This window comes from Pinus tabuliformis, chromosome Q (assembly GCF_031772625.1).
Source record: "Pinus tabuliformis cultivar Carrire ecotype Pingquan chromosome Q, CPIR1, whole genome shotgun sequence".
NCBI classification, from domain to species: domain Eukaryota; kingdom Viridiplantae; phylum Streptophyta; class Pinopsida; order Pinales; family Pinaceae; genus Pinus; species Pinus tabuliformis.
Window position 1 is genome coordinate 955,464,469 of NC_142296.1, and position 144,179 is coordinate 955,608,647.

The window sequence follows — 144,179 nt, forward strand, 5'->3', positions numbered from 1 at the left end:
CCTCAACAATAATTTGTTAATGGCTCAAAACTGATGAAGCAACAAGTTAATCAGCATCATTCTAGATGCCATTTTGAAGAAGGAGAACATGTGTTCCTTCATTTGTAACCTTATAAGCAAACCTCCCTCAAAGACAACCACCACCAAAAACTTGTTACCAAGTTTTATGACACCTATAAGACCTTCAATGCATTGGGAAAATCACTGACAAATTGAAATTTCTTAAGTCACTCTAAAATGCATCCAATCTTTCATGTATCATGTTTAAATAAAGTGGTTAAATCTAATTGTTGTATTCAAACTAACCTACCAAAACTTAATGAAGAAAACTCCATGTGGATGTATTTTGAAGTCATTATCAACAAAACAAAGCATTGTTTTGGACAACACACTATCCAAAAGGTCAGGATAGATAGGTTGCTAAATATGGAAGCCATCTCTAGTAAATAAGGCTCATGTAATATTGTGAAAGCAATAATTGTAAAGAACTTATTAGATTCTTTAAAATATTCCTATGAGGTAGATAAAACTCATAAAGAAGTAGAAGCAATGTAATAGGTGTCCAATGAAGCATATTGTAATCAAAGCTCTACTCATTAAAAGTTTCCACTTCATAGAGACAAATGAGCATTGCTCTCATTAGTAAGGGTATTAACATTTTTTAGTATCTTAATTCCTTTATTTCCTATTGTGATTATAATCAAGCATGTGTAGAATAGACCTATATAAACTATTTGTATTCTACATCTTCCAATTTACCAATAAAAAACACCACAAACATGAACTTCTAGAAATTAATATATAATAATTACAATCTCTTTGAGAAAACACATAATTTCTCCATCTAAAGTCAATCACTAGTTATGAATATATCTAGTTACTAGCGTTGTAGGTCTCTCCAAACAAACTTAGTCAACACAATACAACAACGTTTAATGCACCTTTGGTAACAACTCTTATGCACAAGACTCTTGGGATTCCATGCTTACCATAGCAATCCAACTTTATAGTGATCTTTTCACTAATTTAGGAGGGGGGAGAGGGGAGAGGGGAGTGGCCAAATAAACGATTTCCTAAATTATTGGACTAATTTTGAAAGTTGTTTCAAGTAAATTAACTAAACTCTAAGTAACTAGTTATCTTCCTTTTTGAATTTTAAATCCTTGTGATTTCTTTTTAATAATAGGAAGTTATGTACTAAACTAAGATAAATCCATCTTAATACTAAGTCTACCAAGCATTGAGAGGGATCAACACTCCTGAAATGAAAACCATCTTTTGAATGCAAAGCTTGAGGAAAAGATTGCACCTCTAGAAATTTGAACCCTCCAATGCTTATAGATCCAAAATAAAGATGAATCTATTCTGGTTCTTTATAATATTTTATATTATATGTAAATTTCACATTTTTGTATATAGAAATATTCTTATTGCACCAAGAGGCACTTTATCATCTAGTGTGGGGGAGATGTTGCAGTGTTTTTAAATGAATGTAAAAATTTTAATGTTGACTCAATATGGGAGAAATGTTATACTGTCCATAAAATAAAGCATTAAATCAAAAATGATGTTGATTCAATTAAAAAAGTAATAAATAATAAAACAATTCACTTCAATTTGTTATATTGTGATTTTGTTTGTATTATTATTATTGTAAAGCCATACACCAAATTGCTGTATGAGACCCCCTTGTTTGTGGGACAAAGGACCCACAAACAAGTCTACGTAGGCATGCATACTCTACCCCCCTCTAGTTTTGAACTTATAACATCTCGGGAGGAAACAAGTGTTCTTAACTCTATTAATAAAGTTACAAATGAATCATCATAGTATGCATCACATTAAAATAAATTTAAATAATAATAATAATCCATATTCACAACGATTAGTAAATATAAAAAATTTTGATACACTTTATTAATAAATGTGTGTGTATAAATTAAATTCTTAAAGTCGTAAAACATGTCAAAGTAAAATGCTATATATATTCAAAATTGTAATAAATGAAGTATTATGTAAAATAGTGAAATGAAGGTTCAAATCCCTAATGTGTCTATATATATATATATATATAGAGAGAGAGAGAGAGAGAGAGAGAGAGAGAGAGAGAGAGTCATGTTATGAAGTATTATGTAAAACCGTGAAATAAAGTTTCAAATCCATAGTGGGTCGTGTTGGAAAATGTAACTATGTTCAGTCTTCAATAATGTACTTGGGTTATTATGTAATGTACTTGTCAAAAGAATAAAGAAAAGAATTTTTATTATTATTATTGTGACTTATTAAAGCATGGGTTTCATACTTGGGTCACCGTCTTTTAGGTCAAAGTCCACATTGAGGACTTCTAGGATTTATTTCAAGTCTATAGAATTATTGTACATTTAAAGAGACTCTTCTTGGGCTTTTGAATCATGTAAAAATGTTAAGTATTCAGTCAAATATGAATTATGTAACCTCCACAACATGTCGGCCTAGAAAAAGATCAAGTAGGCCTAAGGACCCTATTCGACCCCACAAGAATCCTATAAAATGAATCACATCGAATTCATTTGAAGTTTCACTCTATCATCAAGTTCGAATTCACTTGTAGCTGGGAAGAAGTGCGAAAATCTCTTGTTGATAGGCGGAAGCGTGAAGTTCTCTTGTAGCTGGGAAAGTCTGTTGTCGGGAAGCCTAAGTGAGTGCGAGTTTTGGGAAGTCTAAGGAGACAAGGAAAATCAAAATTTTGGTGTCTCTCTCTCTCTCCGTTTCCTGTCTTGGGTTGTGAGATCAAAGTCTTCCAAGTTTCATTGTTGTCGGAAGCTGCCAGTTGTCGTAAGTTGTTGCATAGTCAAAATTGTTGGGAACAGGACGAAATTTTGGGAGGTTGACTTGGTGTGGAGGGAAGGTTTGGTCTCGGTCTAGGGTGAAGAGTCTCAAAGCATACTATTGAAAGGAATAATTATCTTGATTGGGTTTTTCCCTAGCATGTGCCTACATCTGGTGTCTATTGTTTTATGTGTTGCTTCTTTTCATAATTGTTTGATGAACTAAAGAAAGAAGATATCAAGAATTGTAATAATAAGAAACATCACAATTAATTATCAAGATCGAGTAAATATTTGCTGCCTTTCTAGTTTTCCAACATTGTATCAGCGCTTTGGTGAAGAAGGAAGAAAAAGGCAGTGTCAAGCACTTGATCCATTCATAGGTACTATCTCAAGGAAGGAGTCTATTATATTCAAGGAGGATGTCTAACTCAATCAAGGGTGAGAACAAAGATGAAGGAGCGTCTAACTTCAGATCCTGGAAGAAGAGGATTGACCTAATCCTCGAGAAGAACAAGGTGTTGGATTTGGTAAAAGGAAATGTAAAAAAGCCTACATAAGAATCCAGTGATGTCGACAAATCGAAATTCATGGATTTAGAATTGGTGGCTATGACTCTGATGGTAGAAGGGATAAAAGACAATCTTGTCCCATTCATAGCTAACATCAATCATGCTCAGGAGATGTATGAAGCCTTGTCGAAGTTGTTCACTATTAAGAACATTGGTCAAGTAGCAAGTTTGAAGAATGAGCTGAGGACTACGAAGATGACTAAAGAAGATATTGTGGCAACCTTCTTTGTGAAGATAGCTAGACTCGAGGATGATCTCTTGGCCATCGATGAGATTTTTTTGGACAAAGAACTAGTGATCACTACTCTATTAGGATTTCCACCCTCTTGGGGTGCATTTGTTGCAGTTCTCAACATTAGAAGGTATCTCACACCTTTGAAGAATTATGGACCGCTTGTAGTCAAGAAGAATTAAGGATCTCAATGATTGCCAATCCTAAAGGAGTATCAAATGCTTATGTTGTTCATCATAAAGGAAAGAGATCGAAGGGACCGAGGAATAAAGTTAACATGTCTAACATAGAGTGCTATCAATGTCATAAGAAAGGTCACTAGAAAAGTGATTGTCCCGAGAATCCAAAGAATAAGAAGAGAGGAAGGGATCAAGCCAACCTTGTTGTAGAAGGAGACTCAAAGAAAGTCAAGCCCGAAGAACCCGACATTAGGGACTTACATTATTAAGTCATTTACTTGTAGCTTTAGATACTTTGTTTTTATATGGTTTAGAATTTATAGGTTTTTAACATATTTTGGAAAAGACGTTTTTGTATTGTTCTAAGTTTGTAGGTTTCCCTCACTCTTTGGAGGGAGCCCTTAAAAACTTCCAAAGATAAGTACTTCATGTATTTTCAGTTTTGGGTTCATGTATTTGTTTAGTTTTGATTATATTAAATACTAATCACCTTTCTCCCTTTGTTGTCTTGACTAGGGAAAACATCTAAAAGAAGGAGGATCTCTCAAGACAAGGTTAGTCAAGAAACAAAGGTATGCTTTGAATACATTGATTGAAAGGATTATTCATTTGATGATCTATTACTAACTCTGTTATGACTAACTGTATTGAATCTTAGTGATTCTTGTTTGGGTGATTCATCTCTTGATAAATCTACCCGCCCTCTCTCATATTTTGCACTGATTTTGTAGAACCCTAGACAAGTTCTGGAAAACCCTAACCGAAGGGTACGCTAATGTGAATGCCTGAAATCCTAAGTTACTTAGGAATATTGTGAAATGCTAGTTGAAGCTTTTATTGATAATGTCTTGTTTGGGATTTTGGTGTGATCGGGAAATCCTAACATGTTAGGGTTGAATGATAAGGTCTAAAATCCTGGAACCTTTGAAGTATTGGTAATATAGGGTTTGCTATGATTCTACATTGGAACCTTAGCTCATTAAGGTTTGGTGGAATGTGTGAGTGAGACCCTTATATTGTCTTATGAATGTTCCCTTTGGTATGTGTATGTTTGTCTTATCAAACCTTAAGTGTAATCAAGATGGTTGTGTCTAACTCTTAATGATATTTATGAAGTTGGGTTTAACTAACACATGATACGAAATGTACTTGCATGATGATGAAATCTTGGCATATATAGATATGTCTCTTGGTTGAAATCCTAGGTTGGTCTAGGTCAAATGTTTTAATGTTGTCAGACATATGATATGTTTATGAATAATTATGAATTCCTACATATATGTGTTGACCTAGTTATTGATGGTCATAAGTCTTAGGACTTATGGAAGTCCTTGTTTTAAGATTTAATGGAAGTCCTTGTCTGAAATTCTGGGATGATCATATTTGGGAATCTGGGGTTTTGTAGATGAGCCCTAGTGAAGTTAAAATTGTCTAGTATGTGTGATATAACAATCTGAAATCTATTTAAATGATTGTTGTAAAAGGAAAATCCAGGGTTTTTGCAGTGAAAACCTAATAGTAACATTGTCTGGTGTAACATGTAACAATCTAATATCTATGTATTCAATGATTGTTGAGATTATGGAATTCTAGGGTTTTGGAGTTAAAACTTAGTCAAAGTAAAATCTTTGAAATATGATAATTTGATATCTGTGTAAGATTATTGAATTTGTGAAAAATGGAATTCTAAGGTTTTTGAGTTGAACCTTAGTTGAAGTAGAAATCTCTTATGTATATTGACTAAATGATAATTTGATATTTGTGAAGGGATTGTTGAAATTTTGGTTATTGCTTGGAAATCTAGGGTTTGCAACTAACCCTAATGATAGTTGGTCATGTTAGTGATTATTTGATGATTGAATGAAAATCTAGGGGTTCGAACTAACCCTAGTGGAAGTTGGTCGAGTTAATGACTAAGCAGTGATTGACTTTGATTAATTTGTTTGTATGAAATCTGGGATTCATATGAAATCTAGGATTTGTATGAATCCCTAGTGAGAAGTCTATCATATGTATTTTAAAAGGATGTTAAATACTTTGCATATCTATATTTATGTGAATTGTTTCTAGGGTTTGCTATATATTGTAATAAGGTATGTCATACCTTTGGAAGACACATTGAAACCCTAGATGGAATGAATGTTGTTATGAAGTAGCCTAGGGTGTATAACAAAGTCCCTAACAAGATGTTAAAGAGTATTTCTCCTGTTTGAAATTGAGTTTGGGTATCTAATATGTATAAAATTGAAATGTTTTCGTGTTTTTGATATGCCTAACATCATGCTTCTGTAGATTTGGTTTTACTTGCTATTTAAGTTGTGCAGATACACAATCTTCAACTTGGTGAAGATGTTCATTGATGTGATAAGCATGATGGGGATAATGATAACTCTGATGAAATGGTTGGAAGACACGAAATATTCTTCGATATCGAAAAGAAAGAGGTTGATCTCTTGAATGAAGCATGAATAGAAAAATCTCCCTAAGATTAAGAGGGAGTTTGGATAAAGAGGTGCTTCCTAGTTGAGAGGGAGGGCATAGCTTGGTATTAATTGAAGAATGAATTTCAGAGGATATGTTGTTGAATGAGTAGGAAGGAAAACATACGATTGAATAATCTTTTGTCAAAGATTTGATTGATAGTCCTACTATGGAAAGTTGAAAAGCAACATCAAAGATTGTTTGTAAGACCCCAGAGGTTTGTATTTGATTATGTACATGTGAAAGTGTATTATTGATTAGGGTTGTGCTTGTACAAGTGAATCTCTCGAAGGATTTGATAACATGTTGGTTACCAATCAGTGTGATTGGGAGAGATTGGGCATTCTTGATCTGCGAGATGAAGGGGTGTTGAGGCTTTGTGAGTGCAACAATGCCTGGGAGGACATCTGGCCAGCACTTTGTGTTTATGTCTAGAAATTTTAAAGGTGGTGTTAATCACTGAGCTCTGTTTTGGATACACACCTAGATTTTTGGGTTGATGGTTAGCAAGTAAAAGCCTGAGGGTACCTAAAGGGGTTGAAAGCTTGAGTCCATCTTAGTCTCACCTAGACAGATTTCCTTGGTCAGGAATCTAGTCCATGGCATTATGGTGCCTAAATTTCTTCATGGTTCATATTGTTTGAGATCTTCCATTGTATATGTACATTATGAATACCACCCTAATTAAGAGGGAGTGTTGGAATAAGTAACTATGTTCAGTCTTCAATAATGTACTTGAGTCATTATGTAATGTAATTGTCAAAAGAATAAAAAAAAGAATTTTTATTATTATTATTGTGACTTGTTAAAGCATGGGTTTCATGCTTGGGTCACCATGTTTTAGGTCAAAGTCCCCATTGAAGACTTCTAGGATTTATTCCGAGTCTATAAAGCAATTGTACATTCAAAGAGACCCTTCTTCAGCTTTTGAATCATGTAAAAAGTTTAAATATTGAGTCAAATATGAATTTTGTAACCTCCACACCATGTCGACCTAGAAGAAGATCAAGTCGGCCTAAGGACCCTATTCGACCCCACAAGAATCCTATAAAAGGAAGCACATCAAATTCATTTGAAGCTTCACTCTCTCATCAAGTTCGAATTCACTTGTCGTTGGGAAGAAGTGCAAAAATCTCTTGTTATTAGGAAGAAGTGTGAAATTCTCTTATCGCTGGGAAAGCCTATTGTCGAGAAGCCTAAGTGAGTGCGAGTTTGGGAAAGTCTAAGTAGACTAAGGAAAATCGAAATTTTGTTGTCTCTCTCTCTCTGTTTCATGTCCTGGATTGGGAGATCAAAGTCTTCCAAGTTTCATTGTTGTCGGACGCTGCAAGCTGTCATAAGTTGCTGCATAGTCGAAGTTGCTGGGAAGAGGCTGAAATTCTAGGACGTTGATTTGGTGTGGAGGGAAGGTCTGGTCTTCGTCTTCGTCTAGGGTGAAGAGTCTCAAAGCATACTATTAAAAGGAAAAATAATCTTGACTAGGTTTCCCCCTCGAGGGGAGTTTTGCCCGGGCATGTGCCTACGTCTGGTGTCTATTGTTTTATGTGATGCTTGCTACTTTTGGTAATTGCTTGATGAACTAAAGAAAGAAGATATTAAGAATTGTAATAATAAGAAACATCACAAGTAATTATCCAGATCGAGAAAATATTTACTGCCTTTTTGATTTTCCAACAGGTCAAACAATAACACTATATATATATATATATAGAGAGAGAGAGAGAGAGAGAGAGAGAGAGAGAGAGAGAGCATAGATCCATCATAAGTTCCATCTACCAAGCATTGAGAGGAATCAAATTTCTCTAGGTGTAAACTTTTCATTAAATTTTGCATTCAAAAAAAATTACATCTTAAGAGATTTGATTCATTTCAACACTTAATAATTCCAAAGTTAAAATAATCCCATATTGATTTTTATTTCTATTATTTTCATATAATAATAATAATATTATTACTATAAATATGTATAATATATAGAAAATTATATATATATATATATATATATATATATATATATATATATATATATATATACTTCCATACATAATATAGCAGTTATATACCAAATATATATAAATTACATATAGCTATATACTTTAAAATTATATAGCTATATACATAGGCACAAGACATTTTTCTTTTATAATGTTTTTTATTTTAATTTTATTGTAAGCATGTTGAAATATCATGCTTGCCGGTATAAATCATCATTACTTTAATTTTTTAATGAGGAGATATGCCTATATACCTATGCACAAGACATTTATTTTTCATTATATTTTATATGTTTTTATTTTAATTTTATTATAAGCATATTTTTGTATTTTAATTTTATTATAAGCATGAGGTTGAAATATCATAATTATAGATATAAATCATTATTATTCATTATTTTAATTTTTTTAATAAGGAGAAACCGGAAAAGTAAACACAGATGGATACATGGAACCTTATAACATGAAACCTATAATTGGTGCAACAAACCTAATTCATGTAACCACCACTTTTAAAACAAGGAATATAAATCCTCACCAAAAGAGGGTTCTGTCCCATGAAGATACAAATTATTCCAATGTAGACAACTTTTAACAAATTTATAACGCGATACATCGGATAAGTGAAAAAACTCTTCCTAAATGCAACTATTAAAATAAGGGTTATAAATGCTCACCACAAACCTCCTATGCGTATACAAATTATTGCAATCTAGACTTTGGGACTGCATTTTAAATACTGCAATTTCCAAGAAATTATTAATCTCGACTAATTATAAATTATTCGAATCTAGAACTATTAAATTAAGGGCTATAAGATTTTATTACTGTATTTTAAATGTTGCAGTCTCCAATAAATTATTGATCTTAATTAACAAAGTGTATTCATGGATCATCCATGGTTCTTAATTATGAAAGTGAGTTCACGTTGCCTGATATATAATTATAAGTTGGCGTTATCCGAAGGGGATGATTTGAATATAATTAAAAGTTGGCGTTATCCGAAGGGGATGATTTGGATATAATTAAAAGTTGGTGTTATCCGAAGGGGATGAATATTGTTATGCATCTGATGAATATTGTTAGGCATCTCGCTGGTTCAATAATGTCAGGTTTACTAGGGATGCCATCTATAAATGTGGGAAAGCATCCCTTGGATTTCCCCACAAGGTTTTACTTGAGAAGAAGAAACTCAAGGGGCTAGTTCAATCAATGGTTGCCAATGTTATTGAGCATTTGGCTAGTTCCATGACCACAGGTGCCAGTTTAAATCCCCCTAGTTACACACAAACAGATTTAGTAAGGATGCTATCCACAAATGTCAAGAAACATCCTTTGGGTTTCCCCAAGGCTTTCTTTGTGAAAATATAAAAGCCCAAGGGGCTAGCTCAACCACTTGTTAACGTCATTTGGCATCTGATTAATTCTGTGCCAACAAGTGTCCACTTCAAATCGCTTGGATGAGACACAATAGTGTGTGTTGACAAGTTTACAAGGAATATCATCCATAAATGTTGAAAAACGTCTCGAGTTTCTTCATGAAATTTTCCTTCGAAAAATAAAAACAAAGTTATTGTTCATGCAAACAAATTTCTTCGACAATTAAAAAATGGAACAAACATCGTTGAAAAAAAATGAAACAAACATCAGTGGCCATTGTCATCATCAACGTTAAAAACTTGATATTGCCTTTGATGTTTCTTCAAGATTTGTAGGCTTCCTACTCTATAGAACGAATAGTCCATATGTTTGTGGGCATTCCATGGCATGACGCAACATAGCTCTTTATTCAGGGGGGTTCATAAGCAAGGTGCCCATCAATTGTTATCGGTATTTTGGCCACTCACAAAAGGTCATTCTTAACTCCAAATTATCTAGTGCAATTTGTCAATAAATATCAACACTGACTACAAGGGTTGAAAATGTGCCACCCGTTCAAGTGTTAAGGTTCTTAATGAAGTATGGAGGTTGGATATTACTTAAATGATAGAAAAATATTTGAAAACATGCAAACTTTTTTGCATGAAAAATGATCCAAACTGTAAAAACGCACAAAGAAAATAGCATCCACTTCCACCAATGCTACAAAGATACTTCAACACATCCAGCCATAATATGGGCGTGAAACAAAGCTACAAAGCCACAAATTGAGTTTTCACTTGGGATTACCAAGCAGCTAATGTAATGGGAACCGTACGTACAGTTATCACTTGTGTAGACCATCCAAAGTATTTTACGAGATAAGCACCATTTTGTGCAGCCAGACATCGAGATATAAGGTGCACAATCTGTGAAACTTGCTATTGATTTTATAATTAGAACAATCTTCTAAATTTTGAAATACAACTTCTGCATGAAAGGAAAGGGCTCAATGAATGAGATGGAAGAAAGTAAAGGCCCTCCAGTTTACAGGTACGGGCACTCTTCAAAAAGATTCTGAACAGTACCTGAAATTTGCAAGTTGTCCTCATACAATATATATGGCTATGAAAAAAGCCAAAAGATGAGCGTCCTTTTTGTACAGCCAGACACGGGATATAAGGTGCACATTATGTAAAACTTGGTGTTGATCTAATAATTAAAACAATCTTCTAAATTTGTAATACAACTACTACATGGAAGGAAATTTGCGCAATGAGATGGAAGAAAGCAAAGGCCCTATAGTTGACAGGTACTGGCGCCCTTCAAAATGACTCTCAACAATACCTGACATTTGCAAGTGTGTTCTCATAGACTCATACAATATATATGGCTATGACAACAGCCAAAATCTGTGAATGACCAGAAAATCTTAAATTTTTTAGAGATCTTGATTTCCTCTAAATAAAACTAGTATAGCTAAGCAACCAATTCTCGATAAGACTTTTATTTGTGAAGGACATGGCACAGTGAATTGTTCCGAAATAAGACTCTCTCAAGAGGATTTCCCTGAGAAACTTGTATAGATATATAGTGAGGGAATCACTTACATGTAAGTACAAATGTAGAGTGAATGATTATCATTCACTTAACACCAAACATTTCTTTCATAGAGAAGTTGACGAAATTGCATTTGATCCTTCATTTTTCCTCAATGTCTATATCAATAATGTCAGGATTTGAACTGTCCTTCGAAAAGTCTTCACGCGGTTGCCAAACTATAGCCCTACAATTCACGCACTGTATAATCTGATTCCGATTTCCTATAAAACGTCTTTTACAAGCTGGACAAGCTCCCTGTCATCCAAGAAAGACCAATATTTATATTATACTAGTGAATCTTTTTTTTAAGGGCCAAAGGAAACAGAAAATGTAAAAAACTATTAGTAAATGTTAGTATACCCATGATGTAAAATAGAAAAACCTTCATTAGAATACTTCACTATTACCACCTACATTCTCACTAGAAGAGTAAATTCTTAAAGGAGATAGGAAAATCCACTAAGCTCGATGCTATTAATTTAATTCTTGTGTGTGTGTGTTTGTTCTACAGAGAAGGGTCACTCAGCAAGCTCCTAACTATTATCTTTCCATACAATGGCATATAGGTCGAACTCAATGGGTCACTGTGTTGGCAGAGCCTCCTCCATCCAGAGATTCTGGCATACCTTGGTCCCACCACCACACACACACCCATCTTCCGAAAAATTAAATAAACAATTAAAAAATAGGCAGGCAGAAGGAAAAGTGTAATACTCAAAGCAGATCTATTTAGTATTCACTACGAACATCTTGTTTTCTATGGTTTAATAAAAACCACAAAAAATAGAAGTATTTACCAGAATAAACAAAAAGTTGCAACCATGTGTACATCATATAAAACATAAGATGGTTGGAAGAAAATGATTTACAAATCAGCATACCTCTATTACTGTGTTTCGTGCAACTGCCCCAATTAGAAAAGGTGCTGCAAAGGGTAACACCCATGTTCCAAAGATTATTATCCTAAATAGCCACCCAGAGAGGGCAAACCAAAGGAACACCAACGTCTGAAACACATCAAAAATCATGTAAGAGTAGAATACAGCCTTTGTAGGCATTTACAAAGATTTCCCTCCAACTGGAATCTTTTCCAGAAAAACTTTACAAGTGATAGACATCAAACGAGAAAAATAGATCAGATGACTAGTCTGTGCATGTGTTTTTGTATATGATCTAAATTTCTGATTTTAACGTATTTACAAATTTTACCTTTGTTTTTTTGTGAAAACACTTCCTTTAGCTTTTAAGTTGGTAATAATATGTACATGAGCATTATATGAGAAAAGGGATAATTCCACCTTCAACAAACATGGCCTTAACTTTGACAAAATTGTCATGCAGAAATCTCATTAGCAAATATCAAAGTACATGTATTCATTATTTATATGTGCAGTAGTCTAATGAGGCAACTTTTTGGGCCCAATTCAAACGATGGAACATTGCAATCTCACGAATAATCATGTCACAGGATTCCAGCAAACAGGCCAAAAAGTCACCTCGTTAGACTACATCTTTCTACATACATATATATATACATAAATATATTGCATATGTTTGTTGTATATATAATACAGAGATATTCATGTGAATGCACACCAACATAAATTTATGGGACAATAATACAAATGGCAAAAGTGAAAGCAGAATTATGGTGATATAAAGGATGCTGTATATATATATGTTTGTTGTGTATATATTATATAATACAGATATATTCATGTGAATGCACACCAACAGAAATTTATGGGACAATAATACCAATGGCAAAAGTGAAAGCAGAATTGTGGTGATATGCAGGATGATGCACTGGAAACAATCAAATAATGCTAGGAGTTGGGACCTCTCTTTTCCTATATTTTATGTACTTTATCTAATAAAATACTGCCCAATCTCACAAAATCAAAAGGGGACTGCCATAGTATACTGATGGTTACAGAATCTGCCAAAGCAATTTGACAGTAAGCACAAGTCCCGCCTCAATACCGAAAGCTATGATTTGAATCAATGTTTAAGAACAGAACACGCAACCTAGTCAACATTCATAAATAGACAGACATGAAGATGACAAAAGGATGATGCAATACGTGGATTTGACAAAAAAGAATGACAAAATACAAGGATTTGTCACAATCATGCCCATGACATAGGGTCGTGCTATTTGTAACGTCCAAAGCAGTAGGCCTGAAAATTCCACTCTTATTGCCACATATTTAGTAACTTGACTAATCTTTGTAAATATTAAATTAACTAGCTTACAATAAATAATCCTTATATTGCAAACACAAAGCTGAGACACAAGACCAGTCACCATGTTAATTCAATTGCATGCACCTCTTCATAGCCCTTCTTTTTTTAACCAAAACCAAAATGAGACAGCAGTGAAAGAACACCAACAAGCATAATATGAGAGTAAAAGCAAAAGCAAAATCCTCTGCCATAGCACCTAAAAGGATGTAACATAAGGCAAGATAATTTATTCTAAGAAATTAACTCAAGCAGAAGCATTTGAATGTCTATTATTAGTTCAAATAAAGACATGGTACAAAGGTGTAGATTTGGCTTACAGCAACACTTCTGCCTAAAGGTGTCTTTAAAAATTGGTTCAGTTCCCTCCTGTACTGAAAAACAAAATGAACAAATGTCAACAATCCATCAGGAGTCAGGAGAAAATTGTACTAAAACCCAGTGATGTTTGTAAAATATTACAAGAAATAACACTGACATTATAAAAACATTTCCTAGAAATACAAATATTCAGTCCATTCTCAGAAAGAAACTATCTCTAATCATACGAGATCAAGTCAATTTTTATACAGCTTTTGGTTTTAGAATATTGAAAATTTAACTTTTCATGAATCCAAAATAATGGCAGTGTGTTGATGTCAATCAAATATTTGCTTTCCTAGGCTCTTCAGCTGACCACTGCATTAGTTGAAAGTTGAAACTATTAACTTCAGGACATGAATACAAGTACATAAACCATATTATCAACTATATCATAAAAAACAATATACTACAGCTTCAAATCCTCAATTGCTTAATGATCTGGTCTCTGATACTAACATGGTCTAACACTCCTGTTTCCTGGTTTCAAACAAGTTATTTGTTTTTTTTAATGTTTGCATGCCCTGTAAAGTACAAAGAAACATCCCTGGCAGAGTTTCAAGAATGTTCACAGAAAAGCAATGTTCCACCAAGTTTCCGGGACGAGGGGGCGAGGGAGCGAGCATACGCAGGAGTGGCCTATGCAAAAGCTCCTCACCAATTTTTAGGAAACGTGGGGAGATGTCGGGTCTTGAAAACTTATAAATATAAAATATATATCATTGAAGTTTTAATATTTATTATGTAATTGTCTTTATCATTATATAATATATAACACTTACATCACGAAGGATAAATGATAAATCAATGAATCATATAACTGAAACAAATTTAAAACAAAAAGCATGATATCGTATAATCATACATCATACATGTAAGTTTGTAACTGTACAGTGTAACTCCTAACAATGTACAATGAAAATAAATGTTTGACGTTTTAAAGTTTAAACCATATTGATGTTCCAAACTTCCAACTATGAACATTGAATACTGAATATTGAAATAAAATTATAAAAGTCAAGTCTTATACATCAAGAGTCAAAAATTTATAGAGTCAAGACTCAAGTCTAATATATCATGATTCATATATCAAGATTCAAAATAAACTGAAGTCTGAAACAGAAAAGCAAATAAGTTAATAACATAAGAACATATCAAATGATGAATGAGCATAATTGCTCAAAGTAATGTCCCGCTAGTCTCTGCATCCAGCTGCTGCATGAATAAATCAGGATCAACCATGTCACCATCTAGATCAGAATCACTTGCATTCTGTCAAACATGCTAAGTGGCACACCAACCAAACCCATTTGTGTCTCATCAAGTGTCTCTTCCGTATCCACATGTGCATCATCCTTTGGATCAACATCCCATTGTGTTGTTGGTCCCTTCAAATATTCAGGTGTCTTCCTATGCTCAAGACGTAGGGCACTGTGCACAGCAACTAACTTCTCAGCTCTTTTAGAGGTAAGCTTGTTCCTCTTGATAGAGTGGATGAAGCTATATATGGACCAATTCCTCTCTGCTGCAGAGGAAATAACAATCTGAAACAACAAACGCATAGCTAGCTGTTTGAGCTCTGGAGCACCATCCCCATGCATCCTCCACCAACCAATCGGGTCATCTTGGGCTAGATCTATGCAATCTGCGTGAGCACCACGTGTGTTGAAGGGGCCACTAAGAGATGCAAATTGAACAAACTGTCTTCGAAATTTTGCCCCCTCCTCGTTGTACATCTTTGCAATTGCATCTAGGAAACCATTCTTTACCTCAGGATCATCAATAGGAAGCACTCTCCTAGGCCTTTCAACATACCATTTTAAGTTTAATGCATATGCTGCCATGTGCAAAGGTGTGTTCATGCGATCCCACCTACATTGAATGATGGGTCGAATCTAGGATGTATAGAACTTTAATGAGGGATTCCCATGCTGAATGGTTGCCTTCACATGACCCAACATGCTATCAAAGGTCAGAGAGATTTCTCCAAGACTATGAGTATCTGAATCAGTGCAACGAATTATACAATAAAGCCCAAGAATGACACCAAATAAGAACAATTTTCCCACCAATCATTGTCCAACACCTGAAGCCTGACCTTCTTCCCTGTGTCTGTCTTTGATTCTGACCACCTTCCCCACTCTGAACTCGCAACCAAGGATTGTAGATGTGCTTGTACCTCTAGCATCCTCTCTAATAAGAGAAAATAGCTAGCATATCTAGCATCGGTGGGCTTGAGGAATTCCTTCCTCGTGTGAGCCTTGTACATGAGCAAGGAGGTGTAGCGGTTGCAGATAAACACCTGCACATCTCTAGCAACTGTCACCAAGTCTGATATCCACTAAATTTTTCCAATGTCCTTCAGTGCATTATTGAGTGCATGCAAACAACAGGGAGTCCAAAAAATATATTGATACCTGCTTTGAATCAATAACCAAACTAATCTACAAACTATTGTTGCATCTGTCACAACCTGCACCACACTATCAGCCCCAACATCCTCTATAGCTTCTCAAAGAAGCTCAAATTGGAAAGATGCATCATTGCGCTTTCCAAAACAGTCAACAGCTTTAAGAAAGAATGGACCTTCTGCAGATGTCACTATGATGTTGATTAGTGGTCATTTTCAGATGTCAGTCCATCCATCCATAACAATAGAGCAACCCAACCTCAACCATGTTTGTCTCATTCTCTCTTTTTGCACATTAATTTTGGACACTTGTCTATCCAAAATTATTGTTCTTACTTATGTTCTCTGGGAAGTACATATGAAGGCCCTATTCTTGCAATTTCTTGGACCATTTCCTTGTAATAAAGAGAACGAACAACATGGAAGGGAATTCCATTGGCAAAAAGAAATTTGCCAAATGCATCATTTGTGTCATCTCGATCTAGAACATTGTACATCCCAGACACTATAGCACCCATTACACAAGAACGAGATGCACCAGTAGAACCCTTTGTCTTTTTTTATGAATCACTGGATGGAGGCATATTTGTGCATGGATCAACATTTTTGCTAGAAAACAGTGATTTTCCATTGGCTGCCCCTTTCTAGCCTCCAAAGTTGCTCTCTTTGAGCTGGATTCAGGTTCTTTAAGGGAGACACATATTGACTCATTTATCTGTAATAGCCAAAATATATTGCTTCACCTTGGTATAACTGCCAACAAAGTGATGCCCACAAATATTGCAGACCCAATCACGTGAGCCACCACCAACTTTTGGAATTTTTTTTCAGAAGTAAGGTTACATAGATTAGAAGCGTTTTGGAAGATTAAATGTCTCCTTTGCAAATTTTTCCAGATCTCTTGGTGGCCCTTTAGAATCTACACCATGCAAAGGCCTATTCTGATTTCCCGCCCTCCTGTGATTGCTTTCAATTTCTTCTTATGCACCATGTGACTCACTACCATTGTAGTTGTTGTTGTCGTTCCCACTGTTCCCAGAATAACTTTGACTTAGAGTTGTAACTTGTAGGTTGCCACCTACAACAAGGGTTTACTGTTTTAACTATTCAATTTTGAAATTTGAGTTCAATGAATTGATTGAAAAAAAAAACTATAAAATTAAAAACTTATAAATATTAAATTTAAATTTTATTTTTAATAAAACCTTTAGGCTTTATGGCATATGCAAATTGATACACAATGTGAAAATAAATAAATAAATAAAAATAAGAATTAAAAAAAATTGCACATGCTTACTAACATTGTACACAGTGAACACAAAAAATTTAAAATTTTAAAAATTTTAAAAATAAAAAAAAATAAAAAAAAAAATAAAAAGAAAATTATACATGTGACAACATTACTTATTGTGGTCACGGCGACAGAGGTGCGATGGCGATGGCGTAGCAAGCGGCGATTCATGGCGGCGAGGCATAGTCGAACCTCGATGGACATCGAGCGAGGCAGTGAGGGCCGAGGCACAGTCAAATCTAAATCAATGTTGCGAAAATCGCAACCAGGATTAAATCGGCAAGGGGGGAAAATAGCAAATACAAAAATATTCTTTTTTTTTTCAATTTTTTAAATATCTAAAGCATCTACAAACATAAAATAAATACATTGATACATCAATATGATAAAAGAACTTATATATAAGATGTGTAATATCATTTCTAGTGCTACATCGCACATAACAGTGAATCATGTCCTGAATAGTAAGTCCTAACTCCCGAGTCCCAATTCAGCATCAAAATATCAACAAAAAAAATATAATAATGTATCTCATATCATGAGTCATAACGTCATATACAATGAAATGAACCAAATAACTAATACTATTGATTTCCTCTACCCCTCTTGCGAGAAAATGCAATAGCTTTCCCTCTAGATGTAGATATCGGTGGAGTTGATAGTGGACTTTGTTGTGCTCTAGAAGCTGAAGAACTAGGAGCTACAAGTGATAGACCACGTCCTCTATTGGTGACAGGGGTAGCTTGGGTAAGTAGTGTCACCTCCTCCTCCTGTTGCTCCTCCTCCTCCTCCTCTGCTGCCTCGTCTACCCCTTCCACTACCTCCTGCTCTAACCAATCACCAGCAGACTCCATGAGAGGCCTCTCGGCCTCAACCCTCCTTGCAACAGTGGTGTCAATCCCATCCAATGAGATGGCATCCATATCAGGTGTCCTCTCAAGTTGTCTCACCCACAATTGAAGATTGTAGTAGACGTAGACCATGTCATTAAGTCGTTGGGACTCCAACCTGTACAAAGGTCATAAAATAATAATTATAAAAAAAAATATTTAATGAATTCAAAAAATTAATTGGAAATTTGGAATATTTTAAGTTTTAAGTTTAACCTGTTGCGTTTCTTGGTGTGTATTTTTTCAAATACACTCCAGTTACGCTCGCATACTGAGGAGATACATGTTTCGCTGAGGATTCGAATGGCAAGATTTCGCAGATGGGGTACTCTAGCACCACAGCTTCTCCACCATACATCTACAACAAAATTACAAATAAGACAAACATAAGAAAAAAAATGAAATTTGAAAGTTGAAGCAAAGTATGAAGTTATGAACTTGGAGAGACGATGAAATTTGAAACAAACTAAAAAAAACCTAACATTTTAGTCTTCCTATCAACCACAACCATTTCAAAGCTAAATGTGCCACCTGCCATCCTGTATATCTCCATTTCTTTGGAGATTTCTACACGTTCTACTGGAGATGGCACTATCCTCTAAACACAGGTGAAGAATCCATCCATGACCTCAACATCAAATAAGAACCCATAGGAGTAAGAAAATGTGGGGTTCAGGTAGATCCTTGTAGCATGAATGGGACGATGGAGTGTGTTGTTCCATCATTCATCAATCACTTCCCATAGGAATTGTTTCTGAAACCCCTCATCTCCCTTATCATCATAGTAGGTCCAAATGGATTATTTGGCCTTGTCCATGGCCTCATACAAGTAGCCCGTTGCGGGCTTGTCACCATCAACTAATCGAAGAACCTTTACCAAAGATTCAATAATGCTGCACACCTCCTGCACTCCCGCCCAGAAGCTTTCCTGGTGTGAAACTAATCTACGTATGGCCTCTCCCTCTGGTTTGCAACTAAATGCCAAAGCACGTCACTCATCTGAAAGAAACATTCTCTTCACATCCCACATAGAATTCAAGAGGGATTGAAGAGATATGAAACTGATGGCAAACCGTGTAATGGCGAGGCGCACCAACTCCTTGTTGTTGGTGAATTTTCTCATCAAATGAAAGCACAGATGCATGATTATATATAAATTTTGTAATGTTTTTTTTATGAGTCAACAATACCTTTGACAAAAGGAATTTTTCCTATGTCCTCCAACATCAAATCAATGCAATGTGCAACACAAGGTGTCCAAAATAAAGTAGGATGCCTCTCCATAAGCATCTTGCCAGTAGCAACATAATTTGCAACATTGTCCATTATGACTTGGACAATATGTTTTGGACCCAACTCCAAAATAAACACATCTAGCAAATAAAATAATAATTTTGCATATTTGATATGTGCAGATACATCAACAGATTTCATAAACATTGTCCCCTTGGGACAATTAACCAAGAAATTTATAAGGTTTCTCCCCTTTTGATCGATCCAACCACCTGACATCACAGTGCATCATGTTTGTGCCCATGATGCCCTAAACTTTTCCAATCTTTTGGTGCAGTCAACCTTTTCATCTTAATGAATGAAGCCTCTGAAGTCATCATAAGAAGGGACTTTGTAACCTAGGCCAACAATTGCAATGGCATCAATAACAGGCTGGAAAAATGGATTATTCCTTGCAACGTTGAAAGAAATATCACTGCAAAGAAGAAACTTGTCCAACAACTTGCCAACTTCTTCTTTCTCCTTTTTTTTAAGCATTGAAGAGATAGATGGTGTGAACTAGTCGTGGTTCTAGGGACAAAATATGATGAGGTAGCTACAAGGTTGGTTGTAGATATTGATGTTGCAGTATAACCAGTGCCACTCTCATATTCACCTCTTAACACTCTATTCCCTACTAGTTGATTCCTCATATCTGACTTGGACGGCTTGGTTTGCTCTATTTCTTCCAATGATCTGAGGGCTCTTCAGATGATTTCCAGAGTTGTACTGGTGCAAGGCCCTACCTCATGTCCAGGGATTTGTGCAAGGTGATACTTCATATGATGCCCACACAACTTGCAAGACAAGTTTGCTCTATCAAACCCTCCATCAGGTTCATCAAATTCCCACAGAGGGTCCAATTTCTTTGGCATGTTTGTAACTTGGTTGAACTCTTGAGTTTTAATGTAATATGAATTTTGAAGTTGAACTTATGGAACAAGAAGAATTGCAAGTTAGAAAAAAAAAATTACATATAACACATTGAATTTTTGACAACAACAAAAAAAACCCTCAACTCAATGCAACAATAATAGAAAAAATGCACATTCAAACCCAAACAAAAATGATGCAAAAAAATATAGCACAAGAAAAAATTAAATTAATAAATTTAACAATCAAGTTTTTGCATTTTTGACCAAAATGAACCCTCTCTACCCTATACAACAAAAATGAAAAAAACCACAATCAAATCCACTCAAAAATAATTGATAATCAATGGGTTATAGAAACCCAAGCAAAAACAAGAAAAAAAAAACCAAAAAAATGGCCAAATTTGGTGCCCATACCTGGAAACCACGCTTCATCAAAGAAATTTGGTCCAAACTCGAATTTGTCTTGCTTTGGATGCTAAAATCTTTCATTTTTCTCCTCCTTTGCCTTTGTATTCGTCTTCCTCTCCTCCTCAACTCTCAAACAAGCCCACTGTCTGCAAAAAATGACAAATAAAAACCCAAAATTCGCTTTAAAAACGCATTGTTTCGGACCTCCACGATTTTTTTGCATCGAGCCTTGATATTTTCACGATTTTTTTGAAAATAAAAAAATTCGCTGAAAAAATCGTGATTTTCGCAACACTGGTCTCGATGGGCATCGGGCAAGGCAGTGAGGGTCGAGGCACAGTGGATGGGAGTCGGCCCTTGGCACATTGAGGCACCACAGTCGATGGGTGAGGCGTTGAGGGTCGTGGCACAATGGGGCAACACAGTCGATGGGCGTCTGGACTCGGGAGGCAGTGAGGCACAGTTGAAACTTGATGGGTGTCGAGTGGAGTTGAAGCTTGATGGGCGTCAAGAAAATGGCGGGGTACAGCAGTGGTTCAATTTAGCAGCGGTTCGATGGATAGGCCATGGCGGTTCAGTCCAACAGCAGTTCGATGGTGGATGGCGCGTTCAATTCAATGGGCGATGGCGCATTCAATTCGATGGGCGACATCCGGCAGCATTCTTCCAGCTTATTGCAACGATATGAATAATGCACAATGAAATAAACTTTAAACCCTCCCAGCGTGTAAAAATTATGATTTAAAAAAAAATTGTTTCAATAAAAAAATTTGATTTTTGTACAAGGAAACAACCCCAAACGACCCCTTTCGCCTAGGAAACAACCCCATTTTGAGTATTCAACCCCAAAATTAGAGAAAAGGACCCCTTCCGAGTTTCCGCGAGTACCCTGCTTTTTGGTAGCATGGGGAAACGACCCCCAGTCGACCCCAAGTCCACGGAGCGCGAAGGAGCTAGGAAACTCGACCCTCGAGTGGGGAGACGGGACCTCGTGGAAGACCATGGAAAAGAATAAAAACAACAGTTCCATGACATGATGAAATGTACATAGTACTGAATACAAAATTCATCAGTGAACCTTAGTGAGCTTGACCTCTTTGCTATCCGCAATCTACATGTCTACATAACAGCATACTACAGGACATTAAGCAGAGTTTCTTTCATCAATTACCTCTTCCCTAATAACCAAATCCTTCTCATATCACTCCAAGAGATCAGTCCAAAAAGTCCTTGTTACCCACCATTTTGTGAGTGATATCCCTAGGAGAAAATAAAAATCTCCAAGATGGTCCTCAGCCAGCAGCCCCTTGCAGCTACCAGCTAGCTCATTGTCCCATTTCTCCGCTACTTGAGTCAGCCATGCAGTCCCTCACCCATCTGCCGTGATCGTATGTTTGAAAGTGGGCCTCCCGAACCTAAAGGTATGCCTTGTCATTTGGTAATTGAATATTGTAATTTGCTTATCATGGATACTTTTGGGCATGGATTAATGGAGGGATTCAGCAAAAAGAATGAGCTAGGTTTGTGCTCTTGTCCCCTAGACCCCTTTTGGATATTAACCTTCGATTCTAGTCCCAAGGGATATCTTTTACTGACCATTTGGATTTAGGGATGGTATTTCACAAGAAACCCTAATTTTGGTTATGTGGTCCCTCTCCCTTATCCACATATATTACCCCCTTTTTGCTCGTTATTACCCCATTCATCATTTCTCCTACATGGGTCCACATTCCTCCACTGGGTCCACATAGGGCTGGCTCAACCCTTCCCCTTGCCCACACCTCAGGTCAGGGCTGAAATGATGCCCAGAGGTTGATGCAGCGAAAAAGAAAGATAAAATCATATTTGGCCACATTCAATGGGAAAATGTACCAAAAAATGCAAAAGATGGTCGGGCCAAACACAATTAGCACGTGGGCAAAAGCTAATACATGAGCTCTACCCCATCATCATGGCCATCACCTTAGTTCCTACAGGTTCTATGAACCCACTTCATCATATAGGAACCCATGATTGTCCCAACCCCCGGTGGGCAATATACTGCCCTGCCTTAAAAGGGCAGTATTCACTGCTATATCTTATACACTATGCTCTTACCCCTTGACCCCCAATCAATTAATTAAAGAAAATCATAAAAATAAAAAGGCATATAAAGAAAGGTGGAAAAATTAAGGTTGAGGCACCTCATGTACCACGATTGCTCCCTCTTACACATTATAAACCCAAGTGTCGGCTTCCTTTCTATTAGCTACCCTCGTACACCAGCATGTGCCCTAGCGATGCCCCTTCTCATCCCCTACTTCATTCACCTATCTGTCACATGCCACAACCTTTTGATGGATGTACCTTAAACACATTATCCCCTTTAGAAGTAGAAACCACCTAATAGGATACTTGGTTAACCCCATTTGGAGTTTAGAAGAAATTGGCACATCCCGAAGCCCATAAGGGAATGGCAAGCCATTATGAAGTCCCCGCCTGTGGTCCATGATTGGTAAGCTCATTTACTCGATTTCTCTAATGACTTATTGTACGGGAAGGCTAGGGGACGCATTAGATCTTATGCAGGATTGCATATGGTCTCCATCTTGGGTTTGGTCTTCCTATACGGGGTCTTAATCCTCCAGAGGGCTACGTTGGCACATGTAAGGTGTGTTGAGAGCCATGGGCCTCCACAACAGTAGACAGTACTCCATGGATCCCCAAGTATGTTCAAAGATGCTCGAGATTCACCCAATGGACGAGGAAGATGCACTTGGCTCACCTTTGCCCAGCCAACCCATAGATGTACCATACACTTGGCAACTGACCCAAGACTTGTAGGATGATGTGACATCACCTACACCATAATCTGAGCCCTTGCAAATGATCTACTGGCATCTTCGACTCACTATGCCCCCACACCCACTGGGAGCACCACAGGATTATTGTCTAGAAAACAAGGGGCCAACCCCTTTTCCATCACTTTTGAGGGTCCTATTCTTCATCATGGCACCTATTGACCTCAATAGGCCTCTTGGAGGGCCTTACGACATGTATTATTCATCATCTGACCTCTTAAGAGGCTTATTATTTCATTTGTGAGCTAGTTTGGGGAGCTTGTCACCAAAAGTTAGATTATTAGCACATTATTTTATTTTTGGGGCTTATGTAGGCCAAGGAGACAAATTCGAACTCCTCGTTAGTGTATAAATACAAGTGAGATAATTTCATTTGCTCATCATCACTTTGGATTGGATATCTTCTCTCTCTTGAGAATTTCGCACTTTTACTTGGAGGATGAATTGGAGCTTTATGGATGAATTTTGATGTTTGGATTTGGTTTATCTTATCTTGGAGCTTCTCTAATGTCAAATTGTGCATGGTTGGATATGTTCTATTACATGAAAGTACATGCTTTTAATGTTATTCTTGTTTTACTTTGTCATATACACTGGATTGGGATTTTTGCTATTTTTAGGGCTAATTGTTGCATGCATTTATTGCTTAAATTGTGGAATCTTGTCTCTATAATAATATAGCATCTCTCAATGCATGGGCCATGTAGTTTGAATGAAATTTCCTAGGGATAATTCTATCAACAAATTCATCTTGATAAGCCATCACCTTTTGCAAGTCGAAGTATAAAAGTTGTAAGGTTGCTTCCCTTTCCCCTAGAAGGTTAGCGAGGTAGTCTTAAGGCCTCCTTGACTAAGAAACAAGGTCCTCATTCATATTTATCATAGACTCCATTCTTCCAAGATTAAGGCACTGATCTACCAAAGGTGGTCACCCAAAATCAATTGTTTTCACCTTTTCCTAAGTCTAGCCAAGTTGGGTCACCTACGGCATCATTTTCCCAACAAAATAGCCCTCCAAAAAGTTTGATCTCCTAGTCTCCCCTGCATTGGTATCTCCTCAAGGCCTCCTCCAATTTTGAAGCCTCATAGGATTAATTCAACACCTTTAAGTGAAAATCCTTTCTCTGATCCTTCCCCCTCCTTATCTGGGTTAAGAACATTGTTGGTTGTTAAACTCTTATCTCCTAACCTAGGCTGGATCCACTTGGTCCCGTGTGGTCCCATTCCTTTGAAAAGACAGTTCTTCAAGAACCATTTGGGATACCAATTTCAATAATGATTTTAGGGATTGGGAGACTCTTTCACAAGTCATATTCCCTAAACCTAATCCTCAAATCTTCCCATCCTTCTCCTAGAAAACATTGTACCTTGCTTAGAAAGCAAGCAAGCTCTATTCTTCAACCTCTTCTGGAGAGGGATTATTTGGGTCACTCTATATCCACTTGTTGATTTATCCTTCATTTGTGACTCCATATATACCGAGTCTCTTCCCATTGGTGAAAGTCCGTAAATAGTAGGGAGCCTTAGCTAAGGTGACAATGGACTAGGTCTCCATTTGTTGCCTTTGGTCTAGCATTTGCCCCTTTGGGTATCCCCTTTAGGTCCCCTGCTAGTTTGGGCGGTAATAGTCCCATTATTTAAGATTAATTTTACTTGTTATAATCGTAGCATTTCAATTAACATTGTAATAGTTCGAAATTTTAAAGTTGTTGGTTGTCAGCTCCATGAGGTTCAAACATTTTGTGTCAGACATATAATTCTAGAAGACGCTTATGTTTGACAAGTATTGTTGTCTTCCTTTGACACGTACTTCTACGATGAATCAGACCTCTCCTATTTAACAACCGTGTTCCCCATTATGTTAACTCCTTTCAAACTTGTTAAGATGTATACCATCTAGATGTACTGTAACACCCCAAGGAAGAACCTTGTGTGTATTGTACATATGATGTTTAGGTTGGTGAGCCAGGGAATAATTTGGGGCTTGCATGCCCATGAATATGTGTTTAGGCTAGAGTGCTTGTCTAATTCTAGGTCAATGAAATGTCAAATGTGACATGTTTTTATCTTAAGTCCATAATGTGACATGTTTTTATCTTAAGTCCATAATGTGACTTCATGAAATGTCATTTGTCAAAAAGGGCACACGCATAAAAATGTGGGGAAGTTTAGTGTTGTCTGGGGATTCTGAACATGGATTCCAAGAGGGAACTTGGTGGATTACTAAACTTCCTAGTAAAGGAAGAAGGGTATGGCCCTAAGACTTTGTTACCCTCTTAATCCTAGGTGGATTTGGGCATGGGGATAGGTTTCCCCGATGTGAGGCCAGGTAAGGTACTTGGAGACTCTTGGGGGCAATTGGAACTCCTGGAAGCCATAGGGCACTAAGCCATGTTTTGTCGACTTGAGTTGGGAACCCTAGAAAGGTAGTGGCATAGCCCAATGGACTATGAGTGAAGAGAACGGGGTGCACTACCTCTGATTTTGTAAGCTAATAAAGGATGAGAAACTGTTGGTTGGAAGCTGTTGGAGTCAAGTATCTTGCCCTGTTATGGTGTTTGAGCAGTTTTGGACCATAGTGGCATGCATAGCATTTTCTCCCTGGTGGAATCATAGCCCCAACTCGAGGGTGACTTGCCACTAAGAGAATATGAATAGCATGATTGATGGCTGAGTGGAACATCTATGGTCTACAACCAGTCAATCCATCATTTATAAGATAAGTGTTTATAACTTTATTACTATGTTTACATGTTTTTCCACTCTTATTATTTTATGAATTTAAACATTGTGTATAAATAGTAATTCAAAAGGTGTCAATTATAAATTTGTGATCCTATACATGTCAGCATTGCACAGTGGAATGCATTAGACACACATGATGAATGTTACTGGAATAGAATTCAAGCACAATAATTTTAGAAATCAAGTTATAGAGGTAGTAATACGCTCTGATGGGTGATTGGGAGTGTTACAAAGTGGTATTAGAGCCTAGACCACAACTCTGGGCCTGCATGGAGAGCATGAGTGACAATTGTCGAGTATTTCTCCGAAGTGTTTGTCAAAATATATGAATGGTTATATTGATAAGGCCATGGAATTCTTTGGGTTCACAACTTAACAAGATAAGGTCTCGTGGAAATGTAAACAATTCTCAATATATGGAATTGGCCTTTAATAAAATGCCTAAACAACATATAGATTCTTGGATTACAGTGGTTTTGAGATAAACACCAAGGATGACCAGGGCATGTATTCTAGGCCTTAATACCTAATCATATGCCCTCAATAAAAATGGAAAGCATTCATTCTAGCCTTACCCCATTTTAAATTTATGATCACGTTATGTATTAGATCGACAACAGCTATTCATTCCATCTAAAAAAAGTGCATGATAGTTAATTAGGGTAGGGGTGAGGGTCTGAAATACAACCATGATTTTGACAAGTAGTGACATGGTACAATCACATTCATTTCGACCCCCCCTACGCGGTATTTAAAAACAATTTCATTGCCCCCCCACCAATGAATGTGAAACTAACAAGTAGCAAGGTATGTCAGTTGGGTCCATCATGAGTGGACAATGACATAATCAAGGACGTGGAAGGTTGAGATGGTGGATCTAATAGATCTACGGCCTTGTATCCATTTTGGTACTCATGAGCAGTATCGCAAAACAATTGTAGATCACCTCAAAAAAGAGCCAATGAATGACTTGTGGGCCATGGGGCCTATTCGAATCTAGCAACCTAGTGCAAAGCCCCACTATGCACTCTAGGTTTAGGGAAACAACGAGATTATCCACCACTATCACCTTAGGAATCTCCCCTATTGTTTGTGATTGGATATTATCTGCACAAGGGAGGCTTCCCCGATAAGACTTAGAGGATAGATGACTCTAGAATCCTAACTCAAATTGCTCTCCAAGTAATTTGCCAATTTATACACCCCAAAAAGTCTTCAATAAAAAAAGGCTCAAGCTGAGAGAGAGAAAGATAGTGGAATGAAGAGAACTATTGGCTAATTCTAGGCAACCAAGATAAGTCCTATAGATTTTCAAGTTATCTTTCCCACTAGCTGCCATCAATTTATGGATTGTTGTTATAAATTAGGGTTTTTGAAGAATGCACTTGTTACCGCATGCAAAACTTACAACAATAATTTGAAATTTTCTATTAAAGATATTATCAACAATAGGTCCAAGGCTATGGAAGGGGTAAACAAGAGGCAGATCAACACTAGGTTTTCAGAGGCTAAAAATGCACACAACAGGAAACTAACCTTAGACGTCAGCCCTAAAAATAGGGGTGAAAATGTATTAAATGATAGGTTTTTCTTTTTTAACATTAATAGATGCAATGCCAATATTAGGACAATAACGCATAGGTAAAGCTCAGGCTAGGCTCTTGTCCACATACTATTATTTGTCTCGGTCATCTTTTGCATACACAGTTTTTTTCATTGTGGCTATATATGCTTTTATATTTCCTTTAGTTGCATCAGCCTTTGAAGGGAAAAGTTTCCAAGCCCTTCCTCAAGGATGTGGGTGAAGGGTGCCAATACCGATGACAAATAACCATCAACCCAAAGAATGGAGGTGGATACAAGGGACTGATGGAAAGTCATAAGTATGGATTACCTTGCACATGCTATATCAATCAGTGTATCCTATTTGTGCAAGGCCACAGGGAAGGTGACACTAGACTATGGGTAATGGAATAACCTCTCAAGTGAAGTGTGGGAACAAGGATACAATCAAGAGCAGTCAATCATCTAGCTCATCCAATGATTCATATTAAAATGCCCTTAACATTAAATGAAAGCACATGATTATTGAAATGGTTAGTGTATCTTACAATAGATGACTAACCTTCCTTCAGGAAGTATGCTAGATGGAAGAGCAACACTAAGCGGAGCATATTTGGAAAACTCTAAGGCATAGGTATTTGTGGATCATCATAGAAATGTTGGTTGGCAAGTTAATCAAATAGAGAGCAAAAAATTTCCTAGGGGTTACCCACTTGGGTGGATTACAGGACCCACAAAACAAAAAAAGATGGCATAAGACTAAGTTGCATATTGTGAAGTGTCCATTGTATGGGTGCCAAACACCTAGGAAAGGGCATGCAAACTTAGTTCGTGTCCAATGAGAACTAAAGATATATAAGCCCATTCCTCTATTTGTCAGGGAGAGCACACAGAGACAGTTAAGATATTACAAAATAGGGTTGCAAAGCTAAGTTGCAGGAAACGTGGCCCTAGGGGTCGTTTCCTCCCGGGAAACGAAACGAAACGCGTTTCCGGCCGTACGGCCACGTTTCCTGAAACGGAAACGTGGCCGTACGGCCGGAAACGCGTTTCCAGGCCGTACAGCCCGCGTTTCCCAATTGAATTCTGTGTTTTTTTAATTTTTTGTTTTTTAATTTTCTAGATGTGTGTCTAAAGTTATAAAAGTGAATTTTTGCCCTAGTGTTGACATGCATTTCATGGTAATGTTAAATTCTTAAAGTAAAAGTGATATTCTTCTTTATTTTTCATTTTTATCCTTTTACTTAAATTTTTAACATTACCATGAAATGACTCAGGATGTTTGAGAGTGGTTTCGCCCTCATTGGATTTCATATGGAGAAAGTAGAATTTTAGATCTCACTCAAAATCCAGCAGACTTATTTGTTTTTCAGGATTTCAAGATTGAGGGGGTTGCAATGTTTCCATTGGATTTTATCATGTACTAGGGTATGGAACTTCTATTTAATCAAGAGAACCAAGCCCTCTATGCAAGGGAAACTCCCAATAATCAAAATCATGTAGGGTACTAGGGTATGAAACGTGTATTTAATCAAGAGCACTAAGGCCGTTCGACTATGTAGGAGGAGACTCCCAATACAACAGTGGTCCTTCTAAAGAATGGGATGTGGATGCAGAAAATCCTGATTTGGATCTCTCTCTTGCAGCCTTATAGTCTTTATTGTACTTGCAGCCTCATATATTAATATAAATAAAGGCTGATTTTGAGATTTGGATATCTAATAAAGGTTGCTTTTGGATATTCCGATATTTTTATTTTCATTATGTGATCATTCATGAGTAAATGTGATGTAAATTAAATCTTAATGTTTAAGTGTAATAAATTATAATGTATCATTTATGCTTTATGATTGCACACACACACACACACATATATATATATTTAAATATTTTCTATATATATATATATATATATATATAGATATTCGTGTTTCCCCGTTTCCAAAATTTGGGGAGGTCGCGTTTCGTATCGCTTCCCGTTTCGGAAACTCGTACCCGTTTCCCCGTTTCGTGCAACTTAGTTGCAAAGCATTCTGGACAAATTTGGGAGCTACAGCAGCAAAAAACTCAGTAGTTTCTTAGAATTTTTTACTTGTGGGGCATTTTTTAGGCTAAAAATGGCGTTTATGGGTAGCGAAATCCAACGACATTGTGTGCACCTTTAATACACAGAGTCTTGCAGCTTAAATAAATTATCTTGAAGAGAGATTTCCAACAAGATATTATATTTGTAAAACAAAGTCAGTATGAGAAAGTTATGCTTGAAATAGTGAAATGGAGAAAACAGGCATCAATTTACTTCCAAGAGCTTCTCTAAACAGAGCTCAAATTAGAGAACAGAAGTAATCAATAGAAAGCTCTTGGACAATTGAACACAACCATGGAGATATCTTTGATATCTAGATATATATTATATAAGGTCTCAAGAAATTAGCAAAATAGAGAAAATTGAGCAAATTGGCCAAATTTTTCCCAGGCCATAACTTTCAGCCCATAACTCAAATTTGGACAAACAATTACTCGATAGAAAGCTATTAAGGAGGAGAAAACATTTGTCAACATAGAATTCTATTTTGGGTAGCATTTTTTCTTAAGAAATTAAAAGAAGTTCATTGGTAGCATACAAGAGCAGAATTTGCATGAGGATCAAAGTATGGCAGATGCTCATGGGTTCTACAACCATGAAAAGGAGGCTGGAAGCATAAATGCTAGCATGGGTAATGTTGAGACAAAGCCAAATGGACATGGAAGGGGTAGGTCAGAGAATAGAGACTTCGAGAAGACCATGAGGAGTCTCAAAATGGCAATGGTAAGATATAAGGCGAATAATGGAAGGTTGATGGAGGAACAACAACAAATTAATACTCAGATTCCACAAAGCTTAAATCATTTACAAAGGCAAATGGATAAGAAATAAAATTCAAGGTACATAGAGGCAAATAATTCTTAATTTCAGATGGGGTATGTGGGAAGTTCAAGGCATTCTAGGAGTGTTGGTAGGCATCAACATCACTCGCCAAGACATTCAACCCATAGGTCTTAATGTTCCTCAAGATCTAGGAGTAGTCCAAGCAAATCACCAATTGAACAACAAAGGACAAAATCTGAATTGGATAATTTACAAGGATAGCTCAAAAAGGTTAAACCTCTAACTTTTGATGGTGAGAATAGGAAGGGTGACAAAGTTGAAGTTTGGTTACCAGAGATAAGGACGTATATCCAATTGTATAATTACTCATCCAACTTGGAGGTCTGAATTGGAATTTATCATTTAAAGGGAAAAGAAAACAAGTGGCCAAAGCAACTCAAAGAAGTTAAACACTTGGATGAGAAGAAGATTTTGTGGTGGTGGTTCAAGAGGTATTTCCAGAAGAAATATTTGTCAAAACACAACTATTAAAGGAAAATACAAGTGTTCTTCAAACTCAAGCTAGGAACCATGACAATGGAGGAGTATGAAAGGAAATTTTTTGAATCACAAATGTCTGTTAGCTTTATTAAGGATGAAAAGCTCAAAATACAAAGATTTTTAAGTGGGTTAGCATCATTGTATAGTGACAACTAAATTTGATGAGACCGTGAATTTGGATGAAGCAATGTGGAAGTCAAAGTACCTTTATGAACAAAATAAAAATTAGCCACCCTTCCAAAAAACTTGGGATGACAAGAAGAGGGCAAGATAAAGCAAAGGAAGAAGGGATATAAACCTTCATTTTTCATGAGCAATTCTCAAGAAAATCAGCAAACCCTGCCAGCTCAAAGTGAACCAAGAAGAGTTGATTCGTCGTAAACAAAGACCAAGATTTCAGCCCATTAGGTGCTGGCATTGTGAGGGAGAACACATGTACAAAGATTTTCCTTGGAAAGGAGACAAAATGAGAATTGTACACCATATCCAAGGAGATGATATAGTGATGGACATTGACAAAAGCATGCCCAGAATTTATGCAGTGATGGACAACAAGCAAGTTGTTCACCAAGCTCACATGATTGACGTTGAAGGTAAAATAAACAATCAATTCATTGCCATTTTAATTGGTTCTAGAGCTAGCCATAGTTATATTGATCCTATTGAGAAATTATATTTGAAGAAAACCAAGAATGGTAGGACTTGGTTGGTTTAACTAGCTACAGGGGGCTAGGAGAAGGATAATTGAATAGGTAAAGGAATGTCAAATAGACATGAATGTTTCGAGTCCAATTGCACATTTAAACATTATACTTTTAGGTTCATATGATTGCCTAATTGGTCTGAATAGGTTAAACAAGCACTATGTTTTACTACACTGCTAAAATAAGGCCTTCACTTTCCTTGATAAATATAGGCAGCAAAGACAAGTGCAAGGGATTCCAAGGCTTGTTTCTAACAGGGAAATATCAACCATGCAAATGAAGATGAATTTTACAAAAGGGTGCCAAATTTATGCATCTCATATGAAATAAGTAGCCAAAGAAAAGATATCAATAATTAATGATCAACTTGTACTTAAAAAATTTGAAGATGTATTCATTGAAATCCCAAGTTTACCACCTAAAAGGGATATTGACATTTCTATAGAATTGGTACATAGAACTGTCCTAGTGTACAAAACAACAAATAGGATGAGCACACCAGAAATTAAGAAATTGCAAATGCAATTGGAAGAACTTTTGAAGAAGGGCTACATACACCCAAGTGTGTCACCTTAGAGTTCCCCAATGCTCTTTGATAAAGAGAAAGATGGCACACTGAGGGTATGTATAATTTTCAAACAGCTAAACAAGGTGACAGTGAGGAACAAGAATCTTTTACCAAGAATAGATGACTTGTTTGATCAACTGAGGGAAGCTAAAGAGTTTTCCAAGATTGACCTAAGGCCAGGGCACCATCAGATGATAATTGAGAAAGACGTCAGAAAAATAACATTTAGAACTCGGTCTAGACATTATGAGTTTGTGGTGGTGCCAATTGGGCTGTCCAATGCACTAGGTGTTTTTTTATGTCTTATGAATGGCATTTTCTAGAATTATTTGGACTAGGTTGTTATTGTCTTTTAGATGATATCATAGTGTACTCAAAATCTAAAAAACAGCATGAGCAACATTTGAGGATGGTGTTGCAAGTAGAGAACATTAACTTGATGCTAAGTTGAGTAAATGTTCATTTTACCAAAATCAGATTCATTATTTGGGTCATATCATCTCAGAGGAAAGAGTGGTGATGGACCTACAAAAAATCAATACCATCAGAGAATGGCCAGCACCCAAAAATGTGATAGAAATCATATCCTTCATGGGATTGGCAGGCAGGATACTACAGGAGATTTATTGAGGGATTCTCAAAAATAGAAGATTGTTAATTTTCTCTTGAAACTCTGCAATTATTTAGATGAATTACTGAAACAAAGGCAATTGAAAACTGAAACCAAATCTACTTTCCCCAAGACACAGAGTTTCTAGACAATTTATAAGCAGCAGAAAAACACCAGAGATAAAAACACATGCACACAAATTGACATGCTTGATTTACCCAAGAAATCCAAACAGGAAAATCTGCTTTCGTTGTTGTGGTACTTTATTGATTGTTCTTTGAGCAATTGGATCTATTACAATTCACACTACTACTGCAGCTAGCAATCTGTCTATGAGAACACAATTGTTCTCCTGCTGAATAGCCTTGACTTGCCCTGAGAATCTCTGATCCCTGCTCCACAATCCATGCGTAGTTGAGCCCCTATTTCTTTGTGCACTTGCTCCTGTTTCCTAGCGCACAATTGGAATCCTATTTTCTAGCACACAAGCTCCTCAATTCTGCGCACTCCACACACAATGAATTGATCTCTCAAGAATGATCGATCTTGTGCCTTCATCCTTCTCTTTATAGATAGAATTCGAGCATGTAAGGAGGCCTAGTCTTTAGTTGTGATTGCAAGTTAACTGAGAGTTCCTCTTGTTCTCTCTCCAATCAACACTGAAGTCTTAACTCATTCTTTTTCCTATCAACACTAAAGACGTAACTCGTTCTAATTGAACTTGTAGCTACCACCTTGTCCTGTAGTCAAACTGAAGAAGACTCCGTGTAACTGAAGCTCCAACACTACACATGCAACCTTGATGACCATTCCACTAAACTGGAGATCAACTCATCATAATTGAAGTCTATCTCATGAACTCGCATTCATGCTAGAGAAAGACAAATCTGTGGTCTTCACTGGCTAAGGCACAAGCCAAAAGACCTTCCATCACTACATTTTCAACACTCCCTCTTAGCAAGGAAGGGATTTTGTACAACTCCCAACTTATCTCTGAAATAAACAAAATTGCCTCTTTCCAATGCCTCGATCAAGATATTTGTTGTCAGCTAATCTGTTGGAATATACAGTAGCTTCACTATCCCTTTCTGTACACAATCCTTGAGATGATGATACCTAATCTCAATATGCTTGGAGTGATCATGAAACACTGGATTCTCAGAGAGCTTAATGCAACTCTGATTGTCACAGTGGATCACAGTGGGCTCCATCCCCTGCCTGAAAAGTTCCACAAACAACTTCCTCATCCAGATAGCTTCACACACTGCCAAACTGGCAACCATGTACTTGGCCTCTGCTAAACTAATAGCAACTGATCTTTGCTTCCTATTGAACCAGGAAACAGTTGCTAACCCAATGCTAAAGACACACCCTGAAGTACTCATCTAATTTGTGGAGCTCCCTACCCAATCTACATTTGTCAAGCCCTCCAGACTCACTCCATCAACTTGTCTGTACCATAATCCACAATATGATGTGCCTCTAAGATACTTCAAAACATGCTTCGCAGCAACCCATTGAACTTTGGTCAGCGCCATCATGAATTGACTCGATTAGTTCATTGTGAAACAAATATCAAGCCATGTGTTCACAAAATACATCAACAACCCAATGAGTTTCTTGTACAATGTAGCATCTACTCGCTTTGCTCTATTAGCATCCACCTTCCTCCAGTTGCAACTAGAGGCGTGGTCATGGGCCTGCAATCCTACATATGAAACCTCTTGAGGATCTCTATAGTGTACTTCCCCTACCCAAAGAATATTTCCCCGTCACCCTACCATACTTCTAACCTAAGGAAATAGTGCATAAGCCCTATATCCTTCATCTCAAACTCCCTTGCAAGATCTGCCCTGCAAACCTTAATCAAGTTGTCTACTCCAGTCAATATAAGATCGTCAACATAGAGCACTAGAATGAGCGAAATCCCTCCAACCATGATGTCGCACAGGTTGGCATCTGCCTCACTCTTAGTGAAGCCCAATCCTTGAAGGTAGCTATCAATGTGAGTGTACCATGCTCTCGGTGCTTGTTTGAGCCCATAAAGAGCTCTCTTCAACAAACAAACATGAGTGTCTCAGTTGAAGGTCTCAAACCCCTCTAGCTGCTCCATCTAAATCTCTTCCTCAACCACTCCATTGAGAAATGTTGTCTTCACATCCATCTGGTGGATCTTCCACCTCATCTAGGCTACAAGTGCCGGAATAGTCCTAAATTCTAATGGATGAATATTGTGCCACTGGAGTGAATGTCTCCTCATAGTCGATGCCCTCAACCTACAAGAAGCCCTTGGCCACAACCCTGGCCTTGTACTTCTCCACACTCCCATCTACTCCATGCTTCACTTTGTACACCCATCGTGAGCCTACTACTAATTTGCCCTCTCGTCGTGGCACAATCTCCTAAACATCATTCTTCATGATGGAGGAATATTCCTCCACCATGGCATCCCACCAAACCTGTTGGGAGGCTACCTCCTCATAACAAGAAGGCTTTGTGTCCAACAACTCAGCCATCAATGACATATATCCTGTGTAGCTCTGTGGCTACTTGCTCTGCCTAAACATAGAGCTAGGAGTCTCAACTCGCTCCTGCGCCTCCTGAATCAACCTCTTGACCCACTTGGCTCTCTTCCTCCCTGTGCTGGGAATCATTGATTGAGTGGTTGCTTCCACTCGTCCTGGTCTCTCCTCATCTTGTTCTGACTCCTAGTCATCCTGTTGTGCAACCCTCTTGCCACTTGGCTGAGACTCAATATGTGATCTTCGCTAAGGATCCTACTTGGGAAGTTGGGAGCGAGTAGCGCCTCCTCAGGTACTCCAATTTTCTCTCGCTCCAAGTATTCCCTCGGAGCTTTGTCCTCCCCAAACCTCACGTCCCGCATGATAATTGTCTTCTTGAGTGATGGAATATACACCATGTATGCTTGAGATGTCTCACTGTAACCCACGAAAATTCCCTTTTCAATTGTGGGCTCTAGCTTCATCTTGCTCTCTTTGGCCACATGGCAATAAACTTTTGTGCCAAAGATGCAGAAGTGAGAAACATCAAGGTTGTTCCCTCTGAAAGCCTCCCTTGGTGTAACTCGTCCAAGCACTCTGTCTGGACTCTTGTTCTGCAAAAATACTGCAGCGTTGCGTGCCTTTGCCCACAAGAACATGGGTAGCCAGTGGTCATGCAACATGGCCTTGGCCACTCCAACTATGTTGCGGTTCTTCCTCTCAGCCACCCCATTCTACTGAGGGTTATGGGGTGTTGTGAGTTCTCTCATAATGCCCTCCTTGGCACACACATCCCTAAAAGCATTGGTGACATATTTCCCACCATTGTCCCTCCTCAATGCCTTGATCTTCTTCCCGATCTGGTTTTCTACCAAGGCCTTAAACTCCATGAACTTGGAGAAGACCTCCTCCTTCATAAAGACGATCCATAAAGAAGGTGGTTTGAAGGAGAAGGTTTGGAGATCACATTCGGTTGGCTTGCACCTTACAAATGAATTTTAGCCTGTACTTTATGACCTATTTCAGTAGCTCACTTGTCTCTACATGTGATAACTAACATTATCACTAAGTGTGAAAAAAAGACCTTGATATATAAACCATGATCTTGACAAGATAATGGAATCATTTTAAAGTGGCTTGCTCTTACATAAAGTTTGTAGTCTTCTCGCAATACCCTGTGATGACTACCTTCGAAATACACTAAGGATTGTTTGATTACAATGACTCGTTCTTTCTTCACATACAGTATAAAGGCTTGTGTAAAAGATCTTTGACTATATACAGTTTAAAGGCTAATTCTATGATGATCTTATACTATTCTATGGCACTGAAGATAAATTAACATTGCTTGCTCATGTGGCTCATATTGGGTTGTGGACAAAACAATGGTTTGTTTAATTAACTCATACAATTCGTTACCCATGGATCGAATTGAGTACAGTCTCAATCTATGATATCTTCAATGATCCTATATGATCTTAGTGGAAATGATAAAATGGCATTGAATTCACTAACATACAATGGCATAGTTTGATATGACAATGACAAACAGTATATAGTGGCTGACATAACTAGATCATATGTGTGGTTATGCCCTTGATGGAAAATTAGTGATATGGTCATGTTGAACAGTAGCCATGGTAACAGTTAAAGGGTTGCAAGTAACGCTCTACAGGATCTTGATTTGAAATTCTGCGGAACCTATTCGAAGCACTGTGATGACCTTTGACTTTGACTGTAAGTATGGTGTATTGACAAACAGTGAAGGACTGTGAGAACTGACAGTGTTATGAGCAATATGATATCCAAGCTGCTACAGTGTGAAAATATAGTAGGTCAAACAAATCACAACAATGATATGATGACATGCAATATTGGTGTTATGTTGCAAGTTGCAACAAGACAATGTGAGTTCGTTGTGAGTTACTATACGAAGATCAAATTATTCTCTTTGCCTTGCAAGTTTGAGAACCTATCTACAAAGCAAATTTCTTGGAGAAATGGATATGGGAACAACAAAAGTTGATTGGACTTGAAGAAAGAACCGGATCTTCATAGTAAGGTGGTAAAGATCCTGGAGACCTTAATTTAGGGTTTTGCAACTAACCTTCTTGTGTGTAGTTGTAGAACTTTACAATTGTAAGTGACAAGTCTTGGCATCTAGGGTTTGCAAACCCTTGCAAAGTATGGAAGAAAGAAGGAGAAACCCTAGAGATAGAAACCCTAATGGTTTGTTCTAACTGTGAAAGGAAAAAGTTAAAACGACCTAGTTCTTAAGCATGGTAGGTACTACGTCATGCTGATGTGAAGACTAGGTTTGATGAAAGTGGCAAAAAAAGGCTTGATAAGAGATTGCCTAGGGTTTGAACAAAACCCTAGCATGAGTTGTTGAAACAAAGAAACCTTGATGATGAGGATGTCGATCTACTTAATGGATGCGAGAAGTACAAGATCAAGAGGGAGCTATTGTTGTTCATAAAAGATAAGTGTTATATCTCTCTTCTTATACTATTATTGATTTCTTTAATCTAGTCTCTTGTTTTATATTCATTGCTTAATTGTAACTATTATTTTGTGATCTCCCCGAATAAGATTGCAGGTACATGTTGAACATTGTCTAGCCTAGAAGAAGTTATAATATCAAAACAAAAGTTTGTGACAAATCTCGGATTCAGAGAGAGCTTCAAAAGGAGCTTTGAATCTTGAAAGCGCTATGGATTCAGAGGGAGCTTTGGATCCAAAAAGAACTATGAATTTAAAGAAGCTTTGATTCAAAGGGAGTAGTTCAACTCTCAAGTTTTAAGCTATGTCTAAGTATTATCTTTAAATTATATTTAAAAGCTAAAGATGTGATAGGCTTTTGACAAGCCTCTGTCTTGGATGAAGTACATGTACTTCAGGAACAAGCTTGGACTTGTTAAGTTCTCTCACTAAGAGGGACCATTAATAAGATAACAATAAGAGCAGACATTCTCCTAGTTTAAGAAGCATGGTCCTTAAGGCCCAATTACTCAAAAGAGTATGTGCCTTTTTGTGTTGGCCCAGTCACTCTATAAGAGTGGGTGCCTTTGTCAGGATCAATTACTTGTTGAGTGAGCTTTCTGGCCTAGAGCGAGGCTTATGATGTTAGGGTTTGACCAATATCATGGCAACCCTATAATGTAAGGATCCTTTAGGGTTTTGACCCTGTGATGTGAGGAGTTGAATGTCATCTAGGGTTTGGCCAACCCTGCATAGTTGGAACACAAATGTTCCTAGAGGTTTGACCTTGGTGATGACAAACCTGTACTAGTTTGTATACCATGAGTTTGTGGTGTCGACCAAATCATGGTGACTAGTCGTTGTACTTTAGGCTGAGTAGCTTTTCTGATGGTACATATAATTGTTGTACCTTAGGTTGAGTAGTATGTATGATAGCACATGGGGTTAGTACCATGGCAGAAGCCTAGATGGTACCTAGATCCCTGAAAGATATAGGGTTGGTGCCTTGGCAAAAGCCTAGATGGTACCTACATCCCCGAAAGATATAGGGTTGGTACCTTGGCAGAAGCCTAGATGGTACCTAGATCCCTGAAAGATGTTGGGTTGGTACCTTGGCAAAGGCCTATAGATGGTACCTAGATCCCTAAAAGATGTTGGGTTGGTACCTTGGCAGTTGACTAGATGGTACCTAGATCCCTGTAAGATGTTGGATTGATACCTTGGCAATAACCTAAACGTATTTAGATCCTTGGAATCGTATATGTTGGTTATGATGTTGATGCTTGAAGATAGCTTATTTGTCTAACTCGTCTTATGAGAATACTTCAATTTGAGAATCCTTGTACCTATTTTAATTAAGAATACCTCCCTAGTTAAGAGGGAGTATTGGAAAATGTAACTAGGTTCAATGTTCATAATTTTTATTGTACTTACGTCATTATATAATTGAAAAAGAAGAAAAAGAATATTGATTTGAAAGCATGGGTTCCATGCTCAATTTATTTTTGTCATCTAGGTTAAGCATGTTCTTCATGCTTCCACGTTTTTGAGTCAAAAAGAGTCAAATAGTCCTCCATAAGACCTAGTCAACCCTCTAGACTGTCAAATTTACTTGCCCAAAGAGACACAACCCTTCATTAGACAGACTACTATAAATTGGCACCTGTTATCTCTAATTATGGAAGGATTTTCGTGGAAGTTCAGATATATATATATATATATATATGCGAGTCTTCTGAGGTAGGTTGAGCAAGCTTCTTTGTGTCAATAGGATGTGGGAAGATCCACATTTCTTTTAAGTTTTGACATATGATCAGGATAGAATGTGAATCCCTGAAGTGAAGATCTGAATTTCTGTTATGTAAAAATTATTTATTATTTAAATTTTAGGTTTATTATTTAATTTTAGGTTAATTAGACGAAAAGGCACGATCATAAGAGCATGCCCTTTCCCCACAGGGTGCCCATGGCGGTATATAAACCAAGAACCCCCACTGTAAACTATCATCATCAGTCAATTAATTATTATTAATATATATATATATATATATATATATATATATATATCTGGGTATCAAACAATTTTTCACTTCATCTGGTATTAGAGCCCAACAATCCTCGGTCACATCTACCGCTGCGTCGCTCACGTTCCTGTCACCATTCCGCTCGTTACCATTCCGCTTCGTTGTCCCTAGTCGCTTGAAGCTGTTTATCACCACCAATTCCCCACATCTTTCCATCCACCTCGTCCATCCACTGCTCACCACATCCATTCCCAACGCTGTTCTGCTGTCCATCGAACCACGCTAATTCCGTTGACTCTCTCTGACCACGGCTCTATCTGACCATTCTGTTCGCTGACCATCCAAGCCACCCGCATCTCCCTGCCACGTTGTTCACACATTGTTCGTCGTGTTATCTACCCACGTCTGCCCCAATCAACATAGCCATTGACTTTTGGGTTGTGCCATTTCATTTAAATTCGTCCATTCATTTCATATATATATATATATATATATTAAATAGTTATATATATTATAACATATATTATATATAATTTATTTTAATATGCATATATTATAGTTTGTAAACTATATGTTAAAAAAAATTATATATATATATTTTATGTCATATAATTAAATTAATTAATTAATTTAATTATTTAAAAAGAAGAACAAAAACATATTCAAGACGAAGAATACCCCAGTATGTGGACTCAAATAGTACAAGATATGTTCCACCACATCGTCGTGAAGATGAAAAATCTAATGTGGAAATGCAAAGGATAAAAGAAAGTAAATGCAAACGTTGCGGTGAGAATTGGGACCCCAAATATAGATGTGCTAAAGGAAAAGAACCAAAGAACCTATATAATTGTGAAGCAACTAATGATTCAAACACTGAAGATTCTGACATAGAAGAAACAGAAGATGCCCCAGAATTCTCACCAGAATTAGATGACAGAAGTATTTCGCAAGTGTCACTATCAGCTATGACAGGTATATCACAACCTTAGACGTTAAAGTTGAAAGGACATATAAAGAAAAACAATGTAGTGGTTCTCATTGACTCTGGCAACACCCACAATTTTTTAGATGCAACTGTGGCAAAGAGACTCAATATTTTTTCATTTCCCTTACCAAACATGAAGGTGATGGTAGCTGACGTAAGAAGATTGAAAAAGTGGGAAAATGACATAAGGTCAAATTGCAAATTCAAGACTTTAATTTAGAATCTTCATTCTTCACTGTACCATTAGGAGGAGTAGATGTGGTCTTAGGTATCCAATGGCTACGAACTTTAGGTACTTATGCCGCCAACCATCAAGTACAATTCATAAAATTCAAATGGGGGGTCAAAGGTACAAATTACATGGATTCCAAGCACCAAAAAATCAAGTTGTATCATCATCTCAGAAGATAAAGATGATTCAAAACGGTGCACCCGCTTATGTAGTACAATGTCACCAATTAGAAATGTTATTGCAAATATGATCAATGAAGAGTCACCAGAGATACAAGATCTAATTCAGAAACATTAAAAAGTATTTCAAGACCTACCTATGAAGATGCCACCTAATAGGGAAATTGAGCATACAATAGAAGTCAAGGGAGGGTTAGACCCCATCAACATCAAGCCATACCGATATCCACATCACCAAAAAACGGAAATTGAGAGATTAATCCAAGACCTTTTAAAGTGTGGGTTCATCTTGAAAAGTAAAAGTCCTTACGCTGCTCCAGTGGTATTGGTAAGGAAGAAGGATGGTTCATTCAGGCTATGCATTGATTATAGAGGATTAAACAAAATAACAATCAAAAACAAGTTCCCAATTCCTTTATCGACAAAATGTTGGATGAGCTACATGGCGCAAGGTACTTCTCAAAATTGGACTTAAGATCAAGCTACTATCAAATTAGAATCAGATTGGAAGACATACCAAAAACGGCATTCTGAACACACGAAGGTCACACTATGAATTTAAAGTAAAGCCGTTTGGATTAACCAATGCACCAACAACGTTTCTGTTGGACACCTAATCCTTAATGGGTTAGTGTGGAAGCCGAATGGACAAAAGGAGTCCAAGAGACCTTGGGATGTGAAACCCAACGGTCAAACTGTGTACTATAAATGTATATCATTTGTCAATACAAAATTGTACTTGCATGTTTTATCTTTCATATTTTCTGGTTGCCCATGTGTGTTTAACATGGTATCAGAGCGGGCGATCTCCTGCCCTACTCAAATTTGAGCCATTTGTTTTGTGGCCTCTATGTGCATATCAGTTATGACAATTTTGTTCAGTGTCCATAACACTACATTGATTCACTGACAGTGAGAAATTTGATACTTTTACTCTATCGATTCCTTGGATTATCTCTCTATTGCGCCTAATCGAAATTCATGCACATCTGCTCTATCTACCTTTGACCGTTTCTCTGTCAAGTTTGCGCCTTCTGTGGCAGTGTCATATATGCATTTTTCTGTCAAGACTACGCCTTCTATCTAGACTGCGCCCTCTGTCATATGAGTTTTTAAGTAAATGCTGAACGCTGTGGTAGGAACGCTGGTATAACAGCACTGCGATTTGTGGTAGGAACGTTGGTATAACAGCACTGCGATTTACCATTATTCTCTGACATGGTATCTGACATGATATTATTTTATTCAGAAGAATGTCAGTTTGTCATGGATTTTTCTGCCAATTTTATAACCTCCCTCGCTCCTCTGACATAGTCCTACTACGTTGCTCTGCTACGCTGCTCGAATTGTGCTAAGACTCTGAATTTGGACTGTTGGGCTTCCATATACAACGTTGGCCTCCATACGCTGCCCTCTCCACGCTGCTGGCCTCATAGACGTTTTAGATTCTCCTGTAACTCCTATTTTTCTGCCACATACTCAGTCCTGAATCCTGTGGTCACATTAATTCTCCTGCGCTAAACTAGAGACTGTGCATTTCTGTATTGTGGTTGGTACACTCTCAGGGAAGTTTTTGGAGCGTTGAAGCAACGTATTGCGACTTTGGTGCATGACCGAGTTTCACCGACTTTTGAAGGCGCTGAGTATTTTATTTGAGGAAACGAGTCGCTGATGTGTAGAGGGACGAGTTCCTTTTCCTGTGCCTATTTGGGCTGCCAACAGAATTGACAACGGAAGTCTGCCTCAAGAACGGCGTTATTCTGATCGAGGACAACCGGGAGAGGAGGCCCCTCTGGATAAGGTTTGTTGAAACGGAGGAGCGATACAGCGTAGAAGATATCCTCGTCGGGAGTAACAGTAGACGTGCGACGATCCCACAAGGTTCTGTTGACAAAGATACGCTGGAATGATATGTTGGTGTGTTACTGCATACGCTGTCTCAGACCCTGATGACCAGCATTCCATTAATACACGCGTTCCATTGATATACAGTATATGCATTCCATTGTATACGCGCTCTATTGATATGGTATGGTATTCTGCTTCAGGCACGCAGTTCTCCTAACTGTGCTCGCCCATATACTGCCATACACCAGCGACATCGCACCTGCTGTCCTGGAATACTACTTTCTGTTCCGGTATATATTTATATGCGTTCCATTATTCTGCTCCCACACCTAAAGTTTCACCGATATGACACACCTCCATATCAGAGCGCAATCTCCTCCCATACTTCGACTCCACATCCATATCTCGTAATATAACAGCGCAATCTTGAGTTGTGAAATTCTGCTGGATGTTCCTCAGTGGTAATCATGTTATGGCCAATGAATTTCAAAAGCCATATTTGTGATTTATCGAGCCTTGTAAATGTTTTAACACACGGGTGTTGGCGTGGCCGATGACTCTTTGGTGAACTTATCGGCTATTTAAAAAGTGGAAGCAACAAATCACTTGTATCAGGAGGTTTGTCAGCGCTAGTGCTCTACTATGTTCATACTCAACTTCCATCAAGGCCAACATTTGCATCAGCAGTTGGAATTGGTGTTTCGGCTTTGCTTTTGATAGTAATGGGGTCTCGTTTCAAGAAATCTGGAAAGGTTTTCCCTGCCGGTGTTGTATCCCTTGTCTCTTTGATCATGACTGGTGGTTATCTTCATGGCATATTGCGCAGTTCTCATGCATAGGATAATTATGAAAGTATATGAGGTTGAAAGCCATTTTGTGCGATGAGTGTTTATAAATCACATTGTAATTTAGTTCTTCTAGATTTGGATCTCGGAAATTTCTTAGTGATGATATTTTTTTGGTGAACTGGCTACCCTAACGTCTCAAAAAAAAAAAAATCTAATATCGGGGACTACTTTAAGGGTCCTATCTAAGGAGGCTTGGGATTCCCTCTATCCACCTTTTCTGAGTCGTTGAAAATCAAAATCAGTTTGAGTGGAACTTTGTGTATGATATTTCTGGTGTATGGTTTTTTTACATTGAGATACCGCCCATATATATGTGCACTTGATATTGCCCAGGATCGATGAGTAGAAAATTTGGGTATTTATGCATTCTTTTTCTCTGAAATCAAGACTTCTTCTGATCAGGCACCATGGTCTACTCGAGCTTTTGGCTGGCATTGTAGGGCTTCTTTCCGTTGGCTCTGAGTGTTTCCCTTGAAGGGTTGGTTTCGCTTCAAGTAAAAGAGAATTGAACTTACCAGCATTTCATTCGAATGAAGGCACTACAAGCTACCAGATATCGAATTTCGTGGTGGAGGTTAATCTGAGAAACAGAGGGTTGGCTCCCAGTGCTGTTCGAAGAATGATGGCTTAATTCATTTGATACACAAACCGTTTGTTAAAATACTACAGTGGACCAAACCATACAAACTCAGGACTCCTTGTGGTTTTCTCTCAGTTATTCCGGTTGGGTTCCTTGTTTACCACTGATTGCACCTTCCCTTATAGCATTGCTCTGTTGAATAGACTGCTTGCCATTACTAGAAGGTGCCACTATGCATTATTTTTCAAAATAACCAGCATCTCCATCTTTGTCATGTCCATTGGTATTTCGAAGATTTCCATCCTCATCCATTCCATCAAAGAACTGAGACATTTCTATTAATGTGGTCTGAGTTGTTAAAAGGGCACCCTCATCAATTGGAGGATTAATTGGAACGACAGAGTTCAATGTTCATAAGCATTGAGGGCTGTCTATATTCTTTAAAGTTGCGGTTATTTGGCATTGTGTGAGATATTTGTGCAACATTGTCATTAAATGGATCAAATTGATGATGCATTACAGTTATAATAGTCTAATCTTTTCCACTATTGATGGGATGGTAAAAGTCAGTAAGGAAACTCTTTTTAACATTCAAACTTGCTTGCAAAATGTACAAGACAAAGTTGATTTTTTGCAACTCGAATCTCAGCTACAGCAAGAAGAATTAAAACAGAGGAGTCATTCTAAACATGTTTCTGTTCAGAACATTGAGACTGCGACCCATCAACAGCAAGTCAATAATGTTACAGTGCATTCAGATAAAGCAGCAGTTGTACATGCAGATGCAGAAACTCAGTCTGCACTTTCCAAGACCATCATCAAACCTTGGGAACAGCTTGTCCACAACAAGCACAGAACTGGTCTTGGATATGACAAGGACTTGTCCTTTCGTATTCCAGACTACTCAAAGCCCATTCAGTTTCAGAGTGTTGGATTCATTCATGACAGTTGATCTGCTCTTAATGACAGTTCACCTCCAGCTGTTCCAAATTCTACTCCTCTTCCACCGCAACAACAACAACAACAGATTGTGAAATGCCAACACTGTGATCGAGTTGGCCATCTGAAAGATCACTGTTTTGATCTTCATCCATGTAAGCACTGTCATAAAACTAGCCATCCTTCACACAGATGCTTCAGACACAAACGTCCTGCAAGAACAAAGATTCATCTTGGATGGATCGCTTCTTGGCAATGGGCATCAACAGCCAAGAAGATATTCCAAACACATGTCAGAACTTGTTCCAGAGTATTGAAAAGTCTTGCAGTTGAGTTTTCTCCATCATCTCACCTTGTATCTGACAGGGGGGGAAATGATGGTCATCTACAAGCTTCAGAGTCACATCAAGCGAGCCTGAGCCACAACCTGTCACAACAGTTTCAGAGTTGTAGCGAGAGACAAAGATGCCCGTGAACATGCCTTCAGTTGGCAATCTGGAGCACTTCCTCTAGCAGAAGACTTCAGCTTCTTGCCAGTGTCGGAAGAATTCCAGGAACAAAATTGAGAACACTTCCTCTAGCAGAAGACTCCAGCTTCTTGCCAGTTTTGGAAGAGTTTCAGGAATTGCATTAAGCATTCCAGAGTTGTTGGTCATCCTTAAACCATCATAGGTTGAGACTTCCCTTTTCAGGTTGAAGTTCTCCCTTTTATGCGGGGTGAGACCTCCCTTTCATGGTTGAAGGTTTCCCTCTTCAAATCAATAAGAGCACTTCCTCTAGCAGAAGACTTCAGCTTCTTGCCAGTTTTGGAAGAGTTCCGGCAACTGCACTAAGCGTTCCAGTGTTGGTGGTCATCCTTAAACCACCACCCTTTATACCAACATTTCAGAGAGCACATTCAGCCTAGTGCTGCCATGCATTTTTTGCACATTTTGTATTACATCTCTCTTCTTGGACTCATACATAACCCTTCGGACTAAGGGGGGGAATGTTGGACACCTAATCCTTAATGGGTTAGTGTGGAAGCCAAATGGACAAAAGGAGTCCAAGAGACCTTGGGATGTGAAACCCAACGGTCAAACTGTGTACTATAAATGTATATCATTTGTTAATAAAAAATTGTACTTGCATGTTTTATCTTTCATATTTTCTGGTTGCCCATGTGTGTTTAACAATTTCAAGCAACTATGAACGAATTATTTCGCCCACATCTTCGAAAGTTTGTATTAGTATTCTTTGATGTATTCTAATTTACAGTAAAACTTGGAAAGAGCACATGCAACATCTGGACAAAGTTCTTACACTACTAAAAGAACATCAATTTTATGCAAAAAAATCCAAATGCACCTTCGGAAAGGAAGAAGTAGAATACCTTGGACACATTATATCCCATGAAGGCATAAAGGTGGACCCTAAGAAAATCAAAGCTATAAAAGAATGGACCAAACCTGTCAAAATATCCAAGCTAAGAGGGTTCCTAGGTTTGATTGGATATTACCAAAGGTTTATTAAAAACTATGCACATATAACTGCACCTCTGACAAATCTTTTAAAGAAGAATTCGTTTCCATGGGATGAGGAAGCAGGAAGGTGTTTTGAAAAATTAAAGGAAATTATGTCTAATGCGCCCATATTAGCAACACCAGATTTTTCTAAACCATTTATCATTGAATATGATGCTTCCGGATTCGGTATAGGTGCAATACTAATGCAACAAGGGCATCCAATAGCTTTTGAAAGTAGGAAGCTCAACAAAAGAGAACAACTCAAATCCACATACAACAAAAAGATGCTTGCTATTATGCACGCACTAGCTAAGTGGAGGCGATATCTTTTGGGAAGTAAGTTTTCCATTCGAATAGACCACAAAAGTTTCCAGCACCTCCTTCTACAAAAACACTTTCCGAAGAACAACAAAAATGGATTGAAAAAATTGCCGCCTTTGACTTGAAAATACTACATAAAAGAGGAAAAGACAATGTAGTAGCAGATGCCCTATCTAGGAAAGATGAAGAACCAACACTACTTGCAATTTCGATTGTTGTTCCTGAATGGCTTAACGAAATTCAAAGTGAGTATGCCAAGGATCCAGAAATAATGGCAATAATCAATAACCTTCCCAACAACTCAAAATTTGAGTGGAAGAATGATATCCTATGGTACAAGGCAAGAATCTATCTAAATACAAATTCCAAGTTTAAATTTAAGATACTCAAGGAGTCACATGACTCACCGTTAGCTGGACATGTAGGATTCTTTAAGACATACTACAATGCACGTCAATCCTTCTTTTGGAAGGGAATGAGTCGCGATATTTTGAAGTATGTAGCAGAATGTGACACATGTCAAAGGAATAAAAGTGAAAATATTATGACACTGGGATTACTTCACCCTTTAAACATTCCAAATCAAAAATGGGAAGAAATTTCGATGGACTTTATCAAAGGATTACCAGTATCTAAAGGCAAGGACAAGATTTTCGTAGTAGTCAACAGACTCACCAAATATGCTCACTTTAAAGTTTATGGCAATAAAGAAATCATACCCAGCGAAAGAAATCGCTGAAATATTTTGCAAAAATATATATAAATTACACAGTTTTCCGAAAGTCATTGTGAGTGATAGAGATGTCAAATTCAAGGGTAATTTCTGGAAGGAGTTGTTCAACCACATAGGAACCTACCTAAATATGATTTCCGCTTATCACCCTCAAACAGATGGCCAAACATAGGTTGTCAATAAATGTTTGGAGGCCTACCTACGTTGCTACGCTACAGCAAAACAAAATAAGTGGGCTCAATGGTTACATCTCGCTGAGTGGTGGTATAATTCTACTTATCATACGTCAGCAAAAATGACGCCATTTCAAGCTTTATATGAGTATGAACCCCCAAAATGGAAGGATCTAGCTGTTGTCCAAACAAATCTACCTACTGTTAAAGATCAACTAGAAGAAACCCAAAAAATCGTCCAAATATTAAAAGAAAACTTGAATAATGCAAGGAATCGTATGAAGCAACAAGCAAACCAAAACAGAACCAAAAGAAAGTTTGAGGTCGGAGAATGGGTGTTTGTCAAGCTCCAACCATACAAACAATTATCCTTAAAACAAAAAGGAAAAAACAAATTGGCACCAAAGTTCTATGGACCTTATCAGATCAACAAAAAGATTAGCCAAGTTGCGTATGGTTTAAGCCTTCCAGAGACAAGTCGTGTTCACAACGTCTTCCATGTATCCTGCCTTAAAAGGGCACTAGGCAACAATCAATCAGCGCAAACAACGCTTCCATCTCTGGATGATGAGGGAAGGGTCATTCTAGAACCAGAAGGTATTTTATCTACTAGAGAAAGAAAGCTTCGACATCGTACAATCAAGGAATATCTGATCAAGTGGAAGGACTTACCCGAAGAAGACGCTTCCTGGGAGAATGAATCATTTTGTCAACAACATTCGTCATTACATATGCTTTGAGGACAAAGCATTCTTTCGAGAGGAAGGCAATGTTATGTAAAAATTATTTATTATTTAAATTTTAGGTTTATTATTTAATTTTAGGTTAATTAGACGGAAGGGCATGATCATAAGATCATGCCCTTTCTCCAAAGGGTGCCCATGGCGGTATATAAGCCAAGAACCCCCACTGTAAACAATCATCATTGGTCAATATATATATATATATATATATATCTGCATATCAAAGAAGTTTTCGCTTCAATTTCCTGTGACATGATCTGGACAAAATGCGAATCCTTGAAGTTAGAATTTTAAGATGTGCTATTAAATAAGGTTATTTCTATGATGACTTGCGAGCCCCAGAAAGACTAATATATATATATATATATATAAAGTGTGAAGCCATAATGACTGTAAAATGCGATCTAGAAGAGGGTTGAACGGACTGTAAGAAGAGAACCACTAGAAGAATGAAGTGTCTCTATGGATAAGGCATCTTGAGACAAATAAGCTATTCTTATTAATGATGAATCTTGACAAAATTGGAGGGCTGACTTAGGGGATCTTATGGAGGAATTTGTCTTGGTCTTGGTCTTGGATGTCTCATTTTGATTTGATTCTATAAAAAGAGAAGAATCTTATTGGGTTTTCCCCTTGGAGGGGTTTTGCCCTATCTTGGAGCCTACATCTTGTGTTCTTGTGATCTTCATGTATTTTTGTTTTGGTAATTGCTTAATGAAGAAGAACTAATAAAGAAATAAAAGGCCAACAAACATCACAAGTAATAATCAAGTAACGAGAATCAACTCTAAATCTACATTATATTGATTTTCCAACATTAGCAATCTTTCTTAGGGATGCCCCAGTTGTGTTGGAGAAGAAACAACCTAAAAGGAGAGGAAGAGCTACCAAAGTGACAGTGGATAGCCTCCATAAGTTATGCAGTGCTAGTACCTACTACATGGGACTATACACTTTGTGGGTGCTAGGTTTTGTTGTAACACAACCCATGTGAAACAAATGGTGTCAGTTACTTTCAACATGCATCAAATATTACAACATCACATTCAATCTCATCCATGAGCAGAAATATCACTTCAAACTGGATTAGCATTTCTTAGTTATTAAGAACACAAGGTCTTTGTGCAACATTCCCAAAGAGTACGATTTCAAATTTAGGGTCGCTATTAGGCTAAATAGTCAACTATACATTATACTATTGAATTCTTTCAACTCCCTGGATCAAAGCTTGCAGGTACCAAACTTTTCTTCACCTATATGTGGTCTCAAAAACTACATTATGATCAATATGATGATATATCAACTATTCTTAGTTGTGATTCAAACCTTTGATCAATTTTTGCTCTACTATAAGTGGTTGGATGTTAGTCACCTACATATGGAAGGCTTCTAGTGATCTCTTCTCAAGATGCAAGAAACACCAATATTCTTCAAGGTGGCTTGCCTTCTTGCAATTCTAACACTAGACTTCTTCTTCTAAATTGTTCTCATTCTCTTTGACGAACTATTCACCAAGTCACCTTATTTTTCAAAGTAGCATTTTTCATTCCCCCTTGAGCATCTAAGATTTCCTAAAAGACAAACATTACAATCAAACATCAAAAAGACCTACACCTTTACTCCTCTTTTCATAGTCAATTTTCTACTCAATGGTTTTCTTGCCCACCAATAGTCATCATAAGACAGTGTCATGCTTATTGTGTCAACATTCCCTGGACATTCATTTGTTGTTTCAACATTAATAGCAGTGTAGATGTTGAAATATGTTGTAGCTATGGTCAGCATTTTTCATCAAATTATAAAGGAGAATTTAATTGTTTGTCATCACAAGTCAGCTCATTTGATGGATGACAAGTCGGCCCTACTAGGGCTAATTAGCTCTCATACAACCACTATAACTTGGGCATCATTCACTCTTATTTGACACATAAAAAGGCTCAACGATTTGGTCTGCAATTGCAACTAAATTCGGCCTTCATTTCAAGAGTGCGAAGAAGACTTGATGATGATTACATTGGATTCCTATTTTCAAGAGGTCCAAGATTGATATAAAGATCATCTCATTTAGTCAAGCAGAAGTATGATTTTGAATTTATGCCCACTCATGTGCAAATTGATCAGGTCGACTTCATCATTATGTAGGCTCAAGAAGCCCAATGGATGTGTCTCTTCACCCACAACGAATTGTATAAATACAAGAGACCTCACACCTCATTTGGACATTCATCACTCACACATTCTTCTCTCTCTCTTCATCAGATTGGTTCGGACAGCTATTGGGAAGCCTTTCTCTCTCTCACACGTGCAGCTAGGAGGACAGATTTTCTAGGCAAAATTACAGGCCAAATTTCAGACTTCAGGGACAGGTTTGACCAACATTGACCAAGGTGTTTTTGATTGAGTTTGACTTCAGTTTTTGGGTCAAAAATTCAATTTTCTCTAGCCGCATTGTTGGGCATAAAAACCGAGAATTTCTAGGTTGTTTGACCTGCATTGGCTTCAAGGTTGGCTGTTGTTTGACCACAAAAAATTACGGCAGTTTTCTCTCTCCTTTGACCGAGTTTGACCAAGTTGTTTTGGGCTGAATTTGACCTCCTGATCATGCCGAGTTTGACCAAGGAAGACCAAGTTGCTTTAAGGAAGTTTTGTTGTTGTTTTCACCAACGTTGACTTTTGGGTTAGTGCTGAAGTTTTACTGCAGTTGACTGCAGAAATTTTACAAGGCTGTTTTAACTTTGTATTGGGCAAGTCAATTTGACTTTTGTACTCTCCCTCTGCCGAAATTTTTGATTTAATAATAAGAACTGATCAAAGGGTTTTCCCCACATTGGGGTTTTCCCCTGGCATCCGCCAAATCTGGTGTCCTCTTGTCTTGGCTTGTTTTCTACAGTTTGTTTTATGTTCTATCTGTTTTTACTGTCAATGTGATTATTGTGATTTCTATTGGAAATTGTTATTAGGCTGCTAAGGAACATTGAAGTAAATTGTGCATACCATTGTTAACTAAAATTAACATGGTTTCAAAGCCCAAATGAAGACAAGCCCAAGCAAGAGTGAGAAAAGCAATCACTAAGTTGTTGGACAAGAATATTGGGCTAGCTTCAAAGACAACTACATCATACTTCAAATCTAAAGACAAGCTCAAGGACAAATCTGACTATCATGCATGGAAGATGTCTTTGGATTTGACTTTGGAAGAGAATGATGCCATGGAATATGTAAAGGGAAGAATGGTGGAGCCTCCTTCAAATGCACCCGCTGGTGCAAAAACAAAGTACAAGAAAGGTGAGATTAAAGCTAACAAAAATCTTGTAGATTCCATTCACAAGCCTTTGGTTACCTATATTTCTGATTGGAAACATCTAAGGAGATGTATGATAAGCTAGTTGGGATGTTCAAAGTAAACAATGCAAGTCAAGTCCACTTTCTCAAGAACAAGTTGAAAGACATCAAGATGGATAGAGGAGAGTCCATTCAATCCTACTTCATGAGGATTATCGAAATCAAGGATGATCTACTATCTATTGGAGAAGTTGTTGGTGATAGGGAACTCACTCTTATGGCACTTGGAGGTTTTACAAGAGCATGGGATGTGTTTAACACCACCATCCTCAATAATCACAGGATTTCGGGTTTTGATGAATTATTGGCTACATGCACTCAAGAAGAAAGAAGGATGATGGGGAGAGATGAGCCCTCAAATGGAAATGATCCTACTGCTTTCTTCGCTCATGCTAAAAGGAAGAACAATGTTGGTCCAAGGAAACAAGGTCAAGGATTTTAGCCGAGATTCAAAGAAGGAAGAAGAGGAAGATGCTACAATTGCAAATGTCCTCACAAGAAGGATACTCCGAGGGATGATTATAACAACAACCACAACAACTTCAAAGGCAATGGCAATCAAAGGAACAACAAGTTCAACAACAAAGGAAAGAGGAATGCTCCCACTGCCTCTCCTCCGGATGCATTGGATCATTGGTTGATTGATAGTGGAGCCTCAAGGCACCTCACTGGGTACAAAGAAGCCCTCTCGAATTTGGTTGAAAAGAAGACTAACTTACAAATCATACTTGGAGATAATGCCACCTATCCCGTGAAAGGAATAGGTACCGTCACTCTTCACTTGAATCAAGGTCAACCCATTCATCTACAAGAAGTATTGTATGTGCCCAATTTGAAGAAGAACATGGTATTTATTTCTGCAATGGAAGATAAAAGCTTCAAGGTAGCATTCATTGATGGAAAGGTACGTCTTTGGCAAAGAAAACCTAAAGATGCATTTACACTTGGATTTAGGATTGATGGTCTTTATCAAGTTGGAGGAAATCCTCTGGGAACCACGTCTTTCCACACTTCTCTTGAATCTGAATTGTGGCACCGGAGATTTGCCCACCTTCATTACAAAGCCTTACCTGGGGTAAGGAAGATGGTCACAGGTATGCCCGATTTCAACATGAATCATGAAGGTGTTTGTGCCACTAGGAAACTTACAAGGGGACCATTCCCCTCAAGTGAAAGTGAAACTTCTGATATTCTTCAACTGGTCCATTCCGACCTATCTGGTATGTTGCCCATAACATCATTAGGAGGATACTTATATTATGTTATTTTTGTGGATGACTTCTCTCACAAAACATGGATCTATTTCTTGAAGAAGAAAGATGAAGTATTCAAATGGTTCCGAGCTTTCAAAGCCTTGGTGGAGAATCAAACAGGGAAGAAGATCAAAATATTGAGGACTAACAATGGGACCGAATATGAATCGAATGAATTCAATGACTATTGTAAAGAAGCCAGGATTAAGAGGGAGACAATTGTTGCTTACACTCCTGAGCAAAATGGAGTCACTGAAAGAAAGAATCAAACGATCATGGAAGCCACCCGTACCATGCTTCATGATCTAAGTCTACCAAAACTCTTATGGGGAGAAGCTGCAAATACTGTCATATATGTTCAAAATAGATGTGCACATCAAGCATTGAATTTCAAGACATCCAAAGAAGTTTTCACTGGTAAGAAACCTGATGTTTCTCATTTTAGAATATTTGGTTGTCCCGAATATTTTCGTGTGCCTAGAGAGAAGAGAAACAATTTGGGAGCTTGCGGAAAGAAAGGAACTTTTGTGGGCTACAGTGAAAACTCAAAGGCATATAGAATCTATGTGACTAGACAACGAGATGTGGAAGTAGGCCATGATGTCACATTCAATGAAGACACTGCTTTTGGGAAAGCCAAAGATCTCTTCATTCTAGGCAAAGAAAATGATGACGCTACAGGAAAGCAGGAAGAACCTTTGTCTAATGAGCCTATGCCCGATGTTGAAGGTCTGATGGATCCCATTGATCCACCTGCTAGTGACCCCTCTACCTCAAAGAAAAGGCCATTGTGGCTCAAAGACACTCTCGAAGATGTTGAAAAGCATATTTCTCCAAGAGGGACATTTCGTGAAAGTAAGAAGCCCACCAGGTATCAAGGATACCTTGCTTCCATGAGTACCATTGTTCAATCTGAGCCTTGTACGTTCAAAGAAGTCATGAAACACCAAGTATGGAAGGATGTGATGAATGAGGAGTACGAATCCATCATGAAGAATGATGTCTAGGATGTGGTTCCTAGACCCAAGGACAAGTCTGTGGTCACATCTAAATGGCTTTACAAAATCAAACATGGAGTTGATGGGAGTGTTGAAAAATACAAGGCCAGGTTCGTTGCTCGAGGCTTCTCTCAAAAGGAAGGGGTGGACTATGATGAGAAATTTGCACCAATTGCCTGATATACCACTATTTGTTCGATTATAGCTCTTGTTGCCTCTCAAGGATGGAGCCTACACCAAATGTATGTTTGGCTCGCTTAAGGAGGAAGTATACTTGGAACAACCTAAGTGGTTTGAAGTACAGGATTGAAGGACACTCGTATGCAGGTTGAAGAAAGCCTCTATGGGTTGAAGCAAGCCCCCATGGCTTGGTATGAGAGGATTGATAGTTATCTTATGAAGTTGGGATTTACAGGAGCGATGCTAACCCTAGCCTATATTTCAAGGTTGAGAATGGCAGGCCTCTCATTCTGATCCTTTAGGTGGATGATCTCTTTCTGTTAGGTACCGACCCTCTCATTTATCAATGCAAGAGAGAGATGGCTTCCGAGTTCGAGATGAAGGACCTAGGACTGATGCACTGCTTTCTAGGCCTAGAGATTTGGCAAAAGCCAAGTGAGATTTTCCTTTCTCAAGGAAAATACATTGTGAAGTTGCTTGAGAGATGCGGCATGGTGGGTTGCAAGTCCGTGTCTACTTCGACGGAACTCAACTTCAAGAAGCTATGTGAAAGTGTTGTTGGGCCCGAATTGCCAAACCCTTCCAAATCTAGACAACTTGTGGGGGCCCTAACGTTCTTGGTAAACTCTCGTCCTAACATATACTTCATTGTGAACACATTTAGTCAATTTATGGTCGAAGAATCTCTTGAGATATCTCTAGGGCACAATCTATTATGGATTGAGATACACTATCGGGAATTTAAGGCTGCATGGATATACAGATGTTGACTGGGCTGGCAGTGTGGTGGATCATAAGAGCACGTCTGGATGTTGCTTCTCATTAGGGTTTGCTTCAATTTCTTGGATGAGCAGGAAGCAGAAATCGGTTGCACTAAGCACCGCTGAGGCCGAATACATTGCAACTAGTATGGCCTATTGTGAAGTTGTTTGGTTGAGGAAGGTCTTCAGTGAGCTATCTAAGAACGTGTTGGATACCCCCGTGATCTTTTGCGACAACCAAAGTGGGATTCGCCTTTCAGAGAACCTTGTGTTCCACGACCGCTCCAAGCACATTGATATTAGGTACCACTTTATCCAGGATATGGTACAACGAGGAGCAATAAAGCTCCAACACATCAAGACTGATGAGCAGGTCGCAGATATCCTCACGAAGCCTTTGGGGAAGGTCAAATTCTTAACCTTCCGAGAGAGACTTGGAGTCGTGGAAAGACCCTCCCATGAGGGTCCCGCTTGAGTTGGACATTGAGCTTTGGGAGCTCCTAGGGGACTTGGGGTACTTCTTGGAACTATAAGTGACCATAGGGTGAGTGCTTCACCTTCCCCTATTTGGTGCGCTATGTATAGGGTGAGTGGTTCACCTTCCCCTGTGATACCCCATAGTGACGTGTGAAGGGTGAGTGTTCCACCTTCCCCTGTGATACCCCATAGTGACGTGTGAAGGGTGAGTGTTCCACCTTCCCCTACAATTGGCATGTGCATAGGATGAGTGGTTCACTTTCTCCTCTGGCATATGAGCAAGATGAGTGGTTCACCTTCTCCTGCTAATGGCCTAGAGGCTAGCACACATCCTACCCCTGCTGATGGCCTAGAGGCTAGCACACATCCTACCCATGTAGTCCGGGACTCATGGGAAGTACCTCTCATCTGGCCAATGAGTTGGGAAACGTGGATAGGGACCATAGCACTACCAATGGACACATCGTGTACTGTCGTACTCCCTATGTCTAAGATGCATGGTGTTCAACAACTTGATTTGGGATCATTTGAGGTTCTACCTCTGGACTGACTTTTGTCAATGGAGAGTGGTAAGGTCTTGTGACTCACTCTCGATCGATTCTTCTTCATTATTACTTCATGGTTCAGCAGAGCAGAGATGAGATGACAGAGATGGTACATGACGACAAGATGTCATGATGACAAGAGATGGATTGGCAAGTGGAATTCTCCCTAGTTAAGGAGTGTTAAAATTGGCAACTAGGACCAAATTCCACCTTGGGACAGCTCATTTGATGGAGATGATGATTGCATTACATTCCTCTTTTCGAGAGGTCCAAGATTGATATAAAGATCATCTCATTCAGTCAAGCAGAAGTATGATTTTGAATTTATGCCCACTCGTGCAAATTGATTAGATCGGCTTCATCATTACGTAGACTCAAGAAGCCCAATGGATGTGTCTCTTCACCCACAACAAATTGTATAAATACAAGAGACCTCACACCTTATTTGGAAATTCATCACTCATACATTCTTCTCTCTCTCTTCATCAGATTGGTTAGTACATCTATTGGGAAGCCTCTCTCTCTCACACACATGCAGCTAGGAGGACAGATTTTATGGGCAGAATTACAGGCCGAATTTCAGACTTGAGAGATAGGTTTGACCAGTGTTGACTGAGGTGTTTTATACAGAGTTTGACTTAGGTTTTTGGGTCAAAATTTCAATTTTCTCAGGGCGCATTGTTGGGAAGAAAAACCAAGAATTTCTAGTTTGTTTGACCTACATTGACTTCAGGGTTGACTATTGTTTGACCGCAAAAAATTACAACAATTTTTTCTCTCCTTTAACCGAGTTTGACCGAGTTGTTTTGGGCTAAATTTGACCAACTGATCAAGCTGAGTTTGACCAAGGAAGACCAAGCTGCTTTGAGGAAGTTTTGTTGTTGTTTTGACCAGCGTTGACTTTATGGTTAGGCCTAAAGTTTTATTGCAGTAGACTGCAAAAATTTTACAAGGTTGTTTTGACTTTGTATTGGAAAAGTCAATTTGACTTTTGTACTCTCGCTCTCTGCTAAACTTTTGATTTAATAATAAGAATTGATCAAAGGGTTTTCCACGCATTGGTGATTTTCCCTAGCATCCGCCAAATCTGGTGTCCTCTTGTCTTGGCTTGACTTCTGCAGTTTGTTTTATGTTATGTCTACTTTTACTGTCAATGTGATTATTGTGATTGCTATTGGAAATTGTTGTTGGGCTGCTAAGGAACATTAAAGTAAATTGTGCTAAGCATAGAACATACCATTGTTAGCTAAAATTAATAGGTTTGGATCATTTCAAAGGGCTCGTGCTACAGTGACAAGGGATCATTTGTTACCTCTATTTTGACATTTCTATTTGGGTTGAAAAGTGCAAAATCAAGCTTGCTCTCTCTTATAACATATCTCTAAAGTTGACCGAGACTTTCCTTGACATTTCTTCTCCCAAGTTCGTTGGGTATTACAGGGAAGACTTCCGTCTGTTGCAATGACCTTAGGCCTAGTTTCAGCCTCCTTGTGTAGATCAGTCTATTGGCCAAAAGTGACATCTCTCTCATTGTTGATCAAGACTTTGATAGGTACTTTGTTGTTGATCACTTTGGATTTGTTGGAATATTTGATGTACTATTAATGGACAGAATCTCTCTCTCATAAGCAAAGAATTTTTTGTGTTTTCCCCAGAGTGGGTTTTGCCGTAGCTGTGAGCCTAATCTTGGTGTCTCTTGTCTCTTGCTTTTATCTACTGTTTATTGTCTACTGTGATCTCTATTTACTGCTCTTATTGAAGAATCATTGGTTGAAGTTTTTCATGTATATCACTTGTTGATGGAAGAATAAAGAAATACTATAAATAGAAGTAGCTATTAAATTTGAAAAACCTATTCTAGTCATTCCTCTACTAGAATTTCAACAGTAGACCCCTTCACAATCTCACTCCCCTAACCCAAACACACAAGAAAACTCAACAACGAGGTCATTTGATTATGTAACATAACTTGATGCTCAGATAGAAGAGAATAGCACTACACCCACAAGGATTCATAGATGTTCAAAGTTTTTCTTCATAACCCTTCTTTCAACAATACAAGTCACACCATTTAACTTATTTCACCTTAGGCATATTACTTTTTAATGTAGCTTTTGTATAGACACATTTTTTCTTTTTCAATAAAATGCTTTCTTTGACTACTAAAATAAGCAAAGTATGTGCACACGACATTTAATACAAAACAATTAATTGCAAATGCAACAACCACAAGCTAGTAGCACCCATGCTAGCCTATCTCAAAATACAATATTTGCTTTGTAAGTTCAATATGCAAGCACATCCAAAAATGAGCAAGCCTTGGCCCAACCAACTCACACAATATTAGTGTTAAACTAGACAGTTGAGGAATCATTCTTGCATTGGGAAGAAGGTTGTCTTTGTCCTTTAGGAGCAACCCCCATCCATCCATCACAAGATCTAGGTCAATTATAATGGGCTCCAACCCATATCACCCTAATCTTGATCAAGATTCTTTTTGGTCTTTAATGTACCTAAGGCAAGTTAAAAGTACTCATTCCCTTAAGGAGGAGTTGAGGGAGGCTAGCTATGGCACATTTTCTCTTTGTTCATGAACAATTCAACCAACATGGCAACAAAGCCTCCCTTCATATATGACCAACAAGAGGAGGTCAAGTGAACATGGAATTGGCAGGAATTTCCCTGCTCATAGTGCAGGGAACCAAAACAAAACGAAAAAAAAAAAGCAATTGGCACAAGTGTACCACATCCATGTCTACCTTTCGGACTTAAATGTGATCTACAAGTGAGATTGTGCAAATCAACAAGTCATCATATCATGTAAAACAATCATTATGTTAACCTTTCTTTAACAATGCCTCATTTATTCTTTTTCTAAATAAAGAAGAGGATTTCTATCAAGGTTGCATGGAGCAAAAACATTTTTTAGAGCAAGAGCATCATTTTCCAAAAATCCTTGGAAGGGACGCGCCCCAGGAGCGTTTATCAATGTGTGTGTGTTGCATTTATATTCAAAAAAAATATTTAGAATGCCAACTTAGTTGCAAATATATGAAAGCATGCATATTTGCACATCAATGAAGATAGAAATGGCATACATATATTAGTGATTAATCGTTCAAGGATCAACCATCTAGAATCTAGAATCTATAATTACAAACAAGCATACAAATTTTTAAGCCACATAACAAAAAGTAGACCATTGACTTATGGAATGAAATGGGTTATCTAGCATCTATCAACAATAACATGACCTAATAGTTATGTTTACAAAATAGATCATCTACACATCGAAATATGAAGATTGAAAGGTCCAAAGCAATAAATTGAGCTAGTTGCTAAACACCTCTTTACAGAAGAAGTGTTCACCAATTGTGAAAGCACCCATGTTGCCAAATGTTGCAAATGTTGGGTAGCAATGCCATGCATGTTACACCACTACCTGAAAAGCAATGTTCCACCATCACTTATATTGAGATACTCATCCTTCATTCATTTCCTCTTGTCTTACCTTTTCATCTACATTGATCCTTTAGAGACATCAGTTGATACCATCCCAATTTTGATGAAACTACCTAATCCGAGCCTTTAAATATGGCAGAAAAAGCTCACCATGTGTGATTAATGATTTTGGTTTGAGTGAAGGGTAATTTTTGCTAAATCCATAACAACGGAGTTCAACAAACAACACAACCAACATTGCGGTACATATAGGGCTTGGTGTTGTTGATTAAATGCCAACACATACCTTCATAGGTAATAGAATCCAATGAAATGTTCCAATCCCATTGATCTTGAAATCTTGAAAACTGTTAAATCTGCTAAAGTTTGAATGGGATATGAAATTATGTTTTCTCCATATGAAGTTTGATGAGGTTGGTGTGAAAATTTCAAAACTGAAATCCTATTGCAGCAATTGGAATTTAATTTTCTAGTTAATTATTTTTAACAATTTATCTGCTACGGCAAATATCAAATAAATCACACTACAACCTGCATAAATAAAACTGCGAAAATAATAGCGCTAGAAACTGAGAAAATACTAGCACACACACATAAAAATGACACCGTTATTTTGGAAAAATGTTCCCGGAAAAAACCCAACTTGGGAAAACGGGTGCAGCGGTGAAGGTTTTAATTATTATGCAGCAGTGAATTCTGAGTACAATTTATGGATGCCCAACTGGCAATCCAAACAGCAAGTAAAATTAGCCAAAATTATTTAAGGGAATTTCCCTTCTTCCACAAGCAACCCCAACACAAGTTTCCTTCAGAAAAATCATCTTCTTGGACCCTCTATGCAATGCTTGTGCAGACCCTTGGACGTCTAAGCCCAGAACTGCCTCTAATGAAGCCGTTATGCTTGTCTCTGCTGAGGAAACTAATTCTTTGGCCCTCTGGAAGTTGAATCGATTTTTCCTCCAACCAAATTGAATTGCTTTTCTGAAGCAACTGCGAAGTCTTATGTGTTGCCTCATTGGGAATAACTCGGCCTCCTTGCTACTACCTCTCCAGATCTGAAAAACTTCCTCTAGATCATTGTCTTTGTCCCTCACTGTCTTTGATTCCTCACTGAAGCTCGAACTCTTCGACAACTAACTGCTGCTACGAAAATCGAATTCTCCAAGTGACTCTGGTGTTTTCTACATCACCACATCGATCCCTTATTATATCTTCCTATTGGGATTCCAACTGCCAAGATTAAATCTTAATCGATGGCTCAGATCATTTTTGGATCGATCCATGTGAGTTTCTAGAGAATTCTCACCTTGACTTAATTAATTCTGATTAATTAACCAGTTTTCCTAAGTTTAAATTTTAGAAACATTAAAAATATAGGTTTAATTATCTAATTAAGTCATCTCTAGGTGGAACTTCCAGAAACGATTTATTGGTTTTGGATATCTCATGTATTCTAGCCTCTCCACCAAATTTCATGGCTAGAACACATTCGACACTACAAAATCTAACACTCCCTTTTAGCGAGGATCATATTCTCTCTAATGTTGCACATCCTGCCACAACACCTTGTCTCTGTATCACCTCCTATCACACTGCTGATGTTTGACTGTTGCTGCCCGCCAACTACTACGCAACTCTAACGTTGCATCTGTGCTGCTACTGACACTACCATACTACTACCAACAGTGCATCTGCACTGCAACTCCCTCTCATCTATTGTTGTTGCAACTACAACTACTGCAACTGAGAAGCAGCCAAAATATTGAATCATTTGTGTTTAGTATGATGCATCTGTCTCTTGCCTCCTGACTGTTATCAGCCTTTGCATTGTCACTGAAGAATCTGCATTATTGCTAACTCTACACTGAGCAACCTACTTTGTTGTCAACACTGCACTACGCTCCTCAGCTTTTGACTGCTACTAGTTTGCAATTGTCACTTTAGTACTGACTACATCAACTGCCACTGATCCATCCTGCTACTAAATAATGTGGACCCCCGTAGCTAGGTAATGATCCATGAGGTGGACTTCCTCAAGGACCCTGCCCAATCTCTTTAGCTCTTTGGGGCTACAACTCCAAGTCACCCCACCTCGCTCTTGGAGGTATGGCTGCCATCATCGCGAAGTCTTCCTCCAGCTTGGAGGACAACTCGTTGATCTTGGCTAATGTTGTATGTTGGTCCTACTTCTCCCGCTTGTCCTTCTTCCTGAGAGGACATTGGGTACTATAGTGGCCAAACTCGCCATACCTGAAGCACTTGACCTTTGATAGGTCTTTCTTCTTCTTCTTTTGCTCACCTGCCCCTGACTGGGACCCTTCGATGCAAGGGCCACATTCTCCTCTTCCTTCTCACTCTTCACAGTCTTGCTACCGCTAATGGTGCTCTTTACTAGAGCTCGCCTCAACTCCTCTGTTTTAAGTCAGCCCACATTTTGTCCCATCCTAGTAGGTATCTCTGCCCAATATACTTTGGATGAAGACTTGCCAATCCTCTGAGACACTATTTAGTGCCAACTGTACTAGCTCTAAAGGTTGAGGTGTTGCCCCAACAGCTACAAGTTGGTTTGGCACCTCTTGAATCCTGGTGAGGAAGGGATTTATGCCTCCCCCATTTTGATTCAACTTTTCTTCCAAGAACATCTTTTGTTGCTCGGAAGTACCTTGGTATAGCGTGGAGAGAGAATCCCACATCTCTTTGATTGTTCCCTTGGCCGTTATATGTGAGACTATATGATCTCAAACTCCATCCAAGATCAACCACTTCGCCCTTGCCATCTCCTTCTTGTATTCGTTGAGCTGATCTACATCCTGGGGAACTGCCACCACATTATCTATGTAGGCTTTCAGGCCATATTCATCTAGAAGGACATCCTAGCCTTCCAGATGACGTAGTTGGAAGCTCCATCCAGCCTATCCTGATCTGTAAGCCTCGTTGTGGCCATCTCTGATCAAGTCAAAACTCCCTCTTTCCCTCTGCTTGGTTGCTGCTCTACTATACGCACTACTTTCTGGAATGCACCGATCTGCTACTGCCAATCTTCTTGGAAAAATCAAACTTCTGAAACTCGAAGTTCCCTAACAGAAATTTCCCTTTGTTGTGTGTGCTTTTCTCTTCCACCCAACACTCGTTCTGCTACTGCAAAACCCTTTGCGACCAACCAAGGAATCTTCTTAGCGGAAAACTCAATTGCGGCCGCTTCCTCTGACTGCTAGAATCACTATCCCGGGCAACTCAACTTTTCTACAACCCTACAACTAAAAATCAAATTCCTGCCCCAGTAATTCGGCCTGCCTGTCTGAGCACTGCGTTGGCTGTAAGAATTTCAACCTGTTGATCCCTCTGAGCAGTGAAATTCTTCCCTCTGCTTCTGAGTTTCTCGGTTGATCACTCACGCTCTAATACCATGTGAAAAATTCGAAACTGAAATCCTATTACAGCAATTGGAATTTTTTTTCTAATTGTTAATTATTTTTAACAATTTATCTGCTACGGCAAATATCAAATAAATCACACTGCAACCTTCACAAATGAAACTGCAGAAATAATAGCACTCGAAACTGAGAAAATACTAGCACACACACATAAAAATGACAGTTATTTTTTTACAAATGTCCTCTGAAAAACCCAACTTGGGAAAACCGGTGCAGCAGTGAGGGTTTTAATTATTATGTAGCAGTGAAATTTTGAGTACAATCTATGGATGCCAAACTAGTAATCCAAACAACAAGAAAATCCGGCCAAAATTATTTAAGGGAATTTCCCTTCTTCCACAAGCAACCTCGACACAACTTTCCTTCAGAAAACTCGTTCTCCTAGACCCTCTGCATCAACCTCTGCGCAGTTCTTGCGCAAACCCTTGGACGTCTAAGCCTGGAACTGCCTCTGATGAAGTTGTTATGCTTATCTTTGCTGAGGAAATTGATTCTCCGGCCCTCTAGAAGATATTCCCGGCCTCTGGAAGCAGAATCGATTTTTTCTCCAGCCAAATTGAATTGCTTTTCTAAAGCAACAGCGTAGTCCTCTAAGCTGCCTCACTGGGAATAACTCAACCTCCTTGTTGTCGCCTCACTGGATTTGGAAAACTTCCTTTGGATCATTGTCTTTGACCCTCACTATCTTTGCTTCCTCACTGAAGCTCGAACTCTCCGGTAACTGACTGCAACTACACTCTAGAAAATCGAATTCTCCAAGTGACTTTGGTGTTTTCTCCATCACCACATCAATCCCTTCTTATATCTTCTTGTTGGGACTCCAACGGCCAAGATTAAATCTTAATCGATGGCTCAAATCATTTCTGGATCAATCCATGTGAGTTTCTAGAGAATTTTCACCTTGACTAAATTAATCATGATTAATTAACCAGTTTTCCTAAGTTTAGACTTTGGAAACATTAAAAAAACAGGTTAATAATCTAATTAAGTCATCTCTAGTTGGAATTTCCATAAACGATTTTTGGGTTTTGGAGATCTCATGTATTCTAGCCTCTCTACCAATTTTCATGGCTAGAACACATCCATAGCTACAAAAACTAACACTCCCTCTTAGCGAGGATTTTGTTCTCTCTAGCGCTACACATCTTGCCACCAACACCCTGTCTCTATATCACCCTCTATCACGCTACCGATGTATGGTTGTTGCTGCCCACCAACTACTACGCAACTCTGATGTTGCATATGTGATGTTGCTAACACTGCCAACACTGCAACCCCCTCTCATTTGTTGTTGTTGCAACTAAGAAGCATCCAAAATACTGAATCATCTGTGTTCAAAATGAAGCATCTGTCTCTTAAGTCCTGACTGCTACAAGCCTCTACACTGTCACAGAAGAATCTGCGTTATTGCTAACTCTACACTGAACCACCAGTTCTGTTGTTAACACTACACTGCGCTCCTCAGTATATGACTGTTACTAGGCTGCAACTGTCACTCTAATACTGACTGCATCAATTGCCATTGATCCATCCTGCTACTGAATACTATGGGCCCCCGTAGCTAGGCAATGATCCATGAGGTGGACTTCCTCAAGGACCCTGTCCAATCTCTGTATCTCTCTGGGGCTACAACTCCAAGTCACCACACCTCACTCCTGGAGGTATGGTTGCCATCATCGTAAAGTCTTCCTCCAACCCGGAGTACAACTTGTCGATCTCGGCTGATGCTGCCTGTTGGTCCTGCTTCTCCTTCTTCCTGAGAGGACATTGAGTACTGTAGTGGCCAAACTCGCCACACCTGAAGCACTTGACCTTTGACAAGTCTTTCTTCTTCTTCTTCTGCTCCCCCTACCCCTGACTGGGACCCTTCAATGCAAGGACCACATTCTCCTCTTCCTTCTAACTCTTCACGGTCTTACTGCAGCTACCGCTGATGGTGCTCTTTACTAGAGCTCGCCTCAACTCCTATGTTGTAAAGTCAACCCACATTTTGTCCCATCCTGGTAGTGTATCTCTACCCAATATACTTTGGACGAAGACTTGCCAATCCTCCGAGACACTGTTTAGTGTCAACCGTACTAGCTCTGAAGGTTGAGGTGTTGCCCCAACAGTTGCAAGCTAGTCTCGGACCTCTTGAATCCTGATGAGAAAGGGATCTATGCCTTCCCCCTTTTGCATCCTGATGCATCTCAACTTTTCTTCTAGGAATATCTTTCGCTACTCAAAAGTACCCTGGTATAGCGTGGAAAGAACATCCCACATCTCTTTGGTCGTTCCCTTGGCCACTATATGTGAGACTATATGATCTCAGACTCCATCCAAGATCAACCACTTTGCCCTTGCCATCTCCTTCCTGTATTCCTTGAGTTGATATACATGTTGGGGAACTACCACCGCATTATCTATGTAGGCTTTCAGGCCATATTCATCTAGAAGGAAGGACATTCTAGCCTTCCAGATGACGTAGTTGGAAGCTCCATCCAACCTATCTTGATCTGTAAGCCCCATTGTGGCCATCTCTAATCAAGTCGAAAACTCCCTCTTTCCCTCTGCTTGGTTGTTTCTCTACGATACACACTCCCTTCTGCAATGCACAGATCTGCTAGCTGCTATTGCCCATCTGCCTAGAAAAATCAAACTTTTAAGACTCAAAGTTCCAAGAGAGAAATTTTCCCTCTATTGTGTGCGCTGCCTCACTAAGAATAACTCGACCTCCTTGTTGTTGCCTATCCAGATCTGGAAAACTTCCTCTGGATCACTGTCTTTGCCCCTCACTGCCTCTGCTTCCTCACTGAAGCTCGAATTCTCTAGCAACTGACTGCTGCTACTCTGGAAAATCGAATTCTCGAAGTGACTCTGGTGTTTTCTCCATCACTACATCGATCCCTTCTTATATCTTCTTGTTGGGACTCCAATGCCCAAGATTAAATCTTAATGGATGGCTCAGATCATTTCTAGATCGATCTGTGCAAGTTTCTAGAGAATTCTCACCTTTACTTAATTAATTCTAATTAATTTAACCGGTTTTCCTAAGTTTAGACTTAGAAAACATTAAAAAAATAGGTTAATAATCTAATTAAGTCATCTTTAGTTGGAATTTTCAAAAACGATTTATGGGTTTTGGAGATCTCATGTATTCTAGCCTCTCCACCAAATTTCATGGCTAGAACACATCTGATGCTGCAAAAACTAACAGTTGGAACCTAAGTCACATGGTTTAGGTTTGACAATGATTAGATTTGGTTTGAGTTCAAACTTTTTGATGAGTTTCACCATTAGGTTCGTCTATATACATTTTCTATCTATCTATCTATCTACACACACATATATATAGATATATATCAACTTTAAAATGAAATATAGGATAAAATAGTAAAAAATGAACATCTATAAACATAAAAAAAAATATTATCACAAACATGGAAATTGCAAGGATAGATTACAAGCTTGAGTTGTTACATGAGGTTGTGAGTTTTGATCTATGGACATGGTCAGTGTTATCAGGTTCGATGAGGTTCGCCAAACCTCAAAAAGAAATTAAGGTTCACCAAAATTTAAACCTCAAGGTTTAAGTTTGACAGACCTTGTGCCGTAGGTTGGAACCACTCAAACATCCTGACGTAATTAACGGCAATGTTAAAAATTTAAATAAAAGGACAAAAAGGAAAGAATTTAAGAATTACCATTAGGAAGTGTCCAAGAAGCACCTATAGAGTGTCCAGGAAACGCCTTGGGAGCACGCTTCTTGGCTCTAGGAGAACTATGCTCCCAAATTGATATGAAGCATGCCCAAAAGGTCTAGAGCGTGCTCCCAAAGGCATTCCCTAAGCCTCCCACTTAGAGAACGGTTCTAGGACCTGGGAGTGAAATGAGGGAAGGGGGAGAGAGGAACGGATCATGCAACACTGATTTATATTATAATGAGTTGTCAAGCTATATTAAACACAACAACCCAACAAAGTTGTCTCATAAGAGGGTAACTTTCCAAAGTATGAAAACATGGAGGAATTGGTTAGAAAACTCAAATATTCAATCTTGAATGACTTGAACAAACTCAAAGAAACAAAACAAGTGTTTCAAAGTTTCATTTCTCCCACATTTGAAGCATTTCGATTGGGCCACCCCCAAGTGCATGAGTCTTTGGCCTAGACCAGGGAAAGAAATCTTCCTTGGATTGACTAAAGATTTCCACAAATTGAGAAGCTTGAAGAACCAAGTTTCTTTGTTCAATTTGAGTCTCTACAACTTTATTTAACCCGACATCGGATACAAGCTTTTGCAAAACAATTTATCAAAAGGTCCTTTTTCAGATCCATCTTCAGTTTCTTCACTAAGCTATAGATGTCTATAGGCCAAGCTTAATAATGAAATCCAGCTCCTTGATACACTCTACAATTAACCTAGCGAGGTTATCCAAACGAAGCTTGACCTTTAAATCCAGCTATGGTATCCAGCCATTGATCTTAGAGTGAAATAAGTGAAAGACATCGCTAATGCTTATTCTAAATAGTAAATAGTATAAGGTCTCAGCCAAAAGTTTGCATTGTGAAGCAACAATGGTGACCACTAGAGAGGATGCTCATTAAGGATAGTTTTGTCTTGAGTGATTTCTATTTCCAAGTAAAATATGTCTCTACAGCCTGCAAGCCTTTGCCTTTTCATATGCCTTTGGAAATTTACAAAATAAGAAAAATAAACAACAATAAAAATTTGGTATATAAATTCAAAACTTTAGGTTGTGCATGGTTTGTCGATCAATTTGCTCATATTTTAGCATATATTGAATACTATATTCCTTGCTGCGAGCAAGGAATAATAAAGCTCAGTTAATGAATTGATATTAATTACGTCATAGGTTAGTAATTCGGTGTTGGAGAGGTTGCATAACTTAAACTCTCCCTCACTGAGAATTGACTATGTAAAGTATTCTCATACTTTATGTTTAATGAATTCTACTGAAACTTTCACTCTCCTGTGTGCATATTGTGAGTCTTGAATTGCGTAAGGATGAATCTAAGACTCTGGAACCTGATAACAGTCCTATTTGCATAAGGTAATTTCAGATAACCACCAATCCCAATACCAAAGCAGAGCAAGGTCATATGACCAATGTACTTGAAGCAACCAGGTTACTGTAACAGAAAGGGATTTCATTATTTCCTTGGCTAATTCTGCTTCCTTACAGCATAAGTGCGAATTGCAGCCAACATGTTTAAAGATTTTATGGACATGCCAATATCTCGAACCTTGTTAAATTGTAAGGTCATGTCAGACTAAAGTAACTAAACGTCGGCATTAAAGGTTAAATTAGATTGAAATGTACCAAATGAATAATTTTCAAGCTCAGACTCAATTACATTTTGTATTCAATTTGTGTCACTGATGAAACATTTCTCATAAATTCGGAATTATGCTATTAAACCAATATTTTACCTGCTCTGATTCATATATCTTTAGTACATATAAATATATACAAAAAAAACATGCATTCCTGAAATTTTCTGGTTCTTATTTTCTGATAAATCAATTTTTACACAGTTTGTGACGTCTCTTTTATTTTGCACAAGATATGAGAAGTATGATTTCAGTCTTCAACTAACGAAAAAATAGAATTAAAAAATGATTCCTCGAGAGATGGCTGTGCAAATGGGAAGAATCGTTGATCAGTTTGATATAAATTGTTCCAAACTTTCTACGCGCGAAAATTAAAACTTGATCAGATTTCTATCCTCCAGCAAGAATCGAAACTTACCAAGCAAAAATGCACTCGCAATTTATTCTCCGACAAGATTTTGGAATTAATAATATGAAAAGCGTGCACAAATACATACCCGGGGCCAATTCATGCGAAAATCTATAGACAGCGCGCGGCTCTTCTGAGCGATACCGAACTCACGATCGATTCTCTTAAGCTGCTCCCTAAGTGACTCCGCCGCTTCATCAACCTTCTCTGAAACCCTAAACTGGCGATTCCACCTCTCGGCTGTCTTTCTTGTCTCGTAAGCCAGACTCCCCAACCATGCATTGGCTGCTTCAATGGCTTTACGAAACCTGCGGTTAAGATCATCCTCATCTCGGCCACTCTGAAATCCGTCAATTCGCTCCTTGGCAGCATTCGCCACTGATTTGGCAGCGTCTGAGATTGATTTTGCAGCTTCGCCTGCTTTTTTTCGCGCCTCTTCCCCTACCCTGAACGCCATTTCCTGGAAATCACTGCGACCAGCGGCTTCCGCCGTCACCCCCATTCTCCTCCTCCTGGTGAGCTTCTGCTTCTGGGACGAGACATGGTTCAAGCGGAGTTTAAATTGACTGATTCGAGAATAATTAAGGACATGGACTTTCTGGTATTGGCTGCCATCGCAATTGCAAAGCCAAGGAGGTGACTTTACAGACAGGGCTGCCTGTGTTGTGGCCTGTAAAGCCATGGACATGGCTAGAGCCTAGAGCTAGAAGAGGGTTTGATGGGCGTAATGAATATCTTTGATATGATGTGAAAGATACAAATTAAACATTTGATTAATTGTTTTGAATTTTTATAAACGGAAAACAAGATTATGAGAACCCAAATATCTCCCTTCGAATGAACCTACCTAAAAATTGAATTCCATCGTGGCGCAATGGAAGAGTACCCAGTCCGATGGTCATCCAGCGACTTACTGCAACTTTGGATGGCAGTAATAACTTCATATCTAGAAGACTCGCTTGATAAAAATCAATAGCCATATTGTTATATATATATATATATATATATATATTTCAATATGTGAGTTAGTTATATGTAAAATAGGTTTTAAATTTATATTTATTAAATATTTGAAGATTAAATTTTATAGTTTATGGGGCACATTGTGTAGAATATATAGAATATATAGTGATGGGTGTATTGTTAAGTAACTTTGTAATGTGAAGGTTATTTGTGTGAAATTTTGTTGGCAAAAATCAAGTGATATTAAGAGCTAGTATGGCTAGAGTGTAATCCCCAAGTGATTTTGACGACTTGGATGCCTTTGGATCGTAGTTTCTCAAACCACAAATCAAACCCAATATAATTTCTAATAAACTCAAACCATTTGATAAACAAAAAAATTAACTATTAAATTTTATATCATATATTTAAAAATTATACATTCAAAAATTCAATCTTTTCATTTTAAATAAATTTAAGTTAGTTTATTTTTTTAATATTATTAAATATATATAGAGAGAGAGTATATATGATAAAACATCTTACTATTTTCATGTAATTAAAAACTTATTACATAATTAATTAATTTCAAAAAAAATGTAAATTTCGAATAAATATGATTTCTAGGATGATGAATTTTATTTTTAAGAGTACTCAATTCATAAAAATATATATATATATTATTATTATAAAATGAATTATAAAACATGTTAGTTTTAGATAACACTAGCTAAACCATATAAATTAAATTGTTGATTGGTAATGTAGATACATATATATTCATGACAAGCATTAAAGCATTTAATAATACATTTCACATTGTTAATATTAAAAAAAAAACATAAAAATTAACTAAATTATAATTATGTTGAAGGAGTTTTTAGGGGGGAGTTTCATGGGGAATCTAATGTCGTCTATTTGTGCCCTCTAAGAACCTGCTACTTATTCGTTCTCTTGGTAATCACTTGTTTATTATATGTATCGCCATGAGACATATATCTGGAATTCCTTCCTTGGGCAATGCATTACAGTGGATGAATGCCCCTACAAGAAGGATTTAAGCAACGTGGTCATAAGTCTCATGAGCAACGACAATGTTGTAATGGATGTTGTTTTCTTTTTAGCTATTGTGGGGATTTCAATAAGCAGGGAGGCCAACATATTCATGGGAGTCCATTATTATAACAAGATCACAGGCTTCGAGGGTGTTGGAATCAAACTAAAGCTCAATGGATTCACTCATACTAGGATCGTTAGTTGTTATATGGACTATATTGTTGTTGTTGAAAAGGATTTTGTACAACTTGATATTGCCAGTAGTTTTTTTCTCGACGACACCAACAAAGTGGTAAAATCATCGCAGAGGAAAACGATAGTAGGCATCAACATTATAGATAATATGTTTAGTTCCTTGTGGAAGGGCGTGGACATTGTTTAGTTGGAAGGACAATTGAAACGATTGATTAGATCGTTGTTAATAGGAACACTATCTTAGGGATGATGCTTAAATCAATCGTAGCTTGAGCCACACTCTAAGGCAATGGAACCAAATGGGGCGTAGATTTTAATCCCTTCCTTCTTTTCCCAAACCTTATTCAGTATGTTCAAAATTCTTTTTATACATTTGATGCTTTGTTTCCCATTCATGATCTCAAAAAGAATTCTCACAACAAAGTGGTCATTAAGGCAGATATCCAAGTATCTACAACAGTCGCAGTGCAAGTAGATCAAAGTGCCACTTCTTTTTTTCAGGGAAAAAGGTGTAATTTTATTAATGAAAACAAAATTACATGTTGCATCGACTAAGAAACATAGCATCATCTAGTCAATGACTCATGATAATCAAAAACATACAGAAAGCAAAAATAATGTACATGATGGGGGAAAACTAGGCTTTTCTCCCCTTCTTTTTCTAGACCTTTCGCCATTCCCCTTGAGATGGCACAGAAGAGACAAGTGCAAGCTGATTCCAAACACCTTGTTTGGCATTGTCCTTGTCCAAGTCTGAATTGTCTGATGAGTGAATACGCTTGTTCCCACTAGTGTCCCTTTCTTCTGGTATCATGTCTGATTGCACCGGATGGTTCCGAGTTTTAGTTGGGTCTTGTGGGGTTTCCCCCTATGTTTCTAGTTCCGTTGGTGTCTGTTTATTCCCCTTGGGTGAGGGCTCATCCTCAACATCGCCCTCCTCCTCTTCGTATTCCAGTGGGGGATATTGCCAACCTTTGGACTGTTTCCCAGATTTCTTCTTTCTTCAGGTGTCTTTTTTAGCTTCTGGACACGTATTATGAAGGTGCCCTGTTTGCCTGCAATTCCTACACCTAAAAGTTGTGTTCTCATAATCTAAAATTTGTGTCCAAATCCATTTGTTGTGGAATAGGTTAATGTTGTCTGGTAGGCCTTTGTTGAGGTCTACTTCTACAGATATATGTGCAAATGTGTAGATCCTTTCCCCACTCATTTGGTATCAGCCTTTATGTACTGCCCAATGTTGTTTCCTATGCCTGGTAGGACCAAGTTGTCCCAGAAATGGAGGGGAAGATTGTGCAACCAAACCCAAATTGACATTCTAGAGACGACGTATTTGCATCGAAGTTTGGAAATAAGGGAGTGGTGAATAGGCCCGTCGAACCCCAGAACCATGATCCTTCCTGTAAGATTGTGTCTCTAGCCTCAGATTTTGGAAACCTTACAATAAAGAAACCTTTGGAGCAGAGATGAATTTCACAAGCTAATGACCAATTAGTTAAAATCCAGTGAAAAATTTCTACTAGTTTTGGCCAGTAGCAATTAAATCAGCATATTATGGATTGTGATTCAAATGAGGCATAATGCTTGTATGTTTTTGGAGTGTCTATGTTTAGTTTTGGGGTGTAGTTCAATTGATCCACTATGCATGGGCTTGGTGAATTTCCTACTTGTTTGGTTGGTTCTGTGGTTGCCTTTTTTCCCTATAATATATTCTTGAAGGATAGTCCCTCATTTGAATGCTTATGTTTTGATTCTGTGCCTTTTGATGTGTTGCACCCAAAACCCCCACCTGCATTTTTTATTTTACTAGGTGCTGCAACTCCTCCCCTTAGTCTCAGGTTAAGGATTATGGTGGAAACTGGTAGGATGTGTTATTCCATCAAGAGTTGGTTATCTTGCAATATTCTGCCCCCATATAACAAGTTTTGCATATGCACAAGGTATCCAATTTTTTGTGTGATGTATTGCTTCAAATGCATCACTCTGTCTGATATATTCACCCATATTAATAACAAACTCCCGATAGGGGTTCTTAGGAAAATTTGAATGCAGGTAGTAATTACCAGTTGCTTGGAGTCGATATCTTCCTTGTTGCCACAGGGTTGTACTGCTTTGGATGTTCCATTTGTCCCGTGCTTTGTTTGTTCCGGATGATGTAGCAGGACGGAACAGAGTTTGACCCTGTTGTGCCAGTTTGCAGGGCTTATGCCAGACCTGACTTGATGGTGCAGAGGAATGTGTGGCAGTCCCAAAACCACAGCCATTTCCCCCCTGTTTCCTCAAATTTTTGGGTGCCCAACTGTACTAGACACCCCTCCGGTGCAGAGTCAATAGGCAAGTGTGAGGGTTTCGGAAGCCCCTCTGTCTTAGCAAAATTGTTAATCAAGGCATTCGACAGATCTGGGCATGGTGAAATGAGAATGGACGGGTCTGCAGCGGCAAAAGGGTAGTGACCACATTGTATGCCCAGAGAGCAGGATTGATGATGCCCATCAACCCTTTCCTTCTTAAGTGAAGTAATCATCGCCGCCCACAACGACTCTTGTCCCGGCCACAAGTGGTTTGTTTGGGGAAACGCATGCGTCCACTCCAGTAGGAGAGAGACAACACCAACGAAACAGAGTGGGGGAGTTAGGACTGTGAAGCGGAGAAAGGCCGTGATTGAAACCCCTTGTGAGTCCCATGCATACCCACATCTAGGTAGACCACGTTTCTTTGGAGATACTGTAGCTTTGTGCGCCCACCAGAGGCATGTTGCCTCTGACCCCATATTATCATTCACGACCACTGAGGGGAAGAACTTGGTTATCAGTCCTAAGCCTACACCTCCCCACAATGAAACCCTAATGCTCACGACTGCCATTTTTTCAAACAAGCCTTTATGTTGTTGTCTTTGTTCCATCAAAGTGCCACTTTTGTTCCTAATGGTGGGATTTATTCCTATGAGGGGCTCCATTGATTAGTACAAACAAAATTTGTCAAGGCCTTAATGCAATTAGTTTATATTTTTCATTATGGGTGGATCAAAATTTTTGTGGGCATGTTGGAAAATGGGCTCGTCAATTAGAACTCTATTCAAAGGGCCTTAAAGGCTAAGGTTACTCATAGTGATTCTTTTACAATAAGGCTCTTGGATTTTAATTATTGAAAATATTGGTGTAGCTTTGATCAGAACCTTGTCATTTCAACCCACAATTGCTTAAGGTTCGCCTTCTTTATTATAATTGTAACATCCCTAGGTTAAAAATCCATGTAATAAAGTTAATAAAGGAAAATAAGACCAAGTTCATGGGACACTTATTCCAATCTGAATGTTGGGCAAAACATCTTAGTGAGGGTGTTCATTTGGTTTATTATGGGTAAAGGAAATTAGCAAAGACAATGACAAAGACTTTGGAAAGGCAATAGGTATTAATTGGCATTTTATTTATGAAAACAAAAGAAATTAGGAGAAAAGGAAGGTGAAGGTCACAGGTTACATGTGAGGAGGAAAATGAAGGAAAATAATAGAAATTGAAGAAAATAGAGACCTCATTAATAAAAAGGCTTCTGAGGATCAATTGACAACCTTTTTGTCAATTGAGTTTTGGAGCTCTATCTCTCATACTCTTGCACACTTAGAGTATTCTTGAAGCACTCTAGTATTGGAGGAAGGAAGGCAAAGGAAGGACAAGAAAGCAAAGGGAAGCAAAGGTCAATCAAGGAAGAGCAGGATCAAGCAGATACAGTGGGATTATTTGTAGGTATCAAGTTGCATGTATGATTTCCTTGCTAGTTTTGACATGCATGTGTGTAGTTGGTTCTCTTGTTCTCATTGGCATGGATTTTGCGAGGTGTGACAATGGTTTTCAGCCTTACCTTGCCATTTTTTAATAGTCATAGAGTGATGGGGTTTCTCTTACTTGGTTGAGTTGGATTATCGGATAGTTTCTAAACTGAGTGGGGTGGTCTTAGGAAAAATCATAAGACCTAAGAATCCCTTAATCGGTAATGGCGAGATGCATGGTAAAGTATGGTTGTGAATAACCTCGTTAGGCCTAGGAATCCCTTGATTAGTAATGGCAAGATAGACGGTAAAGCCTAGAGTTGAATACCTTTGCTGACCCTAAGAATCCCTTGACCGGTAATGACGGGATACATGATAAAACCTAGAGTGTTGATAGGAAAATTCCTCATTGTTTAGGTGGAGAGATCCGAAGGTATCCATGCTTGTTTATGGCCTAGTGATCCCTTGACCGGTATATGGCAGGATTGTGCTAAAGATATGGGCAGGATTGTTTGGGCCTAGGAATCCTTGACACGATACTCAGTAAATCCTAAGGAAGCCTTGAATGGTTATGTTGTGAGTCCCATAATCATGCTTGGAATTTGACATGAGGGTGATTGGTTGAAAGAAAGATTTGGTTCAACCCAATCTATGGTCGAGTGGTATGTTTAATTCTCTTGCTTGGTTGGCTTTTGCATATGTTAATAAGAGGTATTTTCCTCTCGTGTCTTCTGTGTAAATATACTTGTTAATATGTGGTTTTAATGGTTGTTCTATCATTGTTATTGTGTTGGTTATATGACGGTTATAAGCATGGATTATGACAGATCTTAGTCATGGCTCTCATCATGTTTTGATTAGTAAATAATTGAATAATGAATGTAGGACCTAATATATGATAATTCAGTTGTTATGAGAGGGCAACAATCCTTCTTGATGATTCTCATATAAGTATGAGACCCTTATGTTCATCTTTGTTGTTATGACCTATAGATTACATGTTCATGAAGTGTTTGACGAAATGTATGTCATGGCTAGGCCTTGTCTAGTTAGGTCCTTATTCAAGTTTTGCATTAGAGGCCTTGTCACCATGTTATTCATCATTTCTGAAAGTTTCATGAAGTTCTGGGTAGAGGCCTAAGTCTTGGTCCTGAAAAAGTGGCTCAAAATCTGGGGTCACTGGAATAGAACTGCCTGAAAAAGGCCACAGTCACATGGAGGCCTTGTTGTGGGAGTGATTGGAGGGTTTCAGTCAAATGTAGGCCTTGTCATGGGAGTGACTAGGGGTCTAGTTTAGTCAAACATCAAGTTCGCTTAGGGGTTGGACACCTAGAGGGGTTGGTTGGTTCCTGAAGGTCCTGTAGCTCCTAAGGAAGGTCAGCTTGGTTTTGTTTTGTTGATTCCACTTCCTTAACTATACTCGGGGAGTTGAATCATATCATAGTAATTCTTAGTCACATGTTTACCCCAGTGGACCGGTTAGCTTGGGTAAATGTGGGAGAAGGGTGTTACAGTAATGAAATTGGAAGATTGATCAATCATGTTATTTTTGAAAACCATGGCAGCAACATATACGCCCACTTTTGAAGTCCTCATTGGAATTTTATTTTGATGGGAAAATTCAATTTAGTTATTCCCACATCTATCCAATTGTAGTCAAATCCACTCTCTACTTACTAAAGTTCGAAGTGATTTGAATAACTTTTAATCAAAATGGCTTAGCCCCATCTCACACGAAACAAATAATATGCATTCAAACAGTCAAGGATCTTAATAATTCATTTGATACATTCTTTTGCTCCATGCAAGACAAACTACGTTAATTATGATATACAACATATTATCTAATTTATTTGTCCTTGTTGTTGAAAATGCAACAAGATGATGGAGCTTAGTGAAAAGAAGTCGCCTTCACTAAGTGGGCCCGCAAGCTATTTTTGGCGCAAAGTCTATTTTTAGACTATGTCTATTTTTAGACATATGGAACATGGTCTATGAGTTGCAGGATGTTATTTGTGGATGATTGGTCATGTTGGTAAAAATAGATGGACTTCTATTTTTAGACATATGGGCGGAGTCTATTTTTAGACTGCCAGTCTAAAAATAGAACAGTTGAATATTATTAGCTCTTAATAATATTTGGACTATAAACATTATCTTATCCTCTTGCAGCACTTCAGTTCGAGCTATGGATGTGGCACATGCAACTGCCAGAAGGAAATACACTTTTCTTATGGGTTAGTTGAGCTATTGCATGATGGACTTCAGTTAGAACTCAACTGATTGAGTTTCGTGGAGTTGATTGAGGAGTTGATGGAGTTGTGTTCAGTTTGACTTAGTTGAACTAGTTGTATTTAGTCCAACTGCCAAATACACTAGTGATGAGTGATGTGAATTAATTATTAATTAATTCACTAATTATTAACTCATAAACCAACTAAAGAATACATCAGTTAACTCAGTGCATGGACAGTTCAGTGGAGACAAGTGTTAGAGGTGGGTGAAAGAGTGAGACTGCTATCAGTTGTGACTATAGCTGTGCATGAGATTTGCATAATGATTGATGGAGATTGCCAATGAGGATTGCGCAATACAAGCCAAGGAAAAATGAGCTTGGATTATTCCTATTCTCACATTGGATTGCATAGTAGAGGCAGGCAAACAGCAGAGGAGATTTGAACCTGTGACTTGATTCATATCTGAGCTAGTTTGTGTGTAGCAGGTGGAGATAGTACTGAGTACTTGTGAGGAGTATTGTACTATGTAATGTTACATGTTCTCTATCATTATAATATACAAATAGTTGGGGGTTTTCAGCCGTATGCTTTCCCCATTACATACTGTGTTGATATGTGTGATTGATGTTTCAATGTGCGCATGTGATTGTTTTTTATTCCGCAAATTGATGATCAACATAGAGGAGGTTATGTATTATGCATGCATTCCGCAAATAGTGTATAATCAGGATAATCTCTATGAATAAGTGTTATATTAGTCAAAATTTCTACACTTGCTACTTCAATTTTAAAATCTCAAAAGCATGGGATAATTGTTCATTTATTGATTGACAACAACTAAGGGGTTTGCTCCTTTAGAATTACTTTCACTTTTGCATCTCTATTTTCAACATAATTCAAATATTATATTTGTCGTGGCTTGAGTTTTAATCCTGAAAAGCTCATTCTAAAATTACTTGATTTATGTTTTCATTAACGATTCAATATCTCCACATTGTTTTGATACTTCCAAATCATAGTACAATGTTAACAACATTTCCTCTAGTTGTAATTGGTAGCTTGATTAAGTTGTGTACAACGTTAACATAATCTCCTCTGGTTATAATGCCCTCTAGTTGGAGCTTGATTAAGTTGTGTATTTTGGTCATTTTTATATTCATTGAAAATTTGGAATATTTCAGAAATTTGATAAATATGAATAAAATTGTTTGTTTTACTTCATTCATGTTTATATCAATTTTTTAGAATATTGCAAAATCTGCAATAGAGTTATATTCATGTATGTATCTCTAAAACAACAAATAACCTTTCCTATAATTGCATGGATCTGGGAATCAATTTAACTTTCCCTATTCCATGTGAGATTTATATTTTGCCTTCTTAGAAATGCGAAATATTTAAACCAGTTGTTGTTTCCTTAGCAAAGTATAAAGCTTTTTTTGATAGTGCATTATCTCCTCCCTCTATTATACAATCAATAGTATAAAGTGCCTATCACTAACATATTCAAACATGTCTGAATGTCATTTTGTTATTCTGAATTTCTTTGGAAAACCTAGCGGATCTCTCGCAGTTCTGGCTCGCCGCCTTCTCCCGCCCATGGAGAAACTCCCCAGGGTTACCCGCAGCAAGTCTCACAAGCTGCTCTTCGGAAAATCGCTGCCAAATCGCTCGCAGAGGCTCAGTAATGGCGGATACAAAACCCACAGTAATGGCACCGAACCCTTCACGAACAGGGGCCCTTCTTCTCCCGCAGAAAGCACGAAGAAGCTATCGGATGAGAATGCCCATCTGGAGAATGGAACGCCTGATTCGCCATCAATATTCTCGGATCTGGAGATTGTGGTGGCATTGCCTCTGACTCAGCCTTCATGTTCGACGCCTGATACTTCCAAAGCTGTTTCAGAAATTTCACATTCTGAAACCCCTGATAGTGCGAACCTGAAAATGAGATCTCTGTCAGAGTCTCCGGCTCGAGAGAATTCCTTTGTAGCGGATCTGGGCTGGAGCGAAAGCTACCATCGGCAGAAGCCTTTTCCTCCCCCTCTGCCTCCAGTGCGTCAAGAGATAGGAGACCCTAAAGCCTCTAGCCCTGTGCTGCTTCAGAAAGTTTCTGAAAATTTCTCTGCCCCCTTTCAGGTTCAAATCACACAGATCTCAGGCAAGACCACTCTGCAATGGGTACACCCTTCAGATCTGGTGCAGAATCTCAAAGTAAATCTGGAACGTCGATTCGGGATCCCATCTGCCCTACAGAGACTTATATTTCAAGGCAAACAACTCCATGATCCTCTTCCCCTCTCTTCTTACAGCATAAAAAACAATAGCTCTTTAGTGTTTTCCCTTCGTTTGAGAGGTGGCGTTGCAGGTCAATCTTCTTCTGCTCCTCCCTACTCTTACAAAGCTGCAGTTCGCTCTGAGATACCCATCTCCCCTGAACCTCCCAAACCTAAGCCTTTTCTGGTTGACAAGTTAGAGGAGGTCCCCTCTGTTGAGATCTCCCACCCTAAACTTGCAGATGACATTCAAAGATTTTCTGAAAGGGCCATCATTTGCATATTCAATGGGCTTTGGCCTCGCTCTAAGGAACTTTATGACTGGATCAATGACAACTGGACTCACCATTGCAAGGTTTTCTTCTGCTCAAAAGGATATTTCATAGTTCTGTTCGATAGTCTTAAGCATTATGAAAAGGCCTTAGAAGAAGGTCCTTGGTTCATGGGTACAACAGGACTCTTCATAACTCCATGGTTCTCAGATTTTGACCCAGCTTTTGCAGTCATTACCAAAGCCCCTGTTTGGATCAGACTCCCAAACTTTCCAGTTCACCTGTGGCATACAACAGTCTATAGGAGCATAGGCAACACCTTGGGCAGCTTTTTAATGGGAGATTACACGCGGGAACAACAAGGTCTCTACACATATGCTAGAATATGTGTGGAACTAGATCTAAGCAAGGGATTGCCGGAGCAAATCAATCTCAAGATCAATGACTATGTCTGGACCCAGAACCTGGATTACGAAAACACTGCCTTCCGCTGCCGCCACTGTCACCTAATAGGGCACCTGCAGAATTCCTGCCCATCGCTGCCTGTGAAATCGAAAAAGGGCAACTTTGCAAAGTCCAAACCCAAGCGTTGGACCCCTTGTTCTCCGCCGCCAGCAGTGAGCTCGGATTCCTCAAGCTCGGAAGATGAGGAGATCGATTCAGATCCGGACCAGGCGCCTCAGACGATGGATCCGTCCACAGATACTCCTACGCACAACATTGTCACAACAATCTCCCAGAAATGTGTCCATGAGACCTCCTCTTCTGAATCAGATAAGGAGATCCCCCTGATGGAGAATTCCAGTCTTCAAGTTGTTTTAGCTCATACTCCCCAGGATGGCTGGATAAAAGTAAATAAAAAGAAAGGGAAAAAATACCATGTTGAGGTTACTACCCCTGTGGGGTAATAGTCAGTTTTTTCTCTCAAGTTATTTGTTGTAGCTCCGTGATTGGTTCACTCCTTCTCCGGGACCGAGGTTGATAGTTTTATCATTTCCGGTCTGCCGGTTTCTTGTCTCTCATGATTGTACTATATTTTACTCAATAGAAATATTTTAATTTTACTGAGAAAAAAAAAAAACATATTCAAACATGTACACGTTAGCTAATGTTAACTCAAATATCTATCCACGGTATTATTTTTAGATGATGTCTCTTTGAAAATTTCTTTCTTCTCATTATTTTTAATTAACTAATTCTCTATGAGCATTGTTGACATGGAAAGGGTAAGCATGAAAATGAGGCTTGCCTAGCCCTCCATTATTGCAGTATTCTTTTGGTGTTATTTTCTTAAAGTAATATCACAATGGACAATAATATAAGAGTGCATTGTGTCGCATGACTTGATTAAAATATGCACAAAACAACCACCATAAATTTTCTATTTGGTTGACCACATAGCATAAGTTTTCAATAGAGAAACTTGCACCACTAGATGTAAAATACAACACGTGATATATTATTTAAAGGCAACAAGATTCAATAGTTCTTATTGCTTTTTTTTTAATGGTAAATGGATATTTATAAATATAGTTCTTATTGTTATTTTTTTTAAATGGTAAATGGATATTTATAAATATTATAGAGATGGTCAAGTGGACATCCATCATAAACATCCCACATCTACCATAAGCATCCCTTCCTTTGGAATAATAAAAATTTTATACAAGGGGAAGGCCGGTGAATGTTTAACAAGTGGCGATAGGGTGTTAGAAATAGTTCAAGGTTTATGTGTTTTTTAGAGTGTTGGTAGGGTTCCTTTGTTTAACAGTTTCCACACAAAAAAAGTACTTTGTTGTCCATTATAATTGGTAAATTTCATGCATTTTTCAACATAGCCTTGCTTTGTGTGATCATTGCCTCCCTCAGTGTTTCACGTTTTACATAGATTTGTCTTGTTTCTTATGGTTTTGGTTATTTCATGCATTTTCATGGCATATTTCATGTTGTTTTAGGGTTCAACCCCTCTTGATGTATAGTTGCCTACCCTCTTATTTAAACTTGACCTTGCCCACTTTTTCTTTTATAGGTTATAGATTAATCAACATAATAATTGTCCACATCAACAAGCAAGATTATTGGAGTAGTAATATTATTAGGAAAAATATTGATGTGCGAGACAATCAAGAGTTTTCATTCTAGATTTCAAAACCATTTGTACATCGAGTCAAAACAATTCATTTTCCCCACTTAGTGAAAACTAAAGTGCACCAGTTTATTATAGCTCGCACATGTTTCATGTGTGTTTATCTTGTCTTTAATGTAGACTAGGAAGTAACATGGAATTCACATGTTAGATCCACATGAAAACAACATACACATCACATTGGTAAATACTAGTATTCATTGATGTCCTTACCAAAACATCACCACTGCCTCTTTATTCGTAATCTAACAATCCATCGCTACATCTCCTCAAACTATTGGAATCTAGAACAATTAAATGGAAACTTGGGGAAGATTGCTCAATTTTTTTTTAATTGATTATATATTGTCGACTTCAAGTAATCAAATGGCGATAAAGGCATCATTTTTCTCCTGGAAAGTTTTTGTTTAAATGATCAACATGTGTTATCTCTTTTATGGTCATATATGCATTTCTCGTAAGAACAACTAACACATGATTATTATTTGTGCATGCCCTTGAATTGATATTACTTGGAAATGAGAACATCTTTCTCTTGGAAACCAACTATGACAATGTTTAACCATTGAAAGATCATTTTAATACATTAATTATGGACCCTATTTAATGGATCCTCTATTACCTATCCATGAACCATTCAACACATTTCTCTTACTTTCAAATAATGTATCGTGATTCACTTCAACGTTTTATTTCCCCCACTTTATAGGTATATTAGTTTTATTTTAAAGTATTATAATTAATTATACCAATAGGCATGTCTATTTTGGAATAGGGCTTCAAAATTTTTATTTAATTACTAATAATTGTTAGGTGGATAGTAGAGATTTAACCTCCATATAATATTCTTAGTATTATACATAAATTAAAAGTTGAGATTTATTTCCAAAGTAGTTATGTTTTTTTCCCCTATTAATTAAAAGAAAATGTCATATGAACAAGTGCCATAAGAAACGAGTTGTGGTTTTTGAGCATGTGGTATTGATAAGCCATGGTATGGTAACAAAGCCTATTTACAGATCAAGAATCTTCATGATAAAGTGGGGGTGAATCTCCATGGTTAAGAATCGTGTTACATATTTTTTTTTGTTATGTATTGATGCAGGAGCATCATGCTCAAGAAAATCATTGTATATTTGGTTGACTTAGGGGATCTGATGTTTGATAATGAATTTGATTTCTTAATAGGAAATTTTGTATATTTTTAATAATTTGAGTGAGAAATATGTGTGTGAGGTTTTAAATGTGGATATTCTCAATTATGTGAGAATATGAGAGATGTAGACTTGTGAAGATCTCATAAAAATATTGGAGATTAGGATATCCTAGAATAGGAAATTAGTTGAGTTAAAAGTGGATTGAGAGATTTGGTATAATCTGCTCATAAAGGCATAATTTAGATATAGAACTGTTGTTGAGATCCTCAAGGGATCATTAAGAGATTTTAGGAACTAATTGAGAGATTTAAGTTGAGAGATCTATGGAGAAGAACTAGGAACCAGAATGATCCATAACTATGTAATTATTCCTATAATTGTAAAAAAGGGGGCATGTAGAGAAGAGGTGAGTATGGAATGTGGAGAGAAAGGCTAGGGTTGCGTGCCCATGTTGGAAATCAGGCCAAGTATTGTATATATTTGAAACTGGTTAATGAAATACATTTTTATGTGCATGTGGTGAAGACACAGTTTGTAATTTAAAGTGTAGATTGAAGGAATCTACGTGTAGTAGAGCAGAGTGTGTGCTTTGAAGAAACTATCCCTGTTATCGCATGATTTAAATCTTAATTTCATATGTGTTAAATATTATGCATTTTAGGGATTATAGGTTACAGGGGCAGTGTATGTGGAATTAATGTAGAACTTGTGGGATGGAATTCCTTTCATCACATTGTTCAAATCTTAATTTTATATGTATTGAGTATTATGTGTTGCAGGCTTCATCTTAAATTCAAGATACAATGATCGACCTTGTAATGGCCTTCACAACATTCAACACGAAAATCATCGTGAAGGAGGAGTAGGAGGTAGCGATGAGATGAGATAGATGATTATCATAGTGCTCTGTGAAGAATTTGCAACTGAGATTACAATTTCGTCAGAATTATCCACAAGGAATTACTGTGGATTCTGACAGTGTTGAATCACGTCGCTATCTAGTTGAGGGAGATTGTGATTAAGAGAATTGACAATTGAATCACCATCAAAGCGAAAAGGATTCCAAAGCGGAGCAATCAAGGGAATCACACATATTGGGACAGTTTGGATCGTGATTTAGAAGAGCAAAGGATGAATGACAGAGAATTGTGAATGCGTTGAGAAAGGTTTGTAGAAATTCCCACTGTAGATCACCTGATAATGCAATATACTAAAGCAAAATACTTGATCTACTTCTACAAACAAACTTGCAGAAGCTTAATCAATTATGAGCAAGATCAAATAGAACACATATAACAGAGAATGAGAAATTAATTCCACATGAACATAGAAGAATACTATGGGGAAAGCTGCAGCTAAAAACCCTAATCTATGTAATATCATACAAGTGGAAATATGTCCGGATTACACAAAGCTTTAGCTCAAAATCTATCCAGCTCTCAGTACAATCCTACAATACAACTCACAGACTGAATAGACACAACATATGCCTTCCCTCAGCCATTAAAGCCTCCTATTTCCTTGCGCAGTTTCTCTTGGGGTCCAATGTTGCCACCTGTGTGAATTGGCCTCATCACACACTCATCAAACTCAGAAGTAACTATGCAATCTCCAAGGAATGAATTCCTTCTGCATGCAAGAGATATCCTCAATGGAATATTCCTGCAACTGATAGTACATTGTCCCATCATCTGATTTCAACTGGGTCTCTGACTGAACTGACATGAATGAGTTATTTATGAGAGAATATTCAGTTACTTGAAGTGCAACAGTTACATGCATGCATGCATTAACTAATTGAACTCACAATCAGTTCCACAAACTGTTGGAACTAATCTAACTGGACTTAACTTAGTTAACTAAGCTAATTAATTACAACTCAAAGTACAACTCATCCTGATCTCCTTTAATCAAGGGATAACTTCCTCAATCAAAGGGAAAATTGTTGCATGTCTTCACATAGACTTCATGTTTGATTTTCTACAACTAATTAACTCAAGATGAATTAATTAATTATTTTACAAATAGCTGCTAAGATCAAATTCGAATTTTAATTCTCAATTTTAGTTTAGGGACTAACTAAAATTGGAATGTATCCTGAAATGCTATTTATAGCAATGTTGTTTTTAGCACTTCTATTTTTAGCATTTCTTGTTGCTATTTTCAACACTCCATCTCAACAAGAAAGGGATTCTCAGTCACCCCAATCCTGTCTCTGTGGAACTTGAACTTGCATTTTGACAATGCCTTAGTCAAAATATCTGCATCATGTTCATCAGTCGAAACATATAGCAACAACATGATCCTCTTCACCACACAGTCTTGAAGATGATGGTACCAGATATCGATGTGCTTGGACCTGTCATGAAATATTGGATTCTCAGAGAGTTTGATACAACTCTGATTATCGCAGTAGATCACAGTTGGATCCATCCTCTGACCAAACAATCCCACTAGAATCTTCCGCATCCAAACAGCCTCACATGCTACCTGACTGGCAGCCATGTATTCAGCCTCTGTTGAGCTAAGTGCAACTCACCTCTGTTTCCTACTATACCAGGAAACTACAATTGAACCAAGGTTGAAGATTCCTCTAGAAGTGCTCTTCTGGCCTGATGGACTCCTTGCCCAATCTGCATCTGTGAAGCCCTGAAGCTTCACTCCCTTTGTCCATCTATACCACAATCCATACTGAGATGTGCCTCTGAGGTATCTCAGCACATGCTTCGCTGCCTTCCAAAACAACTTGTAGGCTGAATCATAGCTTGACTCAGTTGGTTCACCGCAAAGCATAAGTCTGGTCGTGTGTTCACTAGATACATTAGTGAACCCAAAAGCTGCCGATAAACAGTAGCATCTACTACCTCACCTGAAGTAGCATCCTCCTTCCTCCAGTTACCTGCTAGAGGAGTCTACATGGGCTTGCACTTCTCCATGTGAAACCGCTTGAGTATCTCATTGGCATACTTGCCTTGAGAGACAAATACTTCCCCATCCTTTTGCCACACTTCCATGCCTAGAAAGTAGTGCATAAGACCCATGTCTTTCATCTCAAACTCTCTTGCAAGGTCCTCCTTGCAAGACTTGATCAATTGATCATCCCCTTTCAAAATCAGAACATCCACATAAATAACAATGATCAATGACTTGCCTTCTACCATGATGTGGTAAAGGTTCACATTTGCTTCACTCTTGGTGAAGCCCAACCCGGTGAAATAGCTGTCGATCCTGGCGTACCAAACACGAGGTGCTTGCTTCAGCCCGTACAAAGCTCTCTTGAGTCGTCACACATGTGACTCATGATTGAAGGTCTCAAAAGCTTATGACTACTCAATGTACACCTCTTCCTCAATCTTCCCATTGAAGAAAACAGTCTTCACATCCATCTAATGGATCTTCCAATCCATTTGAGTTGATAGTGCCAAAATCGATCTGATAGATGAGTACCTTGCTACAGGAGTAAAAGTCTCATCGTAGTCGATCCCCTCAACCTATGAGAAACCACAGGAAACAAACCTTGCCTTATGTTTCTCAACACTGCCATCAGTTGCCTGCTTTACCTTGTAAAGCCATCAGAACGCACCATTGACTTGTCCTAAGGTCTTGGGACAACATCCCACATACTGTTCTGAATGATAGAGTCGTACTCCTCTAATATAGCATCAACCCAAACTGGTTTCTGCGCTGCTTCCTTGAATGAAGAAGGTTCTGACTGTACACACTCCCCAACCAAGGCCATGTAATCAGTGTATCACTTGGGTGACCTCCTCTGTCTGCGCTGAGAAGATGGTTGTCCCACATTCTCTCATGCATCCAGCATCAACCTGTTAGCTTCCCTTGAGCGTTTCTGCCCATCTCTAGAAGACTCAGCATGAGTGGATGTATCCACTCCCGGATCCTCTGCATGCGATTGCTCTGCATCAGTCTGAGGCTCCTTCTCCTTAGGAACTAAAAGTTCCTCCTCTACATGCAACTTGAGCTCCCTCTCAAGTGATGCTCGCATGGCTTTCTACTCGTCGAACTTTAGATCTCTGCGTACCACTGTCCTTTGACTGGTAGGTAGGAACACCCAATAGTTGTGGGGTGTATCAGTGTACCCCATGTTAGTGCCTAGATTTACCTTAGGCTGAGGAAGGTAGGATCCAGGGCCAACATCAAACCACGCTTAACCTGGTAGCTAGCCCTACCAGGTCAAGAGAGGGTTCTCTCCGGGTCAATCTCAGCAAATTATGATCGATGAGGGCTTGAGATGACAGATAGAAATACTGATCTTAGGCTAGGTATATGTGCAAGAGAGTTTGATTGAATAAAATGATGTTTTTGTTGGCTCAGATGGAAAGGTAGATTTTGGGTATGGGGATCGAGGCTTAGTCTTGCAGAGATCTAAATGGGGCTAGGTAGGCAATTGTTTTTGGCACTTCAATTTGAGTGAGATGGAAGGATTAGATAGGTGAGGAGCTGAAGAGGGCAAGGAAAGTCATGGATCCTCTCCAAACAACTGAAAACATCAAGAAACTAAAGCAAACCTCAAGTAGAGCACTGCAATTTCAATGGATTCTACTTACACTCTTGTTTGTTTAGTTAGGAAGAAACAAGATAGAGAATGGCATACATAAGCAAATTCACAATTACAAAAGAAAGCATTGTACCAAGACAAATTGCCACATGGATCCCAAAGAGTGCTGCAAACCCTGGTCTCAATTCCTTAGCCAAAATGCTAATATGAATGTACAATGGAGCTCAAGGCTTTCTCAAAATTCCAACCTTCTACCAAAACCATACACTATGAAATTCATAAAATATATACATTTTCTCATCCTTGTACTAAGGGATTGAGCTCAACTATTTTCTTCAAAATAGAATTAGCTACATTAAACTTGGGGCGAATTTATGAAAATAGGTGTTGAATATGAACTCGTATCTCCTAAACCATAGCACCTGTTACAAAACTGAAAGAGGTTTTTGTAGATAAGGTCATTTTGGAGAAAAACCTCTCTCAAATTTTGGAAATTCGTTTTCAGTAGCTCGAAATTTGTTCCACAAAATTATCTTTAAAACAGAAAATCATTAAAAATTTAAATCTGTGAAAATGAGCTGTAAAGATCTAGTCACATATCCCAATCCATGACACCTGTGAATAAACTGAAAGAGGTTTTTGTTATATGGCTCGTTTTTAACAAAAACCTCTTTGGGTTTTGCAAAATTACTTTCCATCTGTTGTAAAATGGCCCCGCACTAAAATGACTAAAATAGTAAAAAATATGAAAATTTTGCTTTGTTTTAATGTAGGCTCCAAATATCATTGTATATCTCCCACATAGTAGCACCTGTGCATAAATTGAAGGAGTTTTTTGTTATTTGGTATGTGATGAACAAAAGCCTCTTTCACTTTTGAAAAATTCCTTACCATTATTTCAGAAACTGATTTTGTACTAAACTTGTCATTGTGTGCAGCAACTGACCTCAAAACATGCATAACCAAGAATCACTCATTCATTTCTTCTAATCCAGGAATCGGTTACGGGAGTGTGTTATACCGTTGGAAATATTTTTCCGAGCTTCTTCTGATGGACACACTTGTGACATGTTCTGTGCTAAACATCATGTGCAAAACATCTAACAAAACTAGACATAGTAAGAGCTCATGTTGATCCCTGGTGACAGGCTACGAAGACTGGAACTAACACCCCACAAGTATCCCTAACTCAGTTTTTTGATCTAGCTTCTTTCGGGCATCTTTGGTCACATGGCAATAAACCGATGATCCAAAGATCCTGAAGTGACTCGCATCTGGTCGCTTCCTGGAAAAGGCCTCCATAGGTGTCTTCATCCCTAGTATATAGTGCGGGCTTCTATTCTGCAAGTATACCGTTGTATTGCATGCCTTAGCCCACAAATGAAGTGGTAGGCTTTGGTCATGCAACATTGCTTGAGCTGCTCCCACAATCGGTCTGTTCTTCCTTTCGGCCACCCCATTCTGTTGTGGGTTATGGGGTGTCGTCAACTCCCATTTAATTCCTTCTATAGCACAAAAGTCCTTAAATTATTGGGAGCCATACTCTCCACCACTGTTGCTACGCAAGGCCTTTATTTTCTTTCCACATTCTTTCTTTGCCAAGGCTTTAAACTCACAAAACCTCAAGAAGGTCTGATCCTTATTTTGCATAAAGTAGATCCAACATCTACGAGAAAAATCATCAATAAAAATAACATAGTACCTTTGTTTAGGGGTGGAGGTTGTAGAGAATGGTCCACACACATCTATGTGAACTCACTCCAGGATTGATCTAGCTCTACTGTCTCGATTCTGAAAGGAAGATTTCGCATACTTATCCAAGATACAACCTTTGCATGTATCTGTCTGCTCCAGTTTTCCCTTGGCAAGTTCGGTAGAAATCTGCTGCATGATCTTCAAGGCCCCATGGTGCAAGTGGCCCAATCTTCTATGTCATAGCTTGCCAACATCTTCGCTCTGCACCATCTCTGCTTTAGAACTCAATGTAGCACAGTCGTCTACCTCTAGCTTGTAGAGATTCTTAGCTCAAATCCCAATCCTCTTGGTCTGTCCAGTGCCGATATGCCTCAGGAATACCTTTCCTTTACTAAAGACTACATCATAACCTTTGTCTTCTACTTTGCATTAGTCAAGGTGAGAGGAGCTTTATGCTCCCTCTGAAACACAACCATACCTTCACTTGAGACACGGCACTTTCCATCATCGCCCATCTCAATCTGCATCTGGAGATCCTTCTCCTCCAAGGTACTGAAAAGATTATTGTCGCCGGACATGTGGAAAGAGGTTCCACTGTCCAGGTACCAAACACATCCCACCATGGATGCAACCATGCATGCGATGAGAGAGAAATCCAATTCGAATTGTGAGGCCAGTGCCTCACCATCTGATCCCTTCGAGGATCCCTTCTTGGATTTCTTCTGTGGATAATTCGTATCATAATGGCTCACCTCATGACAATGAAAGCATCGCACTTTCAATTTGTCAAACTTCTTCCCACCATGGGAAGAACTAGATTTGGAATGGGATGCCTTCCCTTTCCCTTTCCTCGCCTTGCATGCTAAGGCTAGATTTTCTTCATCATCTTGCTTTGATGAAGGACCATCTCTGGTGCTTCTTCTTATCTCTTCATGCATCAGATCTGACCAAAGTCGTTCCTAATCTAGCAATTTCTCTCTTCCATTTACCGAGTCTTGGTAGCTATGCCAACTCTTAGGAAGACCGAGGAGAGCAAGACTCACCATGTCATCATCGACTATCATGATCCTTACGTTTCTAAGCTCATCCCTGCAGGTGGTGAGCTTGTTTAGATATGTAGATATTGCGTCGCCCTTTTCACACTTGATTTTCCGAAGCTTGTCTTTCAGCGCCAACTTCCTCTCATCGTTGTTGTTCTCATATAGATCTTTCAATGTTTTCCACATTGAAAATAGCGTCTCCTTCCCATGGAGGCTCGAGACAATGTCGTCTCAAACTCCCTCCAGGAGGATTCTCCTCGTTCTAGCCACACATTTCTTCCATTCCGCCAATTCTGTAGCATTAGCTACTGCTGGCTTGGGGACTTCTTGATCAATGAAGTCCTTCAAACCGTTGTCCTCTAATACTGCTTCCATGCGATCCTTCCAAGCTATATAATTCAAGCTACCATTAAGGGCATACTTGAGTCTTAAACTGTTGAACGCCATTGGTGAAATTTGAGATGTGATAAGAATTCGAATTCTATAATCAGGAACTTGAAACTTCGAACTTCTCCCTTCTTTGTATATTGTTCTTCGCTTTGATCACCTTTGCTTGGATACCATGTAGAAATTCCCACTGTAGATCACCTGATAATGCAATATACTAAAGCAAAATACTTGATCTACTTCTACAAACAAAATTATGGAAGCTTAATTGATTATGAGAAAGATCAAATAGAATACATATAACAGAGAATGAGAAATCAATCACACATGAACACAGAAGAATAATCTGGGGAAAACCGCAGCTAAAAACCTCAATCTCTGTAATATCATACAAGTGGAAATATGTCCGGATTACACAAAGCTTTAGTTCACAAGCTATCCAGCTCTCACTACAGTCCTACAATACAACTCACAGACTGAATAGACACAACATATGCCTTCCCTCAGCCTCCAAGCCTCCTATTTCCTTGCGCAGTTTCTCTGTGGGTCCAATGTTGCCACCTGTGTGAATTGGCCTCATCAAATTCAGAAGTAACACGCAATATCCAAGGAATGAATTCTTTCTGCATGCAAGAGATATCCTCAATGGAATATTCTTGCAACTGATAGTACATTGTCCCATCATCTGATCTCAACTGGGTCTTCGATTGAACTGACATGCATGAGTTATTTATGAGAGAATATTCAATTATCTAAAGTGCAACAGTTACATGCATGCATGAATTAACTAACTGAACTCACAATCAATTCCACAAATTGTTGGAACTAATCTAACTGGACTTAACTCAGTTAACTGAGCTAACTAATTACAACTCAAAGTACAACTCATCCTGATCTCCTTTAATCAAGGGATAACTTCCTCAATCAAAGGGGAAACTATTGCATGTCTTCACATAGACTTCATGTTTGATTTTCTACAACTAATTAACTCAAGATGAATTAATTAATTATTTTACAAACAACCGCTAAGATCAAATTCGAATTTTAATTCTCAATTTTATTTTAGGGACTAACTAAAATTGGAATGTATCCCGAAATGCTATTTATAGCAGTGTTATTTTTAACACTTCTATTTTTAGCATTTCTTGTTGCTATTTTCAACAAGAGTTGCATCGGAAAATAGATGGGTTGCGCTTGAGATAGAAGGGTTGTGCTGAGATAGAAGGGTCGCGCCATGTGACAGAAGAGTCGCATCATCCTGTAGAAGCATCGCGCTTGGTAAACTCTGAAAAGCAATCCTTCCTTGTTTATGTATAATTGATATGAGCATAGTTTAATCAGAGAGTGAGGGATATGAAGGGTTGAAGTCTCTTTGTTAAGACTTGTAGTGTAGTCTTAGTGTTTTAAGTCTACTGATTGTGAAGTATAGACCTAGTAGGTCATCAAGTATATATGCCTAACTTATATATTAATTATTTTTATCACTTTTTCCAAGGAAAAAGTTGTAATTTTATTAATGAAAACAAAATTACATGTTGTCGTTTCTTACAAGAAATCCATCATCTAGTCAAAGACTAATGATCATAAGTTCAATACATAAACAATCAACTAAAATATGAGGAGAAAAGTTATACTTTTCTCCATTTCTTCTTTTCAACTTTACACTATTCTCCTTGAGATGCTGTGGATGAGATGATAGCTAGCTGATTTTCTTCTATTCTTGTGATTTCCTTGTCTAAATCTAAATTATCAGGAGCATGCTTACGTTTTATTCCTCCATTGTCCTTTTCTTCAGTTATCCTTATTAGTTTATTTGTGGGACCCTGTAATTCTGTTGATATGTGTGGTTTTTCGGCTTTTTCTTCTTTTTCTTGTATATGTTATTCTTCCTTATTTGGGATGGGTTCCTTTTCTGCTTCTTCCTCTCCCTCGTCTGATTCATTTGGCGGAAATTTCCATCCTTTTGGTTGCTTCCCTGGTTTCTTCTTCCTTCACTGCTCTTTCTTGACAATAGGGCACATATTTTGTAAGTGTCTTGTTTCACGACATATTTGGCATTTGAAGGTTGTGTTCTTGAGATCAAGAATTTCAATTCAAATCTGCTTGTTGTGTATTTGTTGAATGTGATCTGGTGGGCCTTTACTGAGCTCCACCTCCACACATATACGTGCGAAAGTATATATTTGTTCTTCCATCCTTTCTTCGCCGATATTTATGTATCGTCCTATGATATTCTTAATGACTTCTAGCACTTGATTATGGCAAAAGTGTAGGGGGAGGCTATGTAGCCTCACCCAAATTGGCATCCTTGATACAATCATAGTGTTAGCATCAAAATCTGGAAACCATGGAGTGATGAAGAGCCTCGTCGATCCCCAGAACCATGGGCCTTCTTGTAGGATAATTTCTCGTTGTTCTGATGATGCAAATTTACAATGAAGAAGCTTCTTGAGTAGAGGTGTATCTCACAATTTATTGTCCAATTTGTGAAGATCCAATGAAAAAGATCCACTAGTTTTGGCCAAAAATTGTTAAATATACAAATGAGGGCTTGTGCCTCATAGGTTGTGCAACAATTTTTTTGTTTCTAGAAGGTCTATGTTCAGTTCTGGGACATAATTTTCCTGCTCCACAATGTATCGATTGGGATTATTTTGTATCTGATTTGAGCTTGTTGTAGCTGTTGATTTCCCTTGGAGGATTTTTTTGTAGGAGAGACCAACCTTATTATGTTCCTGATTCGGTTCAGTTCCTTTGGGTAATTTAGATCCAACAACACCTCCTGTTCCTTTGGATTTACTTGATCTCGTTGCTCCTCCTCTTAGTCTTAGATCGAGGATGATGGTGGTAGAAGGGAGTATATTGTATTCATGTATACTTCATTCATCCTGTAAAGATATACCACTATAGATCAAGTTTTGTAGTTGGTATTGATATCCCAACTTATTCATAATATTCTGCTTCAGTTGTAATACCTTGTTAGAAGCCTGTATCCAAATTGTTGTAGACTTACCTGCCAGGGTTTTTAAGAAATATAGGAAAAAATTATGTTCTTCATGTTCTAGGAATTCAATCCCCTTATATGCAGGGATATGCGAGATTGGAGCGATCTCCAACCCTTGTAACCAGGTAGTGTTTTGTTTTGTGTCAATCTGCATAAAAGAAGTGCAAACCATCTTCTTTGCCTTCACTTTTCCATTTCCATAGGTCATAAGATCCTATGACCCCCCTTTGTCGCAGTCCTCCACCATTTCCTCCGAGACAGCACATTGTGGAAACACTCGAAACCAGAAAGAGCAATACAGATCTGTCCATAATGGGGTTTGATCTGCTACGTAGAGCTATAGTTCTAAGAGGTATGGCCGAAATGGAGACCGATACCGATCTATTACTTGGAGCACCAAAACTAGGAAGTGGTCACTTATCCCCGAGAAAAAATCCAGAATCGTCTAAAGCGAGTGTCGATCTACCACTATGGAGTTGAGATATTTGATAGGGTGAGGTAGATTTGGATCAAAGTTCCTTGAAAATATTTGCATGTGACTTTGTAGAAATATACCAAGCTTCTTAGAGGACCCTCCTTTTCGATTTACCTTAGAGACAATGTATCGGTAAAGGGAAGATCCAAATCGTGAATAGGCTTCCAGATCTGGCTAGTGTAGGGGCTGATCTACCTTCTGGGTGGCTAGATCTGATATGTCATGGCCAAATCTATGGAAGAGTCTTCAATCTAGAAAGGGAGTGATCATCCCTAGCCATTGGAGGAGCCATTCAACATCTGGGAGATCATACTCTGATTCACGGTGAAATCGAACGAGAGATTGTTTGGCATAGTCCAAAAAGGCACCTTCAGATCTTCTGTGGAGGCATCGTATTCCCGTCATGTGTTCTCCATTTGCCCAGATTTTTGGGTTGGGGAGCAGCGCTAACACAGAAAACATCTTCAGAAACCCTCGCCATCTGATCTTGAAAGATGTTTCTCTTATCATATCATGGAATATGACTCAAATATAGAAGCATATTATCTAAATGACATGATACCTCCTAATCATTAATTATTTTTAACATTAATAATAGTAATAATAAAAAATTTAAATAAATTACATTTTATATAGTGATAGCTCGAGCTTTATATTTTTCCACATTGGTTAGGGTTTTGGCCTGTCTGGCCCTCTATTGTGCAGATCTTCCCAAAGACCTACATTGAATGATGAATTCTTATGAACTCACAATGAAATCAATCTCTCTTGATGAAATGGTGGCTGGATTTGTAATTTATTTCACTCAGGAAACTCAAGCCAAGGAGAAGTCAGTTACTCCTGAAGGAATGACAACTTGCTCTAATAGTTCTTCTTCTAAGGCTACTTAAGCCAAGGTTTCTTATAATTCCATGTTGAAAGCTGCATATATTCTCTTGACAGTTCAAGAAGCTTCTACCGTTGATGTTCCCTTGGGGGATGAAGCCTTTAGTTGTGAAAAATAATTTTTAGAACGAGGTTTGATCTGTAGGCTTAATATGTTTTGGTCGTGGTTGGATGATCTCCATAAGTGGATTTATAATTCTTGTAAACCTCTATTGTTTGAAGATTTGAATATTACCCTCTAACTCAAGGTTTTTTGTTGTTCTCTTTGATACTGTTGAGGATAAGAATATTATTTGGGATTTCGGGCCTTGGTTTTGGGGTGTTGTTGGTCTCTCCATGCAGCCTCGATCTCCTTCTTTTGATCTAGTTATGACGACAATCTCCTCGACTCTAATTTTGGAAAGGGTCTTGGACCTTCCCCTGCATCTTTGGAATCTCCCTTCATTAACTTATATTGGAAATGTAATAGGGAAATTTTATTGATCAGTTCATAAACTGAGCATTTCCTCAAGACCTATGTTGAAATACGCATGGAGATGGATTTTGAATAAAGGTTCTTCTACCGAGATAAACCTGACGATTCTAGACTATGTATGGGTTCAAAAGCTTGACATGAAAATGTTTCATTTTGATGTCGAGCATGTTATGAAACAAGGCATGTAATCATGAATTGCGCCAAGCAATTGCAGAATAATAATAGTCTGAAAAAATAGTTGAAGGCCCAAATGGTGGTAAGGTGCTCAGATAAAGCACTATATTGTATACAAGGAAAAAGAGACCCAGGGCAAGGAGGAACAAAATAAAATCAGGAAGAAGTGCATGTCAAAGAGGAACCACCAAAGGAAGCACAAGGCAGCTTGTACACAACTAGGTCATAAAAATAGAAGAAAAGATAGATCAACGACTTCAAAATCAGCCTCTTCAAGGGGGAACCTCCTTTACATTACATAAATGAACAATTCTTGGATGATTCAAATGATAAAACCTCATTTCTATATATAGGACTCTAAGAGGTCACTATATAATCAGGCCGACATAACAATAATAATGTAAGGGCACAACAATAACAATAATGGCCTTCTATGTGGCACAACAATAACAATAATGGCCTTACACTATTAACAATGAGGGAATACACTAGTATTATAGGGACCTAACATGCCCCTCTCCTTCAAAAAAGTGTTGTCCTCAACCCTTGAGTAGTTATGGATGCTTCTATATAAATTTCTCATCCTCCCATGTGGAATCTTCTGCGGGGAAGTTCTTCCACTTGATCAGATACTCTGAAATTGATTGATTTCGTAGCTGTCAAGTTCTTGTTTCCGTGACTACTTCAAGTTCCAATTTGATTTTTCCTTCCTCGTCAAGTTTTGGCAATATTGTTTGAAATGGGAGATTTTCACCTATAACCTTCTTTAAGCATCAAACATGGAAAACTGGGTACACTCGGGAAGATGTAGGAAGCTCCAATTTGTATGCCATAGTACCAATATTTTGCAACGCCTTGTAAGGACCATAATTCTTTGGCGATAATTTATTATCCTTCTTAGCTTGCTTGAGGGACATCTGTTTGTATGATTACAGTTGTAAAAATACCTAGTTGCCTACATCAAAACTTCTTTCGCTACGATGTTGATTAGCCTGTTGTTTCATTATATTATGCACCAAAGTGAGGTTATCCTTTAAGAGTTGGAAAACTTGTTGTTGATGCTCTATGTGATATTCCACTGCTCAACCTTAGAATTTTCTTGTAAAGATGATGTGATGGACGGTGGATGATATCCATAAAGTGCCATAAATGGGGTCATTTTTGCTGCAGTATGGAAGGAAGTGTTATACCACCATTAAGCCAGAGGTAACCACTTGACCCATTATGTTTGTTTATAAGATACAAAGCAACGAAGATATCATTCCAAACATTTGTTCACTATCTCAGTTTGCCCATCTGATTGAGGATGATAATATGAGCTATGAGCTAATTGGGTACCCAGACAAAAAACTAATTTTGTCAAAAAAATTCCAATGAAAATGGGATCTTTGTTGCTTACAATAATCTTTGGGTTTCCATGTAGCTTTTGAATTGTTTTCATAAAAGTAGTAGCAACTATACTAGCTTTAAATGGATGAGATAATGCACAAAAGTGTGCATACTTGGTAAGTCTATCAACTACCACCATGATGACACTCTTTCCTTTAGACTTGGGTAAACCTATGATAAAATCCATTGAAACCTCCTCCCAAAGTTGACTTGGAATGGATAAAGGTTGTAACAAACTCAGGGTCTTAATTATCTCAACTTTATTTTGTTGGCAAACCAAACATATTGCCACAAACTTTTGAATATCAGATTTAAGGCCATCCCAAAAAAATCCTTCTTAACCCTGTGGTAAGTTTTTAAAAATCCTGAGTGCCCTCCTAAGGGAGAGGTGTGCAATTCCCAAAGAATCTTTTGTTTGAGTTGGGAATTCTTACAAAGGTACAAGCGATCTTTGTACCATAATGAATCATTATTCCAGCTGAATGTCTCAGATGTACTAGGATCTTGTTGCAACTTTTGAATGAGTGCCCACACTTCTTCGTCATTCTTCCATTCATCCCTTGCTTCAATTATCCAATCTGGTTGGATAATAGAAATGGCACAAAGAAATGCTTCCACATCCTCATCATTTCTTGAGAGCATCTGCAACAACATGCTTCCCTTTTTTGTAGATAATTTCAAAGTCATAACCCAACATCTTTATGACCCATTTTTGTTGCTCTTCTGAAGATAATCTTTGTTCTAAAAAGTATTTAAGACTATCATGATCTGTTTTTACCTTGAAGTGCCTTCCCATTAGGTAAGGTCACCATTTCTTAAGTGCATGTAGTATTGCCAACATTTCCTTCTCATAAATAGCTTTGTGTAAATACTTTCCTTTGATTGGGTGACTTTCAAAAGAAATGGGTCTTCCTTCTTACATTAAAACAACACCAATTCCATTTCCTCAGGCATCACATTCCATAATAAAAGTTTTTGTGAAGTATGGCATATCTAAGACTGGTGCTTTGGTACATTACCTCTTTAAGTTGCTCAAAGGCCTTAGTGTCTTATGGAGTCGAAGAAAATGCATTTTTCTTCAGTAATATTGTTAGAGGTGCTGCTATTCTCCCATAATTCTTAACAAACTTGTGATAATACCTTATCAACATGAGAAATCCTCGCAGATGCTTTATGGATGTGGGTATTTTCCATTCCTTAATTGATTTAATTTTGTTAGGGTTTACCTTAATTGTAGATTAGTATATCATCATAAAATACTAAACACAAATTTTCTAAATATTATATTCCACCTTTAGTCTACTACCTTTTCACCATTAGGAAACATTTCATGTAACAACTTTTCCAAACCTCCCTTCAAGCCTTCCATGTCTTTCTTCAAATCTTCAATGCCTTTTGATTTGTTGATGTCATTCTTCAAAGCATCAATCTTAGCTTCCATGCCATTCTTCAAACCATCCATCTTAGCTTCCATTCCATTCTTCAAACCATCCATCTTACCTTCTGTTACTTTTTGTGAGAGTGAAATTTGTTGCACTTGGTCTCTTAATTTTGATATATCATGTTGCATTTCTTCCTCTTCTTCATGAGTTATAGGAGAGATTTCGGGTCGCTTACTAGGTGTTTCCATTTTCTTTCTTAGGGACATCAATTAATGATAATTATGCTTCATTATTCCCTTTGAATCACTTCAAACTATTTTTTCAAACAAAACTTATGCAAATTTTAAAAAATATTGCACACCTTTTTTTTTTTTTCCTTTGTAGGAGCTTGATTTTGAATCTGATGTATCTTTGAAATTTTAGATCTCCAAGGTTTGAAATTTCATCTTGTCGTGAATTCTAAGTCCTCTTTCCAACCCCACAAGTATTATCAAGATTGGATTTTCCACGGAAGAGTTATGCTCAATCTCCCACAATGTCCTGATTATAGATTAGTTATAGTAGAGCGAACTCGTGCAAAGTGCCACATGTCACTGTTTTTACCTTCGACCCTAAAAATGATACGCAACAAACTACAATTCGTCTTGTTTCTATATCTTTTTACGAAATTTGAATCCGATGGTCAGAGAGAAAGTTATGATGATTTTCCCAAGGTCACTTGTTTGGGATGGAATTCAAGAGCCTGCAAAAACCCTAACTTCCTCAGTTCATATATCCTAAAGTTTTGCGAGAAACGGTTTGAAATTTGGACTTGAAGTTCTTTAATATGTCATCTCAAATTTGTTGTTGTTGTTTTTTTTGTTTTTGTTTTTTTGTTTTTTGGTTTTTGGTTTTTGTTGTTTTTTGTTTTTTGTTGTTTTTTGTTTTGTTTTGTTTTGTTTTTCTTAGCTTTTGAAGCTGATTATAGATTAGTTTAGCCGAGCAAACTTGTACAAAGTGCCACATGTCACTATTTTTACCGTCGACCCTAAAAATGATACGCAACAAACTACAGTACGTCTTATTTCTGTATCTTTTTATGAAATTTGATCCGATGGTCAAAGAGAAAGTTATGATGATTTTCCCAAGGTCACCTGTTTGGGATGGAATTCAGGAGCCTGCAAAAACCCTAACTTTCTTGGTTCATATATCCGAAAGTTTTGCGAGAAATGGTCTGAAATTTGGACACGAAGTTCTTTAATATGTCGTCTCAATTTTTATTTTTTATTTATTTTATTTTATTTTTATTTTTATTTTTTATTTATTTAATTTTATTTATTTATTTATTTTATTTTTTTGCAGCTTTTGAAGCTTCGTAGAAAAAAAAACTATAGCGAAAATGCCATGATGGCTTGTTTGAAGCAGCGAAACCCTAGAATCCAAAGCTCTGATACCAAATGTTATGCAAACAACTTGCAAAATAGAAGAAAAGATAGATCAACGACTTCAAAATCAGCCTCTTCGAGGGGGAAACCTCCTTTACATTACACAAATGAACAATTCTTGGATGATTCAAATGAAAAACCTTCTTTCTATATATAGGAGTCTAAGGGGTCACAATATAATCAGAGCTAACATAACAATAATAATGTAAGGGCACAACAATAACAATAGTGGGCTTCTATGGGGCACAACAATAACAATAACTAATAACAATGATGGAATACACTAGTATTATAGGGACCTAACACAATTAGGAAGAGATGTATGTCACAGAAGATCCACTGAATTCATAAACAAAGGAGAACCAAGCCCAACAAACCCTTGTGAATTATGGGTCGTGCATTGATATCTTAGGAAACATGACTAGAAATGCAATTTCATGGGATGATTAGGCATATGGAACAAGGGATAAAGGCAACAAAGACCACTCTCCAAAGAGATACTTAGATCCACTAGAAAAAATGGGATGGACTCAAGTTGGGAAAAAGGGAAAAAACATCTCGGCAAGGAAAATGAGAAGTCAGTGAAAGTTAAATTGATAAGAAGTAATAAATAGAAAGCAAATGTATTTGGATCTTGGGAGTATTTTGGAAAATCTTAGTTGGAAATCGAATACAATTTTTGTTTTATGGAGTTCCTGATTGAGGGTTTGGATTGAGTCACTGTGATCAATACCAAACTCACAAAGGATATTGGTAACTTAGAAGAAATGTAGTGGTTATTGGCCATATCCTAACCTTCTTTTTTAATCAATTCTCATCTATGTTTCATTAAAAAAAATATTATTATCAATTTAAATAAATTTATAATTTAGTTAGTATTTTGATGTTTACAATAGATTGATGCCTATCGGTATTTACCAAATATTTAATTTATATGGTTGTGCTAGTAATTATTGAAAAAAAATGTCTATAGACACGTCTATTTTGGAATAGGGTTTCCAGAAATTTAATTTAACTGCCTAAATCCATCTGAACTCCAGATCAAGTGTCGAGAGGGATTGAATCTCTAAAGGTGCAAACTTATTTTTGTGTGCAAAACTTGAGGAAAGGTTTGCACCTCTAGAGATTTCATCCCTCACAGCTCTTGAAAGATCTAGAGTTAAGATGGATCTAGGTTGATTTACTTTATATAAATAAAGTGTAAAGTTAAAATAATATAATTTCCATATTTAAATGTATGATATGGAAAAAGTTATTATAATAATTTTTAAAAGATTACCCACCAAAACACAAAACGATGGTTGGAATATTAGCAGGTGTTGGTGTTGGATCCCTACCTTGTCTTCCTAATTTCTTTTTGTCTTCAATCAATCTTTTTGTCTAACTTATATTTTTATATTTTATTTTTTTTAAGGCTTGGTAGGACTACATCTTCATCATGTCCAACTTCTCACCCTGATTAGGGCGATAACACAAGATTTGAACCCAAGACCTCCGGTTCGATGAGACTTCATTTCCAAAGCCATTGCCAATTGAGCTACCCCAAGCGGACAACTTATATTTTTATATTTTTATTTATTCATCCATTTACTTTTTCTTATTATTTCTTAATTTGTTTATGAGTTTTATTTTTTATAATTTTTTTTTGTAATCTTGGTAGGACTACATCTTCATCACGTCCAACTTCTCACCCCAATCAAGGGGATAGTACAAGATTTGAACCCAAGGCTTCCAGTTCGATGAGACCTCATTTCCACAACCATTCCCAATTGAGCTACCCCAAGCAGACAACTTATATTTTTATTTATTCATCCATTTACTTTTTCTTATTATTTCTTAATTTGTTTATGAGTTCTATTATTTAGAATAATTAATTTTGACCATATCTTACCTTTGTTTTTATTAAAATAATAATACTAATAATTTTAATTTAATCATTCCCGGATGCGGGTGTGTAACATTGCGTTTTGTACATGGGCAGCTTGGTGGGTTGGCGCATGGCTTATTACCATCGCCATCCGACCTTGTGTAATGCCAGTATTTAAGTCTACTGCTAACATCTTCAATGCTACGTTAATGCAGCTCGTCCCTCCACACCAGCTTGCAAGTTCATCTGTCATGGCACCCCTCCAAGAATTCATTCATGCTCCTCCCCTGCGCTCGTGTTGTTCCCTTGCTGTCGCAGAGCCTCGCTCTTGGACCAGCCCAGAGAAACGTTGTGCTCTGGAATGCTGTGTTGATTTATCGTCGGGATTCATGTTTCACAAAGCCCATTCTGAAAATTCAGTTGTCGCTCATCCTCAGTATTTCCAGTGCTCCTCTGCGAGCTGAAGCTAGGCCCCTTTCAGTCCCCCCTGCCTTCACAGTACTGTTGCCTGTTCAGCACCTCTTGCTCTTTTCATTATGCCTAGATTGTGCCAGAGAATGCACTGCAGGAGGGGAAGTTCCCGTGGGCGAGTTATCCGCCAGCCCTCCTCATCTACTTCAGACTCCTCGTCTTATTCCTCGGACTTCTATTCTGACTGCTATCCCGTTACTAGGAGTGGTCGTGGACGGGGTCGAGGGCAGCATAATTCAGTAGCGCGCTCTCATAATTCTCAATCTCACACCGCTTGTTTTCAGTTCCCCTGTACACTCAGTAATTTCTCCTTCATAGCTTCAGTCACCATTGAGCTTCGAGAGGATACTTCTGGTCTGGTTGCTGTGACACCAGGGGTGACTCTGGAGACGAGGGCGGAAGATAAGCATGGCACTTCTCAGATTGACAACAAGCAGAGTAAGGATCCTGGTGACACTGCAACACAGGACATGAACATTCAAGTTGGTCCGAGTGTCCCTACTGGTGGCAGTTCTTCAGGCAAAGAGGGCCATCCCTCTGAGGATGAAGATCCATACAAATATGGGTGTCACATCGTTGAAGAGTCGCCTTCCACCTCTCATGAAGCTTAATCAGGTCTGGGTCCAATGGTTTTTGATTCTCTGTTGCTCGAAGGTGCTCAATTCCCTCCTGTTTTATTATCATTATATGCTCTACAGTTCTCATGCTCAAAGCTTTTTTCTAAAGTTAAATCGCCGGTTTCCCTTGCATGGGCGACATTCTTCTGACTGTGTCTTTGGGTCTCAGTTACGGTTATAGTTGTTTAATGGGTCAGATTTTAGTTTTGAATTGGGCAGTGCTTCCCTGTTTATTTGTATGGGCCCAGTCAACCTATTTTGGTCTTTGAATTACCTCTGGTCAGCCTTCAGTTTCGATATTGGCGTATTTTGTTTCTATGAACTAGTCATGGTCATGGTCTTAGAAGCTCTTATGATCAGTCTTCAACAAGTCTTTTTGGTCAGTGTTCAGCTATGTAATGTGAGCATGCCGCATCTCTGGGCTAGACTTCTCGAGGCCATTGCCTCTTTGTAAAAATATTTTTGTATCAATATAGGAGTAGACAAATTCAAAAAAAAAATAAAAATTAATTAATTAATTAATTTAATCATTCACAACTAATAATATTCATTCAGTTCATTATTTACAACTATTTTTGTTATTATTATTGTTTTATTCATTTTATTATTTTTTTGTTTATCTATTTATTAGCAATTTTTATTATTTTATTATATCTATATATATATATATATATATATATATATATATATATATATATATATATATATATATATATATATATATATATATATATATATATATATATATATATATAGATATAAAATAAAAATTGTAAAGCTTGGTAGGACCTTCTGTTTTCTATTTCTAAAAGACAAGTTTACACCACATAGATGAGGTAGGTGGCCTCAACTTGCCCAATGGGAAACCAAGTCTGTTGGCCACCTATCCTCGTTATATGCCATCCAAAAGTAATATAGTTTAAGGTGATCTACCCAAGCTATATATACATCTATATCATGATAAGAGTCTGAGTTTCTGTCTATCATAAGCATACATTAATAAAAGTAAATTCTATCTGCTAAAAACTAAAAAAATATTCAGGAATGTGACTATTACTTTTGATCCTCTAAGGCTGAGTCAACTAGGGCCAGGTCTTCAGCTGAGTCTCCTAGTGCTTCTTCTAGCTCGATAATACAAGGGATATGTCTTTGAATACGATTTAGGCAAATGTCCTGCTTGCACAACTGGAACTGGATGGCCAGGTCTTTCTTGTAGTTTGGCATGTCCTGGAGGGTCAGTGCCATCCCCATTGATAGCTGCTCCATTGCCTTCCCCATGAGGCTCTTCATGAGCCAATACAAGTATAGAGTCTGCTTGAATTGTGTGAGTCTCCCCCTTGTGTTCCTTGGGTCTGGGATTACCTCACGCTAGGCCTCCATTTCCTCTTCTGAATCTGCCTCCTCTTTTATCTGTGCCTCCCAATCTTCTAAGATCTTCCTGATACCTGCATCCGTCCCTACCCTGTACGCTGTGGCCGCTTCATTGATAAGCCTTTCTACTGGCTTCCTTCCATGTCTGGGCTCCGAGGTGCCTGGGTCAGCTGCACGAGGCAACTCCCTTCCCCTTCTACCTTGTCCTCTTCCACGGGCTGGTCTTGCCATATCTCCTGTTGTGCGAACCTGTTCACATACATTTCGAATTAGAGCACAGACATTAAGTTCCGAACTTTCCACAATGTTGTCACTTCCCCTCTCCTCGCCTTTCCTGCCACACTCATCTCTGCCCCAGTGACCCTCTGCCCATGGCTGCAATGCCTCTCCTCTGCCAGGATTACGAGCGCCTCTCCCTTGCCAAGCAATAGCCTCTCTGCCTTTTTGGTGTTTTCCTCTCTCTGCTCTGCGCCTGGGGGTAGTGTCCTGGTGCCCAGTTCGAGTGAAGCTTTCGGCACTGACTGCCCTCCCCTCGAACCAGATAACCACTACAACCATCCACTCCTCTCTGCCACTCCCAATTACCCTCCCTCGCATCTGCTTATCTACCTGCTCCCCTTCCTCACTAGTTATCGGGCATGCCAGCTTAATTGTAGGTGATTCCTCATGGTCCCGTCCCTGATGGTCTCTCTCTTTGCCACTTATAGGTTCAACCCCAATCCCCTTCCCTCCCAGCATGCCCAAGTCTCTCCCACCTATTTCCCGACACCCCTCTCTGGTCATATCCCTCATTCCCCTTCCATAGAAACTCACAGAAAACATTGCAAAAGACAAGTAGAGCCAGATAACATACCCGGTGCTGCTTCAAAGGTGTCGTTGTAGGTCTCTGGGTTGATAATCCTCGTCGGTTCTTCATCTCTCCTCTGCAACTATGCTCTCCCCATCACCCTTCATACCTTCATAATCCCCGTCCTTCCCACTCTGTCCCATCCATCCTCCTGTCCTGTCCTTCCCACCTCTGTCACTACCCTAGCACTGGCTGCCACTTCTTCATGCCCCTTTATACATTATCATGCGGGAGGCCACTGCACCCATCGCCATGAGCGTGTGGGCTATACCCAACATTCAGTTACCCTGACAACCATATCTGTCCTGTGTTCTCGGGCACTCACCCTGATCAGGGGTATTATTATTTATAATTTTAAGTCTTCACCTTTTTTTATTTATTTTTTACACTTAGATTTAATAATTAACTTAGTTTTATTATTAGTTATTTTAATTTAATTTTGAATAGTTTATTCTTAATTTATGGCCTTTTTATTTTTATTATTTAGTTATTTATAATGTTGGTGTTTGACCTTTTTAAAGTTTGGTCATTCTTAATAATTAATTTTATTCTTATTTTAATCTTAAATTTTTTACTTTATTTATTAAAATATTATTTCATAAAACATTTTATTCTAATTAACTTAATTGTAATCTTATTTGTTTATATTTTAATCTAAATATTTGACTCATCTAAATCTAAATATATCTAAATATTTGACTTAATATTGAATCAGACTTAATAATTAATTTAATTCTTATTTATTTATATTTTAATCTAAATATTTAACTTTATACATTAAAATATTATCTCATAAAACATTTTATTCCAATTAAATTAATTGAATTTTTTGACTCAATCTAAATTTAAATCTTTGACTTAACTTTTTTTTTCTATGTTAAGACTAAACTAAGTACCCACGGGGAATTGAACCGGTGACCTATGGCAAGGAGTGTCTTAACAGCGCACCCATTCACCGTCAATCCAAGGCCCCGTGGGCTAATCTTTGACTTAACTTTAATTGAATTTGTTTGACTCAATTTAAATTTAAATCTTTGACTTAACTCCAATGTAACATTCTAATATTTTTTTTTCAAAACTAGTTGTTTTATCATAATCGTCTCTACATCGATCTCTCTACTTAATTTGTTGCCATGAGATTCTCCATCTTGTCGTGACGATGAACCACAATAGAAGGTTTGAAACACACCAACAAAAAATTTCCTATGTGATTTTTATTGAAAGATCTCAACATTCATAACATGGATCACAAAAGCCTAAATTCAAGTTCAAATGTGAATTAATAAAAAATCATATAAATTCAAAAGTGATATAAAATTCAAAATAAGAAAACAGAGTTAATATATATTTGGTGAAAATTAAGCTAATTTATTTATTTTTATTTTTTAATCTTATTTGACCAAGTCAACATGGATTATATATATATATATATATATATATATGTATGTATGTAGATATGTATATATGTATATATCTATATATATATGTATGTATGTAGATATGTATGTATGTATATACATATATACATATCTACATACATACATATATATATATATATATATATATAGAGAGAGAGAGAGAGAGAGAGAGTCAAACTTATAGACAAAATAGTTTTTTTAGCGAAATTCACTAAAATTCGGCAATACAATTTCAAGACTTTTTGTTGTTTAATATACATTTTTGAATGCATAAATGGATTCAGCGCCCTGAAAAACCACTCGGGTACTCAAATTATGCAGATTAAACAACTTAAACTCAAGTTTTTGAAAATCTTTGTCGGGTTTTGATTAAAATTAATAACCAGAAAAAAATGTCATTTCAATCCGATAATGCATAACACTACATAACATAATGCGATAGGACATTACAACATCTCTTCCACGGAGAGCGCCTCTCAGTGCAATTATAAATAATTATTAGGTGGATGGTAGGGATTCAACCTCCATATAAATTAAAGGTGTAGTCTAACTAATATATGAAATGACTTTTTGGAAGGAACCATGCAATACAATTTCTAGCAAGATTGTGATTTCTTGTTGTTCAAAATACACTTTTGAATGCATAAATGGATTAAACACCATGAAAAACCCCTAAGGCACTCGATCTTTACAAATTAAACAATCTAAACTTATGATTTTTAAAAATATGTACAGGATTTTGAACAAAATTAACCTGAAAGAATGCTCGAAAATAAGTCATTTTATCTATTAGTTTCACTATTCATAAATTAAATGGTTGGTAAATATATATACATTTAAAACAATATGTAACAAGATTCTCAATCATGGATATTCATCCTCACATTAAAATTCTTACTTTATAAATCAATGTTATTACAATACCATAGATACCACATGCCGAGAAAACCATAACCCATTTGAAAGTCAAAACCACACACACACACATAGCCTTTTTTTTAAAATTAAATTGAAAAGCAAAACGAGGATAACTACCTTTTTTTGTTTGTAAATCTAAGCTTTCCATCAGTTCATGTCAAAGATACATCATGTAGAGTTGATAAGCAAAAAACAACCTCATTCCTACCAAACTTGTTGGTCATAAGATAGTAGCAAAACCATATAGTCAACAATAGAAGCAAATTAAAAGACCACATACAGATAGCCCAAAAATACCAAAAGATCCCAAGAACCAAAAACCACCCAATTGTCATCCCTGATCTAATAGGTTACCCAAATTTGGATTAGACGAAACATCTCGTGGACATGCTCCTCCATATGTTCCAATCTGCCTTCTAGGAAGTCCAACTTCTCATGTAATATTTTTTGGCATCGCCGCAAGGCCATCAATTTGTCCATCATGTGGCATTGATTATGCTGAAGATTGTTCATGAAACTGATGAATTCATTTTTGTCATCATGGTGGTCTCTCGTAAGTTGTCCTAAGAGCACAATCACTTGTTGAAGTTGGTTCTCCAAAGAGGCAAATGGAGGAGGTAATTCTATTCTTCCTGGAGATTGGTCCACCCGATGATCTATCTCTTCACCTAAATCCTACATGTCAGCTCGATGTTCTACTCCATGGCCTCGTGGCCCACCTCCCCTACGTGTGCGACCACGTTGTCGTTGAATCACCTTCTTGTTTTTGACTTGGCAATACCAAACTACAACCCAATACACAAGTGTGTTGACGCCTCTGGATCCACAAGGTCTCACTAATATATCCCAATCCCACACGGAGGTAGCAAAATAGGCTATAAGGATAATCTTTGAACGAGAGACTCCCTTCTACCACCAACGTTGCAGAATTGAAAGAATCACCCTTTGAACCAAACCTGAGAAACAAGAAGAAGCCACGCCTACTCCCCGCCTCTCTAAACACCAACAAACAATAGTGATAGACGATGGAAGGATAACCCCGATGGATACCCGCCCAGGCCTCCCAATTGTCCCCTAGGACAAAGTCCCTCCAAAAGAAGAATTCACTAGATGACACAAGAGCAGAAGAAACAGAGGAATGGTTGCATAGAAACAATAAACTCTTATAGGATATGAGCCCCCAAGAAGCTCACCGCCCCAATCAAAATACCAGACAATTAACACAACCCATAGTGCGATGATAGGAATTAGCCCTCTATTTTTCAATCTACCACAGGGCCCAAGAACAACGACAAGCGCAAAACCCAAATACCACAATATGACCTTGAAATAAAACCTCGCCAACCCAATGAAAGAGAATTTTTAAAGCAAATTAGCAAACTAGAGAATTAGGATTACCCGAAGTTTGGGAATTGTAACGAGTTCCAGCAATGTCATCATGTTTGTCTTTCCCAATCGTTGTTGCATCCATTGAAGATCACAAAAATAACCTAAAAGATATATTGACATCCACGAACTTGGATCCCAAATCCATATGTACTACAACCCTAGGATGTCTGATCCAGTGTCCATTGAACCCAGATAAAATCCACACACCCTTAACTCAACTTGCAAGACCTCGGACGACGAAGGCAAAAGACCAACCTGCTCATCCTCAACACCTATTATACACCACCCTTACTCCCATCACTATACACAACAAACAATAAGTTGATGGGTTATGGGTCACTATTATAACGCTTATGATTTCCATAAACATCCTCATCTTATTGTCGCGGGAGGCGTTCATGAAACACCTCATTACTCCCTATGATGTGTGGGCTAGGGAGTAAATGCTCCACCTTATCCTCCATTCACATTTGACATCACCCCCATCAGGGAGGCATAACTACCTTTTAATGTTATAACTTTTTTTTTTAATTAAACTGGAAAGCCAAACATACGTAAATAACTTTGAAATAAATTTCAATTTTATATCCATAATTATTATTAGAAATATTCGATGAATATTTTGTTTAGGTTAAATCTTTGTCCACGGGGCATAGAATAAATGGTGAAAGGGTGTTATGTTTAGGCACTTCATGGTGAAAAGGTCATTGGTTTGAAACCCTATTGGCAAAAATCTAGCCATACTAAGGGTTGGTGTGGCCTAGGCCGGGTGCAATCCTCAGAGGATTTTGAAAACTTAGATGCCCCTGGGTCATGACTACTCAAAGCACAAGTTAAGAATGCTAGTCACCTTAAGATTCACATTACTTAACAAACAAACAATCAAATAAACGAAAATGATATAAATTAAATCTTTACCCCTATTTATTAATAATTAACTTAAAATTCTTTAAATCCTATTCCAAATTAAGCCCTATTGCATATTAAATACATTTATTAACCTAATGAATTGGAAATGGAAACAAATTCTTAAGATATGTTGGTTTTCATTAAGATGATTAAAAAAAACTTTGTTTTAGGAGGATGAAGAAAAAATGTATGTTAAAGATGAATATATACATTTAGAATTTAAGATTATTAGTAAGAAGTTTTGTAAGAATAATTTATAAATTATTTAAAATGGAGGAATTTGAATTTAGTTGATATTATATATTTATAAAAAAATTATATCGTTAGTAATTATCATTTATAAATTATTTGAAATGAAGGTTATATGGCTAGTAAGAAATTTTGTTGAGTTTGAAATAATTTACCATTTATTTGAAATGATAGAATTTGAATATAGTTGATATTATATATATAAATTATATATATATATATATATATATAAATTATATATATATATATATATATATATATATATATATATATATATATATATAGTGAGTTGTTTTTTATTTCGGTTAAGTATAATATTGAATATATATATATATATATATATATATATTATGGTAAATTCATAAATTATAGTTTGTTTAATTTTGGGTGGTAAGTGTGGGAGTTGTTATTTTAAATTTTAGAACAGATTTTTTATTCACTTGGGGTTTTAGTAGGTTAACAAATTCACAAGTTAAAATATAAGCACTTTTATAAGTCGTGAAGATTACCACATTGAATAGCATTGTAATGTTGAGTGTCATAGGGGATTTGAAGAGTGTAATTATGTATATGGTCTTGAATAATACTCCATGTGATACTCTTTTGGCATCATTACTAGAATGAGTAAAGCAAGAAGTTAATAATCTCTCGAGGGTTAAGTTCTTCCATATTCTTTGAGATAATAATTCTCTAGCAAATGGTTATGCAAACCAAGCCACATTGTTAAAAGTGTGCAACATTATTATCAATGGTAAGTTAGGAACCTAACCTATCTCTTAATATTTCATGAAGGGCTTGGCATGTTTCATTCAATTAAGAAGGCACATGGAAAATCGTAAGATAAGTCTATCGTATGACGATGTAAGTAATGCAAAGAGACCTTTCCCCTTTGTTCACATACCTTAACCCTCAACTTCACATGATTTTGAATTGCAAGGGGTGTTCCTCCTTTATGCTATGGGATAATGGTTATGAAATTTAGCTTTCCAATGTGCATGTTTGAACTCTAAGATGGTGAGTATTAGTTGTTTGATCTAGCTAGTTTGCATGGTTTTGTTTCTCTTTTGGAACTCTTATAATTCATCATCATTGTCTCATATTTCCTCATAAATAAATATTTCAGTTATGATTGTTATAATTTTATGTTTGATAGATTTTAATTGGGTTCTAACTTCTTATACTAAGGAACCTGCTATATCCCTATATGATTTCAAATTCTCTCTATGCCTTTTGTTCTTCTAGGTTATTGCATATTTGATTTTGGCCTAAACTAACACTGTGTAGAGACCTTTCTCTCTTGAGTCATTCAATTATTCATGGTGCCCTTCCATATTTGTTATTTCAATCTTGAACTATCTATAGTATCCATATGTGATGTTTATTTGGATTTCCTAAAGCGTAGCATTTTTGACAAGCAAAGTTTCTTATGCATTGTTGACAACTTCCACAAATTTCATAGGGTGGATGAGATAATGGGATGGTGCCCTATGTTTGTTACCTTGAATTTGATTATAACCAAACTACATACAACAAGTTTGTATACTGAAATAAAAGAGAATTATAAAAAAACAAAGAAATAAATGAAAGAGAAAGGATAAAAACAACATGTATATTATATAGCATAGATAGATTGAAATTTAAACAATGTGGGCAAAATCATGGACATATTTTATAATAGCATTATGCTAGACATAAGACCACACGAGTATGTCTTGAAAATTGACATAAATTGGCCGATATTTTCAGCCACAAATGTCAACAGATTTGCTCATGAAATTTAATAATATAAAGTAAAAGTTTTGGAGAAATATTCCAAAAAGATGAAAGTTGTCAAATGTTGATTTTATTAATCAATATAGGTGTACATCATATTGTTTTGGTTGATTCCTGCAAGAATCTAGACCAAAAATCAATTATGAAATGTCTAAGATGCTAAGGAATCATACATAGACATTTGAATGTCAAAAATTAATTAAGACAATAGGGCAGGGAAAACTTGGACTCTTTTGATAAGATTGAATTAACAAGATATTTTGCAAAAAGTGCACCAATTAGCATTTATATAATATATATCAGACCTTCTAACATCACAAAATAATGCAAGAAATAAAAAGCAATCTTAATCAAACGAGCATAAATTGATGTGCTCACTTTCTTCTTGTTACTCCTTGAAGGATTTATGCTATCACCAAAACAAGTAAGCCCATGTACTCAAGAATACATTTATTAGAGGAAAATGACAACTTAAAACTTATGCATACCTCTCCTCACTATTTTGTTTATCTTATGTGCCCTCTAATTGGTTTTATATTCTCCTTGGGCAGTTGGAGAGAAAAAATGTTGTATAATTAATCTCCATACTACGTTAAACCCTTCTTCTTTTTTTGCAGCAGAGTAATTTTAGAAGGGGTCTTTAATTAATTTAAATTATGTTTGTAGGTGGGGGAGGGAGATGTTTATATATGCAAGAAGAAGTGTTTTGTGCAACAAGTTGATAGAATGACAATGACAGAAGAAATGAAACATGTTTGTGCCCATGTACACTATTTATCAAAACATCATGAACATGTGTGCAAAGAGTGATATAAATGGTGTTGTAGTATGCTTTTAAAGATAACAAATTTTGAGACATTTCCCATTCGTTTACGTCACAGATCGAAGCATGGTTGGATGTATATGAACGCATAATATACAAAAGGTATATCTCGAAAACTATATTGATAAACACATAAAATATTTGTGACTAGATAAATGCAAATCATAAAACAATATTCATAATTTTTCTTTTGTTGCTTGGTTGTGGTCATGGAGAAGAGCCTATGGATACATGATTGGGCAAGCATTACAAATACAGATATGAATGAAGTTTGCAACAGGAGGGAAGGGAAGCTACCCTATCTAAAAAATCTTAAACCAAGAATATTTGGTCACCTACGGGTGGGCTTAAGACAGAGGCTTTTTGTTTTTTGCTCAATATAATTGCAAGCCATGGATATGCATATATAAGCTTCATATACTTCTCGGCAAGGAAAAATTTCATTTGAATTTTGAATGCTCATGATTTTGAGAACGATTTGAGGGAAGGGATGTTTTCTCAATGTGGGAAGCATAAAGTGGTAGGTATGGCATGTATAGTGTGTCTGCTATCAACGAATGACCATTTTTTGACTTTGAAGGGTGATAAATTTCAAAGTATTTTGACACATGAGTAACCACATGGGGTTTGTGGTGAATGGGCCTCAAGATAATACGAATAAGTCAAGTGAAACTTAAAACCACAAGGTGATTAAAAAAAACCATTTTTAAACTTGCATGACGAATTTCCAAGATGGCATAGAACGGTTTGAGGATGTAAAATATTGCATTGCATACAAGATAAAATGATAATGTGCCCATCGCTGAGATGAAAAAATGCACGTTGGGGAGCTAATTGTGCCCCAACCTAAAATTACCACTTGAATTTGCACCCTTTTCTAGCTTGGAAAGGTGCTTTATTCATTATATCAAACTTTGAAATTTTCGTTATAAGTTCACCACCTCCACTGAGAGGTATGATTCTTCTAGAACAATAAAAGACTAGACCCACACCGTGCAATGAATTTTTAATCAAGGGGCAACTTTTGAAAACATAACATGGCTACACGAATTGGATGCCTATGTCTGAGGGAAAATGAACCATTTTCATATTGAAGAAATTTATTCAAGGGCAGAGACAATCATTACTTTGCATGCATGACGACAAAACACAACATGAGAAGCAATGAGAAAAAAACAATGAAACATGATTAACTCACAACATCATTCTTAGTAGACTTAAACAAACCAAAATTTGTAGTGAGGAACCTTTAACCAGCAAAGATTTAGTCTAAATTTCTCTTGTACCTATGACAAATCAACCTTTATTTTCCCAAGATTTAGTTATCATTGGTTCCTTGCAGCAGTTGTGAGCGTCGTGCTAGGGTTCCAAGTGAATCTTTGAGTTAAGTTTCTCCACAAGAGCTCTAGTTTTGGAAAGGGCAGTAGAGATAGGTTGGAAACCTATTTGTTAACTACCTTCACGTCGTTGAGAATCCTAATGTGCACCTTGGGTTGCGATGAATTAATCTCACATCAAGTCTCATCAATGTGACCATCTATTACATTCCTCATTGTATGGTTTCCACACCATTACCATAGCGTTGGCATATCACATATGTGTCGCATATCTCATACCTTGTAACTTCACAAAACTTAGTTTCATACTCATGTTCTGAATGTCTTCACAATGGTTTATTCGACGTCATTAAAATAATTTTATGTGTATTACCAAGTGTTGATGAGGTCATAACATATTTGATGGTTTAAACAATAAACTTTGCGACCACATTTTCATCTCATCCATAACTTTGTGGAATGATTGTCAATTTTGCATATTTGAACCTTCAATTATACATTGTTTTCATGCTCATAAATATACCCTTGTTATGAAACATAGTTTCTCAACGAGGGAAGCACTCATTATTTTTATTACACCACAAATTGATCATGGAATTGCGACAAAAGGATGCCCATAATGATGTTATGTTGTAGCTATAAACTTCATGTAGTAATCATGCATATTCTTAATAGTGTTAGTACAATTAAGGCCTTCAAACCACATTTAAAATGCATATGCAAATACCCGATCAGGGTGCGTAGGGAAATGGGAGCCAGATGGAATAAGGGAAGGACAGGTGGAAGGATGGCAGGACAACTAGCGAATGGAGATGGAAAATAGGAGATGGTTAGGGTAGCCAGAAATTGTAAGAATATGATGGAGGACAGTAAATGGAGGGGAAGTGGGCACATCGACCAAGGATTTCACACGAAGGAAGGCGAGGAGGACATCGAAAAGTGACAAGTGCAGGGTGCCTCGGTAATGAGAATAGGTAGGTGGGTGAGCAGTTGGGAAAGAAAGGTGGCCAGGCAACTGGGGGAATGCATGAAATTGGTTGAGGGAGAACGAGCAGATAGAGCAGCTGGTGAACACTAAGAGAAGGGGTGCGACGACCAACAACTAGGATTCATTAGCAGAAACTAGTATGTAACCAAAGCTCCCTTCTGTGTTGATCTGGTAACAATGTCGCACAATTGGAGGAGAGTTTGGAAAATAAGGAGAGAGGTGTTGAATGAAATAGGAAAATGTTGGTTTTGTGTTAAGAAAAGAATGTTTGGTCTCTTAGCAGTGGAAAGAAATGAAAAATTCTATGAATTCAAGTATAATTTCCTGTTATTTGACTTGATAGTATTCCTGGAAGGGTGGTGTTGGGGGAGGGGGGGGGAGGGAGCCCTGTGAGGGGCCTAGATGGTCCTAGGTTAAAATAAGATTGTCTGGATTCTTAGCCATGGAAAGCAATGGAAAATTTTGTGTATAGAGGTATAATTTCATGTTGATAGTCTCTGGACATAATTGGATTGTATTCTTGGATGTGTGGGGGGGAAAATACGAGACCTGTGAGAGGCCTGGAAGGAAACTAGAACCTAGGGTGAAATAAGGATGCCTATGATTAGGAATAACTGTAGAACTGAGTTGAAAAAAGGCTCACAGGCCTCTGCAAGCTTTCGGGGGAGTTGTCACCTCCTGGAACAGGGAGGAGAGAGAGCAAGGAACTAGAATTGGAAAAAAAGCCTAGCGAGGATCGTTTGGCGTCGGGTGGGATACTCACATCATTGGGACAAGAAAAAGGTCAAGTGGGTTAGGGAAGGGACAATTCCTGACCAAAAGGGCTTTGCAAGGTCAGAGGAAGAGCAACCAGTGAGGAAACTGGTTAGTGATGGCAGTCTAGGGAAGATGCAACCTTGAAAAGCTAAGAGGGGCCCATCCCTGTGGCAGAATGGATAAAAAAAATAAACTCCCTTGAAAACGGTAAGGTAACCTGTAGCCCACTAGATCATAAGAGAGGAGTGGGACACTTGTGGAGAACCAGGGAGGCATAGAACTAAGGCGAGAGGCAATAACTGAGTGGTTGCAATCTGGGGGCGACTGCGGGGCTGAGAAGAAAACCGAAAGTGATAATGTTGAAAATCAGATAAAAAGGAATGGAAGATTAAAATTATTACTGGTTTTAATGATTTATTACTGGTTCACATTATAGATAGTATTAAGTTCGATGCGCTCTAGTCTTCGAAGCTGCAAGGACCATAGGAAATAGAAGTAGTAAAAGATGGTAAAAGAAGGAAGGCAACATGGATGAAAAGTTGGCAGAAGAGCAGGAAAGAAGACAGACCAGAAAATGAAGGGCGCAGAGGCATCAACGAGCAAACCATAGAGAAAAAGGGGAAGAAGAACGGGAGAGGAGAGCATGCAGAATTCAATGCATGCATGCCATGTAGGAACCCCAACAGAAGTAAAGTAAGTAATAACATCATGGGAAGCAGAGTTAAATGCCAATGTGGAAAATGAAGAAATCCCAAGAGCATATTGGGAGCCAATAATTAATGACCCGGGCCATACTCGAGGTCGCCAAACTCTGTTCAGGCAAACCATACAATAATACTGGGTAATGAAAAACCTTATGGCCATGAAATGATAACTTATAAGGACAAAGAAGAGCCAGAGGGGGACATGCAAGAGGAACCAAGCTTAAAAAATATCCAACAGGAAATCCAGTCAGTGCAATATCACCAAAACCTCTACTTAAAGAGAATGAAAAAGCATATAAAGAAATTGCTGCAGAGTGAAGCGCTCGGGTCAAGTGCGAAAGACCTGACTCTAGTAGAATCATGAGATGACTGAAGCAGTGAGACAAATGGTTAAATTTTGATATTATGTCGAATAACATTTACTTTACAAACATTGAGTATATAGTAGATATAACAAGAAATGTAGCCTGGATGATAAGAAGCAAAGTGTTTAAATTTTGGACAAATTTTGATGTTGATCGGAGACCAACAGACCTGGTTTCCTTCGGGCATGTTGAGGTCACCAAACAGATTTTGATAGACATATCGTACTAGCTACTTATAGAAAATTAATAGAAAAGGGAACTACTACCAAGCTTACATACACAGAAAATGCATATGCAAGCACATGTATCATTATATATAACTTATTATAACACCATATGTTGATATGAAAACATAAAAATATGAAATGATGCCATGTGACTACTCGTTATTTCTCCAGGGGAACGCACCTAGTGAGGCTTAAAATTTTTGTTCGTTTATAGATATATTATTTTTATGCCTGTTTAGAGGAGGAATCATGATGAAGTGTAATGGTTTGCACAATCTTTATGAAAGTGGCTCAAATTTTTTTATATTGGGTTGTAGGGACCTCACCAAAAATACGAAGGCTAGCTTATTCAAGCAATATTGGAAATGTCATACTACAATTGATAGAATTACACTAATTAAGAAAGTAGATGGATTACAAGAGATTCGACACGCAATAAAAAATCACAAATATTTTATTTTAGGCAACAAAAGGTCAACATTCATAGGCACAAGTAAAATTCAAGAACGTGATCAATAGTTTACTACATAAATTACTATAATTATGGACACTTTAGTACAATTTAAGCATTTAATTTCAGTGCTATAAGATAAATGTAACATGCTAAAAAATATGGGCATCAATTTGTCTAAAAGAGAACAATTTAGAGCATCCAACGAGGTGCAATCCATTAATTCAAACTATGGGGGTACTCAAGGAAGATGAAATCGTTCAAAAACTTCTAGATAATGTAGAAATTGCCAAACTAAATTTGGACTCAACTGAAGCAACACTTGAAGAAGCAGAAATAAAGTCATCAAGGGATTTTCAAGGGGTTTGGGAGGGGCCGCGCGCTCTACGGAAACCCTAGAATTTTCAGAGATGGAGCCTATGATGTGCGTCAGACTCCAGTAAGTAAAAAGGGTTTGTAGGCGGAGTACCATGTTGACCTTGCATCCATCTAGACTGAAATGCCACATTAGGCTCCTGATATGGAGAAGTGGGGGACACCTGGCATTCTAGAAATGGGTTTTGTCCTTCCTTACCAACTTTGGAGAAGGTAAATGTAGTATCTGAAGGTTTTTTTCAAAATACTCGGGCAGTTTCAGCTGATGTGAATTATGGGTTTTCATAAAAAATGGGGATTTCTCTTTCGTGCTAACTTTGAAGATGGTAGGAATGACATTTGAAGGTTTTTCCCAAAATATATCGATAATTACAACATAAGTGTGTAATGGGTTGTTTTCAGTGTTGGAGGAGAAACTTTCATTAGAGTTTTCTGCTTAGGTATCAGACGTAAGCACAAACCTTAACTAAAGTATCATGTTGGAAACCTAGTTCGAGGGATCTTTCCTAGATAATTTTTTCAATGCTGAGAATGGGAGGTAAGCATCGAGGAGGAGTGATTTTGAGCCACTATATATAGGGTTTTCCTCAACTATTTTATAGGGAGGAGGGTTTGATTTAGGCTGTTCTCAGAGCTTAGGGCATCTTTTATTGGCAATTTCCTATGTAGGGTTTGAAGGATTTCTCTCAATACCCCTTAATTATGTGAATGCCTCGAGGGAGTAAATTATGAAGCGAAGGAGCGAGAAGGTAAGCAAGAACCGATGAAGGAAACCACAATTGATCACAAAAGCCCCGAGTTCTAGGCGATGTTTGGAAAGAAATGGAAAAAGGAAAATTTGCGAAGGTTAAAGTCGAGGTTGAGAATTTAGCGTTGGGGGAGGGTGTTTAGTTCATGGAAGTTATGGAGACCTTTGAACGTGTGGTGATTGGTCGAATTCGTGGCAGAAAATTCTCTCTGGGAAGGTTTTACGACTAGGTGAAGCAGAATGGGGGAAGGAGCTCCAAGACCTTCCTGTGGTAAGAACTCTCACTCAGGGTTGGTTTATGCTCAAATTAAATAATGTGGATATTGTCAGTTGGGTGTTGGGTAAAATGTGGAGTATTGGTTCGACTCTGGGTGTTAATGAAGAGCTGGAACCCTCTCTTCGATGTTAGTAAAGAAAAGTTGGGTTATGGTCCGGTGTGGGTGCGTCTTCTAGGATTGCCTCCTCAAGTTTGGTCTCATGACATTTTCAAGCTCATTGGTGATAATTTGTGTTCCTTTGTGGAAGTAGACAAATCCTACGAAGTTAGTGAAAGAATGGATATTGCCGAAATTTCGGTAAATATGGATACTTGAGAGGGGTTGATTTCAAAGATGAATATAACTTATATAGGGTTATCCCACAGATATGTTCTACATTATTAGGGCATTCCTTTCAAGTGTCGCAAATGCCACAAAGCGAGTCATGTTCTCAAGGAATGTCCACTCCCTTACTCTAGGAGGAAAGGGAAAAAGATTCTTTAGAGGGAGAATAAAGGAAGTGATAAGGTAGAAACCCTTAAAGGTCCTATGTAGAAGAAGGCTTATCAGGACCTCCAATAATTTGATCCTGAGGCCATGTCAATGTATGAAGACTTAAGTTCGAGGGTCAATGGGAAGTATACATCAGAATGGGATTTACAAGTGAATGACCCTGTCTCATCAGACTCCTTTATCGAGTCATCTCTCATATTCTCTCCCTGTATCTAATCCCATATGCTTCTTCAATTATCTTGCTATGAGCTTGGGCATTGATTCTCAGTTTTTTCTAGCTTCTTGCATTAGCTCTTATGGCTTATGCGTGGGTTCGGTACCCTATTCCAATCCCCTAGCCATTATGTGTAATTTTCTTCCAAACCGTTCCCTTTCTATGGAATAATCATCCTCCTATGAAACTAATGCTCATTATAATCTTCAGTCCATAGTTAGAATGAGGGATCCTATGGTGGCTATTGGGGGTCTTGGTCCCTCTTCCCCTTCTAATACTGATGGGAAATCCTGAGGTAGACAATACTTAATTTCCAAACAAAACAAAAAGTGAACTAGGATGTTGTTGCTAGTAGGTAGAAATCCATTATCGAGGCACTTAGAGCAGTGCAAGTCCCAGGTTCCCCCCCCTAATGATTTTTATTTCCTTTAATTGCAGGGGGATAACTAGTCTCCCCAAAAGACTATCTCTAAGAAGATTGTTACAATCTAAACATTCTGATGTCATTTTCCTCCAAGAAACTTTGGTGAATAACAATGTGATTGTAAAGATGTTGAAAGCTTTGTTTCCTGGTTGGATTTTGGTGGCAGCTGATGCAATAGGGAGATTGGGGTGTTTGGCGATTCAATTTAATAAAAAATCCATCAAAATTATTAGTTCACGGGGCTCTGAGGGGTCATTGGGTGATGATTTTTTTGCTATTGAATTAGGTATGGAGTTAAAAGTGGTGAATATATATGGCCCCTGTCTCGACAAGAATGCCTTCTGGGAAAGGTTGATGGTTCAATCCTGTATACATTTCGATAATCTGGTTGTTGGGGGGAGACTTGAATTTCTCTTTGCACACCTCTAAAATATAGGGTCCTCATGCTCATCTTTATCCCCTTTTTGAATGCTTCATCCACCTTTTGGAGGCACATAAATTATGTGATGTGGACTTAATTAAGTACAATCCTACTTGGAGGAATTGGTGAAGCGATAATTGCAACTAGAATTGCTTATTTTTTGATGAATGAATCCTTAATAGAAATGATACCTCTCTTTTGTCAGTGGATTGGGGTGGGAGGTATCTTAGACCACCACCCTATATTCCTTGAAGTCAAAGGGGGACTCAACAAGCCCGCCCCCACTTCAAATTCAATTCAATTTGGCTAAGGGATGAATCATTTCATAATCTTGTTGTTAGGTAGTGGATTCCCTTTAGCCTTAACATAGAAGGCTATGTCCTAGTCCATTCATTGAAAATTTAGGGTAAAAAAGGCCATGATCACAATGTTAATAACTAAAAACCAAAGGGACGAGGAGGCTCTTAAATCTATTGAACAAGAAATGGAGCAGCTAGAAGCCCTAAAAGGGGGAGGTTATGTCTCAGAGGAGTCAAGCAAATGATCATCCAATTAGAGGCTACCAAGAAGAGAATTTTGGAAGAAAAATTGGAGACTTAGAAGCTTAAGGGTAGAGAAATTTGGCTTAAAAGCGAGGACGATAATACAAAGTTTTTTCAACAATTTTCAAAGGGGTGACATGGTATAAATACTATTTGGGCCTTAAATGATAAAAATGGGGGTAGAGCCTTATCTTTTGAAGATCTTGCTAGGATGGGTAAAAATCATTTTTGCAATGTTTTCAAGGCCCCCCAGGAAGTGTCCTTAGTTGCAATTATCTCTTGGATTGACACTTTCATCAATTCACAAATGTCGAAGATAATCGATTTCTTATGGAGTCGGTGCCTTAGGAAGAACTTAAAAAAATCCTTCACAACTTCCAAGAGGACAAAAGTCTCGGCCCTAATGGTTGTTCAATTGATTTTTTCTCAAAGTTCTATAAAATCAGAGGGGGTGATCTCCATAAGGTTGTTGAGTACTATAGACAATCTAGGAGGATGTATGATCCTTTCAATTCCACTTTTATTACTCTTGTTCCTATGTTTGACTCCTCCCACACTTTGATGATTTTAAGCCCATTTTATTATGTAATTGTATTTATAAGTTCATAGCAAAGATTGTTGCTAACAAATTGAAGTTGATCATGTCAAAAAATATCACAAAATATCAATTTGGATTTTTGAAACGTAGATAGAACCACAAGGCCATTAGGGTGGAATTGAGAAAGGACTCCAAAACTTAAAAACAAAGAAAATAAAAGGTTTCGTGCTTAAAATGGACCTATCCAAAGCATATGATAGTGTCAGTTGGATCTACATCAAAATGCTAATGACCCACCTAGGATTTGAAGTCAGGTTCATAAATTGCGTCATATGTTTCATTTCATCTGTATCTTTTGCAATAGTTGTCAATGGGTCAACTTCATTTTTTTCCATGCTAAGAGGGGCCTTCATCAGGGATTCCCACTCTCTCCATTATTATTTATGTTGGTGGTCTAAGGTTTAAGTAGACTATTTGGTGAAGCTAATAGGAGAGATGTCCTTAAAAGTGCAAGGGTGTCTAATGAATTAACCATCACATGTCTTCTGTTTGTGGATGACATTCTTGTTTTTTGTGATGGGTTCAGTCATGACCTGGTTTCCATAAAAGAGGCCTTGTCACTATTTGATAAGGCTATAGGTATGATGATAAATCTTCCGAAATCTACTTCGTTAGAGTTGGGTTTGTCTAGAGATGAGCTCACTAATGCTTGAAACCTCTTTCCTTTTTAATCAAATACTTTCGATGAAGGACTCAAATATTTGGGATTTCACCTGAATCATAATGATTATAAAATGGTTGATTGGTTATTGTTAATAACAAAAATTTAGAAGAGACTAAAGTTTTGGAGCTAATGATGGTAATCAAAGGCGGGCAGATTAGTGCTTTTAAATATGCCCTAGAGGTTACTCGCATTCTCTGTCATGGATTCCAAAAGGGGTTTTGAATTATTTATGTAAGATTTGATGCAAATTTCTATGGATAGGGTCGAAAGATGATAGTGTTTTTCCTTGGGTTAGATGGGATAAAATAACCTTTCCTAAGAAATGGGGGGAAGGGGGATAGGGCCTAAAATATTGTCATCTTTCTCTAGGGTGTTGGCAGCCAAGTTCGGCCAAATATTTGTATTCATAGAAAGCTTATGAAGATTTGATCAAGACTCCAAACAAGCATAGGGTGAATGCCTCAGTGGTTTGGAAGGCAGTCTTAGCTTCATTCAGAGTGATAAAGGAAAGGTTGACATGGAAGTTTGGAAATTGTGAAAAGGTAAGAATTGGTATTGACCATGGGTGGGGTGTGGAGAAAATGATCATTTTGCACATGAGATTGTTGAATACCAAAATGAAAATGGTAGGTATACCCTAAATCTAGTGGTTGATCCAACTTGAACATCCCTACGGGCACAAGGATGGGCTGATGCAAATAAGTTGAATTTTTTGATTGCATTTTCATGTTAGTGGAAGAATTACACTAATTATCTCAATTTTTTGCATGTTCATCTCATGGATAGGATGACTCTTTGTGGTGGGTGCATTCCCCTCAAGTGGAGTATTCTCAAAGGATAGGATATTTGTATATTATTACTGACAGAGAGTGAGGGAATCTAATATGGGGGTGGAAGAAATTATGGAAGTTAAGTTCCATAGCAAAATAAAGGCTCTTTGAATAGTGTATATTGGAAAACAAGATCCCCACTGGTGATAATCTAGAAAAGAGATGCATGATTGGGCCTAGTTGGTGGACACATTGTAAAAATTCAAAGGAATCTATGGACCATGTTTTCGTCGTGTGCCCTTTCACCATGGATATGTGGAGTACCATAAGGTATGTTTTAACATTTGATTCCTTGTCGTAGGGTCCCTCATGCATGGAAGCTTGGAAAACATGGTGGGATGATGCAACGCTTAAAAAAATTAGAAATATCCCATTATAATTAGTTGTGGAATATCGATTGCAAGGAACAATGTTAGGCCCCTATACTACTAGTGTAACCCCTTATTGTTATTAGTATAACCCACTTATTATATTGATGTACCCATGTAGTGCCCATATTGTTACTATTATGCCACATAGAAGCCCACCATTGTTACTTTTGTGCCCTACAATATTATTGTTATGTAGGCTTTGATTGTATTGGGACCACTTATACTCCTATATATAGAAATGAGGTATTTTCATTTGTATCATCCAAGAATTGTTCATTTATGTAATGTAAAGGAGGTTTCCCCCTCGAAGAGGCTGAATTCTAAGGCGTTGATCTATCTTTTCTATCTTTTCTTGAGCTGGTTTCATAACATTTGGTATCAGAGCTTTGGATTCTAGGGTTTCGCTGCTCCAAACAGGTCATCGTGGAATTTTAGCTATAACTTTTTTTCTGTGACGTTTCAGAAGTCGCAAAAAAAACCCATTTGAGAAGAATTGGCGCTGAACCTTGGGTCCGAATTTCAGATCTTTTCGCGCGATATTTTCGGAGATATTATCTGCGGAAGTTGGTCTTTTTGCAGACTCCTGAATTACACTCAAAACAGGTGACCTGGGGAAAATCGTCATAAATTTCTTTCTGAGCATCGGATTGAAATTTCGTAAGAAGGTACAGAAAGAGGACGGACTTTAGTTTCTGTTTATACATTTTTCAGAGTCAAAGGTTGAAACAGTGACACGTGGCACTTCGTACAAGTTCTCTCTACTGAACTAGTCTATAATCAGGTCACTGCGGGAGATTGTGCATAACTTTTTCGTGGAGAATCCAATTTGGATCATACTTGTGGCATTGGAAAGAGGACACAGAGGGCTACTACAGGTCACAAGTTCAGAACTTAAAGATCCGAAAGTACAGAGTTACAGTCGTTTCAAGGTAGAGCTCCTAAAATCAAGAAAAAGCAAGATGAGGAAGTTTGATGGCAAGGATCTGGTAAATTGGATACTTCAGATGGAGAAATATTTTGATATACATGGTGTACAACTGTTACAAAAGGTATGTATTGCATCTTCATATTTAGAACCAGATCAATTTTTATGGTACAAAGGGCTTTGTTCTCGTAAAAAACTTGTTACGTGGTCAATTTTCACGGAGGAAATGATAGCACATTATGAGGATATAAAGAGCAACACCTTCTTTAGAGCAACACCACAACAATTGGAAAGAGTAAAAGGGATTTGTGACATAATGGAAAGCAAAATTATGGAAACCAGGAAGCATACCCCTCACAACTATAAAGATGGAAGTGTTGTTTCTCCCAGCCTTCCACAACCTACAAGGGTTACACCACAACAATTGGAAGAAAAAAGAGAAAAAGGGCTTTGTTACAATTGTGATAGCAAATGCACTAAAGGTCATAGGTGTGCTGAGAAGAAATTATTTTACATAGAATATGAAGAGGAGGAAGAAAAGGATCAAGAAACATCAAAAGAAGAGGATATACGTCAGGACACCACCCTAGAGAAAGAAGAAATGAATCAGACCATATGTTGTAAATCATTGGCAAGAATTACCACTCCTCAAACTGTCAAGATAGAAGGACATATCAAGAAGAAAAAGGTGCAAGAAGTGAAAGATCACATCGAGAAAGAAGAAATGAATCCAACCATATCTTGTAATTCAATGGATGAAATTACCACTCCTCAAACTATCAAGATAGAAGGACACATCAAGAAGAAAAATGTTCAAGAAGTGAAAGATCACATCGAGCATCAAGAAATGAATCCGACCATATCTTGTAAAGGACTGGAAGAAATTACCGCTCCTCAAAAGATAGAAGGACATATCAAGAAGAAAAAGGTTCAAGTAGAGAAAGATCATATCGAGCATCAACAGCAAGTTCTCCAACTTTTAAAGGATAACGCCACTTCGGTGCAAAATCAAATGAAACAACAGGTAGATCAACATCGTAGTGAAAAATGTTTTGATGTGAGTGATTGGGTATTTTTACTGCTACATCTCAAGCAAGTTATTTATGAGAAGGAAATGTTGGCAATACTACATGCACTTAAAAAATGGCGACCTTACCGAATGGGAAGATGCTTCAAGGATGAGGATGTGGAAGCATTGTTTTGTGCTATTTATATTATCCAACCAAATTGGATAAACGAAGCAACGGATGAGTGGAAGAAGAACGAAGAAGTATGGCCACTTATTCAAAAGTTGCAAAAGATCCCAATTCAAGCAATATTGCCAGAAATTGAAGAGGAAGGAAAAATCATATTGGAACCTGGAGCAGTCACAGAAACAAGAACCCGACAGCTACGAAATCGATCAATTTCAGAGTATCTCATCAAGTGGAAGAACTTACCCGCAAAATATTCCACATGGGAGGACAAGAATTTTATATAGAAGCATCAAGAACTACTCAAGCGTTGAGGACAACGCTTTTTGAAGGAGAGGGGCATGTTAGGCCCCTATACTACTAGTGTAACCCCTTATTGTTATTAGTATAACCCACTTATTATATTGATGTACCCATGTAGTGCCCATATTGTTACTATTATGCCACATAGAAGCCCACCATTGTTACTGTTGTGCCCTACAATATTATTGTTATGTAGGCTTTGATTGTATTGGGACCACTTAGACTCCTATATATAGAAAGGAGGTATTTTCATTTGTATCATCCAAGAATTGTTCATTTATGTAATGTAAAGGAGGTTGCCCCCTCGAAGAGGCTGAATTCTAAGACGTTGATCTATCTTTTCTATCTTTTCTTGAGCTGGTTTCATAACAAACAATGACATGTTCTAAGAAAACTCTACAATTCCTGAAAGGGCGACAATAAAAGCTATAGCTACATATGACTTAATTTCAAAAGTTGTTAATGTGCACTATCCTCAAAACATTATTGTTGAAGAATTTGATCATTACTCCCCCGGGCATTTTTCGATGGGGCTTCCCTTGCTGGGGGTGAATGTTGGGGGAGGGGGGATTTTATTTCTAGAAAAACCACTCCTTAAACTTTAAAGTATATTAGGCAGGGGTACAAACAACTATGCATAATTACTTAGTCTCAAGCTTTTTCTCTTGTTTGTTGTAGAAAAGGGTTGCAGGCAGCTTCAGAGTTTTGGGCATTCTTTGATTCAATTAGATCACGAGATGTCACATGCACACACTAATTCTGATTCTTGAAGAAATATTACAATTGAAACATGGTTTTGATCAAATTTCCTATTGTCACATATACAGGGAATGGACACTACTGCAAATGCTCTCTCCAAAGCAGGCGTTGAACATAATTTGGGAATTTGGAAGACTGTAGAGCAACTAGATGACACTTTTTTATCATTACTATCATAGGCATGTGAAAGAATGCATGTAGATGGATATCCTTCATGAATGAAGACAATACATTTCTTTTTTGATGTATTTTCTCTGAGATACACTCTCGGGATGATTGGTAGTTTACTACTTTTTGGCTAAGTATTTATGATATGTATTAATGGACTTATTAGACTAGACATGGGAAAGGCATTAATGGCCTGTTATTTTGATATTTTGATGGATGGTTGTACATAAAAAAACCTAGTTATGCATCACTTATCTCCATATTTTGAACGTAATTGTCATAACTCTTTAATTAAAATTGCAAATTTTTCTTTGGAAAAAAACACTTGGAGAAGCAAGGAAGAAGCATGCCTCTTCTTAATATTGTTTATTTTCAAAGTCATTAGATATCTAAGCCTCTTTTGTAGAACCTACACCTATAAGATACTATGGAAGGTGTTATTAATGGCATTACAAGGGTATTGCTATTATCCAATAAAACATCTCTCTTTAGATTTTCGCTGAAAGACTTTTGAAGCAAACTGTTGTTATAAACTTACTATGAACTATACTAAAATTTTTGCATACAATAAACATATACCAATTTTGGTTTTGGAAGGTGTTATTAATGGCATCACAAGGCTATTGTTATTAGCTAGTAGAATATATCTCTCTTTAGATTTTTGCTTAAAGTCTTTTGAAACAAACTATTGTAATACACTTACTATGAGTTATGTTGTAATTTTTGCTTACAATAAATGTATACCAGTTTTGGTGTGCATATATATATATATGTGTGTGTGTGTGTGTGTGTGTGTGTGTGTATAATTGCATGAGAACCAAAAGCATCCTCTGCTTATGGCACAATACATAACATGAGGATGAAAGTCCTTTATCTCCACCAAGATCCAAATTGATAAAAAATATTAGAGACAAAATCCCTTAAGCATTGTGAACTTACTAAGTTTGACTAAAAGATAACAGATTAGAAGTCCAAAAACTAACATATTACAAACAAATAATATTTCAAAATCACATAGGCATAAGCTGATTAAATATAAGATCAATTTTTTGCAAAGTGTCTTGCCTAGGTTCTATGATGTATCCATTAAGAGACTCCTCAGGTAGAAATAGTCCCACTAGAAGTTGTAGGCCTACTTTTGACAACGAATTAGTGGTTACATTTTGCTATGTATACACATGATGTATGTTATTACTCAAAAGTGACTTGAAACTTATTTCAACTACTCAACCAGGGGGAGAAAATAAATGCTTAGAACTTGGATTTAATTAATCATTTAGTTTATCACCATTAAGTAGTCTATAAAGACCTAAGGTTGGATCTTTCCTTTATCCAATTTTGTCTTAAGTAGAATTTTAAGAGCCATAAACTCACCATAGTTATTATTTCCCTAATCTAGGTCAACTTTAAGTTGAAAATAGTGAATTCCCGAGAGGTATAAAATACCTTGAAGACTACAAACATGATCTAATCCTTTAACATGTCCAATCAAAATACACCCAAGCAAAATATCTATTCACCAAAACTTCACCCATTTTTCCACTAATTATAGGTTTCAAGTAGGTTTGTTGTTATGTAACAAGCATCTTGAAAATGATAAAAAGTCAATGAATACAACCCTCTTTGAAGGGGAAACCTGCTTTTACAATGAATATGTACAAGACAAGATGAGATGATCCTAAGACTATGTCTCCTTAGTGTATATATGAGACAAAGGGTATAATGAAAGGTTTTGACCAACCTACTAATATAACACTACCAATTTAATAACTTGATATCTAAGTCTTAATAAGGGGTTTTATGCTTACCATTCCCCTCCCTTTCAAACAAGTGTTGTCCTCAACAGTTGACTAATTGTGGTTGTTTCTGCATGAATAACATCAACACCACTCATTTGGATTGCAATCATGGGATTATCCAATAAAAAAATCCCCCATATTCAACTTAATACTATGGCACTTCCCTGAACAATTTATGGTAATTCCATCTGCAATAATTACTTGAAATTCTAGTATTTGAAATACACAAGCAATTGAGAAGTTTCACTAATGTGTAGTTGATGGAGTTATGTGTACTATATGAGACTCAATACTGTTACCTTTTTCTTTTTGATATATCTTGCTATCTTGAGGGTTTGTCGAGTATAATTTGATGTCAGTGAATGAATGGAAAGATATTGTTATAGTCACTTTTAGATATATATCTTGTGATGGTTCCCATTATTGACCTTCTTCCTCTTCACAATATATGTAGAATTATTTGTTGGAGAATGTAGTAGGGAAACTATTTATTCGATTTCTCCTTAACCTTAATAATTTCTTGTGAACTTTATTTATCTTTTGTGTTTCTTTATTAGATATTTTCATCAAAAAATTATCAAGAGAAAAAATAATAAAGACAATGGTCACAAGATATAGGCTCCAAGCCAGGGAAAAACCCCTCCAAGGGGAAGCCCCAAAAGAATCTCTTATATTCTTATAGATTATGTTTCAAATGAGAAAAACAAGACCCAAACCTCAAGACCAAGACCTCCTCCTAGAACTAAGTCAACTCTCCAACAAAGCCCTTCCAAGATGACAAAAGTCAAGTCTAGTCAACCCTCTTCAAGCCTGCTCCAATCTCGGATTTCAACCCTCGATCTCAGAGATTCAGACCTATAGTAACTTCATAATTTCGGCCTGCAATTCTCAGCCCCCTTGTAGTAGAACAAAAACCCTAATTCACACGTGTGAGAGAGATATAGTAAAAAAATTAAGGTCTCCTTCCTTCGCTTTGCTTTTCTCCTTCTTAGCTTGTCTCTTCACTCTTATTTCGTCCTCTTTCTATTACAGATCAAACTTGTTTTGTGTGTGCCAAATGAGGTCAAAGTTCCTTCTATATATGGGCTTCTTGTGAGGTCGAATTACCCGTCTCTAGGTCGACTTGCCACTCGCATGGCCGACTTGTGCTAGGAGACTTATTATGTCGCCGCATTTCTTTTCCGGTCCTTTTGCAGAATTTGTGCACTATATATTGTAGTTGCCTACACACACAAATTCAAATTCTGGGATATCCTTTAGTGTTTCAACTCTCCGTTCAGTGGCTTTCTTGACTTAAAATAAATTCTTTTACATGGTACATCTTGCCCAAATGTCTCTTATATACATGACATTGACTTTGTTGACTCATGACAATAAATATTAAGACATGAAAAACCCTAGAATCATGCATAGCATGCCTTACCTAGAAGACCAATCAAAATAAGCATGAAACCCATGCTTTAAAATGACATTTTTTCTTTCCTCTTTTGCTTGTTACATAAGATATACATATTGAAATAAGTACAATGACAATTATGAAGACCAAAACTAGTTATATTTTCCAACACTCCCTCTTAACTAGGGAGTTATTCATAATTGTATGCCCAATACATTATCTAATTGAAGATTTCCCATAAGAAGAGTCATATTGGTAAGCCATTTTTAAGCATCAGCATCATGACCAACATTGTCAACATAGTAAGGCCTTAACTTGCCAAGCTCTTTCTTATACAAGAGCTTAATGTTGGGAGGCTTTACGTGAGATACCACATTACCTTTACAAGGTGCATATCCCATCTATATGTTCACTAGGTATGTCCTTTTAGGAATTATTCTTATCTAGGATTCCTAATCCTCAAAGAATATCGGTCCTCTTCGACCACTCTTATCTTGGATTCCTGTCAACCCTCAAAGAGTGTCAGTCCACTTCCTATCTTGGATTTTTCTATCCTCGATGAAATCATAGATGCTTATTGAATCCTTCATCCACCATTATTTCTCCATGGTCTTCACTTAGACATATGGATGTTAGTCCTAACCTAGTGCATGGAACATGAAGAAGATAATACAAATGTGATATGTATCATCACTCCCACTTAACCAGAGAGGAGATCCATATTCCCATTTTATTTAGGGAATAGATGCTTTCTCCTTCATGAATATTAAGGAGACTTTATACTCCCTCTAAAGTATAGAGGAGATTCTTTCACTTCCTTTCAATTGGGAGGTCATAACCGCAAGCTCTCTAGCTTGTTTCCACAAGTGTATCAACTACCATTTATTAATGGAGATAGTTGTATGGCTCCTTATTTCCTTTGTATCTCATCATATTGATATTTCTTTCTTCCTAGATGTTGTAGAGCCATATTTTTCCCTTCAATCTTGTGACAGGATTCAGGCCATCAATCTTGCATATCACTTTCCTCGAGTCCTCATCAATGAAGGCATTATGTTGAACCTTATCAAACTTCAAGTTAGTCATAGACCCCTTTAAATAAGAAAGTGAACATCAGGTTATCTTCTCATACTGCTACCTTTCAATCCCAATATGATAATGTAAATGTATTGACTACATAATTGCCAAAACCATATACTCAATCCATATGTTCTTTGAATTGAGTTCAACACCAATAGTTGAAATTTCCTCAATTGTCATCATGTATTCATGCAATATCCTTCTAGGTAGCAGAGCAATATGTTAACTAGATAACCAATATCAAAATATTAATATCATACTTACCTTATCATGATGGCCCTCTCATCAAATTTTTTTATTACTTAAGTCCTTAGATATCAACATCCTTTAGCATGATCCTTCTTCATATTGTATAATAAACTTTCTCCATGCATTCATTTTAATCAGAGTGCCCATGGAATGAACTTGATTACCAAGCTACAATATCTTCCTTGGAGTTATCATTATTAACTCCCTTTATTTCTTCCGGAGATCATACTTGATGTTGATCAATATTGTCATGTTTGTGCCATGCTATTTTGCGAGAGAGTCTTGATATCTAGTTATTCCAAAGTATGTCAAGTTTATTCTTTCAAGCATCATGTAACCATATGGAAGGCTTACTAAGCACACTTTTATAACAAACTCTTTTTTGCAAGATTCTTGTAGATATGAACCTCACCCTAGAGAAAAGTTACTCAAAATATGCATTCCTTTGCTTCCATACAATCATCTAGCCATTCTTTTCTTAAATGAGCTTGCTTCTTCTACCTGTCAAAGACAGGTTCCTTTTATTAGGAGTAGAAGGACCTTTTATTATGCTCTTCACACTGCAACTTGACCATCTTCATTCCTTCATCCTTCAGAAGTATTGTTTCCATACAAGATGGAATATATACTAGTCACGTCATACTGTTAATTCCAAGAACCTTCCAAAATGATGGTTCTTATAGGATCTTGATGATAGTTCTTTGCAAAATGACTACCTCTAAGATGATGTTATAAAATTCTTGGATGAATAATGTGCAATATGGTTCCAATCTTCTCGTTCTTTTAAAATTAGATGAGCTTTCCCAAATAAATTAATTAAGTAGGTTATAATTTAACTACTATCATATGCTTCTACCTATGATGCCATGTTTTTACAAAAAGCCAAGACTCTTCTTATCAATGCATGTTACTCTACTTTCTACTTAATAAAAGAAGGACAAATTGCATAAAGCACCTGGTAGGGATGGAGCTTCTTTCAATAGTAAAGATCCTTGGGATCTTCTCCTTTTGACTTCTTCTCAGGTTATCCCTTCTCTTCAGCTATGTGAGCTTCACTAATTTCCTTTCTTTTGCTGTTCACCTTGTTTGGACAATCCCTTTTAAAGTGTCCTTAGAAATTATGGTGTAGAATTGCAACTGTTCATGAAATTTATCTAAATCACAAGACACAATTCTACTCTATTGTTCTGCATAATTCAATTCACAATTTAGAACATCATTCATAAACATGCGATGAGAAATAACACACATGCACACAATATTTTTCTACAGGAAATCAATCTGCTAAAAACCCCTTTGCTTACTTGCATTAATATGATGAATAGAGATGTATTACAATTGCTTTGCTCAACTGAGCACAACCTGCAAGTGAATAACCTATCTCTCTGCTCACTGAGAAGCTCTGACCCAGACTTAGTTAATTTCTACCTCTGCTTGAGCCCCTATTTCTTGTGCAATTCCTTGAGAAATTAGTCCCCTATTATTTAGGAAATTCCTCATATTTATTGTGTAATTCCCAAGGTTGATCATCTGACTGCATGCAACACCTATACACTGAAGACTAGTATACAACTGATATTACACTTCCTTGGAATCTCCACCACGGCTAGGGAACTCGAATTCTCTACATGCACTAGCTATTTTGGGCTAATTGATCAGTTAACTGGATGATCATTGAGTGTGACTGAAGCCTCACTAGACACGTGACCTTCCACTAGTTCCTCCAACAATTAGAACTAGTTTAAGTGAAAAAAACTTGAAATGACTCACCTTGATTGCTACAAATTAACAATCACACATGCTTAACTGAACTCTAACTCCTTTAACTTAAATTTACTAAGCTACTTGAGTGACAAGAGCCATGTCACCTCAGTTAACTGCATCCAAGTTGTTTGCTGATGTGGAAATTCAAAATTTCTCAATTTAATCAAGGCAAAATCAAATTGAGAATTTCTTGTTGCATTTGTCAACACCCTTCTCTTCAACTATGGGAGCTTCACTTCTTTCCTTTCTTTTTTTTTTCACCTTGTTTGGACAATCCCTCTTAGAGCGTCCATACTCATTGCACCCAAAGCATTGAATCTTGAACATATCTGTTTTCTTTTTGGACTTTCCAAAATACCCTTTCTTCAACTTCTTAGATATTGCAATAAAAGCTTGAGATATTTCATTTGATTCAGTGTCATCCTTTGTCTCGATCCTTGATTCTTCCAAGATACATTGAGCCAAAAAATCATAAAAAATTGTAGTATCCTTCTTTGAGTAGATACTAGTTGCAAAACTTCTCCACTTAGGTGGCAAAACATTTAATACACAAATGGTCATTTCAAAGTCGGAAACAATTTCCTCTAACCCTTGTAATTGATCCCTTATTTGTGAGATTCATGAGATAATCGGCCATGTATTCATCCTTTGAATTCCTTATTATATATAGTTGATTACTCAAGGAAATATTTTGACCTGATGTACTTATGGAGTACAACTTTACCAACTTATCATACATAGCATTTGATGTCTTCAAATCAACAATAAAGGGAACAAGATGATCTTGTATAGATTCAACAATGATTCTTTGATCCCTTACTTCTCCCTTCTTGTATTTTGATAGATTTCAAGTCTTCTCTTTGTCTAGTACAACTACTTCACCAAGGACATATTCCATGAATTCATTTTATGTGAGTTCCAAGTCAATTCTCTTCTTCCATGCAAGGAAGTTTGCTAATCCAACAAGCTTGTTGTTTTCCTTGAAAAATATAGCCATATGATCTGTAGATTGAGACATATAAAAAAATATGATACTTAATTGTTAACCAAAGGTCCTTTTTCTTGATGGTGTCTCCAACTATCTTGATGCTTTCAAGACCTTCAAGGAGACTTCAAAGATGCCCTAGAATTATGACTTCTAGGATGCCTTCAACAATAGTCTTTTTGAACATCTTGAAAGAGTGAATGATGATCCCAAGTTTCCTTGATGCTTCCTATTCTCCAAGATGATGCACTAGAGTATCTTCAACAAGAACTTGACCTTCCTCCCTTCAATGAAAGCTTGATGATGAGGTCTTCTTCAAAAAAAGCTTGATGTAGTACTCTTCCTTCTAAGTCAATAGATCTTCTTCTTCTTTCCTCCTACTTTTTTGAAAATGATTCCCCTTGACAAGAAATCCCTTCTTATGTCATCAAGATGATCTTCCAGTTGCCTTCTCTTTTTTCACCTTAGCTTTGATACCATGTTGGAGAATGTAGCAGGGAAGTTATTTATTTGTTTTCTCCTTAACCTTGATAATTGCTTGTGAACTTTATTTATCTTTTGTGTTTCTTTATTAGATCTTTTCATCAAACAATTATCAAGAGAAAAAACAATAAAGTCAATGGACACAAGATATAGGCTCCAAGCCAGGGAAAAACCCCTCCAAGAGGAAAACCCAAAAAGAATCTCTTCTCTTCTTGTAGAATCTGCTTCAAATGAGAAAAACAAGACCCAAAAATCCTCTTAGCACCAAGTCAACCCTCCAACAAAACCCTTCCAAGATGACATAAGTCAACTCTAGTCAACAAGAGTCAACCCTCTTCAACCCAACTCTAATATCAGATTTTGGCCCTCTATCTCAGAAACACAAACCTGCAGTAACTTCAAAATTTTGGCCTACAATTCTCGCCCCCCCTGCAGCAGAACATAAATCCTAATTCGCATGTGTGAGAGAGAGATAATCCAAAAATTAAGGTCTTCTTCCTTTGCTCTGCTTTTCTCCTTCTTTCCTTGTCTCTTCGCTCTTATTTTACCCTCTTTCTATTACAAATCGAACTTTTGTGTGTGTGTGCCAAATGAAGTTTAAGTTTCTTCTATATATATGCTTCTTGTGAGGTCGAATTACCCCTCTCTAGGTCGACCTATGCTAGGATGCTTATTTTGACTTTCTTGACTCAAAATAAATTCTTTTACATGGTACATCTTGCCCAAATAATTCTTATATACATGACATTGACTTTATTTACTCGCGACAATAAATCTTAAGACATGACAAACCTTAGAAGCATGAAGAAAATGGTTTACCTAGAATAACAATCAAAAGAAGCATGAAACCCATGTTTTAAAATAATATTTTTTCTTTCTTATTTTGCTTGTTACATAAGATATACATATTGACACGAGTAAAATGACCATTATGAAGATTGAAACTAGTTACATTTTCCAACATAATTTATTCTCACTACATTTATCTCCTCCCCACCCCCCCCCATTGTTTTTCTAAACTTGAAATGAAAGCAAAGGAAACCCCATATTATTTCCCCACATTTTGTGGATGGTAAACCAGGTAAACCGTCAGCCTTGATTATGGGACATCACCCCAAGGGAATTGAAGACAATCAAACCTATGACCAACAACAACTAGTAACAATATAAATGAACTTCATGTCTAGGTCTAGGTCACTTGAGCTAACCCTTGGGACTAATTCTCATTGCATTTATGCCCCTTATGATACTTGTTGTCACAATTGAAGCATGGTGCCTTTGCTATTATTTCATCTATTTGTTTAGGTGTCAACCTTATTTGTTGAGTGAGGTTAGAAAAGGGAACACGATATTCTCGATAGTTGTTAGTGACCACTCTTTTGGTAACCAAACTTTACATTCAACTTTCCTTGCTAGATTGAAAACATGCTTTAGGGATTTATGTTCAAAAAGATGCACTTCATGTTAGATGCTTTACTTTAAAGTTTCCATAAAGAGGTCTAACAAATTATCCTCTATAATGTTCTTTACCCCAATACTCAACTTTTAGAATTGTTCAATGTGCTCTATAATTGGGCTTCTTTACTGAAGATTTACCAATTAACTAAAGAATGTATTCCTCTTAATATCCCCATAATGTTATCAATTCCTCTGTAAATATGGACTTAGATACGATGTGATCCTTTTCCTTTCACAAAGCCATTAATACCATACAAATTGATCTTGTTCAAAATATAAAGATGCAATAATTACTTTTTGTAAAATTGGCACTCGGTGTAGATCAAACTATAAAAGTTTAGTTCCATAATAATGATTGTTGGTCTAAGCAAAAACACAAAAACAATTTTGTTATGTAAGTGGATTTTCAACATATTTGACATATCATTCTAAGAAATTTAAAAAAATTGTTTTTACTCGAACTATCTCCATGAAGCTATTTTAATGTGGCTTTGAAATCATTCCAATTAGATATCAATTGGAATTTTTTTGACTAAAACATTGTTGAGTAGTCTAGGTTGTCCATCTCTCCTAAGCATGTTGAAAATGGAAGTGATTTTGTGTATCTTTAATATATATTTTATATCCACTATCAAACACATATCTTCCTCTATGTTATCACCTTTTATGGCAAACAAGTGTTAGTTTTTCACAGGTCAGAAAAAGAAAAAAGGAAAAGAAAAGAATGATCAACCATCCATTAAGGAGTGATTTTGAATACTAACTTCTATGAAAAAAGTGTATACCACTAAATCATCCAAGTAGAATTAAGTTCAAGACTATGTGATGCCAAGCTTATTTGTAACAAGTTGTGATTTTGTAGTGTATAGGTTTGCTACAAGAAAGTTACAAGAATCACACAACCAGTTTTAGAAAAACCCCGCAACCAAACTATTGATAGACTGTGAGGAAGCTACATGAATTCCATAGCTATAGTATTGAGAGGTTGTCATAAATCTATAGGAATCTTGTAGTTATATGTGGGAAAATCTGATTGCCAAACTATTGATACCCTATGTGAAACCTACAATAATCCCACATCTAGAGTATTGACAAGTTGTAGGAAAAATGTAGGAAACCCATAGCCATAATATTGGGAGGTTGCGAGAAAACTACAAGAAACTCATAGCCAGGCTATTTATAAGTTACAAGAAACCTATAGTACTTCTTGCTATGGAAGAACTCAAGATGTTGACCAACAACACCAATATTTTTCATAAAGGTTTGGAAGGATAATAATAGAAGGAAAGTGAAATGTTGATTAGAAAATCAAGTGAATGATAATGCTGGGAAAGTGAAAAAATGGGATATATGAGTGAAGATAGATAGCTACAAATAGAAGGCAAGAGGAAATGTTACTAAACCAAGAAAGAGAGGCTTAATACCCAATACAACACCCTTATTCTTCAACATTAATCATCATTCGTATTCATCAACAAGTATTACTACTACACAAAGAGCCTTCAAGAAGAATCTGCATAGCCATGGTATGTTGGTGCAACTCTTTTACTATTTGGCTCAATTATTTGTAAAATAAAATGCATACTAATTTCTTTATCCTCCATAAAGGCCTAATTTTTTGCTTTACCCTTTCCTAACCTACTCAATAATATAAAAGCCACTTACACTACTAAGTTTCCTATATTATTATTATTATTAGTATTGTTTTTGTTTTGTTTTTGTTTTTCGTTTTTTGTTTTATTTATTTTTATTTGTATCTAGAGGAATCAACAACTGGGTTGGTCACATACTCGCGTGACACCGGCTCGATTCCAACAGTTACCATTTAAACCTCTAGGTGCCTATGTATGCCCCTTCCGCGGGCATAGGTGAATCAAGGGTGTTGTTCATGAAATTGTACACCTAGGAATATGGGAAAAATATTAAATTCCACAAGGTGTTTTCTTTATGGCAACAGTCAGGGAATGGGTTGTCACCTAGTCCCAACTCTCTCTGTTTAGACTCTCTACTAGCTAAGTCAAGGGGGGTGGTCCCTAGGGATGATTCTAAAGGAAAAAATTGTTAGAGATAACAAGTTTTGGGAGATGATTAGTAAGGCTATCACCATTCGATATAACTTGAAATGAAATTAGCAATTGATTTAGCAAGTATAAATGTTTATGAGTATATAAACATAAAAAATATGTATCCAATAAAATTAATAGGATATATTGCAAGACAAATTGTGAAAGAGAAGTGCCTTTAAATATAACTTGCAAGAAATATATTCTCTAGAAGAGATCAAAATACTTGCAAATGGGATATGATTTTCAAGTTACAAGAATATCAAGTTGCAAAACAAGTGTTAGTGAATAAAAATCACAATAGATTATATACCAATTTGAGATATGAGAAACAAGATGAAGACATACCTTGCAATAGAATAATACTTGTACTTAAAGGAAAACTGCTTAATTATGATATAACATTAAAGGACAAATGAGATAAATAAGTACAAAAATATTAAATGAAATGATCACAAGTGAATGATACGATCAAAATCCAAATTTGTACAATAACCAGTGATGCAAAAAATGAGCAAGGTTATATGTGTGTGTGTGGAAAGAGTGGTCTTGGTAAATTTTAATAAAATGCCTAATCTAAGGTGTGAATTCCCCTCAATTCCTTCAACTTGGTGAGGAGTGAGGTGGTTGCAAGAAGGCTAAGTGAGAAGGCTAAGACCTCATTAATGCTACCCCCTTAATTCTTCAATATAACTTGCATTTCTTTGTTCTTACAAGGGACTCAACCACAAGAGAACTGCGAGGTCACACATTTTAACCTTTATTCAAAACTCAAATTTAGGGAGATTAAATGATAGTTGAGGAAAGTTGTTCTAAATATATATCAACCAAGCTTATGCTTGGAGGTAAATTTTAGGGAGATCTAAAATGAAAATTAGATACTATGTTAATTAATTCAAGTGAGATTTGATGATAAAATGCTTCAAATGTGAAATGTCTTATGAATATGAATTAACAAATCCCATTCCACTTATATGATCAAATTGATTGATTAATAAAGTGCATTTAGAGTGTTAAATGACCAATGAAGCAAATTCTAATTACTCAATGAAACAAATGACAATTAAATCAAGAATTAGATCAAGAAGTTAAAACTACTTTAATGTAAGTGCAAATTAGACAAGTCAATAATGAAATCACTGAATGAACACAAAAGTAAGTTATATCAAGTAGATGATAAGTGATTGAAACTACTTGCAAAACGAAAGCTAAAGATTAGACTATAAATTAGAAGAGACAATAAGCAAGAATAATGAACTAATCTAACCAATGCAAGATGAACAAGTTAGTCATCACTATCCAAGAGATCCTCCTTCCAAATGACGAGGTGGGATGCCAAGGGGAAATACCTCAAGATCCCTCAAGAAGAAGATTTTTTTTAATATTACAAGTGAAACCCTATTACAGAGAAGTGAGTGTTTTAAATCTAGAGAAGGGTTTACAAAAAATAAAGCCTCAAAATCCAAGACCCTTCCTCAAGAAATAAATATTGCAAATGAGAAATTTTTACAATTATTTTGGCACAATGTGAAAATTAGAAAAATCCTCTAAAGAAGAGAATTTGCTTTCCTCCAAATGGATCTCCCTTAAAGAAATTATACGTCCAAGCTTTAGGACAAATCTATGTGCAAAGGAGAAATGGAACTCCTCCTATAGGCTCACGGTGAAAAGGAAAAGGGGCTAAAAAATATAGTTTGATGATTTCTCAAGGCTCCAAGTGATAATCCCTTCAAATTCTTCCTCAAACTCTAGTCGTCTAGAAAATCTACACAAGGGATGAGGGATAAAAGTGATGGCTTGATCAACGAACTTGGGTGATTTTCTAAAATGTTTTATCCTCTTGATCTTCTAGTATCCACGTGAAAAAAACCTTATGAAAATCTCCAAGCCAAATCTTTAATCCTCCTTCAGATTTGCACAAGGATAAAAAAGAGATCCAAATATATACAAGAGGAATATGTGATTTATATACAAAATGGTTAGAATTTATACAATAAAAATACAAATGCTAACCCAAAGAGTATGAGGACACCTCTGCTCTTTGGTAAGCAAGAAACAAGCTCTAAAATAACTAGATCTGACACTTAAAGCACATAAATAAATCGATCTGAAAATTTTGATGATATTTTGCAAGTTATGGCAAGGAAACTCCCTTTAAATTTTTTCTTAATAAGCCTTTGAAAGAAATTGATGTGGGTTATTCCACTTCTATCCTTTGAGAAATGGTTGGTTCAACCAAAAACCCGTTAGCGCTTCTAGATCTAGAGTGTTTCTCTAATAAAAAAAACATTACACAAGATAACTTGCATAAATTAATTTAAGAAATGGCATATGAATAATAACAAATGATAGATCCAGTTGTGTTATAGAATTAAGAGAAAATAAATTAGAAAATTTATACCATAGACATAGAAGAATAACACCACAAAGGATGTGCCCCCAAAGCCTTTCTTTTATTAGCTTAGAAAAAAATGTTAGTACAAAATTTAAGCAGAGCTTCCTTAGCCAAGAGCTTGATATTAGAATTGATTCTACAGTGAGGAGCTTAGAGCTTAATTTAAATAAAAAATTAGAGGATACCCCTCCAAGTGGAAAACATCTTACTCTGATGAAACAACTAGATCCAAGCCAAAAAATTCATACCCCTTGATGATGTCTACACAAATCTCTAGGAAAGGTAGTTGTTTGCCTTGGAGGAATGGCTTGGTGGAGAGATAAATCAATGCCATAGTGGTTTGGACCACTAAATAAAATTTCTCCATATTTTTCCTAAAAATACTCTCATTTGAATCAACCAACTTGGACCAACTCTCCAACAAATTTGATTTTCCTAGACCATTAGTTGTGCTGGAGGACCAACTATTTTTTCTTGGTATTTCTCTCTCTTGATTTGTTGAGATTCCATCACTTTTTGACTTGGTTCTTTTCTTGGGAAAGTCCACTTCATCTTTTTAATCATTTTCCACTTGGAGATAATTTTTATTTTTTGGCTAACTTTTGGCTAATTTTTTGCCAGAAATTGGAAAATATGGGTTTGAGGGGTAAATACATATTTTCCCACCCTCAAAATGTGTCTAAATAGAAATTTGAGGCACAAAAGTCTAATTTTGATTACTCATACCCCGTACAACTTCGATAGACAACACTCATTACATTTATAAGAAATATTACATGGAAAATTTGCCTGACGAGGAATTTTTTAAAATAAAAAACTGACCCTTAGACTCAACCAAATTCTATGAAACTTTGTAGATGATCTCGTTAGGTAATATACATCGAATATAAACAATAGGACTTACCTAATACTATACAACAAAGCCACACTCTAGCTTGGGTTATATTTGGGAGAAATACTCAACTGATTAAAAGTGTTGAAAGACAAATAATGGGTTGAGGAAAACAACCTCCCTAGGGTAAACTCACTTGTTAGTATAGTCCTAAGATACCAGGGCTTTTACATGACTTTTTTCATCATACTAGAATCATGTTTACAATATCCCCCCAAGGTTGCAAAATCTATACAACAAATTGAAAAGAAGTAGTAGATGAATTTATGAAAACCTGGAATTTTGACATGATTTGACGGTGCAAGGATGCCTTTGAAGTGTACTATGATCATTGAACCTTTTACGAATCTTTAAATGAAATTTGAGTGGTTAACATCTAACTCCACATGGGGGCGTGTACTTTCATGAAAACATGTGAGAATCTATAATCTACATCCAAGTCAAACAAAGTACATTAAGTAACATCCATTCAAATATATACCCAGAAATCATCACATAAAATCAAGTGCTGAAATAGAAACACTATTCTAAGATAGATGAAATAAAAATTATTCTAATAACATGAAATAAAAATCTAAGCTAAGAGCTTAAAATAAAAATGCTGGAATGAATTAATGTATGGGAGTAGGGTTAGAAATACAATACAAAGGATGCCTTGTGGCATCAGATGTCTTCATTGTACAACAACTTGAGCATTTGGCCATTTGCAAGTAAGTCAAGTGGCTCTCCATCTAGCCTTCTCAAGTAGAAGGAATTATGTCTAGTGGGTCCTCTAATGATGTAAGGTCCAAGCCATAAGCTTTCAAACTTTCCGTGATTTCCTGACTTCTCTTTCCTCCGATTCCACAAAAGTACCAAATCTCCCTATTGAAAAGGCATAAATCTAGAGGATTTATCAAAATTATTCTTAACTTTTGCTTGATTTTTAAAATTATGCTCAAATGCTCTTCTTCTGGTTTCACCCAATTCCACTATCTGATCGATTCTGTGTTGAAAAACATCCTTCTCAGAAGTGAAATTTTGAAGGAGTATGTATGCTGAAAAGGAGCCTTCATAACCACCAACTATAAGAGAAAAGCAACTATCTTCTACTTCATAGTGAACAATTAACATGGTTGGCAACTTCTAACATATTTGTGCACATCAAAAAATTTTTTTAGGCCAATAATAACCATCTCTCAATATTTTGTGGGTTGTTTTATTCACGACATAATGCCCACCACAAAATACTGCATGAAACTCGGAACTAAGTGTCTTCACCTCAACTTCATCAACACATCTAAGTATTACCTCCTACAAATTTATCCATCCAAGACCATATTTCATAATGCAATACTTAGTTGCTTTCAACCTAAAAGCTCTCCACTTATGACCAACTAAGTGGTTAGGACATTGATGGTTTTGTAAATAGTAAATAATGTTACTATATCACACAAGTTCTATTAATCTTTGAAGAACAAGTGAAGTTGAAACATTCAATGAATCCTTTTAAAAAATGAAACCTAAATCCTTCTCATTTCCTTTAGTCAAAATTCGAGACAACCCCTATCCCTTAACAAGCTTAGTGGGCTTGATGTCCAAATCATACTCCTGAATCTTCATGATCCATCTAACTCTAGTATCTAAGCAATCAATCTGAGTCAATATTTCTTTTATCACAGAATGTGGGATGAAAGCAATGACTTTAGAATATCCCACATAAGTTCTGAAATGCTTAAGAGGTTTGACCAAGGCATATGTTTGGTTTTCCATAGTACTATATTTCAACTCAGAACCTTAAAGCGACCTACTCATAAAAGCAAGCAACTGATCATATCCTTTATTATTCTTCTAGAGCAACACACCTGCAATAGTATCATTTGAAGTGAAAGAAAAGTTCATGAATTTCTTCGAATAATCCGGTCCAACTAGAATAGGAGCCTTCTCTATAGAACCCCTGACCTTTTGAAAAGCTTTCCTACCTTCATCTACCTATACAAATTTCACGTCTTTCTTTAAAAGACTTTGGATAGGTTTAGCAATCTCTGCATAATTCAGAATAAACCTCCTCAGAAAGTTAATATTTCCTATGAAGGACTGAAGGGACTTAATATTACGAGGCAATGGATTCTTCTAAATTGCCTCAACTATTTCAAGATCAATCTTGATTCCATCCTTAGAAATGAAGTGACCAAGAAACTTTCCCTCAAATACTCCAAACATAGACTTAACAGAATTCAAGGAAATCCCATA

At 37.3% G+C, this 144,179-nt stretch overlaps 2 protein-coding genes across 2 annotated transcripts; both read right to left on the reverse strand.

The window, feature by feature from the left end:
* Positions 1 to 10,545: 10,545 nt before the first annotated feature.
* On the reverse strand, positions 10,546 to 70,628 carry LOC149222653 (replicase polyprotein 1ab protein). Its single transcript, XM_089385541.1, has 4 exons — positions 69,794 to 70,628; positions 13,791 to 13,844; positions 12,108 to 12,233; positions 10,546 to 11,481 (listed from the first exon to the last, which is right to left on the reverse strand). The coding sequence occupies exons 1-4, from the start codon at positions 70,391 to 70,393 to the stop codon at positions 11,326 to 11,328; spliced, it is 936 nt and encodes a 311-aa protein (XP_089241667.1). The 5' UTR covers positions 70,394 to 70,628; the 3' UTR covers positions 10,546 to 11,325.
* Positions 18,006 to 18,781, reverse strand: LOC149222654 (uncharacterized). The gene is made up of 2 exons (XM_089383127.1): positions 18,638 to 18,781; positions 18,006 to 18,539 (listed from the first exon to the last, which is right to left on the reverse strand). Exon 2 carries the CDS (start codon positions 18,512 to 18,514, stop codon positions 18,116 to 18,118), a length of 399 nt encoding a protein of 132 aa, XP_089239253.1. The 5' UTR covers positions 18,515 to 18,539; positions 18,638 to 18,781; the 3' UTR covers positions 18,006 to 18,115.
* Positions 70,629 to 144,179: the final 73,551 nt, after the last annotated feature.

Excerpts from the sequence above, each read along its gene's own strand:
- LOC149222654 (XM_089383127.1), bottom strand. The coding sequence starts at position 18,514 with ATGGTCTACGTCTACTACAATCTTCAATTGTGGGTGAGACAACTTGAG.
- LOC149222653 (XM_089385541.1), bottom strand. The coding sequence starts at position 70,393 with ATGTCCATGGCTTTACAGGCCACAACACAGGCAGCCCTGTCTGTAAAG. Across the intron at positions 12,234-13,790 it reads CTTTAGGCAGAAGTGTTGCT|ACGTTGGTGTTCCTTTGGTT; the intron begins GTAAGCCAAATC and ends GATGTGTTTCAG. Across the intron at positions 11,482-12,107 it reads CACGAAACACAGTAATAGAG|GGAGCTTGTCCAGCTTGTAA; the intron begins GTATGCTGATTT and ends CTTGGATGACAG.